Raw genomic sequence first — 144,179 nt, 5'->3', positions numbered from 1 at the left:
GGCTGCTCCTTCCCCTACTTTGACTGCTCACACGTTCTTGGTTGACATCCTCTGGGTTTTGGAGCCCTTGAGAGCCCCGCCAAAGACTGCCCCACCTGTACCTGTACAGGGGCAGACGGTCCAGGAGGCAGCGATAAGGGGATCTGACTGAGAAATGTGGGAAAGGGACGAGGAGTGGAAATGCTTTGAGCAAAGGCCCCACTTCTATCTTCCCTTTCTTCATCTTCCCTCTCATGGCACATCCGCACTTCCCTGCGAGCCTCGAGCTTGAGAGCACTTAGCTGCATTTCAGTGAGGCACTGAGTGCCCAAGGTGAGGCTTTCCTCCATCCTGCGTAAAGTGGCAGCCTGAGTGTGCAGGCTGTTGGTGAGGGCCGGTATGCACTCAGTTGCCTGTTGTGCCTGAAATTCCATGCAGGTGGCCACTCTTCTCATGGATATAGACATCAACACAAAGGCCTGAGACTTCATGCACTCATGGTGGAGACAGACTCCTCTTGTCTCCCTCCAATCATATGTAGTGCCTTGAGAATGCTGGCAGAACCTCAGATATTTTCTGCTGCTGCTCCAGAGCACTCCTCTTCCTCTAAGATCCCTCAAGTTCAGCATCTGCGTCCAGCTGAGCAGAGCTTGGAGGGGCCTCCAATGGGGACTCTCCACCGCTCTCCCCATCTCCACCACCTGCTCCTGCTCAGTTTGATGTGTGCTTCACTATGTGACAACCCGGCTACCTGTCTTGGTGATCCCACCAAGGTGTGTGTATCTGAACTGGTGAAGGGTGAGTGACCTCCTCTGAGGTCTCCTTGGCCTCCTCCTGCATCAAGTCCTAAGGGATGCTTGTGGGACCTGAGAGAGATGAAAGATTTGAATTAGAACTGACAAAGTCAAAGGATTCTATGTCATCATTGTGCAGATCATCATATTTTAATAACTGGTGACATCAAGTATACATTAATGAATAATGTATGCCATGTGGATGTGTTATATTTAATTCTGTCTTTAGATAGCTGGGACTCTCCCATCTCTCCATTGCCAATGGCCAGGCATGCTGAGAAGCAGCTTATCTCCAGTGCCTTCTCCACTGCAGCTGTCAAAGTGGCTATGACTGGAGGGTCACCCCTGGTTCTCTGCCTCTTCCTGGTGTTTAATATTCTCTTCTCCTGCAAGGAGAAAAAGAAGAAACCAATGAAAATGAACTGTACAATGTTTTGAGAGGATGGAAGTAAAATATTTGTGGAGGGTCACTGTGAGGGATGAGTGTGACATTGCAATAACATGAGGGTGAGCGTCAAAGGTGGCTGGTCAGATGGGGATGTGAGGTTTGGGTGCTCCTGCAAGGTGTGTTGGTCTGAAGAATGATGTGCAGGAGAAGACTGCAGAAGGCATAGTGAGGGTGCTTACACTCGCATGTGGCATGCCACTCACTTTTTCAGGTCATCAAACTTCTTGTGGCACTGAATCCAGGAGTGAAGCACCATACTCCTGCTATTGCCCTCCTTGGCTACTCCCAGCCACGCCTGTTTGTTCTCTGCAACAGCCTTCTTCTTCCCGTCTGCAGGGAACAGAATCTCCCTGAAGGCCCTTACAGCCTGCAGCATGATGTTGAGGGGTACATCTGAGAACCATGGTGCAGCCTTTCCATGTTGACAATCCATCTGTCAAGTTGCTGGCTCTATGTTATAATGCTTCCATTCTGACCCTCGCGGGGTCCCTTTAGATAGTGGAGCTGAAAGAGACTGTTGTGGGTCATCATTACATCCGCCCACTCTCATTGGTTGGTTAACGCAGAAGAGGCAGATGCTAATGCCATGGTTGAGTTAAAAAGCCACTGACAAATGCACGGCTGAAACTTCCAGGTTCCTGATGCACTGCCAGCCTCCCCAGCTACGAGTGGGTCTGAAAATTAAAATTCAGCCCTAGGTTTCTCCAGTCTTCCCGCATAATTCAGGCTCCTGACACCTAGGGTCAGACAGTACCTTTTCTCTGCACAACCTCCAACATTTGAATGTCTCTCTTATTTCTTGGTGATTGCTGCTCTGCAATGGTTGGACGTGTTGTGCGTTGAATCTACGAAGTCTCTTAGGTCTCTTTCAGCTTCTTCCTTAGTGATTTCAACATCACTTGCAGTGTACCCATGCTGTCTATTTTTCCTTCCTATGCACTTTTAGCATTAAATTTCATCTGCCATTGTTCTGCACACTTACATATTTTGTTCAACTCATTCTGGAATTTCTAAGCTGCCTACTTTGATTCGGCTGGTTTGGTGTGATATGCAAATCTGACCACAAACATTGAATTTCATAACTTTGTAATTTGCAAATGGCTCTTGATTGATGTCCCAGAAGAGGAAAAGGAACAAGTCCAGCCAGTTTAGTTGGCAGCCAAGGCCCTGCTTTAGGAAGCAGTCTCACCGGAGAACCTTTTGCCACCCAAGAGACATCTGTGGGCAGACAATTACCTGTGGCCACTGAAAGACTAATCTTATCATTGTAGCCACTTTTTCACATTGAACTATTCATATACTCTCCTCTAAAACTACCAAGGCACCCATCGCGGAACTAATTCTTCCAAGAATTCCCCCCTACTTTTCCCCAAATCGTTCAGCACATATAACATTATTAGAAATTTTTTAATCAACAAAAATACTTGTGCTATTCTGTTGCTTGCCCTTGGTGCCTGAAATTGTGTACCCTTTCAAATCTATTATGTCTCGGTGCTCCCTTAGGGGAAGGAGGTACTTAAATAACTGACTGTTACTTTCCAGTAGCAGCCAGTGGAGCCTATTAAGTTAAAAAGCATAAAAAATTGCATTTCAAACTAGAATTGGCTGTATGCCCAAAAATCTAGTTTTTTTCTAATGACCATTCTCACCAAAGCTGAAACAATACTTTTCCTTCTGCATGAATGTGCTTTGGATAACATAAAATGCTGGCTGGTACTGGGAGAGGGTGCAATGTTTGAAACTGCTAAGAAATGCAGTGTTCCACAGCACCGTTATATGTCTTCAGAGGGTAACAAACTATTGGATATAATGCAGATGAAACACAGAGCTTTACTGTTTTGATGATATATTACAAAATAGCTTGAAAGTAAAAAAACATCTTTTATATGAAGAATTTAGTATCGGTGTTCATTTGTGTCAGTAATACACCTTTTCACCACAGGATGGCGAAATTTGACAGCAACAATCTGGTTTCTAGCATTCAGAATAATCATAGAAACAGGAATTGCTAGATTAAAAAGTACCAATGTCCATCTAGTTCGCCATCTACCATCCTGGTAGTCAATACAATGGTAGGGAGTTGTTAACTAATCACAACAATGAATCTCTCAATTAGTCTACAACAGACCCAGAATAGACGTGAGAAAAACCCTAGTGGTGGAGTGTAGTTTTAGGAACCACAGTCCCAAAATTTTTTTCCTTACAAGCATGCTACACTTATGTCGCAATCATATGTTGTACATCTATTTTCAACAACAATGTGATGCTCTGCTAAAGCAAAAATCTGGGCAAACACAAAATTCTACCTGGGACTCTTTAGGCAGTCCTATTTTCTTTAAACTACTTGGTTTCTCAATCAAATGCTAGGAAATACTTATAGAATTTCTTGTCAAAATCTATCTTTTTGGGCAATTTTTGCCCTTCAATATCACCCCTTACTAAAATGTGCTGCCTGATCCTGTGATACCGTTCTGCCAGACACCAACTGTCCTTTAGTACTATTCCAAATTGGACATTCTTTCCATGCGAGTCTAGCCAGCAAGTGTAAATGGGTAATTTGATCATGAAAGCATCACAGTAGATTCTGACACAGTCCTCATTGGACACACATACGTTCACACACATGAAGCTTTCTTCAAGTAAACAGGAGTGGGGACCTAACGTGATTTTCTCCTCCCCCCCCCCACTCCCTAGCCCAGCTGCACTGAGACCAATTGTAGCACTGCAACTGCTGACCTGGCCGAGAACAACTAACTCACACTGGGAATCCAGCTGTCACCTTCTGATCTTCATTTACTTGATAGGCAATTGGGGAATTTTCAAAATCTGTATTTACCAGGCATGTAGGATTACAGTTTGGGCTTTTAAAACCTTTTACTCTTTCAAACAATTTTGTAATGTTTCCATGAAGTGGAGTTCATACCATTCATGATCAGCATAACAATTCTGCCATTGCAGAGATAACATAGCTTGGGTTGAACAATTAATCCTGATTGTGGAAAATCTCATGTGAGATTTCAGGATTTTGCCATATGAACATTAAATTTAAACTGTTGCTGGAAGAAAGAGATGACTTGTTTAAAGAGATCAGCAGTGGCTGGAAAACATCTGCATACTAATAGACAGTGCCAGGAGACAAATAGAATAGCTCCCTGATCCGATAAACCCAAATGGATTTTGATCATCAGACATTGAAAGTCTGAACTCCTAAGACTAGTGGCCAACCATTTTTCCCTTGAATCTGAAGAAGCAGAAACAGGGTTAGAAATAGACTCGGACAGGGTATTGCTAGCAAAGATACAATTGGAACACAGGAAGCTTGAATTAGAAGATAGGGAAAAAGAATGAGAAAGAGAGAGACAGGAGAGAGAGAGAAAGAAAGAGCCTTCCAGAAGGAACATGAGGAAAGAGAAAGACAGGAGAAAGAAAAAGCAAGAGAGGGGAGAGAAAGAAAGACAGGAGAAAGAGAAAGAGAGAGTGGAGAGAGAAAGAGAAAAAGCCTTCCAGAAGGAATGCGAAGAGAGAGAGAGCTGCGGCGGCTTGAGTTAACTGGCGGGGGTTGGGGGGGGGAAGGTGGAGGGGTGCAACAGAGTAACCCCAGTGAAAGCATGGCCAATATGGAGGATTATAATTCAGGGCTGGGTACAGAATTGTTAAAATTTTCCCAATTGATTCCAAAATTTAATGAGGGAGACGTGGAAGCATTTTTTGTATCTTTTGAAAAACTTGCAAGACAGTTACAGTGGCCAGCTGAGGCTTGGACTCTCCTGCTACGAAGCAAACTAACAGGAACGGCCCATGAGATTTATTCCCTGTTGCCAGATGACAGTTCATCAAATTATGATCTGACAAAAATGCTATCCTTGGGGCATATGAGTAGTACTGGAAGCCTATCGCCAGAAGTTTAGAACCTTCAAAAAGCAAGCTGATCAAACTTACTGTGAGTTTGAGAGAAATAAGCATCTGGCTTTTGACCAGTGACTAAGGGCTCTTAAAGAACAGTTCAGCTATGAAAATCTCAGCGAGGTAATTTTGCTTGAGGAATTTAAAAATGTTCTCCCACTCTCCATAAAGTCACATGTAGAGGAACAGAAAGTTCATAGAGCCCAGCAAGCCCCAGTTCTGGCTGATGAGTTTGCTTTGATCTACAAGTCGGTTCCCCGGGGAAACCCTTTCCTAGTCACCCCCAGAAATCCGAAAAGGACAAAGGGTGGGAAGGTGTTTGAAGCCCAAGCAGTCCTGGGAGAGAAGGAAAAGCAGGAGACGACACAGGGGGCCCACCTCCAGCCAAAAAGAATGGTGTTGTAAGTAGGAGTGAGACCCAAAGACCTGTGCACTTCCATCGTAGTAAAGCAGGATATCTAAGAGCTGACTGCTGGAAACTAAAGGGAAAACCTGTAAGGTTAATCAGGGCACACCCGCTCAGTGAAGGAGAAAGGACTCTGATAGAAAGCACAGCTGCACAAACTGTGGCTATAACTGCAGTAATAGTAAGATCCAGTAAACCTACTGCTGCAAGAGCAGGAAAATTTAATAGGATTCCTGAAGGTTAGCAGGATTTTGTGTCTGAAGGGAGAGTAACCCCATACCCCTCGAGAGGGACAAGCAAGCCCGTAGTAATCCTCAGGGACACAGGGGCAACTAGATCCCTTTTACTGGGAAAAGGCCTGACCTTTCCTCCAGAGACTGCAGTAAATATCAGAATGGTGGTAACTGCTATTGGAGGGCAGTGTACACCTGTACCTTCACGTCAGGTGCACTTGGAGTGCGACCTAGTTTCAGGATCGGAGACCATAGGGATTGTCTCTAGTTTTCCTGTGGGCAGGGTTGACCTGCTCCTAGGTAATGGCTGGGGCGAAGGTGGTAGCCCCCCCAGTAGTGATAGAGAGACCGCAGGAGGTCAGAGAGATTGGGCAGTGGCAGGAGACGGTCCCCTGCAGTTTCCCTGCATGTGTCGTGAATCAGGCCACGATCAAACCAGCTCCCCCAGAGGAGTCTGAATTGGCACTGCAGGCTGATGACTATGAGATCTGTCTGTCTGAAACTTTCTTTGGAAAGATAGAAGACCCAGGGAATGAATTAAATGAAACTTCCCTAGCTGAGGCTCAGCAAGCTGACCCAGTATTGTGACAGTTAGCACAGGCTGCCCAGTCTGAAATTGAAGCAGAGGGAGTGTCTGATTGCTACTATTTAAAGAATGAGGTACTGATGAGGGAATGGAGTTCTCCTCTCAGACCTGAGAGCAAGGAGTGGACAGTGGTTCACCAGTTAGTGGTGCCGCAGAGGTACCAGAGATAAATATTAAGAATGGCCCATGAGATTACAGTGGCTGTACATGTTGGTATACGAAAAACCAAAGCAGTTTGACTGGCCAAAATTCCACAAAGATGTGGTGGAGTGCTACAGGAGCTGCCACATGTGCCAGGTTGAGGGGAAACCTCAACCTACAGTGAAACCTGCACCCCTAAGTCCTGTATCGGTGTTTGGAGGACCCTCCAGCAGAGGGCTGGTGAACTGTAAGGGACCCCTGCCAAGATCAAAAGGGGACAGGCAGGCACAAGGCTGGTAAAAGGTTCGAGAGGAAAGTGGAGAAAGGGACAAAAAGGACAGGTTAAAGGAATTCCTGGAGGAATCCCAGATGAAAATCCCTACTGTCCAGTCAGCCAACCCTGAAATATTGGAAAAAGTAGACCCCATATCCTCCTATGTAAATGCAGACACCAGGAGCACCCCATCAGAATTGCTAACAGCATTTACAGGAACCTGTAGAGACAAAGAAAGTCCTCAAGAGGGCAGAGAAACTGAGAAGGTGATGCCTCACCTAGCCGAAGTGCCGCAGAGGAGTGCATTAGAATCTGGACAGATACCTGCAAGCAGAAGTGTCCCAGAGGACAAAGAGAAGATCAGCAAAGAATCCTCCCCCAGTCGGGAGAAAAGGGAACCAACCATCCCCTAAGGTGAAAAGCCCTTGCATGACTCATCAAAGCACTGAAAGAGAGTTCAGAGTGGATCTACCTACAGCTGACGCCCATGAGCAGAATTCCAATGTAGGGCTAATTAAATCTAACCCTCCCCCTGCAGACCTCAACAGGAACAAAGACACCCTAGGCAGTTATGGAAATGTGCAAACTGAAAAAAAACTTCCCGAAAAATCATGTTTATTGGGATGCCAAAAAGGGCAGTTTAAAGCAGCACTGCTACCAAGAAAAGACAGGCTGTAACAATATTTAGGATAAAAGCAAAATACTGCGGATGCTGGAAATCTGAAATAAAAACAAGAAATGCTGGAACCACTCAGCAGGTCTGGCAGCATCTGTAAAAAGAGAAGCAGAGTTAACATTTCGGGTCAGTGACCCTTCTTCGGAACTGACAAATATTAGAAAAGTCACAGGTTATAAGCAAGTGAGGTGGGGGTGGGGCAAGAGATAACAAAGGAGGTCTAGATTGGACCAGGCCACATAGCTGACCAAAAGGTCACGGAGCAAAGGCAAACAATATGTTAATGGTGTGTTGAAAGACAAAGCATTAGTACAGATTAGGTGTTAATACACCTAAACATGTTAATACATAAACAATTTTTAGGATTTCTGAATGAATGAGAGGGATGCATGTCTGTTTTTCTGTACCTACTCTTCTCTCTAGTCCCTTTCAATGAAATGCTCTTCAAAAAATCACATTTCATTCCGCTAGGTGTGGAGGTGACATGAAGACCCCACCTGCCAAGAATGAGGCATATTAATTTTATCATATAAACATTAATTTTGAACTGTTGCTGGAAGGAAGAGATGACTTGTTTAAAGAAATCAGCAGTGGCTGGAAAACATTTTCATGCTAAGAGACAGTGCCTGGGGACAATAGAACAGCTCCCTGATTCAATCAACTCAAATGGATTTTGATTTTGTAAGAAAGCCAGCATTCCAGGTTGTCTGCTAAAATGGAGAATCCACAAACACAGGAATTTGTTAAAACAGCTAGTCACATGACTAACCTGCTGGCCCAGGTTTTTGTTTGAACTGCTCACAGCACAGTTTGGGTGAGATTGCAACTGAACTTGGAAGAGGAGAGCCCCTCTCCTGGCGAGCTCTTTCTCTCTCTCACAAATCTCCAGCTCCACTGAAGTCACTTAAACCTCAAGAGAGAAAAGACTCCTACATTGAAAAAAGTTTTAAAGCATGCACTGGGCCTCAACAAAATGGCAAGACTTACCAGCAATCAAAGACTCTACAGCAAACTCAAAGGATGGTGAATAAATCCCAGCTATTGCCTTAAACTTTTCCCTTTATTCTTTATACTTTTCTGTCTCTATTTGCGTGTGTGTTTATCACATATGTATGCTAGCGTGGTCGTGTCGCATATTTGTAGTTGTTAACCGAATTAGAGTTTAAGGTTAATAAATTTCCACCTTTCTTGTTTAAATCTAAGAAAACCTGTCTGGTTGATTTCTTTACCTTATAATTGGAGAGCAGTGAACAAGGATTCACTGAGGGGGAGCTAAAAACATGGTGTTTTAAAAATTAAACCCTGTTACGGTCAAACCAGGTAAAGGTTGAGAGGGAACCCCTAGACCCCTGGTCTCACCTGGTCGTAACATTACACTTACGTTAAATATACAGAAACAAAGTTAATAGGCACTAGGCAGTATTTTAAAATATATAATATTGCACAGTGATCATTACAGCTCATTGATCTCAGTTTCTTGTTCAGCAGAAAGTATCGTACAAATATAATCAAAAAAGAAAAACTAACATGTATATAGCACCTTTCATGATCTTTAGGACATCCTAAAGCTCTAAACAACCAATTAGATACCTTTTGAAGTGTAGTCATTTTGTAATGTAGGGAAAGATGGCAGCCAAGCAAAGCCCCACAATCAGCACTGAAATAAATGATCAGATAATCTGTTTCAGCGATGTTTGATACTAGCATCCATTTTTCAATTAAGAAAAATTTCTGACATTGGAAAATATGCAGTAACATGATGGCGAAGTCAATTTTTGTCACATTTATTGTGAACGCATTTCAGAGACACAACATACATAGTAAATTAGATTTACAGAAAATAAAACCAGTGCACACATGATTCAGAATGATGATCATGTTAATTGTGAAATGATAGGAATTCTGGCACAGTTTACAAATAGTTACTGCACACTGCTAAAACCTGATAGGTGTTATTAACAGCAGCTGGTTTACTGACAGTGTTGTTTGGCCTCCCTTTTGTATGCCATGTATGCGCCTAAGATGGATAATGTACAATGTTAATCAACATTGGGTTACAGCTTCCTGCCAGGGTTCCTGTCTTCTAGTGGCCGCTGCTATGTGTGGATAGAATGAAGCAAGGTTGTGGTATTCTCCAGAGCCAAAGCTCCACAATACTGACTGTCCAGATTCACACATGACAGCCACTTGTACGAGATATAGGAAGGGAGTTGCAGACTGTGGAAAGGTACCCCAGCATGAGTCAGCAACTTGAGGATAGAGGAAACTAATTGTAATATCAAATTTTCTACTTCAGATAGGAATAGAGGAATGTTCAGGAATGGAAAAAATATCATTGCATTCCATGTGTCTGGTCCCTGTTTCTAGGATATTTCTCATTTCCATGCAACCCCTCAAACCTTTCTATCAAAATTTTCTTGTGGTATTGATCCAACTCTCTTTTGAATGTGCTGATATTATCAATCCCCATTGCCTCACTGGGCAGCTTGTTACACACATTCACCACTATAAAAATTAAATCAACACTCTTTTTTATGGGATGTCTAATTTTAGGCTATTTCTTCTTGTAGAATCTGTGGCTATATTAAACATATTGATGTTTATCTTCTCTGTGCACCTTAGGATCTTGAGTACTTCAATAAGATCACCCCAAGCCTTTTCTTCTCCTGTGTAAACAACCCTCTGCTTTTACAGCCTCTGCTCATAATTCAGTCCCAGCTATCAATTTCATTACCCTTTGTCATGCTCTCTCCAATGCTTGGATGTTTTTTCTCAAAACATGGTAACCAGAAATGTATACAGTATTCCAAGTGGGCCAGACCAGTGCTCTGTACAAACTCAATCACTTCCTGAGATTTAAGCTGTTATATTTCACTGGGTATGCAGCCCAAGATCCTATTTGAAAGACAAAAATGCAATTAAGATCTTATTTGATCTTTTTAGCACTTCCAGTCAGGGTTCAACGATCTGCCCACCTGAACCCTCAAATCCTTCTCACAGCCAATTCAGATCTCATACATTTTCCTACTATCATATAGGGAAAAAAAGGAGGCAATTACAATTCTTTTCACCCCTAATCTCTTGAAGCTGTTGGCTCATTCTGGGGTTCATTTTCATGGATACAGGGAGCCCTCTGGCACCTGGCAGAAGAGATTATTCTCTATCTGTGGTTCCAGACCAGGGATCTGCAACCTGTGGGTCTGGAGCCACGTGCAACCCTTTAACATCTTATTTGCGGCTCACAACCTTTTCTAGTTGGATTGCATTAATGTGAAAAAGGCCTAAAAAAATTGTCAAGAAAAGTAAGAGTTGTCTTTTTATTGAGGGGATAAAAAGCTAATCATTATGCTGCACTTTATGGTTTCAAATGATTATTTTAACGAAAAACATCATTGTGCTCTAAATAAACTTGGTCGAGTGGTAAAGCTACTCCATGGTTATAGATAATGCCTTTGGTTCAAGGAACAGGTATTATGGTTGAGACCATTATTGTTTTGCATATAGCTGAGACAAAAGAATTATTCTGAATATGCTATTAGAAGTTCTTTCGATCAAGAGAATCAATACTGAAAAAATTGTCTTAATTCTTCTTAAAGCTTGTTTTAAAGATGACTTTACTGACAAAATTATAGTTAAAAAGTCAAAAAATGTGATAATTCAAAGTTCTCTTTTCTAGCAATACATAAATTCAATACATGTATTTTATTTATTATATATGCAGATTCTGCATTCTACCTGTGACAATTGGCAATTTGACAAGTATCTGGTTTAGAAATGCCAAATTTTTATCTTGCGGCTCCCAAGAGATATTATTTTAGGCAAATTTTTTTTAAAGGCTCTTCAGGTAAAAAAGGTTGCCAACCCTGCCCCAGACGACGATTGCTAGCAGCTTGTTTGTATAAGCTTTACACTAGGGATCATTCAGTAGCTACTGAGTGAGAACCCTGGTTGATTTTTCCCCTTCCTAGTCCACTAACATTGACCTAGCATCTTATTGCTGCCCCAGCTGAAACTGGATAATTCAGCACAGTCCTTGCATTGTTTGACTACGAAGTGAACAAATTATCTTGGAAGATATTGGTTTAGTATGGAAGAGTTACTTTAATCTCAGCTGGGATTTTGATTTTATTAGGAACTGGAATCTACTGCAATATTTAGACTCAGAGTTACTCTCATTGACAGAATATTGTCCTCAGTTGAATGTTTCTAACAGCCTGGTACTGCTTCTTTCATCAGAGTGAAAAACTAGACATTTAGTAAATGTATATATTGCATAACAACAATGCCATAGCAACATTAGCAAAAAAGGTCACCAGGCTTAACACAGACCTGATAACAAGGATTGTTTCTTTAGACAGCCAAACAGTTTCTCAAAACATGTTTTCTCTGTTACTGCAGGAGTTCTGCCAGATAAACTTCATCAGCTTGTTGTAAAAGTAAGAATAATGCAGATAATTCATGAGAGACATGACCTTTAATACTGGATCGGTTCAATGGTTGCTATGTGTGTAATGCTTTCTCCCATACTACATTTAGTGAGGGAGGCCTCATCCTTCTGACTAGGATCCAGTACCTGCTGCTGCTGGAAAAGAGTCATGGAAGTTAGATGATGACAGGGCTGACATTAGCTGTGATGCTTTCCTCCTCCTCACATACCCTTCAGTTAAATAACCCAGTGACACTTGCAATTCTACTTATACTTGAGTTATATACTGGAGGCTGCTGGCACCCATGGAATTGTATTGTGACAAATGGTCAGCTGCTTTGAGAGGGATTGTACCCTTGTGTTGGATCCCATTAGTTACACAAAGTGAGACGAAGTCCGACTGCAGCTTTAAGAAACTTTATTGCAGTACTTCTTGGTTACATCATCAGCAAAGCAAACAACAACAACACCTGGGCTCTTCTCTCCTCTCCTGCCTGAGCAGGGAAATCAAGCCTTTCTTATAGTTCATCATACAAATCAGTGACACCCCCTTTATGTTCCCAATTGGTTTACAAACTGCAGTTTCTTGGTGTCATGGCCTGATTGGGGTACTGCCTTGTCACCTTCTCCTCTAGCAGTTTCTCATCCCCCCTATCTCCTTGGACCGTTAAGCTGATTGCTATACAATGGGCTACTATGAAGCAGCTTGCATCTGTCCTGTTAGTTTTTGCTTGTTAGTCTGCTTCTACTGATAAGCTGTCTGTGCAGCCCTGAAGCTATGAAGTCAATTCTGATAAGCTGTCTGTGCAGCTCTGAGGTTATTTTGTTAGTAGTACATAATTGATTAATTATTTCACCTTAAATGTCCCCATATTGTTCTGTCCCCACACCTTGGTAAGTTACCCCTTCCCCAATAAAAAGTTGGTGTTGCAAAGGTTGCAGTAGTGACTGAGCACAAAATGGTAGTGTTCTAAAGATAATCTTTTTATTTGCACAACAGAGTGAGGAGAAAGTTTCCTTTATGCAAATCCTGTAAAATTATAACCTGCACTGTGAAGCAGTCCAGGTGTAATACTCATGGCATTTTTATAACTTGTTTTTTATCGTTTAAACCAAAAGATGTTTTTATAACCTGAATCTGAGGATCTGATACATTGCTTGACATGCAAACTCCTCCCCCAATCCCTAGCGTACACAGAAACTGTACTGTAATCTAAGAAATGCCAGTGTTTTCATAATTACATACATCAAAACCAGGCCTGGGCATTCATGCAGCTCAATACAGCGACCTTGTTGAAATAAGTGAAGTGAATTCAAAAGATTCCACTGAAAGAAAGAAGTGCCCTGAATATAAACCCATTGCTCCATAAAAGGCTTTGATACATCTGTGCTGGTTTTTGGAGAGTGGTGCTATAACTAGCCTCCCAGTACCACTCTTTCCTGTTTATAATTTTACCATTTAATCATGGTTCTAGAGGCACTTAATGCCCTTTGGTGTCTTGCCCAAGGGGATATTCTACATGTATGTACCAAGTACTGTCCAGTATAGGAACTTGATGGGGAACGTGATACTTCCCCATACCTGTGGCTTTTAGCAAATGGTCTGCTTTGCATACCTTGGGGCTTCCATTCAGAGGCCCGTGGGTGTTGGATGTCAAAAGAGCTGGGATTCAGTCCTTTCCCCTTCAAATGTTTGCTGTCTAGGAAGAGAAAGCAATGAAATCCTGTTGGGAGAGGAAAGTAGAAGTGAAAGGGACCTATTACAACTATAGGCTCGATAGACTTAACAAAATGTATTAAAACTATACTTTTTTTTCCTCCTGCCAGGAAGCATTTGCCTCTAATCAGCAAATACTTACAGTAACATGATTGAAATCATAAAACATCACAGAATCATATCTTTTCCCCTCACCCCATGGTGCATTTTGGAGTACTTCTAAGAATGGACCTCGAACAAGATGACGGTTCAGACTGTGACTCTTGGCAAACAGCTAATGGGTAGCATTGGCCTAGACTGTGGCTATCAATGTGGAAGCAGGCAGAAAAGCTGAACCTGATTCTGCCCTCTGTAACATAGCCTGACTCTGCACCACCTCAGCTTATCTGCTGCTGAAGCCCTCATCCATGCCTTTGTTACCTCCAGACTTGACTATTCCAATGCATTCCTGGCTGGCCTCCCATCTTCTGCCCTCTGCAAACTTGAGGTCATCCAAACTCTGCTGCCCATGTCTTAACTGGTATCAAGTTCCCTTCGCCCATCACCCCTGTGCTTGCTGACCTATATTGGTTCCTGATTAAGCAATGCCTTGAATTAAAAATTCTCACTTTTGCTTTCAAATCCCTCATGACTTTGCTTCTCCCTATCTGTAATCTCCTCCAGTGCCACAACCATCCAAGATATCTGTACTCCTCTAATTCCAGCTTCTTGATCATTCACAATTTTAATTGTTCCACCATTGGTGACCATGCCTTTGGTTGCCAAGGCCCTAAACTCTGGAATTCCGTCCCTAAAACTCTCAGACTCTTTACCTCACTTTCCTCCTTTAAGACGCTCCTTTAAACCTATCTCTTTGGCCAAGCTTTTGGTCATCTGCCCTAATATTGCCTTATGTGGCTCAGTGTCAAATTTTGTTTTAAAATACTCCTGTGAAGTACCCAGAGATGTTTTCCTACATTAAAGGTGCTATATAAATCAAGTTGTTGTTGTTGTTGTTAGTATCCTCACTGGTTAGCAATCAGGAACTGGAATCCTGAATTTTTTTTCCTGTTCCTAATTCAGTGTGCTGAGGCTGATTTTAATGCTCCCCTGACACTGCATCTGAGATCAGTTGACTCAGCACTGAGCAGAAATTGAAGCTGGGCTTTTCCACAGTTTCGTTCAACACATATGATAATATTGGATATGATATTTTGTGGACACTCAGACTGGCTAAATAGACTGCAATAGTCATTTCTGGTCTCGTGGATTCTTATGTGTGGTCCCGCATTGTGCATTTGCCTGCGCAAGGAAGTCCAAACAATGGACCTTGGGCCATTTGCTTCTTTCAAACCCCTGGATCATGTCCCAAGAAGCTGAAGCAATTCAGGTCTAATTGCAGTCAGATATTTTAATTGTTGCTTTATCATGTTTTAATTCCAATGGCCTAGAGGTGCTGTTCTTAGCACTGTTGTCGCATTGGTGCATGACTTGTAAATTACTACACCAAGATCTGTTAGTATCAGCTGGTTTAAGATTTAACTTTTATATACGATATACAAGAGGCTCCTAAACAGCCCAATAAGTCAAAAGCTTGAAATCTCCTGCCACATTGACATATCGGAGATGCGAGTGATAGTGCCTTTTTTAGCGTGTTTGTGACAGTTGACAGACATCATTGTGTTTTTCTCTTTGCAAGGATGTACCACACATTTGATAGGCCAGCAATACTCCTTTAAGACTCATTCAGAATACTAAACACTGGAGCAGGTGGCAACAGAACACAAAAACAGGAGGTGAAACATTTGCAATAAATGAATAAATTTGCAAGATTACTTGGCATATTTATTGAAAGATTTGGAACTGAAGTTCTGCTTCATTTCCAAAGTAATTGGTTTATAAGTTTGAGCATTCTTAAATTTGCCCAGAGGTACATCAAAGCCCTGCAAAAGAGATATCTGAACTGCAGCACAAGAGGCTCCATGGATAACTGTACCATTTAGTGTGGTACCAAACCATACAAATGGGAAGATCCCAATTTCAATCCTTCACCTGTGCTGAATTAGCTGATCTCAGGTGTGGTGGTAGTGAAGCACTATGATTGGCCTATTAACATCCCTCAACTTGAGAAGTAGAAAAAAAAATTCTCCAGCATTCCCATTCCCAGTTCAATGATCACTGCTAGAAAGTGGATGCCAGATGAGGTGAGAATTCTGGAATCATAGGCCAGCATTAAACAGTGCAAGACAAAGAAGGAAAGTATTCTTCCACTCTCAATAGTTTTCATTTGTGTTTGGTGGCCCTGATACCTGATGTTAACAGGAATTCCTGGCTTCATAGCACTAAAGAACACTTTTTGGTATTGCCTAAAGGCTCTGTTGCACACCTGCTGTGGAACTGAACCATAGGCCCAATTTTAACTCCAGGCCAGTTTTGGGTGGGTGAGCAGTGGTGTGAGTTAGAAACAGCACTTCTCCAAAAATAAGGCCCGCGGTATTTAACGCATGGGCCTCACTTAAATACAACTGGCTGACTTCCCACTGGTTCAGGGCAAGAAATTGACAGAAAGTGGTGAAAAAATGAGGAGCTCAGAGACCACCCGCTGTCGGCAGTTAAGTGGCAGGATTGGCTGCGAGGCTGCCCAACAGAGGTCCCTACTATTGGAGATCATGGCAGGGTAGACCTAAGCTTTCCTGCTACTACTGGCCCTACAAAGTAATTTTAAAAAAAAACTTTTTGGGCCTCATCTGGCCCGGATCCATTTAGTCACTGGGATGGCCTGGTGGAAAACTCACTGCTGCTTTCTACTAAGGTGAACCAGTTAAAATTTCAGTCAGGTCTTGATGGCATCATCAAGAACCAGTATTTCTAGATTGAAAATAACCCCTGGCGGCTTTAGGTGGCTGTACTTGCTGCCTGCTCAAGAGAGCAGTTGAAAATCAGAACCTGTTAGCTCCTAATGGTTCCAGGGCAAGTAATTAATTTGAACAATTTTAATTGCCCACCTGCCTGGCTTCCAACTGACAGGTAGGATTAGAATCACACGCATATGAACTAGGAAATTCAAGGTTCATTTCCCGGTCTATGCCAAGTTAGCTTATTTCAGTCAGTGTACTATATCATAATTGCAGCTGTATAGCATGTGGATATCATGTTAGGCCAAGATTGGGCGTTGCTGTATTGCCCTTGTGGTTGAATCGTTTACCAAAACTGACCATCTAGGTTTGCACATTAAGAAGAGTAATTTGGATGAGGAATCAAAGAACTACTTACTTCCCTAGAACTGCATCCCAGAAAGAATTGGCATGTTCAGATGAATGGAAGAAAATGTGGATGTTTATTTTATGCAATTTTTTAATAGATATGCTGGTGTTGACAAATTTAACACTCCAGTAATGATGAAGATCTGCTTTTCTCACTCGATTGCATATTCACCATTGTTCAAATTACTGATCAAATTGATTTACTGTTATACTTCAAACTCAACCCAACAAAATTCGAACCAGATCAGTACAGATGGCTTCAATTGTTCTAGTTTCAGCCATTTTTGAAATGCACGAGTAATTAAATCTTTTGAACCTAATTTTGGCTGAACTCAGAACCATTCTGATGAAAGGTCATTGACCTGTAAAGTTGGGTGGAATTTTGTGCCGACGGCGGGGGGTCTCGCCATTGGGGGAAATTGACACCAAGATCCCCAGGCCTGCCGAATTTAGTGCCAATCAGGCACTTAACTGGACAGCTTACGATGTAGGACCCTTCCGCCAGAGATCCCGGCCTCGCAGAGCTGCCGGCCAATCAGAAGCCAGCATCTGCAATGCCATCGCAGAGGAGGAGGCTGTTGTAGCTGCAGCCACCAGACACCGAAGAGTGGTGCTGGAACCAGGCTCAAGCGAGGTCAGGGTGGGAGGGGCCTCACGGATTGGGTGTCGCTGTGTGGGGGCGCGGGGAGGGAGAGAGGGTAGTCGGCAACAAGGGTGGGGGCCCTCAGCGAGCCCCCTTTCCCGATGCCTGGGCCCTCGTTCAGGTACTAAATGCCTTTGAACAAGGGAGCACTCCCCCCAAACCACCCTCCTCCCACCCCAGCCAGGAAGCAGCCTGCACGGTTTTTCATGCTGTGCTTCGCATGTGGCAACAGGGCCACATGGGTAATTGCGGCTGCAGCGGGAAGAGGCCCTTAATTAGGGGTTAATTACACTGTTAAGGGCCACAATTGATGGTGAGGCAGGAAGGCTGTTCGTAGGCCTTCCTTCCCCAGACTAAATTTCAGCAGAGGCGGGATGGCGGCGGGGTCTCCTTCTGCCACCATCCTACCTTCTCCATGCTGCCAAACCTGCCATGGGGGAGAGCATAAAATTCCATCTGTTAACTCTATTTCACTCTCCACAAATGCTGCCAGACCTGCTGAGTATTTGCAGCACTGTCTGTTTTTATTTCTTTTTCAGAAATAGTAGTATGATGAAGTTAGGCTGACATAATACTTTTAATTAACCCACAGAATGGGGCTGAATTTTCACTACGGAGGCAGGAAATAGGAGCAGGCTATGATTTTGGGTCAGAAGTCCACCTCCAGGAGAGAAACTGATTAACTTAAGATTTTCATGTAGGGAAGCTTTTAATTGGTATGAAGACAGGTTTCCTGTCCATTTAGAGCTGGTGGGGGCGGGAATGGAGGTGTGTCAGATCATGTGTGGGATTCATTTAGACTCCCAGAGCAGACATCACCAAGGCTGCTGGTTGTCCTGAGGGAAAGATCTGCATTTTGTGCCAAAACCTTCCACTTCACCAGAAGGAAGTAAGATGTCCCAGGGCAGCCAAAGGCCTGGTACCTGGGGCAGGACAGACCCTTGCTTCATTGATGCCGACCTGGATCTAATGCTGGAGACCATGAGGGAGAGGACAGAGGTCCACTTCCTGGACGCTGGCAGGAGGAGGCCACCTCGTCGTGCAGCTGGGCTACCTCCCTGTTCAGCATCATCTCCTTCTGCCTCCTCCTCTCTTACCTCCTGCTCCTCCCCTGATGAGCTGTCTCCTTCCAGGGTCTCACTATCCTCAAGGACTACACTTCTCTGGATGGCCACATAATGGAGAATGCAGCAGACCACCACAATGACTGAGACCCTTACTTCCCTTCAACGTAGGCAGTCCCCTCAGGATCAAGGATGATTTGCTTCCACTCTGGTATGATGGATTCTGAGATGGCTGATAAGTCCAATGCATGATAGCAGACTCTGCTACATGAGGGACTGGTGGTGCTTGAAGGGTCAAGTAGATGAGTAGTTTGGAGGTTTGTGCGCTCCCTCCAATGCCTCGACTTTGCCTCCACATGTTGCCAATGAAGTCCCTCAAGCTGTACGATACCTTCCCAAATGAGCTTTCTCCATCTAGGACAATCATGAGCCAGGGACTCCCACGAGTCGACAGGGATGTTTGACCCTTGCAGGAGGATATTGGAGGGTGCCACCTGACCAGTCCAGGCATTAGAAACACATCTTCAGAAGCCCGATGGCCTGCTTAATGGTTGCTCTCCTAAGCAGGTGGCATTGGTTGCATCGCCTCTGTCTGGGTCTCCCGTAGAGATGTGAATAGCCATGTCTTCAAGGGATATCCCTTGTCCCCCAGGAACTATCTACGCACTTTGTGGGTTGGAGTGGTTACCTGAGGCAGCGTGGACTGGCAGATGATGGAATCATGGCAGCTGCACACATGGAGGGAGCTCTTGGGCTGAATTTTCAGGGCCTCCCGAAGTCGTAGATGGGGCCTGAAAATACTGACACGATGCCGCATGTCAAGTTCAAGGCACCAATCCCAGCGTCGGCATTAATTACCAGCGTGGGGGAGTGTGGGTAAGGTATCCCGTTCTTCCCCAATTGAGGCCAATTTGGACAGTTTAAAAGCTCATTAAGAGCTTGTAAGTGTTTGAAGTTCTAATTTTTAAAGGGGCACATGGATAACTTGTGCCATCTGAAACTGATCAGCTGAGGGGAGGCAGGTAAAGGCATCACCACGGCCCCATAAGAGGGCCAGAGGAGCAAAGGAGTACTCAGTTCTGAGGAAGGGACGCTGCACAAGTGGCAGGGAGAGTGGCCACTCAATGCCCAGGCATTGAACAGGGTTGGCACCCCTTGGCATTATGGGAACAGAAGAGAAAAGGGCAAGGTTGCCAAGGGCAGCTAGCCACCTGCCCAGAAGTAAGGCTGCAGCAGGCAATGGGGGCATGACTGTCAGATTTTGGGCACAGTGGCAATGAGGGCCAACACATCTACAGGAAAGGCAGAACACCGAGCAGCAGGAGAGCAGTGGAGAGAGGAAAGAGGGGCAGGAAGGACGCAGAGGCCATACCCCCAGCACAGGATCTACTGACAAAGACAGAGCTACTTGGAGATGACCAAGACACAGTGCCACAGGAAACTGCAACTCTCCAGGCAGATGCTAACAGACATCTGTGACCTCGTCACTGAAGACCCCGCATTTTGCAGCACTGGTCCACATGCCCTGCGAGTGGCCATCAAAGTCATTGTGGCCTTGAACTTCTTCGCTTCTGACTCCTTCCAAGGATCTGCTGCAGATCTTAGTGGCATCTCACAAGTGGCAGCACACCACTGTATCTTGTAGCTCACTGATGCCCTCTTTGCCAGAGCTGGACAGTACATTGATTTAACAACAGATGCAGCCTTGCAGGGAAAATGGGCAGTGGATTTTGCTGCTGTTGCTGGATTCCCTCAGGTGCAGGACATCATCAACTGCACCCATCTGGCCAGCAAGATGCCGATTGACACCCCCCCCCGGTGGGATTCATCAACAGGAAGGGATTCCTGCGACCACAAAAAGGAGGACATGGAGCCAGAGGAAGATGATGCAGAACAGAAAGGTGCTCCTGCTTACCAGAGGTGGCAGAACCACTTTTCCTGTCATGGCAGCAATAAAAGGAGTCCCAGACATGTGCCTTAATGGTTTGTCAGGCAAACCACCTGCCAAGACTGAGGGACACATTATTTCACCACATGAACATTCAAACTTAAAATTGCAAGCCCTGACCAGAAAGACATTTCCATGGTAACAGACAATGTTAAAACAATGGAAACTCTGCAGTTGCTCTCCAATGCTCAGAAGTGGTCAGACTAATTTTAGTCACATGGCTAGCTGGCTTGGGCAGAGAAATTTGAGCCTCCAACAAGGAATGTGAAGAGACTGTTCCACATAAGGAACTAGTCACATGACTAACCTGCTGAGCACCCTGGGAGCTTTTTGAATTTGAACTCCTAGACAAAGGAATTGCCAGGCAGAATGCTGTGTGCTCTCCTGGAACTAAGAACACCTCCTGCCTGCCTGCCTATCTCTCAGGGAACTGAAACCATTGAAAGCACATGAAACGCAAAGAGAGAAAGGTTTGCCAATTGAACAAAGTTTTAAGATGATTACTGGGCCCCAACGAAACGCAAGAATATAGCTTGTCAAGAACTACAGCAAGCTCGAGAAACAGTAACAAGATATTGCCTCAAACTGTTCTACTTATCTATTCTTCTACTCTTTTCTGTCCCTATCTTACATGTTTATATTGCGTGTGCCTGCTAGCGTGAGCGCGTCGTATATCCGCAGGCGTGAACCGTATTAGAGTTAAGTTTAAGGTTTAATAAATTTCATCTTTCTGCTTTAAACCAAAGAAAGCCTGTGTGTGCTCAGTTATTTGCCTGATAATTGGAAACTGTGAACACGGAGTCACAAAAAGGGGAGCTCAAAACACAGTGTGTTTAAAATTAAACCCTGTTACAATAAGACCAGGTGAAGACACAAGAGACCCCCTAGACACATTGCTCACCTGGTCCTAACAGTGTCATGATTCTCAAGTGTATAGGGAGGAAATCAGTTCACAGAGACAGTAGGAAGACACCCCTGTAACGAGGTGATGGCCTCCACACTTGGCCATTTCTACACAGTGCTCCCCTTGTGGCCTTGGAGGAGGTGGAGGCAACCTGCTCACTTGACTTGACTTGCAGCTGAGAGACATGTGGAGGTTGCCGTTGTTGTGGAGGTGCCCATGGGGGCATCTCCAGATGCTGCAGCACCTGCATCATTGCAGGGGCAGTCTCTGTCACTTGGCCCTGCTGCACAGATGGTCCCTCAGTTGAAGGGGCCAAGGAGGCTGAGGATGATGAGGGCACCCCATGAGGGCTGGCATCATCACCCTCTTCCATGATATCATCAGCCTTTGCTGGCACTTGGATGGCTGGAAGAGGGCACCAAATGGGGTGCAGCTGGCATCCCTTCCAGTGATCTCTACGCCATTAGCGCCACTGACCAGTCCATGCTACCCAGCATCCCATGGATCCTGTGGACGTCAGTGCGCAGTTCCTGTATCCACTCAGAGTGATGCCATATATGGCTTTCCAAGAGGTTAGCCACTCTGTCTGTGGATCAGCTCATGTGCTCATAGCTCTGAGCCATGGTGGCACACATGAGCTGGATGGACTCCTCCATCCTCTGCCCATGACCCTGCACTGCCTCAGGGAACTCTGACATGCTGAAAGACATCTCCTGCTGCTGTTCAAGATAATACCTACTTTCCTGTGACTCCTGAGACCCTGCATTTGTGCCCAGCTGAGCAGGCCTGTGTCTGTACTCCCTCCTCTGAGGTGAATTGACCACAACTGCCTCTGCCTCTGTCACCTGCTTCTTCACAGTAGTGCTGTGCTCCTCACTAAGTGCCATCCTGTCTAAATGCGCACCAGCACCCGCCAAGGTGAGAGTATCTGTGCTGATGGACGGTGTGCTCAGTGCTTCTTCTTCTTCTCCCTTATGTAGCTAGGTCCTACGGAGGTAGAGGAAGAGGTAGAGGGTACCCTGGGTTGGATGTCTGCACCTGTGGACCCAGGAGGATGGAACCACTGTAGTGCTAAGTCTAACCAATATTACTCAGCGTGTGACATGCTATTGGATGGGATTGAGTGCTCTGCACCCCCTTACTGACCACTTTGCCCTCTGAAAATTTTTCAACTTCAAACCTTGACTAGCTCTTGAGCTTTTAAACAGCGTTAATTGGCCACAATTGGGAGGAGAGTGGGATTCCTCTCCCACCCTCCCCCCTGCCCTGATGATCATTGTCGGAACCAGGAACAGTGTCTTGAAACTGACACGCTGCCCGACATAGTATTTTTAGGGACCCCCACCTCCTTTTCTGACTTCAGGGGGTTCTGAAATTCAGCAGTTTTCTGGTGCTTAGTCCCAGAGGACAGCAAGTGCAAATATAACACCCTCAAATAGCTCAAGAGCTCAATAACGTCATGTTAACAGCTGACTCTCATTGTCTTTAACAATGCTGCAATTCATCTCAACAACATCTTGCACTTATAGAGCGCTTTTAATGTAGTAAAATGTCCCAAGGTGCTCCACAAGAATGTTATAAAACAAAATTTGTCTTTGTGCCACTTAACAAGGTAATAGAGCAAATGATCAAAAGCTTTGGCAAAGAGGTAGTTTTTAAGGAGTGTCGTAAAGGAGGAAAGAGAGGAAGAGAGGTGGAGAGGTTTATGGAGGGAATTCCAGAGTTTAGGACCTTAGCAGCTGAAGACACAGCCACTAATGGCGGAGCAAATAAAAATGGGGATGCTCAAGAGGCCAGAATTGGAGAAGCACAGATATCTTGAAGGGTGTGGGGCTGGAGGAATTACAGGGAAAGGAAGGAGCAAGACCATGGAAGAATTTAAAACTAAGGATGAGAATTTTAAAATTATGATGTTGCTTAACCAGGAGTCAATGTAGGTTAGTGAGCAAAGGTGTGATGAGTGAATGGGGTTTGGTGTGAATTAGGACACGGGCCGCAGAGTTTTAATGACGTCAAGATTATGGCGAGTGGAATGTGGGAGGCTGGTCAGGAGTGCATTGGAATAGTCTAGTTCAGAGGTAACAAAGGCATTGATGAGAGTTTCAGCAGCAGATGAGTGTTGGTCGACTATTCAACTATAGGGTGAATCACAGCAGAGCCTGACTCAACATTACCTCGTGTCATTAGATGTGGATGAGAAAGAAATTGACTCACTGATCAGTGGAAATACGTGCTCCCTATTTACCTTATCAAAATTCTTTATAATCTTGAACTCTTTTATGAGATCGCCATATAACCTTATCTGTTCAAATGAAAAGACAGTTTCTCTTGTGTCTCCTCGTAACTGAACCTCTCGTCTCTGGTATCATAATAGTGAATTTCTTTTGTATGATAACCTTCCGAAAGGAGGACCCTGACAATCAGATACAATAATCTATCTGCATTATTTCTTTGTTCTTGTATTCCAACTCCCCTTTATAAAACCTATGCTTCCCTGATGTAAATTTTTCAGCTTCATTAATGTTTTCACCAATTTGTATATTTGAACCCGTAACTCTTAACTCTCCTGCCAGCTCCCCCTATCCCTGCAAATCTTTTCTCTTCAAATAATTTATTTATTTAGAGATACAGCACTGAAACAGGCCCTTCGGCCCACCGAGTCTGTGCCGACCAACAACCACCCATTTATACTAACCCTACAGTAATCCCATATTCCCTACCTACCTACACTAGGGGCAATTTACAATGGCCAATTTACCGATCACCTGCAAGTCTTTGGCGGTGGGAGGAAACCGGAGCACCCGACGAAAACCCACGCGGTCACAGGGAGAACTTGCAGACTCCGCACAGGCAGTACCCAGAATTGAACCTGGGTCCCTGGAGCTGTGAGGCTGCGGTGCTAACCACTGCGCCGCCCAATTCCCTTTTCCCTTTTGAAAGCCACATTGAATCTGCCTCCACCACATTCTCAGGCAGTGCATTCCAGATCCTAACCACTCACTGCATAAAAAAAGATTTTCCTCATGTCACCGTTGCTTCTTTTGCCAATCGCCTTAAATTGATGTCCTCTGGTTCTCGACCCTTCTGCCAATGGGAACAGTTTCTTCCTATCTGCTCTGTACAGACCCCTCATGATTTTGAACATCCCTACCAAATTGCCTCTCAACCTTCCCTTCCCAGCTTTGCCAGTCTGCCGTCAGCTGTGACTCAGTTGGTAGCACTCTTACCTCTGAGTTATAAGGTTCTGGATTCAGGTCCCACTCTAGGGCTAGAGTACAAAAATCAAGGTTCTCAGTGTAGCACTGAGAGAGCGCTGCACTGTCAGAGGTGCTGTCTTTTGGATGAGACGTTAACTGAGGCCCCATCTGCTTTCTCGGATGGATGTAAAAGATCCCATGACATTATTTCGAAGAAGAGCAAGGGGGTTATCCCTGGTTAATATTTTACTATTTAGTCTTTATTTCCTCTGCTTATTCTTCTCTCATGTTAAATGTCATCTGACATTGATCTGCCTAATTTGGTAACTTGTTTATGTCCTTTTGAAGAACCACACTCCCTTTTTTGTGTTATCTGCAAATTTTAATATTGTACCCCCTATACATAAGGCCAGATCATTTATGTATTTTGAGGAGAATAATACTGACACTGATCCTTGAGATACACCATGGGCCAAATTTTCACTCGAGGTTGGGGTCCGGATCGGAGGTGGGTGGGCCCGCAATTTGGCGGCGCCGGTCATCATGCCGGTTCCCCATTACAATCCCGACCCCGAGCCACTTTCAAAAAGGCTGGGTGGGGGTTGGATCAGCTGCCTGCTGGCAAGCAGCAAGTAGCTAATTATCTGTATATTCATTTAATTAAGGGGCTTATTAAGGCCCTGTTCCTGCGCTGACTAGAATTTCCAATCAGAAAAATGGGCAGTCCACATTGGCCTGGATCTATGGTGGCTCACAGCAAGAATGGGGGTGTGGAGGGGCTGCGATTGTTCATGTGAGGGACAACCCCCCCCCCCCCCCCACACACCTGTAATTGCCACTAGGCCACAGCTGTGGGTGCTGGCCGTCCCCTGGAGGGAATTGCTCCTCCAGGATCATGCCCAGGAGGCTGTGGCTGATTAAAAATTCAAAAATACTCACCTGGCCTTCTCCCTCTCTCCATCTTCAGATTGGCAGCTTCCACCTCAGCTGGTGGGGCTGCCTTTTTGTGAGGGCTGGAGGGCCTCAAATTGGCCCTCCCTTTCAAAATTGCATGTGGGGATGTCTATAACACACAGCGTGGGGTCAGGACCCTGAACTAGTTCCCATGTCAGGTTCCCGACACCTAAATGAAATTTCAGCCCCATGACTTGCAACCCTCTAACCTGAAAATGTCCCATTAACCATTACTATCTGTTTTATGTCTGTAATCAACTTTCTAAACAAGTTGCTCCATTCCCTTTAATATCATGTGCTTTAATTTGATCAACAAGCCTCCTACACTATATCTTATCAAACACATTTTGAAAATCCAAAAATACAATATCTACCATATTTCCTTTATCAGTACACTTTCTTCTTTCCTGTCAGACTCAACTCACCTTTTACAAATCCATTTTGGCTATCCTTAATTAACCCACATCTTCCTAGGTCAATATTAAGTTTATCCCATATTATGGTCTCTAGAAGCTTACCCATTACCGAAGTTAGGTCTGTAGTTACCCAGTTTATCTCTTTCTTCCTTTTGAACAGAATGTTACACTGGTATACCTCTACTCATCTGGAACAACTTCCATGTTGAATGACATGGCCAGATTATGTTCAGAACCTCTGCTATTTCTTCTCTGGCTTGCCTCAGCATTGTAGGAGATATATATCAGGGCTTATTGTCTTTTCCTTTTGAACTGTTGTGGCATTCTAGGACTCCAGCCTACCTCATAGAACAATAGAATAGTTACAGCACAGAAGGAGGCCATTTGGGCAGCTGTGACCGTGCCAGCTCTCTGTAAGAGCTACCTAGCTACTCCTAATCTCCTGCCTTTTCCCCTTGTCCCTGCAAACCTTTTCTCTTCAAATAATTATCCAATTCCCTCGAAAGCCACATTGAATCTGCCTCCACCACACTCTCAGGCAGTGCATTCCAGATTCCAACCATTCACTGCGTAAAAAATGTTTTCCTCATGTTGCCGTTGCTTCTTTTGCCAATCACCTTAAATCGTGTCCTCTGGTTCTTGATGCTTCCTCCATTGAGAACAGTTTCTTCCTATATGCTGTATCCAGACCCCTCATGATTTTGAATATCTCTAGCAAATCTCCTCTTAACCTTCTCCTCTCTGAAGAGAACAGCCCCGACTTTGCCAATCTGCCACCAGATGTGGTTAAGTTGGTAGCATTCTTACCTCTGAGTCATAAGGTTCTGAGGTCAGGGCCCACTCCAGGGCTTGAGTACAAAAATGTCCATTACAAGGCTGATGCTCCAGAGCAGTACTGAGGGAGTGCTGCACTGTTGAAGATGCTGTCTGTTGGATGAGATGTTAACTGAGGTCCCATCTGCTTGCTCGGGTGCATTTTGAAGAAGAGCAAGGGGGTTATCCATGATGTCCTGGCCAATATTTATCCATCAATCAACATCAAAGAACAGATTATCTGGTCATTATCACATTGATGTTTGAGTTTGCAGTGCGCATACTGGCTGCCACGTTTCCTGCATTACAACAGTGACTACACTTCAAAAAGCACTTTGAGATGTCCGGTGGTCGTGAAAAGAGCTATATAAATGCAAGTCTTTTTCTTTTTCTGTCCTCGTAACTGAAGTTTCTCATCAACCAATCTCCTAAATCTTTTCTGCATCCTCTCTAATGCCTTCACATTCTGCCTAAAGTATGGAGCCCAGAATTGGACGCAATACTCCAGTGTTTTATAAACGTTCACCATAACTTCCTTGCCTTTGTAATCTATGCCTCTTTTTATAAAGCCCAGGATCCCATATGCCTCATTAACCACTTTCTCAACCTGCCCTGCCACCTTCAACAATTTGTGCACATATACCCCCAGGTCCCTCTGCTCCTGCACTCCCTTTAGAATTGCATCCTTTAATTTATATTGCCTTTCTTCATTCTTCCTTCCAAAATGTATCACTTCACACTTCTCTGCATTAAATTTCAGCTGCCGTCTATGTCCTCTTGCAGTCTATCACTATCCTCCTCACAGTTCACAATACTTTCAAGTTTTGTGTCATCAGTAAATGTTGAAATTGTGCCCTGTACATCCAAGTCATTAATATATATCAAGAAAAGCAGTGATCCTAATACTGACCCCTGAGGAACCCCACTGTATACCTTTTTCCAGTCCTAAAAACAACCATTCATCACTACTCTCTGTTTCCTGTCACTCAGCCAACTTCATATCCATGCTGCCACTGTCCCATTTTTTTCCATGGGCTTCAACTTTGTCGACAAGCCTGTTATGTAGCGCTTTACCAAATGCCTTTTGGAAGTCCATGTACACATCAACTGCATTACCCTCATCAACCTTTTGTTATTTCATCAAAAAACTCATCAAATTAGTTAAATATGATTTGCCCTTAACAAATCTGTGCTGGCTTTGCTTAATTAATCCACATTTGTCCAAGCAACTATTCATTTATACCAGCTCTACCCTTTCAAATTTTATATTTCAAAGTTGCATAGTAAATTACATTTTTTCATTGTAATCAGCCTGAAATTATTTTCATGCAGTTGTTTTTCATCTCTGCAGCTTGATTTGCTCAGAGATGTATTTTTCCAGGGTTGAATCTGTAGGTTTTATGGGTACATAAACAAGGGAACATTTTGACTCTTGCATTATAAGAAGTTCAGGGATACAAGAAATTAAATGGCAATTCCACTGGTTCAGTGGATAAATGCATTTTCCAATGTCTGGCTGAGTTATACATCTCAGGAATGCTCAGCTTAGGTCCCTGGTTGGTGCTGAATTAGCTGATTTCAGCTGAGGAAATCATTGGGGTGCATAAATTGACTACAGCATTTCTAGGTCAGGCAAAAGGAGGAGGAGAGTCAGAAGGGATTACATTCCTCATTGCCGTCTATTGGCCTCTGCTAAAAAGTGCATAAATCAGATGTAGGTATGCTACAATGCTTCCTATGGTTGAATAGCATGCTAAGACTCATTTTCTGGTTTTATATGTGAAAAATGATCACAGAGTGAGGTACTGGAGGGAATGGCAGTGGAATTGTACCACCTTCAGTAGGGGGAAAATGTGAGTTGGTACAATGTATCCACATCCAAAGCAAGGAAAGTAATAGGTTTAGGAATCAGGTTAAATACTGTTTCAATACTGCTCTTGCAGCATCAATAAAACAGATGGAACAGTAGGACCATGTGAAAAAAAAGTAAATAAATTTGAGTTCAGTGGGATATTTTTCAGCCTCCAATGAGGTTGTCAAATACTATGGGTTGTTTATTTTGCCAAAAACAAAAGGCCCAGATTGCACTAGTTTGACACATATCTCAGTGCTGACTGCTGGATTTCTGACAGGTTCCATATCACTCATGAGAAAGCTCGTCTCTAAGCAGACTGATCCTACATTATTTCTATCTTATATTATTAATGTTTCTAGTAATCCAGACATTGAATGGTAAAGAAAAAACAAGCAGATTTCTTATGGTAGAAAGCAACTTAACATACAAAGCAATTAATAAGTTAACTGCCTTATTAATTTAATTTGGACCATTGCTATTTGAATTACTTGATATTACTTTTAGTTAGTACAGACGATCGGTTTCATTGTGTGATTAATGATATGGGAATAATCGTTGATCTGTACAAAACAGTACATACACAAGCTTAGTAGTTCCATTTTGTAAACTAATTCTCTCCAGTCTGAAACCAATTACTTGCTTAACTGCAATGTTGATACAATATTTACCATGTTAATGAACATCTCTAAATTTTCATACCCAAGCTAACTTTCTCCCTTTAAAACAAACATTTGCCATTATATATTTCCATGGCATCCAAGCATATTCAAAATTTTCCATTCCTTTTGTCAGCAATTACTAGTGAGTTTACCCAGATTCCACAGGTTCATCTATTTTCTTTATAACCTATCAGTCCTCCAGTCTATCAAGTTCCACTTTTGTTTTTCTGTCTTCTACAGTGCAAATACTACTTTTCTGCAGAAGTAACAGATTTATCCTGTTCACCAACATCAGAAAAATTGAGTCTAAAGGTGACAGAAGTGTGCATAGATCATTTAAGGTGAGAATGAGATAAAAGTCAAAGAAGGCAAGGTTCCAATGTGGAAGTAAACAATGGTGATGTTGGATAGGATGATATCTTTGTAGTTGATCTCTGGTTCCAACAGGATAGCAAGGATTCACATGGTCTGGTTCAGCCTGGGTATGTGGTCGGGGAAGAGATGGAATCAGTGATAAGGGAGCAGAGTTTCTGGCAAAAGCTGAAAGGGATAGTCTTCCCAATATTCAGTTGGAGTAAATTTTGACTGATCTATGACAATGTTGAACAGGCAGCCTGACAGCACAGAGGCAGTTGTCGGGTCAAGAGAAGTGGTGGAAAAGTCAAGAGAAGTGGTGGAAAAGTGAGGCTGGATGTGATCGGCACATATTGAAGTTGATCTCTTGCTTGAAGGTGATGTCACTGAGTCCAAGAGGAGGAGGGGTACATGGCTGAATCCTTGGAGGACTAAGACAACAGAGAGGGGTTGATGAAGAAGGATAGTACAGTTGACCATTACCAAATGCTGTAGAGGTGGCTACTTTGTTCCCATTGGCACACGGTGGGCTGAAGGGCCTGTTTCTGTGCTGTATAACTCTATGTACCCTGCTGGATGTCAACCCAGAAACTGGAATCCCTGCTTACTGGTATATCTTAATCTTAGACATGAAAAATCCATGAGCTCTGCGCACTTGATATCAGTGGAAAAGGCAGGGCAAATGGATTTAACGTAGTAGTTAATCATGGAGAAAAAGGAACTTTTGGCAGATCTTGTCCTCCTGCATGATCCTGGACTCGGTAAGATTTGGCTAAGGAGCACAAAACATGGTAATGTTTGACATCATTGAGGCAAATCTTTCAGTGAAAGTTTAGCCCAGTCGTATGCCAGATGTATTTGAGTTAGTGAGCCTTTATCATTGAAGTGAAGATGGAATTTTGCCAAGAAAACAGCAGGGGTGGGAGACAGTAATTATATTGGTGGGAATAAGAGCATCAATGGCATCAATGAAAGAGCAGTTCAGCAGGTCAACAATAGCAGAGGTGTTTTTTTTTCATGGGATGTGGACGTCGCTGGTAAGGCCAGCATTTTTTTATTTTATTTAGAGATACAGCACTGAAACAGGCCCTTCGGCCTACTGAGTCTGTGCCGACCATCAACCACCCATTTATACTAATCCTACACTAATCCCATATTCCTACCACATCCCCACCTGTCCCTATATTTCCCTACCACCTACCTATACTAGGGGCAATTTATAATGGCCAATTTACCTACCAACCTGCAAGTCTTTTGTTGCCCATCTGTAATTGCCCTTGAACTGAGTCGCTTGCTAGGCCATTTCAGAGGGTAGTTAAGAGTTAACCACATTGCTGTGGGTCTGGAGCCACATTTAGACCAGACCAGGGGTAAGGACACCAGATTTCCTTCCTGAAAAGGACATTAGTGAACCAGATGGGGTTTTTTTTTACGACAATTGATGATAGTTTCGTGGCACCATTACTGAGACTGGCTTTTAATTCCAGATTTCTATTAATTAATTGAATTTAAATTCCACCAGCTGCCGTGGTGGGATTTGAACCCATGTCCCAAGGGCATTAGCCTGGTCAAGTGACATTACCACTACACCACCATCTCCTTGTGGGTGAAGAACCAGAGGAGAGAGCATTGGAAGTTTTGGCAGTGAATAAGCAGAATAGCTGGAGGGATATGGGTGGTATGGGAAATAAAGGGTTCAGAGAGAGCCCAGAGAGTGATTGAGACTACAAGAATGGAGAAGCCACAGGAGGAAGCAAGATCAAGGGAACTGCCATAGGTGTGGGACAGAATTTATGAAAGGAGAGATTGTGTAAGGATAGGAGGCATAAAGATCAGAGGAGAGTGAGCCAGGGAAATTTAGATACCAGTTGAACTCATCAAGAGGAAGGAGATCTCTCTGAGGATAATGGTACCCATAAGGATTTTAAGAGAGATGGGATGGGTGAAAAAGGGCGAGATGCTTGAAGAAGGAAAATTCAGCAGTTTACAAATTCCATCTCAGTCCTGCCTGGATTAATTCTCATACTCTTAACTGGTATACTATTAATGCAAAAAGATATATTGCATTGTTTGCAGTATATTACATGAAATTTATACAATAGCAAACTTATTTTATAGTCTAAGATTTATATCATGAATAAAAATACAATTGTTTTAAAAAAGATTGCCTCTTATTTAGAAATTAAACTGCACATCCTTAAGGTTTTTTCTGCTATTGCGCAAAAGCAGGCTGAGTTGTTTCAGCATGATTCATTCTTTGAAGAAGTGCTTCAGATAGTGCTACAGCTGATAGTCATACTCAATCTCAACCGAGACATAAATTAGTGTCTATCCAATCTTATATCTTATACCAGCAGTACCCTGACACTGGCACACCATAGCCCACTGCCCCATTCATTCACATCCACAGGGAAAGAAATAATATCCTCCCGCCCAACAGCATCCCCTACTCTGGAAATTAAAAATTTAAACAATAACAAGTTAAAATAGTAAATAAACAGTGTTCAAAAACATGCATCCTACTCAGCAGATGCTGGCTCACGACCCAGGAACAACTTCTTAAAGCGATTCTGCAATACAAACGTATCATAAGTAACCAGTCAAGCTAGCTAATCCCAGACCTCAACCAAAAATGACTTAATCTGCCTACCTGGAGTCATGTGCTAGTGGTACAGGAATGACATCCTCAGATTTTTTTCTTCCTTCAGTATGGGGAAGTGTTGGGCCCTCCCCAGTAAAATGACCAAGATCAGGAACGCTGGCAAATGGGAAGTCATCACTCAATTACTATACATTAGAGTTTCAATAATCACTGCTGCTACTAAAAATCATTGCATTTACCTTAGAGATGCAGTTAACAACAGTCCCAACCTGTGAATGAGGTGCACCAATGCAATGCAATACCAATGGTATTGCAGAGAAATATATTCACCACCACACCAGGAATAGCAGAGCCGATACAGCAACATAAACAGCTTATGCCAGGAAAACAACCAGTGCTAGCTGCCCTTCTTTTGGACAACAACAACTTGGATTAATATTGCATCTTTGACATAAAATGTCCCAAGGCACTTCACAAAACATTGTAAGCAAAATTTGACACCAAGCCACTTAACAAGACATTGGGGCAGATGGCCAAAAGTTTGATCAAAGAGCTAAGTTTTAACAAGTGTCTTCAAGGAGGAAAGAGGTAGAGAGTCAGAGAGGTTTAGGAAGAGATTTTCAGAGTTTAGGTCCTAGGCAGCTGAAGACATGGCCACCGATGGTGGAGTGATTAAAATCAGGGAACCTCATGAGGCCAAAATTAGAGGAACACATGTTAATTGTCTGTTGTGATGAAAGTGATTGTTTTTTGTTAACATTTTTTTGAAGGAATTTATAATTAAACTAAATAAATGTTGGACCAGTTTTTTTAAAAAAGAGAGCCATCAAGAGGACACTGAGGGAGCCGGATTGGCAACAATGTTACTGGTTGTCACATGACTCAAGTTAAAGATAGAACAGAAACCCTGCTAACAGGGGCAGAGAAGTGACAAGCACCCCTTTGATTGGACAAGCCTGGCAGTAGCAGAGCACCTGGGATGGGCAGAAAACTTACAAGCTTTATGGTTGTGAGTCAGTCTGTTGTTTTATCTTCTGGAGTGAGATAAAGTCATGTCTGCTGCTGAAATGTCAAGAAAGGACAGAAGACCACAATGCAGCTCACTTTCCAGGAGCTCCCTAAAAGACCCTTAGAAGTCCAGTGTGTCAATTCATCTCATTTCCTGTCTCTGAAGAAAGCCTGCTAAAATTACTTCTCAACACCACCTGAAAAGACCAGTTCTAAAAGACCCCAGTGACCTGTCAATGTGTACTCAGAAGTTAGACAGTATGCCAGTTTTGGAACAACATATCTCATCTGCAGTTTTCTTCCAAAATGAGCAAGTAATCTGCTCAGGTGTTTTTTTGTCTGTAACAGAGCTCTGAAAGAATTCCTTATTTTTTGGTTTACTGGTGTATATGTGGTGTGTGAGTGTGAAGGGACTAAGGTAAAATTTGAACTTGTGTGATTACGTTTTACTTCATTACTGGTTAAGACTTGTTTTATAATAAACTGATAATTTTCTTGTTCATTAAAGAAACCTGGTTAGTGTGTCCTATTCTGGGAAAAATAGAGTATATGATTGACCGTATCGATAAATGGGAAAATTAAAAATAATATGTCATGAACTGTGGAGAAGTGAGACTAGAATAAACAGTGCACACCTCCTGCCTTGGTCATAACATTATAATTGGGGGTTCTTTTGTCGGGATAAACCCAACGCCGACAACGTACAATTGTAAATGGGGTAATAATAATTGAAAAAGGAAAAATAAAAAGAATCAGATTTCTTGTGTAATAGAGTAAAGTTTATGCCACTAGAATGTCTTTAACAATTGCTGCAACTTTTCTGGGGAAGCAGGATGTATCCCTAGTGATTTGAGATACTTAACCAAGGTTAAACTAAAGGAATTGGCAGAACTGTTGGTGTTAGTGTTAAAATCAGGAGCTAAGAAAATAGACATAATTGAAGTAATAGCACACCATTAGAAATTGGAAGAAGAAGAAAGCAAACCAGAGGGTAGTGCAGTTGAATTAGCTAAAATTTGGTTACAGATGAAGTAGCTTGAGCAAGAAAAAGAAATAAAAAGACTTGAACTTGAGGAAAAATTGACAATAAAGTAACGAACTAGAATTGCAAAGAGAGAGAGAAGGGAAGTTGAGATTAGAAAGCTGGAAATAAGCCAAAAGAGTGGTCTTGACTTCAGTGAAATTTCTGGTGGGGAAAGATCTGTCTCCAGTTCAGGACCCAGTGGAGAGCTGTTTAAATTTTGTGAGCCCTCCCTAAAGTTTGAAGATAGGGATATGGAGGCATTTTTCATTTCTTTTGAAAAGATAGCCAAACAGTACAAGTGGCCAAAGGAAAGCTGGATACTGCTGATGTAAAGTAGTTGATAGGCAGAGCTCATGAAGTTTATGCTATGCTTTCTGGGGAGGCTTCTGCAGATTATGGGCTGAATTTTACTGGCCCCTCGACGCCACAGGTCGTGGTGCGGGGGCCACTAAAATTCTGCGGGGAGAGGCCCACCTCGACCTGCGTCGTCAAGAAGGGCCCGCCGCTTGCTACCGGCAGTGGAGGGACCTCGGTGCAGCCCCCCACCCCACCGCCTGGTGGCGGGCCCTTCATCTCCATATGTAGATTGCCATTAAATATATTCAAATTAACTTACCTGCCATCCCACGCCGATTTTATGGCCTCTGTTCGGCCATCGCTCGACTTCGGAACTCCACATGGAGTTCCAAGGCAAGACCTGGTGGGGAGGGGGTGAAGTAATAAAAATTTCAGGGCGGGAAGGGCAGAGGAGCGGGGAAATCAATTTTATTGGATGTGGGGATGGTGGGAAGTGGTCGAAGGGCAAAAGATTGAAGGTTGGGGGGGATGTTTGGCTATTTGAAAAATCAATTGATGGTTATTTCAGGCAATGAAATGGCCATTGGGGGGATTGGGGAAGGGCCTCCATCACTTTATTGATTTTTATTAAATATAAAATTATGTTTTCCCTTTAAAAATTAAAATTTATTGTAAGGGCTTAATGCCCTTTAAAAATGGCACCGGCACCTGTGCGGTGGTGCCGGACGCCATTGCTGGGGATGCGGCAGCCATCCCGTCTATGTCAGCCATTCTCTCTACGTCACCGGGGGTGGCCGCTCCGCCCCCTCTATTTAAATGAGCCTCTGCGCGTAATGTTGCGGAGGCTCTGCGGCGGCTGCTGAATGCGCGCACACTGCTGTGTTTAAATGGCGTCGCTGCACAGCGTGGCACCCAAATAAAATTTAGCCCTGTGAGATGGCAAAAAAGGCTATTCTCGCTGCGTATGAGTTAGTCCCTGAAGCTGACCGATAGAAATTTAGGGACCTCTGTAGATTATCTGGGCAGACTTATATAGAATTTGAGAGGGTAAAGCAAAATAATTTTGATCATTGGATACGGGCACTAAAGATCAAGGCCATACCTTAGGTAATTAATTCTCCTGGAAGAATTTAAAAATTCACTCTCTCCCTTAGTAAGAACCCATGTAGAGAATCAGAAGGTTTCAAAGGCCAGACAAGCAGCAGAAATTGCTGATGATTTTGAGCTTGTGTGTAAGCCCAAACCCTTTGTCCGTCACCCCCACAAACCCGAGAAGAATAGAAGGTGGGAGAGTCAAAGGAAGGCAAGTAGCCAGGGACAAGAGGAGACAGCTGGGAATCCTCCAGGATCTTCTCCTCAGGCCAGAAAGGAAGGTGCTGCGGATGGAAGGGAGGTCTGCAAGCCTAAATGTTACCATTATCACAAGGTGGGACATGTTCCTGCAGAAAGCTGGAAGTTGTGGGGTACCCATGAGGAGCACAAAGCCAATGCAGTGAAAGGGGCCCTGACCAAAAGTACGACAGATCAGGCTGTAGTTCTCACTACAGCTGTAAGGCCAAGTACATAAACCATTGTGAATAAGATACCTGAGAGTTATAGGGAATTCTTGTCGAAAGGAAGAGTAACTCCTTACCCCTCAAGTGAGGCGGGCAAACCTACAGTTATACTTAGGGATACAGGAACCACCCAAACTCTTTTGCTGGGGAAAGGCATAACATTTCCACCAGAGAGCGCACTGAATCCTAAGGTTTTAGTGAATGGTATTGGCGGGGAGTATATGCCCGTACCTTTGTATCAGGTGCACCTAGAGTGTGACCTAATGTCTGGAACAGTAACTGTAGGAGTTGTCCATAGCTTACCAGTAGATGGAGTTGACCTACTCCTGGGGAATGATTTGGCTGAAGCAAAAGTAGTAGTTTCTCCAGTAGTCATGGAAAAGCCGAGTGAAGTTAAGGAGACCGAACAGTTACAGGAAAAGGTTCCAAGAATTTTTCCTTCATGAGTAGTAACCCGAGCAACAGCTAAACAAGTTCCACTGTCGGAGGTAAAATTGTCACCACAGTCAGATAGCCAATTATCTGAAACTTTCTTTGGGGATTTGGAAAATCCAAAGGAAATAGTTAATAAGTCTTCGCTGGTCATGGCTCAGCAAACTGATCCAAAGTTAAAGTGGCACAATCAGCTCTAACAGAAGCTGAGGCAAAAGGAGTTCCAGATATTGACAGTAGGATTCTGATGAGGAGGTGGAGACCTCCTCACAGACCTATGGACGAAGAATGGACGGTTGTTCATCAGATAGTGGTACTGCCAAATTATTGCTGGGAATTATTGAGGCTAGCGCATGAAATTCCTATAGCGGGACATGTGGGATCCGGAAGACCAAATCACATATAAATCAACATTTTTACTGGCCAGGTCTTTCCAAGGACGTAGTGCAGTTTTGTAAAAAGTGCCATACATGCCAGATTGTGGGAAAACTGCAACCTGCCATAAAACCAGCACCTCTGATTCCCATACCAGTTATTGGGGAACCATTTAGTAGGGTGTTGGTCGATTGTGTAGGTATCTTACCGAAAACAAAAGCTGGAAACCAATATATACTCCTTATCATGGATTTGGCTACTTGGTTCCCAGAGGCTATTCCCGTGAGAACAATTTCTGCTAGGGTAGTGGTAGAAAAGTTAACCCAGTTCTTCACTAGATATGGATTACCGATTGAGGTTCAATCGGATCAAGGTTCCAATTTTATGTCTAAACGTTTTCAGGAAGTTATGGGTAACTTAGGTATAACACAGTTAAAGTCTTCAGCATATCACACACAGACACAGGGTACCATCAGACCCTCAAAACAATGATCAGGGAAAACTGTCATGAGTATCCCCATGATTGGGATAAAGGGCTAGAATTTCTTTTGTTTGCCACAAAGGATTCACCTAATGAGTTTACAGGTTTTAGTCCTTTTGAATTAGTTTATGGACATGAGATAAGAGGTCTTTTAAAACTAATTAAAGAAAGATTTTTGGAACAGAGGGATGAATCTGCTGTACTAGATTATGTATCCATGTTCTGGGAAGGGCTCACGAAAGCCTGCAAAGAGGCTCAGGAATACCTTAAAGCTTCCCAAACAACTGTGAAAAATGGGTAGACAAGCATGCAAAGATCCAAACATTTCAACCAGGGGGTGAAGTGTTAGTATTACTGCCTTTACAGGATGAATCATTGAAAGAACGGTTCAGTGATCAAGAAAACTGATGAAGTAAATTATTTGATTGACACCCCAGATCGCGGAAAAAGAATGACGGTGTCATATCAATATGTTGAAACAATATTATCACCGGGAGGTGGATAAGCAAGTACAGGCATGTCAGGCAGTAGGGACAGTGAAGGATGAAAGGGATAGTGAGGATGAGTGATAGTAGAGAAGGAGTCCTGGACAATTCTCAAAATGAACCTCCTACTACCTGGTTCGCTAATACTGAATTGCTCGGGAGATTGGACACTATGCTTTCATATTTAGATGCAGACCAACAAGAAGACCTAACAAGGCTACTCACAGCATTCCAAACAGTCTGTAGGGATAAGCCAGGATGTATAGCCTTAGCCACACATGAGGTGGATATAGGGGAATCTGTTCCTATAAAACAGCATCCTTACCGCTTAAGTCCAGAGAAACAGGCCCAAGTAAAAGCAAAAATACAATACATGTTTGAGTACCACCTAATATAACCCAGTCAAAGCAACTGAAGTTCACCAGTAGTATTAGAACCTAAACCTGATGGTTTAGCTAAACTCTGAATAGAGTACAGAAAAGTTAATACAGTAACAAAGCCAAACTCCGACCCAATTCCTCACTTGGAACAACTGGGGGGCGCTGTTTGAAAGGTTGCAGTCAGCTGATTTGGTGATAAACTTTGTGGAAAGATTTAAAAATCAGAATGCCAGACTATTCTGATGGAGTTTTCTATTACAACCTTATCACTTGAAGATTGTCCACATTACAGGTAAAAATGTTATTGTGGACGCTTTATCGAGAATCTAACTTTGTTCAAGTTATTTGAATGAAAAGAGTGAATGAGTATGAGTGTGAAAATGTGTTTTCTATTTTTCCCACACTTTGTAATAAAACACATTTAAAAATGGCATTTCATTCCTCCAAGGGTGGAGGTGTTATGAAAGAGATTCTATTTTTTGTTAAAAATATTTTTTAAAGGAATTTATAGCTAAACTGAATAAATGCTGGACCAGTTTTTTTTTTAAAAAGCCATCAAGAGGACATTGAGGGTTCCGGATTGTAAGCAATGTTACTACTTGGCACATGACTCAAGTTAAAGATAGAACAAAATCCCTGGTAACAGGGTCAGAGAAGTGACAAGTGCCCCTTTGATTGGACAAATCCAGCAGCAGCAGAGCACATTGGATGGGCAGAACACTCAATTTTTTTGGTTATGAGTCAGTGGGCTGAATTTTATGCCACCCCAGCTGGTCGGGTGTGGTGTGGGGGAAGATGGGGGCAGTGTAAAATTGAGCGGGAAACTCCAGGAGGTCTACCTGCCCCGCTCCCGTCTCCGGTCAACTTTACGGGCGGGGGGGAAAGCGGCCCCCCCCCCCACCCGAGGCCAATCAAGGCCCTTAAGTGGCCACTTAAGGGCCCTCGCCTGCCTCCACGGGTATTTTATCCTTGGCAAGTGGGCATGCTGGGGATGTGAGAGGCCACCCAGTGATGGCTGCCGGCCTTTCCGCGGCCTTGGGGGGAGCCATGGCAGTCAGGCACAGAGTACCCGATTGAGGTCACCCCCACCTCCCAACCCACCCCCGGGACCCAAGACACCCCCCTCCCCCCAAACGGCCACTCCAGCCTCACCAGGGCACGACCGATCTCACTGGTGAGGCAAGCCCAACTTACCTTCCCTCCTGGCTCCATGGCGTCGGCTGAGCTGCAGTCCCAGTAGTGGCCACCGCCCCTCAAGCGGGTGGAAGTCCTGTCTCGGGACAATTAAAGCCTGGGGACCCGTAAATTGCGAGACTGATACCTGGGCTAGGCAGAAGCAGGTTCGCCACCGACTTTTACGTCGGTGGCGAATTCCTGTTCGCCCAAGGTAAAATCCAGCCTAGTGTGTTTGTCTGACCTTCTGGAGTGAGTTAAAGTCTAGTCTGCTGCTGAAGTGTCAAGAAAGGACAGAAGACCACAACCCAGCTCGCTCTCCAGAAACTCCCTAAAAGACCCTTAGAAGTCCAGTGTGTCATCTTGTTTCCTGTCTCTGAAAATAGCCTGCTAAAATGACTTCTCAACACTGCCTGAAAAGACCTCTTCTAAAAGAAGTTAGACAAAATGCCAGTTTTGGAACAACATCTCATCTGCAGTTTCCTTCTAAAATGAGCAAGTAATCTGCTTGGGTGCTTTTTTGTCTGTAACAGAGCTCTGAATTTTTAAAAATCCCTTTTATACGCGGGTTAACCGAAAAAATGTGTCTGAGCGTGTGAAGGGACTACAGTAAAATGGGAACTTTAAAATTTAAATTTGTGTGTTTATGCTTTACTTCATTACTGGTTGAGACCAGTTTTATAATAAACTAATAATTTTGTTCTTCATTAAAGAAAACAGGTTAGTGTGTTCTATTCTGGGAAAAATAGAGTATATGTGATTGACCGTATCGGCCAGTGGGAAAATTTAAATATATGTTTTGACCTGTGGAGAAGTGGGACTAGAATAAACAGTGCACTCCTCCCACCTCAGTCATAACAATGTTAATTGAGAATTTTATTAAATTCAGGTGATGGGCATTAACTGGGGATTCACTTGTGTTCCTTTAATATATAAAATATAACACCGAGGTTGTGAACAATCTGATTCAGCCCAAGACAGTTGCCTGAAAGAGAGATGGAGTCAGTAGCTAGGGAATGGAGTTTGCCGTGGGGACGAAAGACAATGTTATACCACTGAATTCCATGTTAAGTTTGAAACTGAAATGCTCCAATCACAAACAAGAATCTTAAAGTTAAACAAAACCAATTACTTAGGCATGAGGGGAGAACTGGCTAAGGTAACTTGGGTAAATAGACTAAAAGGTATGGCAGTAAATGAACAGTGGGAAACCTTTAAAGAAACAATTCAAAATGTTCAACAAAAACATATTCCTTTGAAAAACAAAAACTGAGCCAGAAAGTCCCATCCGTGACTCATTCAGGACATTAAGGATAGTATTAGATAAGGATAGTACTAGATTGAAAGAAAGGGCTTACAATGTTGCAAAAAAGAGTAGCAAGTCTGAGGATTGGGAGTGTTTTAGAAACCAGCAAAGGACCACCAAAAAGTTGCTAAAGAAAGGAACCATAGAAAAAATATGGCACAGAAGGAGGCCATTCAGCCCGTCGTGTTCGTGCTAGTCGAAAAAACTAGCCGTCCAATCTAATCCCACCTTTCAACAGCTGGTCCATAGCCTTGCCGGTTACAGCACTTCAGGTGCATGTCCAGGTACATTTTTAAAAAGTTGAGGGTTTCTGCCTCCACCACCATTCCTGGCAGTGAACTCCAGACACCCCCGGCCCTCTGGGTGAAAAGGTTTTTCCTCATGTCCCCTCTAATTCTTCTACCAATCACCTTAACTCTGTGCCCCCTGGTAATTGACCTCTCTGCTCAGGGAAACAGGTCCTTCCTGTCTACTCTATCTGGGCCCCTCAATTTTGTACACCTCAATTAAGTCACCACTCAGCCTCCTCTGTTCTAAGGAAAACAACCCTAGCCTATTCAATCTTTCCTCATAGCTGCAACTTTCGTGCCCTTAAATATTCTTGTAAATCTCCTCTGTACTCTCTCCAGAGCAATTATGTCCTTTCTGTAATGTGGTGACCAGAACTGTACGCAATACTCCAACTGTGGCCTTACCAGCATTTTATACAGTTCCAGCATTACATCCCCACTTTTGAATTCTATACCTCAGCCTGGGAAAAAAAATAGAATGCAAGTAAACTAGCCAGTAACATAAAAAACAGATTGTAAGAGCTTTTATAAGTATATTAAAAGGAAGAGAGTAGCTAAAATAACTGTTGGTCCCTTGGAAGCAGTGGCAGGAGAAATCATCATGTGGAATGAGGAAATGGCAGAGGTATTGAACAAATATTTTGTGTGTCTTCACTGTAAAGATACAAGTTCCATACCAGAAATAGGCAGTAACCTAGGGGCTAAAAAAAAAAGTGAGGAAATTCATATCAGCAGAGAAAAAGTATTGGAGAAACTGAAGGGACTAAAATCTGACATATTTCCAGGACCTGATGGCCTAGATCCTGGGGTTCTAAAAGCGGTAGCTGCAGATATAGTGGATGTGCTAGCTATGATTTTCCAAAATTCCTTAGATTCGGGAATGGTCCCATCAGATTGGAAGTTGGCAAATGCTTCCCTCCTTTCTTGAAAAGCAGTGAGAGAGAAAACAGGAACTACAGGTCAGTTAGACTAACATCAATTGTTGCAAAAATGCTGGAATCTATTATTAAGGAAGTCTTAACAATGCACTTAGAAAAGCACAGTATGATTAGAACAAGTCAACATGGTTTTACTAAAGGGAAATTCTGTTTGACAAATTTATTAGAGTTTTGTGAGGATGTAACTAGTAGGGTAGATAAAGGAACCAGTAGATGTAATATACCTGGATTTCAAAAAGGCGTGCGATAAGGTGCCACACAAAAGATTAATTAGCACGAATAAGGACTCATGGAGTTGGGGGTAATATATTAGCATGGATAGATGATTGGTTAACAGACAGGAAGCAATGAGTGGGCATAAACGAGGCATTTTCAAATTGGCAGGCAGTTAATAGTGGAGTGCCGCAAGGATCAGTGCTGGGACCTCAGCTAATTACAATCAATATTAATGACTTAGATGAAGAGACAGAGAGTAATGTATCTAAGTTTGCTGATGATACAAAGGTAGGTGGAAAGGTAAGCTGTTGGGACAAAACAGAGAGGCTGCAAAGAGATATCGACAGGTTAAGTGAGTGGGCAACAAGATGGCAGATGGACTATAATGTGAAGTGTGAAGTTATTCACTTTGGTCGTAAGAATAGAAAAGCAATTAAAAAGGTGTGCAACTTTTAAGTGTCAATGTTCAAAGAGACTTGGGTGTGCTTGTACAAGGAACGCAGAAAGTTAACATGCAGGTACAAGGAGCAATTAGAAAGGCAAATGGCATGTTAGCCTTTATTGCAAGGGGATGGGACTATGCGAATAAGGAAGTATTGCTACAATTGTACAGGGTTTTGGTGAGACCACATATGGAATACTGTGTGCAGTTTTGGTCTCCACATTTAAGAAAGGATATACTTGCACTGGAGGCAGTGCAGTGAAGATTTACTAAATTGGTCCCTGGGATGAGGGGGTTTTCCTATGATGAGAGGCCAGATAAATTGGGCCTAAGTTCTCTGGAGTTTAGAAAAATGAAAGGTGATCTCATTGAAACATATAAGATTCTGAAGGGGCTGGATAGGGTAGACACAGAGATTATTTCCGCTGGTCGGGGAGTCTAATACACGAGGCACAGTCTCAGGATAAGGGGTCAATCATTTAGGATAAGACGACGAGAAATTACTTCACTCAAAGGGTTATGAATCTTTGGAATTCTCTACCCCAGAGGGCTGTGGATGCTCCATCTTTGAATACATTTAAGGCTGGAATATACAGAATTTTGGTCTCTCAGGGAATCAAGGGATATGGCGAGCAGGCGGGAAAGTGTGTTGAATCCTAAAATCAGCCATGATAGTTTTGAATGGCGGAGTAGGCTCGATGGGCCATATGGTCTACTCCTGTTCCTATTTCTTGTGTTCCCAATATTTATTTGGAGCAAATTTCTGCTCATCTAGTCAGATTAGCAGTTCAATTTAGTAACAGTGAGGTGTTGAGAGAGGTGGGCGGTGAGGTAGAGCTGGATGTCATTAGCATATATGTGAAAACTAATGCTTTGCTTTCAGATGATGTTGCCAAGGGGCAGCATGTAGATGAGAAATATGAGGAAGCCAAGGATAGATCCTTAGGGGACACCAGAGGTAACGGTGTGATGTGAGCACAGCTGAGCTAGAAGTCCACTGATATTGTTTGTGAAACTATCCCCAGCATGACGCACTGTCTTTAGAAGAGTGGAAAAGCTTAAAGGAAGAGAAAACCTCTCGTCTTTCTATGGTTGTCTGGAGCCTTGACTGCGGTATCAGTCACTTACCACCCGGTGGTTACCATGACTAAGGCCTAGTGATTTCAATGTGGTAAATGTACTACTGGATGTGAAACAAAAGCCATACAGATGAAGAAAATCCAAGCTTTGTATTGATTTTGCTGATTTCAGCCAAAAGCAGCAATGGCTACAACATTTGCATTTAGCACCCTTCGGCTAGAGTTGGGAGGAGGAAATAAAATTTAGAAAGAGTGTTACTATTACAATAACTATCCAGCGACTCCTATTGCAAAGTGCTCATGGATGAGTGACTGGGGGAACTGAATTAGGCTCAGCAGTGATGATCCATAGTTCAATAACTTGTCAACACTTATGGGGTGATTTTTAAGTCTACACAAATGGCAGAAACCAGATGGGTGGCTGGGCAGTTTAAAAAAAAAGTCCAATTTTAACCTGCTCATTTGAGCAGCCAGAAAGGATAACCACCTGAAACTGGCAGGGTCTGGCTTTAAATATGCAGATTAGAATCTAATGATGTCATCAGGTACTGACTGCAATTTTAACCGCCCTGAACAGAGAAGCTATTGTGGCTTTCCTACCAGGCACAAGCAATGAGAACAGAATCCAAGGCCAGAAGTGTCCAAAAGGCACATTTCTTGAATTTTCCTTGGGTGTTCTGAGGCCTAAGGAAAGTTTAAGCCTCCCCTGCCTTGAGGCCCAGCCAGGAGCCTGGTGCCACCCGAAATTCCTCTCCTACCTGCCAGGCAGCTGCCATGTCCTGCCCATTTTGGGCTGGCAGCTGACAGATGGCATCAAGTTGTTAAAACTCACCAAGGCCAGGCAAGTTTGGTGCCCACCTTGCCCCCTGCCCACCTGAATCCCTGCTTCCATTTAAAATTGGGTCTTTAAGCATAGGGCTAAATATGAAGAATGCCACCTGGGTGAAGTGCTGGAGAGTCACTGCCTGGCCAGTACTCATGGAAATGCATCCCTGCAGGAGCTCATGAGGTAAATTCTAAACTGGTTGCCCGGGTGTCAAACTGGCGTTGTAGATTGACGACTGTTACAGGAACTGCCTGATCTCAATGGAAATAATCATCTGGCCATTCCTGGGCAGAAAGCTGAATATCTACCACAGTACTTTCAGAAGTGAAGATGTTGTAACTGCGGCAAGTGGAGGAGTAGACACCAATAACCCAGCGCTTAAGACAATCTGATCAGTCACTGTATACTGTGATTTGTGTACAGTCTCAAACTTTATTTAAAACTAGCATACAAGCATATCTACCTCCAAGTTAAAAAAAATCCTAACCACCTTTTGCCACCTAAAATATTAATTCTACACTGTTATATCATGAAATATCTACACCTTCGAAAGAGTACAATTCTCATCTCAGCGTTCTGAGTCAAAGTAAGGAAATGCCATATTTCTTGAATATTTAACGAATGCCTTTGCATATTCATGCTGATGTCAAGTCCTACTTCACATCTATTTATTGACACCAGATTTTTTTTGATCAACTAAATGAGAGACATATTAAAAAGTACCAAGCACAGTTCTCCTGATCACTTAGGTTATTAACAATATGGTGTGGTACTGAGCCATGCAGATATGGAAGATCTTGGTGATTCTGGGCGAAGAAGAGGAGGGAAAACGTAAAGAACAAAAATCAACCACAATCACCAATGCGTGCCTGATCACGATTCAGTGACCTTTGCTGGAAAGCATGTGCTTATGAATATGATCAGGCCCTTGTACTGCAACTTCAGTGAGGGAGGGGGAAAAAACCGGCACCCATTATGATAATGTTCCTTTTTAAAAAGAAAGAGAGAGAGAGAGAGAGAGGGTGATATCCCCAAACACTGCCTTCGCTCAAGGGTCACTCAGAGTAATGGGTTGCACCTCCAATTCCTCACACCCTGTGCTCTTGATTGGAATATGGTTAGACAAAAGTCTGCAGTCTGTATACCATATAACCTTTCTACCATCTGTATATATTGGTAAGGATCATCAAATTAACACATTCAACTTCCTTTAGGTTTCTCTTCCTCTTTCAAAAGGAATGCATACTTAAAAATCATCTAAAATAAATGTTTGTGTATGCAGATAACCTAACTTTTTAAAAACATTTTTAGTGTATATTAAGAAAATGTACTGTCTGACTGTAATGTTGATGTCCATCAGGAATTGCATCTACACTTATCTTTTCCTTGCAAGATTTGAATCTAAATCCACTACCTCTATGTAATTCACTAGATGCAAAGCACTTTGGGGCATCCGGGGACTTGATGAGGTGCGATTAAATGCAAGTTCTTTCTTTCCCTCTTCCACACTCACTAAGGACCAATCCCTTGAGCACTGGAGATAGTTGCCTACACAGTTGCAATGCTACAATACTTTATATACTTACAGAATGTAAACGTTCAGTGAGATATAAAACTACAATGATGTTAATTTACTTTAACATGTAAATGTGCACTTTGATTCTTTCAGACTTAAAAATGAAAATGGAAATATCCCCATTATATGAAAGGCAGTTCTGGAATCTTACACAGACATTACAAGTTGTGGTATAATTATCAGAAGCAAGAGTCCCATTTCACCAGCAACAGAAATTCCAACAGGCACAAGTCTCTATCACGAGGTCAGTCCACATAATTGAGCAGATTTATACTTTTTTTTTTCCATTCCATAGGGAAATTCTCAGTTGGACTTGTGCTGCTGGTAGGGTTTGTCCCAATTCCTTTCCAACAATTACTCTTGTGCTTCCTTGCCAGCCAATCTGTAGATTTCAGTTGGTCCATCAGCATGGGTGATTGTGGTAGTCAACTGCAGTTCCTCACCACCATTTACTCCAAGATCACCTAGGGAATGCAAGAAACCAGAACTATTAGGTCACCACAGAAAGGTTTTGTTTACTTCCTTTAATGTCACTTCTCCCATGAGATAGTGAGATCTGCATACAAGGTTTCACTCTTGACTGGTTGAGGTGGGCTTCATGGCATGTCATATTGTAAAATGTGGTGGTGTTCATTTGACTCAAAGGAAGGGATGTGGTCTTAATTGGACTCTGTAGTCCAAAAAAGTGCTCATGCAGGATGACAATGACGTATTGTGGGAGTTGCAGTTTGTTATCTGGTTGAGCACCTTTATTCAGTATTGTTTATGGCTGTGGGAAGCCACAACAGACTGGAAGAGATGCAGGCCTCCAGTGGGAAACATTGCTCAAGAATTTCAACATATAAATGACAGCTATAAGGAAACATTTCATTGTTTAGTGGAGAAATATAATTATGTTTTACGATGTGATCCTCATTTTTAATCCTTGGGTTACCCGGGGCAGGTAGAGAAAACATGGTGGTTGAAAGGGTTTTCAAAAGATATTTTAAGTTATTTTGTTGGTTGCCCATCTGCTCCTTGCCAGTTGTTTTATTGATAACTATTTGCTGTTGATTCTTGATTGCTAGTGTTTGTACCTCTTTGGTACTTGACCACTGGTAATTTCCTGCTTGGTTAGGAAAGGAGCAAATCACAAATTAACAAGTATTCTTGAGATGTGGGCATTACTGGCAAGACCAGCATTTTATTGCCCATCCCAAGTTTCTCTAGCTTCTCTGAGAATATGGTGGTATACATTCCTCTTAAACCACTGTAGTTTATAACAGTTTGACACAACCATGTGGCTTACCAGGCCAGTTCAGACCAATTAAGACTGAGCCACTTTGGTGTGGGACTGGAGGCACAGAAGCCTGTAAGGGTGGCAGGTTTCCTTCCCTAAAAGATATGAATGAACTAGTTGGGTTTTTCTGACAATCTGTTTTATGAATGGCATTTGAACCAGACGCAAGTACCTGTTACAAACTAACACTTTCAAATTTGACAGTCGTACACTAGATGCATGACTAATATTAAGAAGTCTGAGTAAAAAAGAGCGATACACATTTGGAACGATCATCCAACTGGAGAGGTGTAAGGCAAATACATTAGGCACATTTAACATGAACACGGATGTTAACTGGCTATTACTCTTTGCAGGCCTGGATAATTTTGTTTATGTTATTTGTTCACTAAATGTAGACAAGTGTAAATTAGTGTTCCCCACTTTATAATTTAAAAAATAACATGCAGCGATGGAAGTCAATTACAGCATTCCTAGAATCTTTGCTGTGATCTGCTAACTTGGCACGGAAAGGTGATTTTTCCTGTATGGCCAGTACATCAGACAGTAAACTTACCAAATATACCATCAGGGAAGTGTACCGTTGCATTAAAGATATAGCCCTGACAGACAGAAGATCCCCACTCCCTTTCTGCAATTATACTCCAGAGAAACAAAGTTTTCTGACATTCAGCAATTGATTAAAAAAAAAAAGGATACCCACCGTTTGATTGATCAGTGTCACTGTAACACTTGTGAGATGGAGCATACAGAAACATGATGGCGAAGACATAAAGGTTCCACATGCCGTAAATCCCAGTGAAGAAAGCGCTGTTTACCTGCACGATGTATTCTCCCCACTTCCAGGGACCCTCATTTACCTATGAGGAATGATCAGAATTTGATATGATGTTTATGATGGGGCAAGAGCAACAAAAAAAAGCTGGAAATTAACATTTCCAACATTTATAGTTTGTCAGAATAGAATGGTTTGCAACTGTAATTTCAACTTTTTTTTTTCTGCCCAGATGCTGTAGGACCTGCTGTGTATTTCCAGCATTTCCTGTTTTTATTTTAGATTTCGAGTTTATTTCTTTTTATCTTTAATAAAAATTACAATTCCCCTCTTCTTCTGAAGATACAGATTTGTACTTAAATACTGTGGTGCTGTAAATCAAAAGAACATATTAGAGAAGTTAGGCAAGCTAAAAGGAGAATAAGAGTGTCGGGCCCAAGTTGGTCCAAAATTTCATTTCCTTGTTTTAATTTCTATGTAATTCTATGTATCTTGCTCATGTGGTTGTATTCAAGCCAAGCTCACAAGTATTAGCTGGCTATTCAACTGAATGTTAGTTATCACAGCCAAACCCAACCTTGTCCTCCCCTCAGTGTTCACTTGCAGACTTTCCAGCAGGATTCAATGGATAACCAGCTGAAGTGAGAACACTTGCTGAATTTCTTTCTCCTCTCTACTCGGGGAATATTGAGTCCAATTGTAGAATACCCTCTGGCACCCTGGCTGAAATTTGCTAACTCATTACAGTCTGGGGATTGGCAGAATCCAAAATACGCACATGCACTACACAAAATCTTGTAGATTTGAAAATGAATTAGATGCCTCTAGTGTATGGGAACTAAAAATTGAAGGAAATAAATAGTCATTCTTTATAATAATTGATATAATGGGTATCTGTACCAATTGTCAACCTGAACCCAATGCACACCAGAAAAGAACTTATATAAAACACTATGTAGCATCCATCCCTATACTCAAATGTTTAGTGATTGGCAGGGACTTTCCACACTGGATTCACAAGCTTGCAGTGATCAGATTCAAACCATTTCCTGAAAGCTTTTGACACATGGCCCTTGCACAGCAACCAAGGCAAGAGAGAAACTTACTGAATGGCAGAAACAAATGCAGTCAGTTGTTTTTACCCACCTACCCGTTTAAAAACTGCCAAGTCATTCAGGAACTAGAAAGAATTTATCATGCCCTCTTTATACTACTGCACTGTTGTTCATTGGCAAACTTAACTTGGTGACAGCACTGAAAAATGAATCAGGTACATCAAGAACATAAGAAATAACAGCAAGAATAGGCCATATGACCCATTGCATCGACTCTGCTTTTCAATAAGATTATGGCTAAAACCTTACATTGCTCTAGTTTCCCATCCGATCCCCAGCCCTCGATTCCCTTGGACAGATTTTCAGGCACTGTCTCTTGTTTTGATTTTTTAAAATCCATTCATGGGATGTGGTCGTCGCTGGCTAGGCCAGCATTTATTGCCCATCCTAATTGCCCTCGAGAAGGTGGTGGTGAGCTGCATTCTTGAACTGCTGCAGTCCATGTGGGATAGGTACACCCACAGTGCTGTTAGGAAGGGAGTTCCAGGATTTTGACCCAACGACAGTGAAGGAATGGCGATATAGTTCCAAGTCAGGCAGGTATGTGATTTGGAGGGGAACTTGCAGGTGGTGGTGTTCCCATGTATTTGCTGTCCCTGTCCTTCTAGTTGGTAGAGGTCGTGGGTTTGGAAGGTGCTGTCGAAGGAGCCTTGCTGTGTTGCTATAGTGAATCTTGTAAATGGTACACACTGCTGCCACTGTGCGTCAGTGGTGGAGGGAGTGAAGGTTTGTGGTTGGGGTGCCAGTCAAGCGGGCTGCTTCGTCCTGGATGGTGTCGAACTTCTTGAGTGTTGTTGGAGCTGTACCCATCCAGGCAAGTGGAGAGTATTCCATCACACTCCTGACTTGTGCCTTGTAGATGGTGAACAGGCTTTGGGGAGTCAGGAGGTGAATAACTTGCCTCAGGATTCCTAGCCTCTGACCTGCTCTTGTAGCCACGGTATTTATATGGCTACTCCAGTTCAGTTTCTGGTCAATGGTAGCCCCTAGGATGTTGATAGTGGGGGATTCAGCAATGGTAATGCCATTGAATGTCAAGGGGAGATGGTTAGATTCTCTCTTGTTGAAGATGGTCATTGCCTGGCACTTGTGTGGCGCGAATGTTACTTGCCACTTATTAGCCCAAGCTTGGATATTGTCCAGGTCTTGCTGCATTTCTGCACAGTATCTGAGGAGCGGCGAATGGTGCTGAACATTGCACAATCAGCAGCGAACATCCTCACTTCTGACGTTATGATTGATGGAAGATCATTGATGAAACAGTTGAAGATGGTTGGGCCTAGGACACTACCCTGAGAAACTCCTGCAATGGTGTCCTGGAGCTGAGATGATTTACCTCCAACAACCACAACCATCTTCCTTTGCGCTAGGTACGACTGCAACCAGCAGAGAGTTTGCCCCGATTCCCATTGACTCCAGGTTTTGCTCCGGCTCCTTGACGCCATACTCTGTCAAATGCTGCCTTGATGTGAAGGGCAGTCACTTCACCTCTTGAGTTCAGCTCTTCTGTCCATGTTTGAACCAAGGCTGCAATGAGGTCTGGAGTTGAGTGGCCCTGGCAGAACCCAAACGGTCACTGAGCAGGTTATTGCTAAGCAAGTGCCGCTTGATGACAGCTTCCATCACTTTACTGATGATTGAGAGTAGACTGATGGGGCAGTAACTGGCCAGGCTAGACTGGTCTTGCTTTGTGTGTACAGGACATACCTGGGCAATTTTCCACATTGCTGGACAGATGCCAGTATTGTAGCTGTACTGGAACAGCTTGGCTAGGAGCACAGCTAGTTCTGGAGCACAGATCTTCAGTACTACTGCTGGAATGTTGTCAGGGCCCATAGCCTTTGCAGTATCCAGTGCCTTCAGTCGTTTCTTGATATATGACACGGCGTGAATCGAATTGGCTGAAGACTGGCATCTGTGATGCTGTGGACCACAGGAGGAGGCTGAGATGGATCATCTGGACTACTGTGCACCACATCGCAGAAAAAGATATCTTGGCCTTGGAAGGAGTGTGACAGAGAAGGCGCCAATGTTCAATGAGGAGTACAGGAGAGCATGCCAGGAGCAGCACCAGAATACATAAAAATGAGGTGCCAACCTGAATAAGCTGCAACACAGGACTACAGGCATGCTAAACAGCATGCAATAGACAGAGCTAAGTGATCCCACAACCAATGGATCAGATCCAAGCTCTGCAGTCCTGCCACATCCAGTTGTGAATAGTGTTCGACAATTAAACAACAAATATTGTTGGCTCCACAAATATCTTCATCCTCAAATGATAGGGGAGCCCAGCACGTCAGTGCAAAAGACAAGGCTGAAGCATTTGCAACCATCTTCAGGCAGAAGTGTCGAGTGGCTGACTGATCTCTGTCTCCTCCTGAGGATCATTCATCTCAGCCTCGAGGTTCCCAACATCACAAATGCCAGTCTTCAGCCAATTCGATCCACTCTACATAATATCAAGAAATGGCTGAATGCACTGGATATTGCAAAGGCAGGATGGGTCCTGGCAACATCCCAGCTATAGCACTGAAGACTTGTGCTCCCAGAACTAGCTGCGCCCCTAGCCAAGCTGTTCTAGTACAGTTACAATACTGACATCTACCCAGCAATGTGGAAAATTGCCCAGGTATGTCCTGTACACAAAAAGCAGGACAAGTCCAATCTGGCCAATTACCATCTCTTGATCAGCAGCAAAGTAATGAAAGGTGTCTTCGACAGAGCTATCAAGTGGCACTTACACAACAATAACCTGCTCACCGATGCTCAGTTTGGGTTCCACCAAGGCCACTCAGCTCCTGACCTCATTGCAGTCTTCATCCAAACATGGAAAAAGTAGCTGAATTCCAGGAGAGGCGAGAGTGGCTGCCCTTGACATCAAAGCAACATATGCCAGAGTATGGTATCAAGGAGCCCTCGCAAAGTTGAAGCCAATGGGAATCGGGGTAAAACTCTCCACTGGTTGTAGTCATACCTAGCACAAAGAAAGATGGTTGTGATTGTTGGAGGTCAATCATCTCAGCTCCAGGACATAACTGCAAGAGTTCCTCAGGGTAGTGTCCTTGGCCCAATCATCTTCAGCTACTTCAGTGATCTTCCCTGCGATCATAAGTTCAAAGTGGGGATGTTCGCTGATGATTGCACAATGTTCATAACTACTCAACTTCTCAGATACTAAAGCAGCCCATGTCCATATGCAGCAAGACCTAGACAACATCCAGGCTTGGACTGATCAGTGGCAAGTAATATTCGTGCCACACAAGTGCCAGGCAATGACCATGTCCAACGAGACAGAGAAAGAATCTCACCACTTCCCCTTGATATTCAATGGCATTATCATCGCCGAATCCCCCACTAACATCTTGGGGGTTAACATTGACCAAAAACTTAACTGGATCAGCCATATAAACACTGTCCCCAACAGCACTGTGGGCATACCTACACAAGACCTGCAGCAGTTCAAGAAGGCAGCTCACCAATACTTTCAAGAGCAATTAGGGATGGGCAACAAATACCTTACCAAGAGATGCCCACATCCCACAAACAAATAAAAAAAAATGAAAATCGGTCAGAGATTGGGAATTCTGTGGTGAGTAACTCGCCTCCTGACTACAGGCCTGCTTAGGTCTGCAAAAAAAAAAAACCCGACCCGAGACCAACAGAATTACATCAGCCTGGATGTTGTCTAGGTCTTGCTGCATATGGACACGAGCTGCTTCAATATCTGACCTGGCCGAGTCCTTTCATTTTTTCCCCGCGCCCGACCCGACCATCAATTAACTTACCTTCCATTTTTCACTTTGTTGCTGATCGGCACAAGCTTAATATAACAAACAAAACCACCTTTCTAGTCCAAAAATTAAATTAACATTGGAGCCACGTACCTGTGATAGAGTGTGTCTGATCCGAGCCGAGCCCGAATGCCGGACCAGGAAGTACAGCCCAGCCCGACCCGAACCCAACACATGTTGTCGGGTCCCATAGCATGCCTTTATTCCTGACTCCCCAAAGCCTATCCACCATCTACAAGGCACAAACCAGGAGCGTGATGAAATACTCTCCACTTGCCTGGATGGGTACAGCTCCAACAACACTCAAGAAGCTGGACACCATCCAGGACAATGCAGCACACTGGATTGACACCCCATCCATCACCGTAAACATTAACTCCCTCTGTCACCAGCGGACAGTGGCAGCAGTGTGTAAAAATCTACAAGATGCAGTGCAGCAACCTTCCAAACCCATGACTTGTGCCACACATCATCCTGACTTGGAACTATATTGCCATTCCTTCAGTGTCACTGGGCCAAAATTCTGGAACTCCTTCCCCAAAAGCACTGTTGGCGTACCTACGCTAGATGGACTGCAGCGGCTGAAGGCGGCGCACACCACCGCCTTCTCGAGGACAATTAGGGATGGGGAATAAATGCTGGCCTTGCCAAAGATGCTCACGTCCCATGAATAAAAGATTAAAAATGATTAAATTATAAAAGGATTGCATAAATTAGGCTTGTATTCCCTGCAATATAGAAGGTCAAGAAAAAATTTGATTTAGGTTTGTAAAGATATTGATAGGGTAGATAGAAAGAAACCTTTTCTGTTGGTGGGAATGTCTCAGACAAGTGGACATAATGTTAAAAATCAGAAATAGGCCATTCAGGAAAGAAGTTAGCAAACATTTCATACAGGGTGGTAGAAGTGTGAAACACACACAAAGCAGTAGATGCAACCTAAACTTGAGATTGATAGATTTTTCTGAGCTAAGGGTATGAAGGGAAATGCAGTCAAGGTAGCTGGATGGAGTTAGGATACAAAATCAGTCATAATCTCACTGAATGCTGAAACAGACTTGGAGCTGAATGGCCTACTCCTGTTCCTATATGTGCTACTGAAAAGGATGTGCACACAAGTGGGGTCAGGTTCAGGTTCAACTATAATGCTACTGAGGTTGACCAGGTTGCTAACTTTTCTATTTAGACTCTCACAAAAGGTGACAAACCAGAGGTTGCGGTCAGGGGTGGTGTCAGTGCCCTTGGAGACCCAACCCAGCAAATGAATGCCTTCAGGCCAAGAGGGAAAATGCAGGCACATAACAAACAAACATTCATACTAAGTGTCTGCGGGCCTCGTGTTTCTCTGGGCTACTTGGGTGAATACCACAAAATCTTGAGGGCCACAAGGCATTTAAATCAATGGCTGGAATTTTACATTGGGAGGGAGACCTTGTCCTCCAACCAAGAAGTCGGTGGCGAGCCCACCTCCACCGGGCCTGGGGAGCCATGCCAGGATTTTGCGCTCCCCAGGCCCTTAATTGGTCTTGGGCTGGACTTCCACTTCCGTGAGGCAGGAGGTCCTGCCTAATGGTGCTGCCAGCCAATCAGCTGGCAGCTCTCAACCCTAGCAGCGCCACCTGGCGCTACACCCAGCCATCTAGGCAAGAGGAAAGACAACCCCGGAACTCAGCTAGGTTTTTAGGGCCTCGCCAGGGACAATTGGCCAGGCCCCAGCGAGGAAGCTGGGGGGGGTTGGGGGTGGCCCTTTATGGGACACAGGGTTCCTGATCAGGAGGGGGTCCTGCCTCCTCAGACCACAAGGCTGGGTTCTTGGGCCTTGGCCGTCTGGCCACAGAGGGTAAAAATACCCACGGCAGCGGAAGGACCCTTAAGTAGGCCCACTTAAGGGCCTTGATTGGTCTGGGGCAGGCGGGCCACTTCTCGCCGCCTCCTGCTACCAGCCCACTCGTTGGGGAGGCTGTAAAATTCCGGCCAAAGTTTCCATTACATTGCAAATATCTCAACCTGCTTAATGAACAGATCCTTATGTTAATTTGAAATTCAAATAAAGCAATGCAATGAGTGATAAATATAAGCAAACACAAGCACAAATAGAACTGAGTTGCCCAAGCTTTATTGATCAGATCGCCAGGCCTGGGCGGCACAGTCGTTAGCACCGCAGCCTCACAGCTCCAGTGACCCGGGTTTGGTTCTGGGTCCTGCCTGTGCGGAGTTTGCAAGTTCTCCGTGACTGCGTGGTTTTCCACTGGGTGCTCCGGTTTCCTCCCACAGCCAAAGACTTGCAGGTTGATAGGTAAATTGGCCATTGTAAATTGCCCCTAGTATAGGGAGGTGGTAAGAGAATTGAGGAAAAGTGGGAATATGGGATTAATGTAGGATGAATATAAATGGGTGGTTGATGGTCGGCACAGACTCGGTGGGCCGAAGGGCCTGCTTCAGTGCTGTATCTATGACTAATCAGTCATGTGACTCAGGGCCATAGTTTCGAATCTTTTGTTCGATAAAACAAGCTACTTGGACATTCATAAGATGTTACGGTTTCCTCCCAAATGGGCATACATGAAGATTTCAAAGACACTTTGATGGCACAAAAGGCACAAATAGGCTTATGGTGACAAAATGTGACAAATTCTGTTTTTATTCCATGGGATTCCAGGATTTTTAACTGATGCTTTGGGGATCATGTGTGCTTGTGTCCATTTTCTGTGAAAACAGCAAATTAGTAGCGTTGACCGTTTTTAAACTTGAATTAATGTTGCAAAGGAGGAAATTTGCATGAAAATAAGTTGAAAATGCAATTGGCCTTGTTAAATGTTAGCTCTGACTATAGACAAGTGGGTTCCTGTCTTTTGTACAGTTGTAATAGAACTGATTCAACTCATTGTGGAAATGCAAACACACTAGGCAGTGAATGATGTCAACTGCCTTTAATTAGATTCAGTGTTAGCAGCCCTACAGCTCCAGGTAATCAATGCGGTGTGAAGTAATGAAGCATTCCATCAGTTTTGACTGTCAAAGTAGGCCCTTGTTATCGCTACAATTCAATCTTTAGAATTGGAACCGACTGAATTAGGCTGCAATACTTTTTCTAAACTCCCTTTTCTCAAGTCTGCTTACTGAAGACAGAAAAATACTGTGGAACAACCAGCAATGGGGTCAAACATGAGTGAATACAAAGAGCAGATGAGTATCCAGTGGCTATCAACCCTGATGGCTCAGTTGGTAAATGCACAAATTTAGTGTGAACCAAGCTACACAAATAAAGGGCCCACATTCAATCCCTCATCTGTACTAAGCTACTCATGGCAGTAAGGAAGCTGCAATTGGCCAGTGGTGTAAGTTAGTTAGCAAAAAATAGTGATTGGTTAACATTTCATGCAGATGGTACCTCTTTAAAAAGATTCCTTTTGGAGCTGGAAAATTAAAATCATCCTAAATTCTTTGTGATTATTTAGTTTTAACATAATATATAATAGTTGTCACTAGACTCTAAAGAGTACTGGACTCACTAATGATCACACATAGTATAATATACTTCAACTGTGATGAAGTATACCATTTCTTATCTGCCTTCTGCCACAGTTGCAAGTCGTTCATGCTGTTCCAGTTTACATATACTGATCAGCATGAGCGAAATCAATCCATGACCACCAAGGTATATAGAATGGTACCTCTCCAAGTAACATGTTAGTTAAAACATCATTAATATGAAAGCGACTCAAACTGTAGAGTTAGCAAGAGTGACAGGTACAGAAACACAAAGATAAAAGTTAATAAAATTCAATTACCGGGGACAGTATCTACCATTTAGGTTTTACTAAAATTCTGGTGATAAACCATAGAAACATGGGAGTTTACAGCATAGAGGGAGGCCATTTGGCCAATCTTATCTGTGATAGCTTTTTACTACATCAATCCAAAACTAATCCTACTATCCTGCCGGTATCTTCCTCTGCTTCAAATGTTTATCTATGCTTCCCTTAACAGATAGAATGCTTTGTCACTGAGATCATTCTATGTTCCAACAACTCTCTAAATACAGAGATTTCTCCATGCTTATCTATCTAATTATAGCCAGAGGATCACTTGCAGTGGCTTCTCTTCCTGCTCCCACACTGTTAGTTCTGTTGTACCCCAAGGATCTATCCTTGGCCCTGCAACCTAATTCTCATCTACGTGCTGCCCCTCTGAAACACCATCTGAAAGCACTGTGTTTATCATCAGCATATGTGAAAACTCTCAGCTCTACTTCACCACCACTTCTCTCGACTCCTCCACTATTGCTAAATTGCTATTTGTGCATTGACACTGCTTATCTGGCATCCATTATTGGATGGTCAGAAATTTCCTCCAATTAAATATTGGAAAGACTGAAGCCATTGTTTTCAGTCCCTGCTCCAAATTCTGTTCTTCAGCTACTGACCCCATCCTTCTTCCTGGCAACAGTCTGAGATTAAGCCAGTCTGTTTGCAACCTTGGTGTCACATTTGACCTTGAGAGGAACTTTCAACCTCCTACTTGTGCCATCACCAAGACCACCTATTTCCACCCCCATAACATCACTCCCGTTGCTGGTCATCTGCTGCTGAAACCCTCATTCATGCCTTTGTTACCTCGGTTGTTTGTTTGGCTAGTCTAGCTAGGAGAGAGTACTGAGTCTTCGGTAAGATTTTAACAATAACTAGTTTATTACATATTAGAGAACTTTATACTGCTTTACACAAGTATGTCTTACTCCACTGATGCCATGCTGCTTCTCTCCAAGTCTGTCTCTCATGTGATCTCTTACATCATAGCGGGAAATATTATTCACGCTGTCCCAAACATTAGCCCTTTCAAACCCTGATGACATCTTCCAAGTCTTTGTCCATATATATTTTTGTACATTCATTTTGACTTTTACATACTATCCCATATTCCCCCCCCCCCCCCCAAAGTCTCTGACATCACAGATTAAAATGTCAGGAGGCTTCACAACTCTCCTTGATCATGCTGTCAGACTTGGAAGATCAGCAGTCTTTCTCTGAACTCTTGTTTCTTGACTTGGTCGGCCTTCATTGAGGTGCGTAGTGCTCTCTGAATTTCAGGTTCAACATCTGGTTCATCCAAACATATAAATAAAAGCTAAATACTGCGGATGCAGTATCTGAAATAAATAGAAATGCTGGAAATACTCAGCAGGTCTGGCAGCATCTGTGGAGAGAGAAGCAGAGTTAATGTTTCAGGTCAGTTCTGAAGAAGGGTCACTGACCTGAAACGCTAACTCTGCTTCTCTCTCCACAGATGCTACCAGACCTGCTGAGTATTTCCAGCATTTCTTGTTTTTAATTACATCCAAACATATGACTGATTGACAAATTTGATGAACAGAAATAAAGATTTCTCCCATTATATAGTACCTTCTGAAGTAAGTATTAAGTAAGATCTCAGTTGATTATCATCTCCCTGGACGATTACTCCTTCTCTGCCTTGGTCTCATACCCATACCTTGTCTCATTTCATTAGCTTGGGTAGGTTCCTGGTACAATATCTTCTGTCATAAGTCTCGAAAAGACTTTGCTCCGTCTTGAACTCTGATAATCCTGGACTTCTAGCCCTGGACATAACTTTTTGGGTAGGATGGGAAGTTGTGTTCTGAGCTTCCTTCCCATCAACAGTTCTGATAATGCTAATCCACATAGCAATGGAGTAGATCTGTTTAGAGTGCAGTTTGAAAATCTTCATTCTTCGTTAACATTGCTTTGATACTTCTGACTCCTCTTTCAGCTTCACCATTTGATTGAGGTTATCTAGGGGAAAATGTAAGATGCACAAATCCACATGTTTCAGCAAAGTCCATAAAGTAGTCATTTGCAAATTGTAGAAACAATTTGGTCAGGTATACCATGAGTTGTAAAGATCGCTATTAAAACTCAAATGACTGTCTCCGTAGTCATTGTGTACAAACATTTGACTTCGATCCACCTGAAAAAATATCAGGTAGGATTTTCCATTAAACATGAATAAATCAATCCCCAGACATTCTGGTTGTAAATTGGGTCATGGTAAAGGGTTCCCTCTGATCTGGTCTGTGCATATCTGGCAATAAGAAATAATTTCTTCTGAATCTCTCAATATTTCCAGCCACCACATGGACAACTGAGCCAGTGCTCTGCATTTCGTGATACCCTTGTGGCCCTGGTGTATTTTCTCCAAGATGTCTTCCCGGAATGAGAATGGAATCACCAGCAAATCATCCACAATAGTAAAGTGCTTTCTGTATTCAAAGATGATTTTCATCACCGTACTATTCCTCATCTTGCATCTGCGCATGTCTAATTTCTTGGAGCTTTTCTTAAGCTTGCTGGCCATTGTGAGGCAGTGAACTGAGAATATGACTCAATTTCGTGAATGAATTTAACATCCTGTTGTGTAGGATGGTCAACAGTAGCTGTGGACAATGCATCTGCTGTCATTTGCTGCTTGCCCTGTACATATACAGTTTCACACGTGAATCTCATTAGCCTCAACCAGAATCTCTGGATTCTCAGATGCATTCTTGCGAGTTCCTTTTCATCAAGTAAGGAAACTAGGGGTTTGTGGTCTGTCTTTATGACAACCTTTAAGCCAATGACATAATCAGAACTTTTCGCAAGCCCATGTGACTGCAACAGCTTCTTTCTCTATGATAGCATACCTCTCCTCAGTCTCAGACAATGCTCGAGACGAATAAACTGACCTGCGACACTCATCTGGCTGTTCTTGAAAAAGGACTGCCCCATACCCTGTAGATGAGAGCATCTGCTACAATTGTGGTCAGTAGTGAGGGGTTATAATGCACTAAGATTTCTAGCAAAATTAGCATTTCCTTGATCCTGCACCGGATGTGCATCCCAATACCATTGGTGAGCTTTCCTTAATAGTTGTGTTAAGGGTTCAGTAACTTGCACTAGATTGGGCAGAAATTTTGCCAACTGATTAACCATTCCAAGGAATCACTGAAGACCTTGGATAGAAGTAGAAATTAAGAATTCACTAATGGCTCTCATCTTTTGTGGGTCTGCCATTATGCCCTTGCTACTAACAATGTGCCCTAGGAAACGAATAGACGCTTGAGAATTCACACACTATTAAGTGTTTCTTGTAAATGATTCAAAACTGCTCTAATCCTCAGGTCATGTTCTTCGACGGATTCCCCAAGACATATTACCCCTTTAAAAGGGCCCTGTAGAATGTTTGATATAGTTCTTTGTAATATTTCCGGTGCTGATGTTATACCGATTGGTAAGCGTTTAAAACAAAATCATCCGAATGGAGTAATGAGGGTTGTCAATAATCTTGACTTCTCATTGAATGGGACTTGCCAAACACCACTATTAGTGTCGAACTTTGTGAACACGGTACTTTTGGATACCTTTGCCAAGCTTTCGTCTACTGAGGACATCGGATGGATTTCTTTAGCTACAGCCTTAAGTTGAGTCTACACAAATGTGAAGAGTACCATTAGGTTTAGGAACTGGAACCATTCCAATGCACCACTCTGTAGGCTCATTGGCAGAGAAATGACTCCCAAACTGGTCATCTCTTTTAGCTGAAGTTGGACTTGGCTTCATCTGTGGGTATGGTATTTTCCAAGGCGTGAAAAGACACACAGATTTGGCATCTTTTTGCAAAGTAATAATATATTTGGTCTTAAATTTTCCTAGACCAGTAAATAACTTTGGAAAGGCTTTTTTGAAGTGACTCCTAGATTCTTGCTGCTTAATTTCTTCCAATTTCCTGATAAGATGAAGGTCTATACACGCTCAGCTACTTAAGAGAAAATTCTCGATTCTATAGGATATACACTGTTTCCAATATCTGCTTTCCCTTGTACTGGAGTGTTGCCTGTAGCTTTCAGTTGACTTTCAGTTCAATCCCTTCTGGACCATGTAACAGAGTTTCTGTTGGTTAATAACCATGGTTCATTGTCTGATAAAATCATCACACTAGCTCCAGTGTCCAGTTTAATGTTGGCGATATGTCTGTTGACATATCTGCAGTCCAAAATGCATGATTAGGGTCATTGATCTCACCAAAGAAGTTTTCTGATTTCTCTTCTGATGGAGATTGTTCAACTTCATTAATAGCTCTATGCATGAAGACCTTTCCTTTAGAACCTGTGAAAGTAGAGGTTTTACTTTAGCACATCTTCCCAAAATGGCTAACTTTCTCGCAGTGAAAGCATTCTACTTTGTTTGCAAGACACTGTTTGTGCCTGTGGGTCTTTTTGGCGCCACAGCACTGGCAAGGTTTCATGGCATCTTGCACTTTCCCTTCCAAGCGTACCTTCTTTTCTGGTGCTTCTTTTAAAATCCAGTACTTATGGAACAGTACGGTCGCTGGAGGTTTCCTGAACCAAGGTTTTTCTTCACCTCTCAGGATTGTTCTGTTTTGCTTACAGACCTCTGCTTGTCTCACCAGCTGTATTGCTTTGTCTAGGGGGAGGTCTTCCTTAGACTGCAATAGATCTGATAGCGATTATTCAGCAATACCTACTACAATGCAGTCTTTTATTAATTCTGATTTAAGGTCTCCATATTTGCATCCTTCAAGTGGCCTTTAAGAGTCATTAATAAAACCAGGTTCACCTGGTTTCTGGACCCTTCTGTTGAATTTGGCCCTTTTTAGAATCTTAATTATTTCAACCCAAGAAGCAACATCAAAGGCTTTTAAGACTTCTTCAAAATGCATCTGATATCTCATTAATGTCCTGTTTTGCAATATCATCTGCTATTGCACCTACGGAATAAAGTAATGTATTGACTTGTTCTGCTTCAGACTTGCTGTCAAATTTTGAAGCAATCCGGTATCTCAAAAATCTTTTTCTCCAAAGTTACCCCCAGTTTTGAGTTTGATTTGGTCCTTCCATGTGTCCAAACCTCTCTGGTAGTGTAAGTTTAAGATCCATGGCTTTCCTAAACTTTCTAGATAGCTTTCCCTCCAGTATTGCAAGTTTTCCAGTGCTGCTCAGCCTCACACCGACTCCTGCTATGGTCACTGTTTTTCCCTGGGAAATCTCTCTGTTGGACTAGGTATTTATTTCTTAAATGCAGCTTTGCGGCGTCATATCAATAATCTCTTCACTTCCTTCACCTGAAGTATCGAGCATTTGTAGCTGCTTTTTTTTCCTTATTTTTCTCTGCCTTGCGGTTGCTATGTGTAATGGCACCAACCTCAGATCCACCCTTGCTAGGGATTTAGTTTTCCCAGTGCTGCCAAGAACAATTTTCTACTTTTTTTTTTTAAAAAAAAGGTTTGCTCACCAGATTCCCGACCAGTGCTTGGTTCTCTGACTCAAAGCCTGTGATCGCTGGACGGGGATATTTTTTCCCACAGATCACCACGCCTCTGTGGTGCAGCCTGAATGCCTCTGCAAGCTAACCTCCTGATTCTCTGTGCAACCACTTCATCCAAGGAGCAGCTCTGGAGTTCCTCACAGCCTCTTCGAGTTCTGCAGTTTTGGTGCCATTTTTCTCAGGTCTGACTTTCCAACCGTCGTTTCAAAATTTTCTAGGTGTTGTCTGTCAAGAACCACTGCTGTTCACCATATTGTATGTTTGGCTAGTCTAGCTAGGAAAGATTACTGAGTCTTTGGTAAGTTTTAACAATAACTAGTTTATTACATATTAGAGAACTATATCTGGCTTTACACAAGTATGCTTTACTCTACTGAAGCCATGCTGCTTCTCCTTCAAGTCTCTCTCTCATGATTTCTTACACTGTCTCAAACATTAACCCTTTCAAACCCTTATACTACAAACTCTAGACTTGACGATTCCAACGCACTCCTGGCTCGTCTCCCACATTCCACTCTCTGTAAACTTGAGGTCAGCCAAATTTATGCTGCCCGTGTCTTAACTCGCACCAAGTCCTGTTCCCATATCAACCTTGTGCTCGTTGACCTGCATTAGCTTCCAGTCAAACAATGTCTTGATTTAAATTTCTCATCTTTGTTTTCAAATCCCTCCATGTCCTTGCCCTTCCCGATCTCTAATCTCTTCCAGCCCCACAACCCTGCAAGATATCTGCACTCCTCTAATTCTGGTTTCTTGTGCATCTCTGATTTTAATTGCTCCCTCATTGGTGGCCACGCCCTCAGTTGCCTCAGCCCCAAGCTCTGGAATACTTTCAGCACACATCTCGACCTCACTTTCCCCCTTAAAAAAACTCCTTAAAACCTACCTCTTTGACCAGGCTTTTGGTCATCTGACCCAATATCTCCTTTTGTGGCTCAGTGATACTTTGTTTTATAATACTCCTGTGAAGCACTTTGGGATGTTTTATTATGTTTAAGATGTTATATAAATATAAGTTGTTTTATAATTCTCCCTTCACTCTCAGTGACATTAAACTGATGAGCCCTTATCACCAAGTCCTCAACTAGTGGAAATAGTTTTTCCCCTGCTCACCCTCAATTTTAAACTCCTTCAAAAATTTTTTTAAAATGTCTCTTAAATCTACTCTTAACCTTTTCTGCCCCATTAGAAATAATCCAAGTATTTCAGATTTCTTGCTACAACTATAGCAAATGTTACACTGCTTTTCAAGAAAGGAGGTAGAGAAAGAAAACAGGGAACTACAGGCCAGTTAGCCTAACATCGTTGGGAAGATGCAGGAAACTATTAAAGAAGTCTTAACATTGCACTTGGAAAAGCATAGTATGATTAGAACAAGTCAGTGTGGTTTTAGTAAAGGGAGATCCTGTTTGACAAATTTAGCATTTTTTGAGGACATAACTAGTAGGGTAGATAAAGGGGAACCAGTAGATGTAGTATATCTGGATTTTCAAAAGGCATTCGATAAGGTGCCACATAAAAGAATAGGCAAGATAAGGGCTCACGTTGTTGGGGGCAATATATTAGCGTGGTTCGAGGATTGGTTTACAGACAGGAAGCAGAGAGTGGACATAAATGAATCATTTTCAGGCTGGCAGGCAGTGAATAGTGGGGTGCCGCAAGGATCAGTGCTAGGGCCTCAGCTATTTACACTCTATATTAATGACTTAGATGGGGTGCAGACACGATGGGCCGAATGACCTCCTTCTGCGCTGTAACAATTCTGAGATTGATTGATCGATTGAAGAGACAGATACTAATGTATCTAAGTTTGCTGATGATACAAAGCTCAGTGGAAAGATAAGCTGTGGGGAAGATGTAGAGAGGCTGCAAAGAGATATAGACAGGTTAAGTGAGTGGCCAACAAGATGGCAAATGGAGTAAAATGTAGGGAAGTGTGAAGTTGTTCACTTTGGTCATAGAAATGGAAAAGCAGAATATTTTTTTTTTTAAAAATGGTGTGAAACTGGTAAATGGCGACGTTCAGAGAGATTTGGTGGTACCCATACAAGGAACGCACAAAGTTAGCATGCAGGTGCAGCAGGCTATTAGGAAGGCAAATGGCATGCTGGCCTTTACTGAAAGGGGATTGGAGTACAGGAATAAAGAAGTCTTACTAAAATTGTACAGGGCTTTGGTGAGACTGCACCTAGAATACGGTGTGCAGTTTTGGTCTCCACATTTAAGAACTAATATACTTGCCCTGGGAGGCAGTGCAGTGAAGATGTATTAAATTGGTCCTTGGGATGAGGGGGTTGTCCTGTGATGAGAGGCCAAGTAAATTGGGCCTAAATTCTCTCGAGTTTAGAAGAATGAGAAGCGATCTAATTGAGACATACAAGATTCTGAAAGGGTCTGATAGGGTAGAAGCTGAGAAACTGTTCCCACTGGTGAGGGAATCTAGAACACGGGGACACAGTCTCAGGATAAGGGGCCAATCATTCAGGACTGAGATGATGAGAAGAAATTACTTCACTCAAAGGGTTGTGAATCTTTGGAATTCTTTACCCCAGAGGGCTGTGGATGCTCCATCATTGAATATATTTAAGGCTGGGATAGATAGATTTTTGGTTTAGCAGGGAATCAAGTGATATGGGGAGTGGGCAGGAAAGTGGAATTGAAGCCTAAGATCAGCCATGATCGTATTGAATGGCGGAGCAGACTCGATGGGTCATATGGTCTACTTCTGCTCCTATTTCTTGTGTTTTTGTATAGTTCTTCATCTCTGGTAAAATCCTGTAGCGAGTTGAGAGACACAGTGCAGATCATTGGAAATCAAACAAATTATAGCAGTTTTCAACAGGATTCATCCACTGCAATCATATACAGGCTAACCTTGAAAACTGGCAAAAGCTGACCAACAGCCCCCAAAAAGGTGACGACTCTGTCCCCCAGCACGACAGGAGAGGTCTCCAGATATGATTGGGGAAGTGGAAAAAGGGAAAGGTAGGTCCAAGGTTTGCTTGTGGGGCCTGGAGGAGTACTCCTATTCCATGAAGAAGCTTACTTTTTTATTTTATGTTTACCTACCTGGGCCTCTTCTGGCCCTCGATCTAGCTTCAGGCAGATTTGGCTTGGTGAGAAAGCTGATTAGACCTCAGGTTGAAATTGTACATCGAGCCCTAATGAGGTCATCAGAGCCCGACCAGCATATTGAAAGAGGACCACATCAGCCTGTCTTTGCTGCCTGCGATCTAGTCTTGCAGCCGATCAGATCTGGATGCGAGAGTGGGTAAGTTCCCCATTTCACTTTAATTGCTGCCCCAACTGGTTTCCACTAGTTGGTCTAAGCGCTGACTGCTCATGGGTGATCAACATGCATCTGGTCTTCATTTACTCAACATTAAAACAGTTTTAGAAATCAACAAAAGATCAGACAGTATCTGAAAAACAGGTTAACTTTGTGGGTTATTGTTTACCTGACTTATAATGAAGAATACAATAGTCATGGCTGCACATGTCAGTGTGACAAGCATCAGGAACTTGAACCGAAAGATAAGCCCCTGAAAAAAAAAGGCAAAATGTGGTCAGCCAAATCTCTAAAGTTATCACGAACTGATAATATGCTAGCTGACATTGTAAGTGGTTTTCTCTCTTTGGGTACTGTTCCCCATCCATTTCAAAACTGCAGTCATCACCCCCAGCCCCTCAAAAATACTCATCCTCAGCCCACCTCCAGACCCCCTTTCCTCTCCAAAGTCCTTGTTAATTGTTTCTCAAAAATCCACACCACTGCCCTTGCAACTTCCTGTTGAACTTTCCAATCAGATTTCTACTCCTCCTGCAGCACTAAAATGACCCTAATCAAAGTCACAAATGGCGTTCTCTATTAACTACGACCATCATGAAGATCCCACCTGCCAAGAATGAGGCATATTAATTTCATCATATGAACATTAATTTTAAACTGTTGCTGGAATGAAGAAATGACTTGTTTAAAGAGATCAGCAGTGGCTGAAAAACATTTGCATACTAAGAGATAGTGCCTGGAGACAATAGAACAGCTCCCTGATCCAGTTAACCCAAATAGATTCTGATGAGCAGACATTGAATGTGCAAGAAAGCCAGCATTCCAGGGTGTCTGCTAAGATGGTGAATCCAGAAACGCGGGGGTTTGTTCAAACAGCTTAATCTGCTGGCCCAGGTTGTTTTTGAAGCATTGACAGCACGGTTTGGGTCAGACGGCAACTAAACCTGGGAGAAGTCATTGTGTCTCTGTGTCTGTGTCTGTGTCTGTGTCTGTGTCTGTGTCTGTGTCTGTGTCTGTGTCTGTGTCTCTCTCTCTCTCTCTCTCATGAATCCCCAGATCCACCTAAGTCACTTGAACCTCAAAAGAGAAAAGACTGCTACATCAAAACAAGTTTTGAAGCATGTATTGGACCCCAACTAAATGGCAACATTTACCTGCAATCAAAACTCAAAACGACAGTAAATAAACCCCAGCTATTGCTTCAAACTTTTCCCATTCATTCTTTCTACTTTTCTGTCTCTACCTGCCAGTGTTTATCGCGTATGCATGTTAGTGTGGTCACGCCACGTATTCGTAGTCATTTTAACCAAATTAGTTTTAAGGTTAATAAACTTCCACCTTTCTTGTTTAAATCGAAGAAAACTTGTCTGGTCAATTTCTTTGTCTTACAATTGGAGAGCAGTGAACAAGGATTCATTGGGCGGGAGCTAAAAAAAACTGTTTTTGAAATTAAACCCAGTTACGGTTAAACCAGGCAAAGGCTGAAAGGGAATCCCTAGACCCCATTGTCACCTGGTCGTAACAATGACCCATGTGCATTTTCCCTCCTGGTCCTCCCTGCAGCCTTCAAATGAGCAAACCACACCACCCTCCTCCAGTGCCTCACCTCAATTATCCAGCTAAGTGGGACTTGCTTGTTTGGTTTTACTTTAACCTATCCAAAGTACCTCCAATAATAGCTTTGCTTCCCAGCCCTGCACAGCTATCTCCAGACACTCAAGGATTCATCCTAGACCCACCTCATTGTCTACCTGCTACTGCTTAGTATCATCCACAGACAAGGAGTCAATTTCCACCTGTATGCTCTCGATACCCACCCCTCTCAGCCCTTTCATTAGCCAGTAGTCAATGGAATGGAATGGAATAGAATATTGTGCAGGGCATAATAGGCAGCTGTTGCGATGCTGCCCAGTTTGCACTACTGCCCAAGCTGAATCTTTGCGCCCAAATATGTGAATAGAGAAATACATATCTTTAATCAGTCCTCATCTGCAAGCTAGTTGGCGCTATGTTCAATAGTGCCACTCAAGTGAGGGCTGTGAAAAATTGGGTCACTCACACAACACCATCTCTTGTCTAGCCTCCCTCCACACTATATCTCTTGCTACTCCCCTGCACCAATACCTTCCCCCCCCCCCCCCCCCAGCTATGGTCACACCATTCCTCCCATTTCACTCTTTGCTCTTTTGACATTTGCTGGGTTCCTTTTGGCCAAAATTTATAATTGTACACATTCACTGAAATAATAATAATACACGGCCAGACATCCCACATGACAACAAATGCCCTACATGCCATAAAGTCTGTAGATCCCAAATCGGCTTCATCAGCCATCTTCAGACTCATGGAAGACAATCATCCTTGCCTGCGAGGGATAGCTAATACTATTAATAAAAAAAGCTGCTCTCATTCACTATTGTTCTACCACTCCAACTGGTGGTGCATTTCAAGAATGGTTGGTTTCAGGATAATCATCCACTGGAAAATTTCCATTTTTAAATGTTAAAAATGGCGCATTGAGCTAATTTTTTTTTTATAAATTACAAATTTCGTGATTTTAATTAAAAATTCTCCAAAAACTTCCTCCTTCCCCTCTGTGGGAACAGAACTATGGGGATAGAACAATGGGAACATTTAAAGTGAGCTGCAGAGGCAGCTTATCAGCAAAAGCAGACTAACAAACAGAAACTATCAGGACAGCTGTATACTGCTTAATAATAACCCTTTGTATAACAGTCAGCCTAACGGTTCACAAGGAGATAAGGGGATGGGAAACTGGAGTAAGAAGTTAAAACAAATTGCTAAGACAGGACACCAATCAGGCTTTGACAAGATGAAACTGCAGGGGTCAGTAAACCAATTGGGAACAAAGAGTAGGTGTTACTGATTTGTATGAATAACTATAATAAGGCTGGATTTGGCACGAAAGGTGGGTTAGTTCAGTCTGTGTGTGTAGCTTTTAGTTTAGTGCAGTTTAGTTCAGTTCATTGTTAAGTTTTCTGAAGACGTAACAATTAAGTACTGTAATAAAGTTTCTTAAAGCTACAGTCGGACTTTGTCTCTCTTTGTGCAACTAATGGGATCCAACACCCTCTCAATTCACAGAAACACTCCACCCCTTCCAAATTTATGTTCCACCCCTAGTATATGCTGACACTATTCACCCAATCTCTTCTCTCTCCTCTTTTCAACCCCTTGCAGTTCAATCAGGCACTTTTCCACCCATGGTTTATGCCAACACTCTTCTTCCACCTCCCACTTCACTTTGAGTGAGCATTCTTCTCAACCACAGGGCTCCCCCTGCCTCCTACCCACCCATGTCTCCAACTCCTGTTGCTGCTACACATTCCTGCAATCCCTAGTAACATTAAATCAATACTGGATGCAGTTTTAGTGCAGTGGCCCAAAGTGTCCATAGCTCATTGGTAATTGGACCACGGTCATTTAAATTCCTTAGTAAAGATCAGGATAAAAAGGGTCAAGACCATTCCTCCTCTATTTAATTAGGTTGGATTCATTCCAGGAGCTGGAGGTGAGAGAACAAGATGAGAAATTCACGGCAAACAACTATCTAACACTAGGATGAGAGAGCTGGCAATACAGCACCTTTGTTCCCCGGTGGAGTGGGGTAAAAGAGACAGGAGTAACTAAAGTAGCTGTAGACTAGTCAGCTTAACATTGACAGTGAGTAAGTTTCTAGAGACCATAATACAGGATTAAATTAAATTACTTAGAAAGACATCTTAATTACGTACATAGATTTGTGAAAAGAATGTCATGTTTGACAAATTTGATAGCATTCTTGGAGGAAAGAAGTGTGTACTGGAGAAAAGAAATGCAGTGGATCTGGATTTTCAAAAAAGGTGTTAGGGAAGGTGCCACATATGAGGCTTGATAAAATTAATACACATGGTGTTAAAGGGAATATGTCCTTCTCAAGGACAATTAGGAATGAGCAATAAATCCTAGCCATCACAGCAAAACTCACATCCCATGAGCGAATAAAAAAATGCATAGATGGGAAGATGGCTAAAAGGACAAAACACATTAATGGTTAAAAAGACATTTGCAGACTAGAGAGGGATATAACCAGCGATGCACCAGGGGCCAGTGTTAGAACCATGGCTAAAAGATCTGGACTAGGGTAGAGGTGGTACAATATCAAATTTGCTGCTAAAATATGAAGTGAAAAGGAGAACTATAAATGATTTACAGGAAGATGTGAACAGATTTGTAAAGTAGGTGGATAGATGGCAAATGAAATTTAATGCAATAAATAAAAACAAGAAATGCTGGAAATACTCAGCTGATCTGGCAGCATCTGTGGAGAGAGAAGCAGAGTTAACATTTCAGGTCAGTGACCCTTCTTCAGAACTTGTTTTATTTCAGATTTCCAGCATCCGCAATATTTTGCTTTTATTGAAACTTAATGCAAACTGTGAGACCTTACATTTTAGGAGGAAGAATATGGAATAAATATACTACATGCTGTTAAAAAAAAAACTAAAAAGGAGTACAAGAGAATAGAAGCTTTGGGCTTCAGATACAAAAAATTCCAAATTGGAAGGATCAAAAAATGCATATGGGATCGGAGGCTTTATAAAAAAAGAGGCTAGAGCACAAATAGAAAAGGAGTAAACTAACCCAATACAAAATCATTGGTTTGGCTACAAATAGAATATTGTCTTCAGTTTTGGGCATCCTACAAGGCCATGAAGCAGGTGCAGAACAGATTTATTAAGGTACAGTGATGAAACACTTATGAGCAGAGGGTAGAAAATGGCTTATTTTCGCTAAAACAGAGGAGATCTGATAGAAATGTTTAAAAGTATGAGGGCTTTGATAGTAAATTCGAGAAACTATTTTCATTGGTCAGTTACTGGAGGGCACAAGGTTAAGATCACCAAAAAAAAAGAGAGAGAGAGAGAAAATAGGACTGTTTCTTTTTTTTCCCCATAAAATAGAGAACTGTTGTTAAGATATGGAATGTGGGACTAGATGCTGAATTCATGGTAGCTTTTAAAAAGCAAGTGGATAAATATTTGAAAAAGAAAAACTTAAAAGGGTATGGGGAGTGAGATGAATGAATAACTCTTTCAGATAGCAAACATAATGGGTTGAAATTTATGGTCCCGCCATGGCGGCTCATTTAAATAGCCAGGGCAGACCACCCACCCGGGGGATGTGGAGGGGGTGGGCTTTCCATCCCCGGCAATGGCGTCAGCTGCCTTTGCGCAGGCACTGATGCCATTTTTAAAAGGGCTTTGAGCCCTACATTTCAATTTAAATATTTAAAGAGAGATTGAAGGAAATAAAACAACATTGATTTCGCCCCTCTCCCACCCCCCAATAACCACAAACTTTAAACTATAACCCTTCCCACTATCTCATACACCTTTGACTCCGTTCCCTCCCACTCCTACACTGAGAAACCTACCTGCTCCCCACTCCCCACCAGTATTTCGCCTAGGTTCCCCGGACGAGGATCCAAAGGCACGGGAGTGCCAGCCAGCGGCACAAAAGATGACACAGGAACCGACTGCAGGCACATAACAGTAATTAATTCATTCATTTACATCAATTTAAATATTTAAATTGAGCTCCCGTCATTGAGCAGCCTGGGGGCCGCCATGAGGCCTCACCACCACTGGTAATATTGGGTCGGGCCTTCCCAGAATCGGAGGTCCACGGTGGGCCTCTCCTGGAGGCATTTTCCGGCCCCCCCCCCCCCCCCCCTCCCAAAACGATCCCTGATGTCAGGAAGGGTTGGTAAAATTCAGCCCAATGAGCCAGTCTCTTTCTGTGCTGTAAAATCCCGCATTGTGTTTAGAGTATCCTCATATTTGTACCTCATAGTGTAGTCTCCTCGCCTTGGACATGGCTGGGAGTGAACATCGTTTGCCACTTATATTTCGGAATACCTGGAAGACCATAAAGCACAGGAAAAAGAAATACAGACAGGCGCAGATACCTGCGACTATGATGAAGGCCATCTAGATGGGCAACTGTCAAGGTAAACACTGACTTAGTGGTTTAAATTGTTCTTGAGATGGTTTCCCCAACAGAAAACAACATAGTCCATTAATTCTGCCATATGGGCAGCAAATAAAGGAATACTGGAGCCACATATTAAACCTAGGTCGGCCTTTATGCCCTTTCTAAAGTGTGGTGATTCACACTGGGCTATAAATCAAATACTGGCAGCCCAAGTAGCTACCTTCACATAATAGTATCAGCACCATATCCAGGCTGGATCCTGTCTTCACCCAGGCCCTCTCCCTCACTCAATAGTGATCCAGAATGGAAACTATGACAGATTTTACCCTGGAGGAGAGACCAAATATACCACCCCCCACCCCTAGTTCTGTCCCACCCCACCCATCCTACCTCAACTGAGATCAGCTAATAGCACCCTGGTATCTTCTAGTCTGTATGGCTCAGCCCACGGTGGACTGTGACTTAGGTTCCCAATGGCTCAGTTGCTTTCACATGCGAGACCCTTTTAAAAATGCATCTTAATAAAGTAATTGCCACAGAGTGATTATGCAGTATGTTAATCGATGTGCAGATAAGTAAAAAAGTAAATGAACAGAAAAGGCTGTTCCATCCATTGTAAATGGATAAATGGGAGCACACGCTCATTAGACGTGGGTCATAGAAATAATGCAAGGGAATTGCTTCTTTGCACTGAAGTCCACTGTGTTTGTGTTGGATTCAAATTCTCGTGCCACTTTGGGGTTGACTCTGGTAAGCAACTGCATAATCTCACATTTCTTGCCATACTCATCCACCATATGGCATAATGGCTTAACATATCTTTTCTCGTTGCATGTGCTGACAAACTGGTCATGTATTTCCAGCATTTTTCATTTTTGATTGTAAGTTTTATATATTGTCTATAGAAATCGGAGTGTGTTGATGTCAATGAGGGACAAGTATTTCCTTCCAAGCCTGACGATAAAGGCAAATTGTACCATCCCTAACCTCAAATGCTGTCCTGGTTCAAATTAATTTATTGAGCACAGGCCAGGGATTAATTTCCTGTTCTGGATGGTCCATTCCAGACCATGTACTACATTTAACCACTAAGCCATTGAAGAAGCAGGCTAACTGAAGGGTAGGACTACAAAAAAAATATATAGTTAAAGCACATTCTGCAGGATGATAGTAATTTTAACTTTACAAAGCTTTAAAAACAGGAAAGCTTTTTTTTTGAAAAAATTAAATACAGTGCATTAAAGACATTTTCTGTTAATCTTTCTCCTCCCTTCAAGAGTTTGACTACCTGCTGTGGGATGGTTCCATGGGTGCTGAACATCCTCTGTTACTTTGCTTAAAGTTCCTATTAATCAGAAATGAGCCTAGACAGCAATTTGGTAATAGATGTCCACAAATGCATACTTTCCAGAAAGAAGTTACTGGATACCAATCAAGAGTAGAAATCTCAGCTAGATTTTCCCCTCTTTAGCCCAGGGGCATGGAGTTTGCTGACTAAACCAAAAATCTTCTGATCTACATAGTTAGCTACATACTGCTTTGACCAATCGAGTTATCAGCGAGCTGAAGTCCAAGAATCTGATTTTAAAAAGTCCAGCCAGACATCTTTAGCTCTCTGGACTGTATTTTATTAGATCAGCATAGTGGATCCTCGGTTTGCTTTTGTAACTCATTAATAGCCACTACACAGTGATAGATAAGGGTAACAGGCCCATTGCTTCTGTTCCTACACTGTGCTATGAGGGAAGTAGGATCAGACTTGCAAGAGGAAGGAGGAGGAAGGCACACAGAGGCAACTCCCAGTGCTGGGACTTGTCCAAACCAGCAGGCTCTTCACAAAACCAAGAACAACATTCCTTAGAGGTTTATCAAAGGGCAGTGTTCACTACGTAGAATTAGACAATAAAAGTGAAACTTTTCAGGGAGCGTAAAAAAACTTTTAAAAAAAAAAGTTACAAATAATTTTCTTGCAGACCAGTCACTGCAGATGATCAATAAGTAAATGAAGGCAATGGAGAGTTTGCACAGGCCAAAAGGCAAATTACAGCGTAACGCCCAATTGAAATATTTATTAAGTATTTGGAATTCGATTTCAGCAGTCTAGACACATTTAACCCCATAGGGTATACTACAGATGATATTTTTTCTTTTCTATTTTCTTTGTACATGCCCTGCCCCAGCACTCCCCAACGTTTCCCCTTCTTGTGAAGGTGCTGACTGTTTGAGGTTTAGCTTCATATGAGTGCCTCTTTGATACCCTATGAAGAAACCATTCCTCATGCGAGTGTTGGCAGAAAATGTGACTGTGTGTGTCACTGCCAAACCCATCCTGTCCTGACTGACATTCACAGATATACAGCTGTCCCACCAGGAGCCACTGGATCACAATTAGGTGCTGGAATCTAACTGATCTTCCCCTCCATAACCCATACAAAGCTAATTTTGTAGTAGGCAATAGCTAATTTAGCACAAACCAGGAATCAAACTGTGGGCCATTTTGCTCTGTAGAACTCAGTAACACATTGATCACTTCATATATCAAGTGAGTCAGGATTTGTTGGAAAGATGTTCTTCTGAATAAACCACCACCATGTCTGGTGTCCCCCAAGGATCTTTTCTTGGCCCCTCCTATTTCTAATCTACATGGTGTCCCTTGGTGGAATTATCTGAAAACATAGCATTAGTTTTCACTTGTCTGCTGTATGCCACCTAGCTCTACCTCACCATGGAACCATAATCCAGCATTAAGTCAGCTGCTTCTGTAGAGGAGGAGAAATCAAAAGGAAAAAAGCTCAATTTTCTTCTAACAATCAAGTGAATCAGTGAAATTGCTGCAGCAAATGAAATATTGTAATTAATTGCTTTGGGGCTGAGCTGAAATTGACTCTTCTCTAGAAATCTGCCAGCATGATTCACTGAGAATATTGCCTGTGTTCAAAGGAACTGGAATTAATCACAGCAGCTTATCTCTGCTGCACACCAGAGAGGCAGAGAAAGCATATGCTTCCAAATGTTTTAACAGCAAATGCATGCATCTCACACTCCAGCTCAGTAGCTCTAGAAAGGAGGAGGTGAATCTAATTGTGCCTTTGGCTCAGCATTGTGAAATAAACAAGTGTCCCTGCTATTTTCCGAGACTATTTTGAGACCGACCTGAAGTGTTTTTCATCAGCATCTCAAGTCATAAACAAACAATGCCGTTGATGGTAGAAACCATCACCATTAATAGTTTTAAATTCAATGGTCAGCCAGACTACACAGGCCAGAAACATACAGTTCCTTAACTGGCCTATACAGGCCTTCCCAACCAATCACAGCTCATCAGCAACGGATGATTTTATTCCCCCCTAATTTACACCACCATTACCATTACCCCATGTGAAATCAACTAATTTAGTACTGACAGAGGAATAAAACTTGGTACCTTTCTGGGCAGTGCACATATCTGCTGAGGCAGCAGTCTGGCTAACATATTTTACACACATTTTTTTAATCACAAATTACTTGCATTTCCTGCCATGAATGGAGGGGATAAATTTGTTGATGAGAAATCCACAATAAAAGGATACAGCCAATTCTGTGCCAACATCAGTGGCCCAAATACTGTAGAATGGGTTGGTCAGTTGTACGCCCCTGTAACAGGATTTTTAAAAAAAAAATTCAGGACAAGTTTTGTCAGGAAAAAATAAACATTGTACTCAAAACATGACATGCAATCGCTAAATTTAAAAAAAGAGCATCCTGTAGGCATCTTTCACAGTACATGGTTTTAATATGCAGCTCGGTTGAAAATATATTTCTTGCTGCTTTTGCTCCGCCATTCCACAGTTGAAAGAAATTTGATTCCTACCCTGTGCCGATGTTGTTCTTCAACAAATCACTGACACTATATTTATACCACAGCAAAATGGCCAGCGACAGCCCTGATTCTGGTGGCAAGCTGTAATGAAGTCTGAGGTAGGTGTCTCCAATTACATAGTAACCCATCTCGGCTGTTAGTTTCCTTGTGCTGCTGGAGAAACCAACAGCCGAGATGGGTCTCCATGTTACTGAATGCTCTTACCCACCATGTTTTCTGGCTGTTTTCACATTGCTGGCTTGTACAGACCTTCCTCATCACTGGGGAAGGTTGATGTGCAGTAAACAATTGAGACTTTTTAAAACAAGTGCTACATGTAATCTTGCAAATCTACAGCAGTTTCCCAGTTCCTACTGGGGTTCTAGATGTACTGGAAAGTGAAAATCGGTCACAGAATCACTAATAATGTGCCAAAGCTGAGTTTGAGAAGACCTGTCATTAATAACTGCCTCTTTAAGAATGAAAGTTAGGAAAGTTTAGTTTATGAAGTGATTTACTACATCAGCACAAGGCACTTCATCTCTGTCCAAGCAAAACACATACAGGTTCTAAGTGAAACCTCTCTTTAGCATGTCACACAATTGCCGTCAGTGACCGATTAACTTGAACCTCTGAGTGAAATGTATAACAAGTATTTACCTCTCACATAGATCAAAAATGAAGAGGCAGAAGGAACCAAAACCAATTGGCACAATCTGCTTCAAATAAACAGACAGTCGATTCCTCTCATTCTGGTCCTAGGGACAGAAACACAATGCAACATTATACATGAAGAAATTAACAGAAGTTAATCCAACTGCTGAGAAGAAAACAAAACGAGGCTTTTAAACAAGAGAGGGTTGATGAGGGTAATGTAGTTGGTGTGTCATACATGGACTTTCAAAAGGTACTTGATAAAGTACCACACATCAAACTTGTCAGAAAAGTTAGAGCCCATGGAATAAAACGGACAGTAGCAGCATGGATACGAAGTTGGCTGAGTGACAGGATACAGAGACAGTGGATGTGAACGGTTGTTTTTGGGACTGGTGAAAGGTATATAGTGTAGTTCCCCAGGGGTCGGTATTAGGATCCCTGCTTTAATGACCTAGGCTTGGGTGTACAGGGTACAACTTCAAAATCTGCAGATGACACAAAATTTGGAAATAATGTGAACTGCGAGGAGGATAGTGATGAGCATCAAGAGGACATAGACACTCTGGTGGAATGGACGGACAAGCAGCAGGTGAAATTTAATGCAGAGAACTAGGAAGTGATTCATTTTGATAGGAAGAATGAGGAGCGGCAAAATAAATTGAAATGACTCCAATTCTAAAAGGGGTGCAGGAGCAGAGGGACTTAGTGGTATAAGTGCACAAGTCATTGAACGTGGCAGGGCAGGTTGAGAAAGTGATCAATAAGGCATTCGGGATCCTGGGCTTTTTAAATAGAGGCATAGACTACAAGAACAAGGAAGTTATGATAAACCTATATAAAAACACTGGCTCAGCCTCAACTGGAATATTGTATCCCAAGCTGGGCACCACACTTTCGGAAATATGTAAAGGCATTAGAGAGAGAGAGGGCAGGAAAGATTCACGAGAATGGTTCCAGGGATGGGAAATTTCAGTTACAGGGACAGATTGGCAAAGCTGGGGCTGTTCTCCTTGGAGAAGAGAAGATTAAGAGGAGATTTGATAGAGGTGTTCAAAATCATGAGCGATCTGAACAAAGTAGATAAAGAAGAAACTGTTCCTATTGGTGGAAGGATCCAGAACCACAGGACAGCAATTTAAGGTGATTGGTAAAAGAAGCAACGGTGACATGAGGAAAAACTTTTTCTTTTAATGCAGTGAGTGGTTAGGATCTGGAATGCGCTGCCTGGGCGTGATGGCGGCAGATTTAAATTGCGGCCTTCAAAAGAAAATTGGATAATTATTTGAAGAAAAAGATTTGCAGGGCTACGGGGCGGGGGGAAACATAAATTCAGGGGAGTGGGACTAAGTGAGTTGCTGCTGCAGAGAGCATATGAACATACGAACTAGGAGCATCATTCTTCCCCACCACTGCTGAAGCATTCTTCATCACCAAATTCAATTTCTCCAACATTCTCCTTGCCATTCCCATATTTGTTATTTATTTAGCATATGCAGACACAGCATATAAATTTTAGTCATCTTCGAGTACATACGAATTAGAAGAACACTCAGCCCTTCGGCCTGCTCCACCATTCAATAAGTTCATGGCTGAACTTATTACTCCACATTTCCACCTACCTCCGATGACCTTCCACCCCCTTGCTCATCAAGAATCTATCTACCTCTGCCTTAAAAATATTCAAAGATTCTGCTTCCATCGCCTTTTGAGGAAGAGAATTCCAAAGACTCTCAACCCCGAGAGAAAGAATTTCTCCTCATCTGTCTTAAATGGGTGACCCCTTATTTTTAAAACAGTCACCCCCTTTCCACATCCACCCTGAAAAGACCCCTCAGGATCTTATATGTCTCAATCGAGTCGCCTCTTACTCTTCTAAATTCCAGCGGATACAAGCCTAGCCTGTCCAACCTTTTGTCATAAGACTACCCGTCCCTTCCAGGTATTAGTCTAGTAAACCTTCTCTGCACTGTCTCTAATGCATTTACATCTTTCCTTAAATAAGGAGACCAATACTGTACACAGTGCTCCAGATGTGGTCCCACCAATGCCCTGTATAGCTGAAACATAACCTCCCTACTTTTGTATTCAATTCCCCTCACAATAAATTATAACATTCTATTAGCTTTCCTAATTACGTGCTGTACCTGCATTCTAACTTCTGCGATACATGCACTAGGACACCCAGATCCCTCTGCATCTCAGAGCTCTACAATCTCTCACCATTTAGAGAATATGCTTCTTTTCTATTCTTCCTGCCAAAGTGGACAATTTCCCACTTTCCCACATTATACTCCATTTGCCAGATCTTTGCCCACTCACTTAACCTATCTATATCCCTCTGTAGTCCCCTTATGTCCTCTTCGCAACTTACTTTCCTACCTATCTTTGTATCATCAGCAAATTTAATAACCATACCTTTGGTCCCTTCATCGAAGTCATTTCTATAAATTGTAAAAAGTTGAGGCCCCAGAACATATCCCTGTGGCACACCACTCATTACATCTTGCCAACCAGAAAATGACCCATTTATGCCTACTTTCGGTTTCCTGTTAGCTAACCAATCTTCTATCCATGCTAATATGTTAACCCCTACACCATGAGCTTTTATTTTCTGCAATAACCTTTGATGTGGCACCAGACTCTGCCGGATTACCTTGAATTTTTCTACATGCCGTTATAACGTCTTCAGTAATAGCTTCTAACATTTTCCCTAAGACAGATGTTCAGCTAACTGGCCTGTAGTTTCCTGCTTTCTGTCTTCCTCCTTTTTTGAATAAAGGAGTTACATTCGCTATTTTTCAATCTAACGGAACCATCCCCGAATCTAGGGAATTTTGGAAAATTAAAACTAACACATCAACTACCTCACTAGCCACTTCTTTTAAGACCCTAGGATGAAGTCCATCAGGACCCGGGGACTTGTCAGCCCGCAGCTCCGACAATTTGTTCAGTCTCACTTCCCTGGTGATTGTAATTTTGAGTTTGTCCCTCCCTTCCATTTCCTGTTACTTATATCCTCAAGTTGGCATGGACATGATGGGCTCAATGGCCTCCTTCTCTGCTGTAACCATTCTCTGAAAAAGAACGATCCCAATGGTCCAGTGTAGCATTAAGTCACATAGACCAACAGATTCAATTCCCAATCTCTGCTGAGTTATCTAAACTCATCTGGGACAATAACTGTGGTGTTCCAATTAATCTCAAGAAGCCTAAGGTTTGGAGATTAAAAAAAAAGTCAGGGATTCTGATCGCTCCCTATCCAAGATCCTTCTTGGGATGTATACGTGTTTACATAGTGTTCTCATTGACAAATAGGACGAAAACAATGAAATTGCTCTTATAAGCATACCAACTTGTATAAATCAGAACAGACGGGAACATTCAAGAGTTTTATCACTAAGAAATTGCACCGTAACAAATCATCTTTTGAAATGAAAGGCCAAACCCTTTTGATTCTGGGTGACTGATTTTTCTAATTTAAATATACTTGTTGGCAAGTACCATTATTGAAGTGAACAGAGCATGTCTGACTGCTGCAAGATCCAAAGTCTGATACATAAATTTCCTTTATTGTTTTTCTTGGGTTATTTAAAACTGTGTATTTTATGCTCAAGGCAAGGGATGTTTGTTAATGCTGGGAAATGGACCACTTTATTTCAGATAACCAGTGCATGCATAATCATTTCAAGGTCAGATATAGCATAGTTAAATGCAGAGTAAAGCTCTTTCTGGCCCAACAATGGGCTTCAGTCCTAACCTCTGATTAGTCCCAATCCAGGCATCTGTGTTCTTCAATATAGTCAATTTAGGTGCCAAATTAGGGACAATTTTGCAGAGTAAATCAAAATTTGGCAAACTGTGAAATTCAATCTAAATTGGCAATACAACTCTGTCTATCTTTGTATTCTTCCCAACAGTGACATTCACTTAGCCATCCCTTTGACAAGGAACAAAAAGGAAACTATCGACTTTGTTATTGATAAAGTTCCATTGTCCTCCCAAGACAGTAATATTGATAAATTGTATATCCAGGTAGATGCATTAAAAAGACAAATTATGTTTAAGAATCCATTTAACAGATAATACTACAATGAATTAGTAAAACCTACAAAAAAAGTATCCAATCTACTAAATTGTGTACTGCTACCTTCACACACTTCAGCCATTGGTTTTGAGTCAATATTACAAGCATCTACTTTACTGAATTCTCAGGGGAAGGGGAAAGTGAGAGAGAGATTCCAAAAATTATATTTTAAAAATCCAGCAAAGAACCAAATCTAAATGGAAAGGAATGCAACACCCAAGTGACCCCTGGTGGGTGGCTACGAGGACGTCATGGACTTGCCCGTTACAAATTATGGGTCTACCTTAGATTTACCCGAGTTGAGAGGCACTGGTCACTCTTGCATCTTACATTCAGGAGTGTATACGTACTTCCCAATATCTAATCATATAATAGTGTAATCCATCTCTTTCACGCAATCTCATATGTGCTTATCCAATCTTTCATTAGGTTGAAAAATCTTTTAGTGAAATGAGGCCAGATACAAATGATTGTTATTTTATTTTACAGACAGCAAGTAAATCTGGAGTAAATAAAAACAAGAAATGCTAGAAATACTCAGCAGGTCTGGCAGCATCTGTGGAGAGAGAATCAAGAGTAACAGTTATATTCAAAATTCATTAACTTCACTTAACTTCTAATGCTCCCTGGGTGTGACCAAGAAAAATAATAAACCACACAGTCCCAACCTGGGTAGTGGTCTACATACACTAGCTTTTAGTTTGTCTAGGCATTGCAGCACACAAAGACTTACACAGGCGTGGTTGGCATGATCTTAGTTTGATCTTTCTTGCCTTTGTCAGCACTTGACTGCCACACGAGTCTGGAAATTAACAGCTGACCTCTGACCCTCTTCCTTAGCCAGGAATTGGCTAGTATGGATGCCAATTAGACTGGTTCATGAAGCAACACCACCGTGCCCACCCGCACCCCCCCCCCACCCCCACCCGTGTGGGTCTCTAGAATCATCTCCCGATTTTTCCAAAATGAATAGTTGATTATCTTGACAATTTATCTAGGAGCAATCATTTGTCTCATCTCTAAGCAGTTTCTCCCCACCAAACATACGACTGCTGCGGTAATTTTAACCTTTTAAGAGCTGAATTGAATATAAAAGGTAACTTTTAAAAATATAAACAAGATCCTTCCCTTGAAACAAATGGTCATAGTCTCTAAACAAATGACATTTTTAACTTTTATTTCAAATGAAGACTAAGGAACTAAGTAAGTATTCTTCACAGTAAACGAACCATGAGATGCTCCCCACAGAAGATAATCCAAAATGACAGCAACATGGCATAGAAGATCCCCTGTCGAATGTCTCCAAATAGCAGCATCCACGTCCAGTCAAATCCAATGGAAAACCATTCCACTGGGATATTTATAAAGGTCATTGAGATTCCAAGTGCAAAAATTACTCTGCAAATAAAATATTAACAACTTATGAAATTCTAGTTCAGCAGAAGCATTTTATCAAGTTGTTTAGAAAAACTTGCATAGCTAATCCTACAGCTGCAGCGAGTTTGCCTGCATGTGTATCCGACACAATACATGCTTCAATCCCTGCCACTTTCAAATCTCACAATGAAGATTATCAATGGTTATAGGGTCCCACTATTCACTTTCCCAGTTTCTAGTAAACTTTCTTTCAACTATAGATCACAACTTTACAGCAAATCAGTTTATCTTCAGATTTTTTAAAATCTTGGTTTAAAAATTCCTAATTTTTTGAAAAAAATCCTTCTCCATGCCACATTATGCTGAGCTGGACTCTACAAGCAACTTACTTGATTTGCTATTTTTCATATATGTTAGCCCACTATTTGACAGTAAAGGGAATTACAACAGAGCTTGATCCTGTTCTCCCTAGATGTTACCACAAGCACACACACTTACCAGTTGAGCTACTGGAGTAATTATTTTCAAAAATCTTAATTTTTTTTTTTTAAACTCCCCCTTCAACAGAATTCTTTTCAGTTGTTACGTGGATACTAAATTTCAGTTCTGACAATATTCCGTTGCAGAAGGAAGAGAACACCAGATGTGGAGAGAGAGGGCGTGCACCAGTCAGGGGAGACATGCTGAGAGCGAGAGCGAGACGCACACACGACTTACTTCTCCAGAAGTACAGGGGGGCGAGTCATCATAGTAATGCGCCTCCAATACCAAATCATAATGATAAGAATACTTGGAGTCAGGAAGGTTTTCATTGCAAACCAGACACTTGTGAATCCACCATTCTGATGGATTTCCTGTGAAGAGAATCAAACAGATACATATTTGGAGGTTATTTCAACGCTTAAAATTGAAGGTCAATAGAGTTCCTGAATAAGAGGGTGTTCCCCCCCCCCACCACCCTTCCAGAGTTTGCAGGGTGGCTGCCAGGGTTTACTAGGCGGTCTCCTCTAATGGAAGAGGGCCCAACCCACCGCTGGTAAAATGCCAGCAGCAGAAGGACGAGGCCCTTAATTGGCCTCTGGCAGGAGGGTCACTCTCCCACCATCCCCGCCACTGGTAAAATGGCATGACTGTAGGAAGACGAAAGGCACTCCAACCCCTGCCTTCCCTTGCCATTTACATGGCCCCCCCTCCCATCTCGTCCCCAGAGGGCTGGTAAAATCTGGCCCACTATAATCAATTCTAGGCTCCATGCTTTAGGAAGGATGGCAATGGGAAATTTGATGTGTTCGAAATTATGAAGGATTTTGAAAGAATAAAAAAAAGAGAAACTGTTTCCAGTGGCAGAAGGGTCAGATTTAAAAAGGCAATTGGCAAAAGAACCAGTGGTGACATGAGGAATTTTTTTTTTTTAAAGCACAATGAATTACTATGATCTGGAATGCACTGCTTGAAAGGAGTGGTGGAATCAGATTCAATAGGAAGGTTCAAAAAGAAATTGGATAAATACTTAAAGTCGAACAACTTGTAGGGCTATGGGGAAAGAGCAGGGAAGTGATACTAATTGGATAACTCTTCCAAAGTGCTGGCACAGGCAAGATGGCTAAAATGACCTGTGATGTATCATTCTATGAAATATTGACATTTCTGGCTGTATGATCAATATTGGTAGTTGGAGTCTATTCTGTTTGAGACAAAGTCATTTTCTTTCCTTTACCTAATGGCAGGAGGGTTATCTCACTTTCATCAACGTTAATGTCAATTACATACTAACACGGTTTCTAAAAAGCAAACTGCATCAAATTGTATTGAATTTCAGTGGACTTTCTCCTTAGTCTGTGCCCAGCATATGATCCCAGCCAGGTTAATATGGGTCTCAACAAGCTGATTGAGGGTTCTGAACAGCCAGTGTTCCCGCCAGGACTCTCCGTCTGGATTTCCCCCAGTATCTACTTGTGCGCAGACATCAGTGAAAGACAGGATTATACTCAGCTATAGTTCCTCTATGGTCCATAGCCTATTGGCAGTCACTCTTCAGGTTACATTTAAAAGGTCTGGAAAAGCCCTGGAGGACTGCTAGGACCTCTGGAACCTTACCTTATTTGGTTAGTGTCACCTGGAGTGGATGGTGGCAAGTTTAAAAAGTAATTTTTCACTGGGAGTACAAATAGCCAATTCATTAATATTTATGATTAATGACTAGTGAGAAAAATCAAACGAGATGATTTATCAGAACAGAGTAGCAGTGATATCAATGGCATTACCGCCATCCTGAGATCCTTGATTTTTCCGATTTTCATGTTGATATTCTTCTTCTCATTGACAGGAAGTCGAATGTTAATCAGGTAATATTTGTGTGCCACACTCCCCAATTCCATGAAGGGAAGCAGATTACAATCATACAACTGGCCCTGACTGTCATGATTCTGTTCAAAATAAGAATAGAATTATACAAAATTAGAATTAATCATACTCCGCACCATGAAGGACCTGGATAGTTTATTTACACAATTAGAATTTCCCCCCCTCTCCCAGGAGGTACTGACTCATGCTATAAATGTAGTTTCATGGGCAGCCTCTTCACTAAAAAGGGCACTCTTCATACATGAACCGCAACACAAGCATCAGCGTTTTTCTGACAGGAGAGCATCACAGCCAAAAGCAATGCTGACCCAACCCAAATCCACATGATTAGGAGCAAGAATCCTGGTTGATTTCTACCTAAATACAACTTGCTGCTGCCTCAGATTTTTTTTAAATTGTGACAGGTACTGAACCATATTGACCAAGGTGCTTCCAAGTTAATCTCGGGTCTACGCGGAGTTACCTGAATCACCCAAGATACCAATTGAGTGCAATAATTAGCCTCAGCAACCCTGAGCTTGGAATGGAGTGGAGTGGGGGAAAAGGGGCAGGGCAGGGTAGGGTTTCATAAATACTCCAAAGCACCCACCTTTCAATGTTTACAATGATCCTTTTGTATCGGGCTTGGCGGTGATGCCTTCTGTGAAAATATAGCTTTTTGACGAGTTACCTTTTAGAAGCAAACATTGAACAATGGGTACTTGGGACAAAGTGAGAGAAGGTGGCTGGTACTTGTGAAGTTGCACCCCAATGAGTCTAAACATTCAGAGGCAGGACTGGTGGATCATAGTGGGTATCACAGTACTGACCTCAGCCAAGATACACATAAGTGCACGTTACAGGTGGGTAACTGAATAATGAGCAGGAACAGGAACGGAGTCCCATAGCGTTCACATTGGCAGGAACGGAAGTTGGTATAACTTCTGATTCTGCCATTTTTCTTGTATCCCAAGCAATTCTATATCTAAATGAACGGTGCGGCAGCAGGCACAGGAGACACGCGAGATCCTGCTGCGAAGACAGGCTTTCATTGGTGGAACCCACCTTCACTGAGTCAAGAACCATGATCACCGCGGTAATAAAAGCATTGTGCATTTCAAGCTTCAAGAAGCAGCAGTCTCTGTTATGCAAGCCCCTTCAGAGTTACCAAAATTAAATCTTTTACTTATTCGTAAATGCTTTTTGCGTCCTCAAAATTTGTCAAACCCAGCACCAACTCCCCATTTCCCCCCCCCCCCCCCGTAGCAAAAGCAAAGCAAATGTCAGTCAGCAGGCAGCATCCTGCCCCACGGTTCAGTGATGCCTCCCTGCAGGTTCTCCTCCAGGCCGTCAGGGAAAGGTGGGAGGTCCTCTTCCGTACAGGTGGAGTCAAAAGACCCTCCTGCCTGACCGAGGCAGCCTGGATGGAGGTAGCAGAGGAGGTCGCAAACTGTGATGTGCAGAATCTGGGTTCAGTGTTAGAAACAGATCAATAACTTGCTCAGATCGGCAAGGGTAGCAGTCTTGGCAAAGTTATTCCATTGTTTTCCTCCCTGGCTCTGTGACTTTAAGACAGAGGGTAGACAAGGCATGCAGTGGAATAAGTGAGCAACCTTGGTGCCATACACTAAATAATTGCCATTGTTTGTGTGCTTGGATGTATCTTGCAAAAGCCACTCCAGAATGAGTGATGTCAATACATGTTAGCAATGGCTGTGATGCATCTTTTGCCATCTCATTAAATTTGCACTGCCTCCTGCAGGACTAATGCAGTCACCACCAGTGTGAACGTGCTAAAACAGGTGCAGGTGTCCCAGATATCCGGATGCTGACACTGGCTGAGGAGGCGGCGCCAGAAATTGCATGAGAGGGAGGGCGATAGCAGAGGGCGAGGCAGGATCCACAAGGCATAAGGATGAAGTGTCATCTTCAGTCTTACAACCATATGTGCACACCAAAAGAGAAAGTGTGTAAACGCATGTTCAGCTGATGCTTAACGTGCCTCTGTTTGTGTCTCCACTGCAGGTGCCCGCACTCAAGCAGTGGAATGCCGTGAGGCCCAAGACTCCTCTGGGGAGGAGGAAAAAGCCAAATGCCCCAGAGGGTGCACAGTCACCTGCCTCTTCTTCCACCTCCGCCAGCGCAGATACATCCACACGGTCCGCGGGAGGGTTCAAAATTGGAATCTGGGTCATAAGCTGGTGGTCACGACACATCCCAGCAGTTGAGGGAACACGTGCCAGCTCGGTCCCTAGGCAATCTGATGACTACTGGGTACCAGGCCCCTGCTCAGCTCCATGCTCATGATGATCCTCTGTTGCTATGAGAAGTCTGCTGGATGTGCAGCAAAGCCATGATGTGCAAAATATGTCAGAGATGCTCGAGGTTATGCGTATGCCATGGAGAGGTCTATGCAGGCCAGGACGTCTGCCATATCCCAGGCATTTGAGCCTATGCTTCCTCAGGTCGAGAGTTGTTAAGCTCAGTGGAGAGTCTGGTTGAGCACTCGAGCCACATGATCTGACCTGCACTCCATTGCTATTGCTGTGGGTGCCATGCAGCAGAGTCTAAGCGAGAGTGGGATGAGGAACCTGGACCTCCCACCAGGTGCTGCTTACCCTCAGGGAGACAGGCAGGTGCTATTGTGCACACAAGAGGTGGAGGTGTGCCAGCTGCCCCAGGGCCTCTCAGGGTACGCCCAGGGAAAGCAGTGTCTTGTCCTCTCCCCCACCCCGGACATTGACCCCCTTACCTCCAGCAGGCGAGCACACGGGATACTCGAGCACCATAGCTGCAGATCCCCCCAGTAGGATGGAGCCATTAAGGCCCTGTTCCTCCAAAGGACACCCGCCACAGCCATCCACAGCAATGGGGCAGCGCACTGAGCAGACTGCCTCCACCTCAGCTGCTAATGTCAGGGGAGCACCTAGACGTAGTGGTAGGAAATGAAAGAAACAGTTTTGATCATGAAGGTGGCATGTGTGCTGTAAATACTGTGCAAATGTTGCTGAATTTTTCAATACATATTTAGTTTAATATGTGATGCCCTCTCAATCATTTTCTTTGTTTCATTTGAAAATGAAAATGTTTATTAGAGGCCTATGGCGGGAACTCATTGATGCTTGCAATGCATTTCAGAAAGTGTCCATTTTTCATTTTGATGTTAGCCTTCAGCCCTCAAATGATGGAGGTTTCTCATTTGCAGATTTTTCAATTGTAATACTACCAACATGCCTTCCATACGTGGTTCTGCAGTCACACCCTTACTTTCCTTGCATTGTTTTCATCTTCGTTACATCATAGCCCTGAGAAAAGTAGCTTCCTTATGTGTGTGGGTTAATGCCCTGATGTAGCACAATATTTTGAATGGAGACGCAGGTCACTTTGAATGAAGTTGATAGCATACAGGCCATTTGGCACACTCCACTCCAGCTTCACGTGCTGTTGTCAGAAGAACCCTTCTTTTTGATTTACAGCAATGATTAAGACCTCAGGCGTATCTGAACATATTTGGAGAATGCTCGTTTTCTCCTCCCAATGTTCCTTTTTGAAATGACTTATTGTTGGATGAAATGTACAAATTCGGTTTTCCCTGATGTTCCTACATGTCTCTCCATGCCCCTTATATTGATAACAGCATCGTTTGCTTGTTGCCCTCCTCCTCCTCACCCTCTTCATAATCATTCTCATCTGAGGAGGACTGGAGTTCCTCCACCTGCAGAAAGTTGCCACATCGAATTGCCAGGTTTTGTAATGCACAGCAGACAATGATTATTTATGAGACTCTCTGGCGCGTACAGAAGAGCCGCTCCAGATAGTCAAGGCAGCGGAAGCACATTTTCAGCATGCCAATGGGGGTGTGTGGCTCTGGTGGATGCTCAAGAAGCATTGGATTGCTCTTCAGCTGTGCTTTGGGGATGCCGCACTGGTGTCAACCATGTCCAAGGCAGGTAACCCTGGTCACCCAAAATCCAGCTGTCCACTTCAGCTGGTTCAAAAACTCCTGGCAGGTGAGATTTCCTCAAAAATGTATGCGTCGTGGCAGCTCCCTGGGAAACATGTGCGAACCTGCATGATTATTCTCTTGTGATTGCAAACCAGTTGGATCTTCAAAGATTGGAAGCTTTTGCAATTCACAAATGCAGCAGGCTAGTCCCAGGAAGCTCTAATGGACACGAGTGCAGTTGATCACCCCTTGCACTCTAGGGAAGCCAGTGATGGCAGCAAAGGTCACAGATCTTGCCTGGCTGTCCTCTTCTATTAGGCAAGTAGCTAAGCTCATTGACACAACGAAATAGGGCACTGGTCACCACTTTTATACACTGTATATGCCACTTGTGTCACCGGTTGATCCCTGGAAGGCATTGCTAGCGAAAACAATTTGAGTTCAGCAGTTACCTTGAGGGAAAGTGGCAGGGATTCCCACCAAACCCAAGCGGTTGCAGGTCATACCACAGGATCCTTCAAATTTCTGTGACCATTTCACATGACATCCTTAAGCCTCTCTGGCACTGAAGTTAATTTGACCTTGTCCTGAGGATGCGGTGACATGCCTGTGCCCGTCTTCGATAATGCCATGCCTGGATATTGTTATCATTCGCAGCATCCTCACCTTGTTCTGCCTGTTGCTGGCGTTCAGGCATTATGTGTTGAGCGAAAAGAGCCCTCCTTAGTCACTCTCTGCTCCTCTTTCTGCGGCATTAGACAATTTGGTTGTTTGACACCCATGTTGATGCAGCTTTGCAAATAATGAAATGAGCAGAATGTTCAAATTCAGCCTTCTGTTGCCAGTCAGATGAACCACTGAGGCAATGAGCAGTTCCCTTTTCTGTGCCTTAAAATTGCAGCCAGGTTGAGTACCCACCCTTCATTTGTCTCCTCCCACTCGCCTTGCAATCTTTCTGTGGCCACATGGTTTGCATTATCGTTCGAGGAAATGGTGCATGTATAATTAAAAGCAAGTCTCCCCACCTTCCAGCCTGCACCTATCATCCTTGACCCACCCAATGTCACCTTAACCCTTCCCTCCATTACCATTGAACATCCCCGCATTACCTTGGACAGTGTTGCAATCAATTTATTCATGCCACCCCTCCCTCCTGTTCCTACTCCCGTTACCATCAAAATGCCCACTCTGATGCCATAGAGTACCCAACCCCAAGTCTTGACCTTCCCCCCCCCCCCCTCCAACAGAATCCATTTGGCCCCATTGATTGTGACCATTCCCTCTGCCAGCCAGTACCTTGAATTCGCCCCACAGCACTCATCCCTCCCTTTAGGCCCCTCATGACCATTGTTGACTGTAATGTTCAAATCAACCCACCACCCCCGTAGCTGCCCACATCCAGCTTCAGTAACAACCACCAGTACACACCCTGGATGCTCCCCTCCTCTACTTCTCCATGCACCCGGTAACCCAGCCTGTCCTCCGAGTACCCTCCCCGCTCCTCCATGTAGAATCCCACCCCATGCCTTTGCAGCCATTCCCGGAGAAGATTAGCCCTTGCATGGTGGGGAGCCTGGAGGCAAACATCCATTCCAATGTTGGCGTTCCTTGTGCCGATGAGTTCAAGGAAGAAAAACACTGACCTCAGACCCAACTGCACAAAGCCAACTGTTGCAAGTCATGTTCAAACGAATGTGTACCAGAGGCACGGGAATACCGCTCGCCATTAACTTAATTGGAAGTAAATGTAGGGTAATGAGTATTCATGGTATAGTAATAAATGTAAAGCTGCAATCCACCACCGTGCAGGGGGAACTCCAGACCACTGCAAACCCGCCGCTGATTTAATTTTGCTAAAAAAAAAAGTCAGAAATCCGAAAAAACAACTTGCGCTTGATTAAATCACACCGCACACCACTAAAGCCACTTTTGCAGGGCCCAAAAATTCCACCCTTTGGCTGACGTTTGCCTATATTTAGCTCTTTGCATTGTGGCTAACTGTACTGCCTGACTGCTATTCTGACCAAACCCAGTTAACTCAGCACAGACTAGGAATTGAACATGGAATCTACTATTCTTATGTCTAACAACCCCAGTGGGGCATTGCCTATTCAGTGGAATTCGTGGAATACAATTTATACTCAGCTTTTATGTTTGTTATTTAATCAGCATCATATTACTGAGAATTTTAAAATAGATCTTCCATTCACACTCTAGTAATGACATGCTGCAGAAATAAGCTAATACATACTTTTGGAGATGAGAAGTTGCAATCTAGCTTCCGTTTCTCAATTGAATGAGCCATTTCTGTCCATTCACTAAAGCGGTCATCACGATAGCCTAGCGAAACATCCAATGTCACCACAGCTCCCTCACCTGAAAAAAAAATTCTATTTTCATGCATGGTGGTTATTTTAGGAACAAATTCTTCGAGGTATAATTAGAGAACTCAGACAGATAAATAAATCTCACAGGGGAAAATATCTTTTGTCCTGGCACTTGCCAATTAAATAGCACAGTGCACTATTCCATTAGGATTCCTTGCACAGCATCTCTAAGTTTTCTTGTCTCAAGGCCACCAGGGTTGGTTGAAGGTTGCTTGCTGATCTCTAAAAAAAAAAAAGAGGTCCAAGAGGAGGAGCCTCTAGCTATGTTCAGAGCTTAACCAAAGAGAGAAAAAGACCTTGAGCAGTATCTGTGGTGTAACCATCCTGTAACGTTACCAATGCCCTGGGATAAAATCTGCCAACAAATGTCCCCTTTTCCCTTACAGCACTGCTGTCAACAGAAGCCCCATAGAGTAAAATGGGCATTGAGTAGAATCAGCCTCTATTCTCTAGAATTTAGGCTAATGAGGGGTGATCCCATTGTAACACAAGATTTTTAGGAGGACTTGACAGCGGGATATTGAGGCGCTGTTTCCCCTGAGTGAAGAGTCGAGAACCAGAGAGCAGAGTCTCAGGATAAGGGGCAGGCTATTTAGAATAGAATTGAGAAGTTCTTTCACTTAGAGGGTTGTGAATCTTTGGGATTGTCTATCCCAGAGAGCTGTGGATACTTAGTCGTTCAGCATATTCAAGGCCGAGATCGATAAGACTTTTGGGCACTGTGGGAATCAAGGGATATGGCAATCTGCTTGGAAAGTGGATTGAAGGTAGAAGATCAGTCTCAAAGGGCTGAATGGCTTACACCCATTTCTTATGCTCTCAGTGGCAGTGTAAAACAGAGGTGATGTTGCAAGACTCACCTGAAGATGTATTTGACAGTTTTGCCAAAGGCACCATTGTGACAGCTTTTAAAATGCCGTTCCTAAAAAAGACGGACAGTTCTTTTGTCCAGCCACACAGAGCAATTAAAATTTCATTGATCCTTTGCCTGTACTATACTGCTACAGGGATCTTACAGCCACAAATGGAGTGGTGTTTAATTTTCAGGGTGAGATGTAGATTTTATTTCCAAACTAAAAATGAGTGATTAGTTAATCAGTTGAATTAGTCATGAATTCAAAAGAAAAAACTGTCAGAAATTTGCTGCAAGTTCATAAAATTGTTGTGACCTTTGTACAGCCCAACACATTTTAATACAATATTTCAAGGACTCTTGACCTATTAATTAAAGTCAAATGATTGGAGGGTTGGGCACAGTAATGAAAGTTAAAATAAAAGGATGCCTGTGAGGGATTATTTTAAATAGAGGTTTGCAACAGTTACCTAAATATTAAAATTAGATCACTGGGTGGAAAGGAATTCCTAGGTATCAGCTGTTGTTGGAGCCAGGGGAACTATTTTTGCTCAGTAGCTGCCCCACGAGGTGTCGCTGATGCATGAAGGCAATGATACAAATGTTTTAACCGTTATAGAGTGATTACTGCAACTTGATTAGTTGCAAGGATATTCAATGGCCAATATTCTAGAAATTTACTGTTTAAATCTCTTGATTTATTGAAGACTGCTCAGCACTAATAAAAATCATACTTTCCATTACATGAACAGAGAAAACAGCATCAAAAAAAAAAAAAATTCATGTCATCAATTTGTTACTTGATTTACACTTTGAAAGTGCTATATAAATGCAAGGTGTTGTGGTAAGTAAATCTTTCCCACTCCTTGCTTGAAGGCTGGGACCTCTGCTGAAGCACAGTCCTATTATGCTCAAAGAGCTATTCTTCATGTGATCCTATACATCAGGTGTCAGCAGAGCCACAACACCTTTGCTGGGTATCATTGCAGAGCCTGGTTCTATTCTCACTCAATGTTCCTACATGTACAATACTTTTCAGCAGGCTCACTGGATAATGAACAGAAGGAAACCTGACTGCTACTTATCCCCTACTCTACAGTCCAGGAAAGCAGAAGGTCAATTTAAAAAAAAAAAAAAACACCGAAACCCCCCATCCCAAGGTATAGATCAACAAAGTGAACATTTATGTACTGTGGACAGTGTGGTGAGCACTGGATTCTAACAAGGAAAGATTACTAATGCTGGAAATCGGAATCAAAAAAGAAAATGCAGAGATCAAAGTCATGGAGACTGATTATGATGGTTCATGTGCGTATATTGTCCTGCAGGCCCCCATCTGCCAAGAATGAGGCACATTAATTTTGCCACATGGACATTACACTTCAAATTGTTACTGGGAAGAAAAGAGGGCCCATTACAAAGAATTGCCAGACCCCTAGCCAGAAAGACATTTTTGCATACTAGCAGACAGTATTGCAACAAAGGAATCAGTCCCTGCTCCCAATACACAGAACGGACGTGGTCAGACTAGTTTAGTCATGCAGTTTAGTCACATGACTAACTGGCTGTTGCAGAGTTTTGAACTGAGAGCTTTAAATTGGAGAAAGTGTTTGAAGACAGAAAGCTCCTGGTTCCTGGATTGAGAACATCTCTCTCCCGGCTGCTCTCATCTCTTTCTCAGCAGCTTTGAAATCCACTGAAGTCACATGAACCCAAGAGAGAAAAGTCTCCTACAGTGAACAAGGTTTAAGAAGAATACTGGGCCCCAACGAAAAGCAAGAATGACCTACTAGCAACGACTCCACAGTGAGCTCGAAGAACTGTAACAAACTCTTCAGATATTGCCTCAAACCTCTTCACTTTGTCTTTCTTCTGCTCTTTTCTGTCTCTATTTGCATGTGTTGCGTATGCATGCTAGCATGGGTGCGTCGTGTATCCGTAGGCGTTAACCAAATTAGAGATTAAGTTTTCATAAATTTCACCTTTCTTCTTTAAACCTAAGAAAACCTGTTTGTGCTTATTTCTTTACCTTATAAATTGGAAAGCGGTGAATAAGGATTCACCAAGGGGAAGCTCAAAACATAGTGTGTTTAAAATTACACTCCATTACAATAAGACCAGGTGAAGACAGTAAAAGACACCTTTCTCACCTGGTCGGAACAGAAATTTGGGTGCGAGCATCCAGAATTTTACCCACAGACAAACTGGAAATGGGAAGCCAAAATTGTTCCCAAGCAAAAAAAGAGCAAGATTAATACAGGTTTTCTTGCGTTTGTGTGATTGAATACCAACATGTCTGCAACTGGCGAAGGGAGAACAGCATGTCAATGGTGGATCTCTCTGCTCGAAAGCCACACTGTGCCTCAGGGTAGACACTCAGCCAGCTTCTGGAGTCTGTTTAAAACGACTCGAGAAAAGGCTTTCCCCACTCTGCTGAGCAGGGAGATTCCACGGTAGCTGTTGCAGTCACCGCAGTCACCCTTGTCCTTATAGAGGGTAATGATATTGGCATCGCGCATGTCCTGTGGTACTGCTCCCTCATCCCAGCACAGGGAAAGCAGTTCGTAGAGTGCTGAAAGTATAGCAGGCTTGGAACTCTTGATTATTTCAGGGGTAATGCCGTCCTTCCCAGGGGCTTTTCCACTGGCTAGAGAATCAATGGCGTCACTGAGTTCCGATTTTGTTGGCTGTATGTCCAGCTCATCCATGACTGGCAGAGACTGGGCTGCATTGAGGACGGTTTCAGTGACATTTTCCCTGGAGTACAGTTCTAGGTAGTGCTCAACCCAGCGGTCCATTTGCTTGCGTTGGTCAGTGATTGTGTCCCCTGATTTAGATTTGAGGGGGGCGATCTTCTTGATGGTTGGCCCAAAAGCTCTAATACCATCATACATTCCTCTGATGTTTCCGGTGTTGAAGGCCAGCTGAATACAACTGCATAGGTGTTGCCAGTAGTCATTTGCTCAGCGCCCGACTGTTCTTTGTGCAGCACTTCCGGCTACTTTAAGTGCTACGGACGTTAACTCACTGGGGGCTTTCTTGTAGTTCAACAGTGCAATGCGCTTAGCGGCTATGACAGGTTCCAGCCCTTCAAAGTGAGATTGAAACCAATCTGCATTCTGCTTCTCACGTTTGCCATAGGTGGTCATTGCTGAGTCATAGATAGCTTCTCTGATGTGGGCCCACTTGGTCTCTGCATCCCCTGTAGGAGTTTTGAAGGGCTTTTTCCAAGTGAATTTAGAAACTTATGGAACAGCTGTGGATAAGAAATTCTGCTTGCGTTGATGCGTGGGCGGCCCATCTGCTTGGAGGGTTTGAGTCCAACTTTGCTGCACACCAGGGAGTGGTCGGTGTCGCAGTCCGCACTGTGGAAGCTGCGTGCGACTTGGACACTGTTTACAGAGGCTTGCCTTGTGACGTGGAGGTCCAGCTGGTGCCAACGCCAGGGGAGAGCCAACTGTGTAACAGCCCCGATGACCAATTTTATCTGAAGCGCTGGTGGAAGAGTCTGTCACTCTAGTATTGGCCTTTATAGCCATTCCAAGCGCTGCTTCACAAACCACAGACCACCTTTAGGCGCTTACCCATTGTCTCTCGAGACAAGGAGGCCAAAGAAGGAGAAGAAAGAAGATAGATGTCTGCAACTGAAGCTAGTAGCTCTCTAAGCCAGGGTGAAGTAATCTGGGATAAGTTAAAAGCACTGTCTATGGATGAGTTGAGGAAAATGGCTGAGCAGTGTGGGATCACTGTACGTGGCAAGGCTAGGAAGTCTGAACTCCTAAGACTAGTGGCCAACCATTTTTCCCTGGAATCTGACGAAGCAGAAGCAGTGTTAGAAGTACAGCCAGACAGAGTACTGTGAGCAAGATACAACTGGAACAAAGAAAACTTGAATCAGAGGAAAGAGAAAGACAGAGGGGGAGGCAGGAGAGTGAGAAAAGAGAGGGTCTTCCGGAAGGAATGTGAGGAAAATGAAAGGCGAGAGTGAGAATATTCCAGAAAGAATGCAAAAAAACAGAGCTGAAGTGGCTTGAGTTAACTAGGGGGTGACAGAATAACCCCAGTGAAAGCATGGTAAATATGGAGCAGCACAATTCAGAGTTGGGTACAGCATTGTTAAAACTAGCTCATATAATCCTAAAATTCAATGAGGAAGATGTGGAGGAATTTTTGTGTCTTTTGAGAAACTGGCAAGGCAGCTAAAATGGCCAGCTGAGACCTGGCCTCTTTTACTGCAAAGCAAGCGAACTGGAAAAGCCCATGAGGTTTATTCCCTGTTGCCAGATGAGAGTTCATCAAATTATGAACTGACCAAAAATGCTATCCTCAGGGCATATGAATTAGTACCCGAAACCTTTCGCCAAAAGTTTAGAACCCTCAAAAAGCAAGCTAATCAAACTTATCTGGAGTTTGAAAGAAGTAAGCAGTTGGCTTTTGACCAGTGGCTGAGGGCTTTTAAAGTACAGCTCAGCTGTGAGAATCTCAGGGAAATTGTTCCGTTAGAGGAAGTTAAAAACTCTCTCCCACTCAATAAAGACCCATATAGAGGAGCAGTGGGTTAAGAGCCTGGCAAGCAGCTGTTCTAGCCAATGAGTTTGCTTGGATCTACAAATTGGTTCCCTAGGGGAAAACTTTTCCTAAATCACCCCCACAAATCCGAAAAAGACAAAGGTTGGGAAGGTGATATCCACCCAGGCAGTCCTGAGAGAGAAAGGAAAGCAGGAGACACAGAGGGCCCTCCACCAGCCAAAAAGGAAGGTGCTGTGAGCAAGAGTGAGACCCGGAGACCTGTGTGCTTCCATTGTAATAAAGCAGGGCATTTAAAAGTTGACTGCTAGAAACTAAAGGGAGAACCGGTAGGGTTAATCAGGGGACACATGCTCAGTGAAGACAGGATTCTGATGGAAAGCACAGAACAAGCTGTGGCTTTAGCAGCAGTAAGAGTACAACCCAGGAAGCTTACTACGGCCAGTGCAGGAAAAGCTAATAGCCTTCAGGAAACCTATCAGAGTTTCATGTTTGAAGGGAAAGTAACCCCATACCCCTTGAGTGGGTCAAGCAAGCCCATAGGTAATTCTCAGGGACACAGGGGCCACAAGATCCCTTTTATTGGGAGAAGGCCTGACCTTACCCCAGAGAGTGCAGTGAACACCAAAATGGTGAATGGAATTGGAGGGCAGTGTATGCCTATTCCTGCCCATCGGGTACACCTGGAGTGCGACTTAGTTTCAGGACCGTGACCGTAGGGATCGTCCCTAGTTTGCCTGTGGACGGGGTTGACCTGCTCCTAGGTAATGACCTGGCGGGGCTGCAGCTGGTAGCCCCCAAGTAGTGAAAGGAAGACCGCAGGAGCTCAGAGAGACAGGGCAGTGGACGGAGACGGTCCCCTGGAGTTTCCCTGAACGTGTAGTTAATCAGGCCATGATCAAACCAGCTCCCCGAGAGGAGACTGAATTAGCACTGCAGGCAGATGACCATGAGGTCTGCCTGTCCGCGACTTTCTTTGGAAAATTAGGAGACCCAGGGAATGAATTAAATGGATCTTCCCTAGGCGAGGCTCAGCGAGCCGACCCTATATTGAAAGTTAGCACAGGCTGCCCAGTCTGAAAGTGAAGCAGAGGGAGTCCCTGATTGCTAATATTTAAAGAACGAGGTACTGATGAGGAAATGGAGTCCTCCTCACAGGTCAGATGGCAAGGAGTGGACAGTAATTCACCAGTTAGTGGTGTCACAGAGGTACCGGACAGAAATATTAAGAAGGGGCCACGAGACTACAATGGTTGTACATGCTGTATATGAAAGGTCAAAGCCTGCATAAGACATCAGTTTGACTGGCCAAAACTCCACAAAGATGTGGTGGAGTACTGCAGGAGTTGCCACATGTGCCAGGTTGAGGGGAAACCCCAACCTACAGTGAAACCTGCAACAGTGTTGGGAGGGCCCTCCAGCAGAGGGCTGGTGAACTGGTAAGGGGAGCCCCGAGAACAAAAGGGGACAAGCAGGCACATGGCTGGCAAAAGTTTAGAAAGGGAAGGGGAAAAAGTGACCAAGAGGACAGGCTACAGGAAGTCCGGGAAGAATCCCAGATGAAAACCCCTACTGTCTGGTCAGCCAACCTGAAAAAAATGTGAAAAAAGTTAGACCCCACATCCTCCTACGTAAATGCAGACTCTAGAAGCACCCTACCAGAGTTGCTAGCAACAGTTACAGGAATCTGCAGAGACATAAAAAGACCTCTAGGGGGCAGGGAAACCATGAGGGTGATACCTCACCTAGTCGAACTGCCCCAGGGGAGTGCCCCAAAGTCTGCACAAATACCAGCAAGCAGGAGTGTCCCAAAGGGCAATGGGGAGATTAACAAAGAACCCACCCCCACAGTCAGAGCAAAAGGGAACCACCCAACCCCCAAAGTCAAAAGCCTTTGCATTAAAGGCCTGCTCAGGTCGGGGAAAAGAACCTGACCCGAACCACAGTGGACCCGAGCCTGACCTGGCCCGAGTCCCTCCGATTTTGCCCCAAGCCTGACCTCGACTCGACACGGCCAGAGGCCGACCATCCTTTTACTTACCTTCGGACTGGGAACCTCTAGGAAGCTGCAGCGCATGAGTGATGACATCACAATGACGTCACCCGCTCACTGCGCAGACTCAGTTTCATCCTGGACTGCCAGCTCAGGTAAGTTTTTAAAAATTTCAGTACATATCAGCAGAGCACTTACCATGTGTCTGGCCTGACCCGACCAGAGCCCAAAAGCCAGGTCCAGAAGATGGGTCCGACTCGACCGGATCCCGACACATGTCGTCGGGTCTGGGTCAGGTAGCAGACCTTTACTTTGCATGACTCAGCAAAGCACTGCAAGAGTTCAGAATAAACCCGCCCACGACTAACTCTCCTGAAGAAAAATTATCCCAGTAGGAACAAAGACCCTAGGCAGCCATGGAAATGGGCAAGAAGAAAAACCTTCCCAAAGAACCACATGATTACTGGGAGGCAAAAAAGGGGAAATTAAAGCAGCACTGGCACCAAAAAAAAAAAATTTGAATAAGCTTTAGGATTCACGAAGGAATGGAGATGAATGAGAGAAATGCATGGTTTTCTGTATCTTATACATTTATTTCCCTGAACACTTTTAAATGAAATGCACCTTTTTTTCAAATCACATTTCATTCCCCTGGGTGTGGAGGTATCCTGCAGGCCCCTACCTGCCAAGAATGAGGCACATTAAATTTCGCCACAGCGACATTACACTTCAAATTGTTGCTGGGAAGAAAAGAGGGCCTATTACAAGGAATTGCCAGACCCCTCGCCGGAAAGACATTTTTGCATACTAGCAGACAGTGTTGGAACAAAGCAACCAGTCCCTGCTCCAAATACACAGAACGGATGTGGTCAGACCGGTTTAGTCACATGACTAACTGGCTGTTGCAGAGTTTTGAACTGAGAGTTTTAAATTGGAGAAACAGTGTTTGAAGACAGAAAGATCTTGGATTGAGAACATCTCTCGTCTGCTCCCATCTCTTTCTCACCAGCTTCAGAATCCATTAAAGACACATGAATCCAAGAGAGAAAAGTCGCCTACGGTTAACAAGCTTTAGGAAGAATACTGGTTCCCAATGAAAAGCAAGAATTACCTACAAGCAAGGGCTCCACAGTCATCTCGAAGAACCGTAACAAATTCTTCAGATATTGCCTCAAACCTCTCCACTTTATCTTTCTTCTGCTCTTTTGTGTCTCTATTTGCATGTGTATCACATATGCATGCCAGAGTGGGTGCAAGGTGTCAACCCAATTAGAGTTTAAGTTTAAGTTTAAATAAATTTCACCTTCTTTAAACCTAAGAAGGTCTATTTGTGCTCATTTCTTTACCTTATCATTGGAAAGTGGTGAATAAGGATTTATCAAGGGGAGCTCAAAACACTGTTTAAAAATAAAACTCTGTTACAGTAAGACCAGGTGAAGGCTGAAAGGGACCCCTAGACACCTTGCTCACCTGGTCGTAACAATATTCGTCATCAAGGTCCATTATGTCTGTTATTTAAGAATACAGAACTTTATCCTACAGAGTTGCCTCAATCCAGTAGATGACAGATACCAAATAATTTGCCTTCCCTGCTGTATTTCATACATATATCCATAATCAATATTAACACTTCCATTGACGTTTCAATTAAGTTTTGCAAAATTTTTGTTAAAAAAGTTTGTGGATGTTGAGTTTGACATCTTTCAGAGGGAGTTTCACTAGGCAACCCCCTCCAAAAAAAAAAAAGGTGCTGCCAACAAACCTGAATGACAGACACTGCCAAATACTTGCCCACCATCTTGGCTCGATTCGCACACAACACAAATTACTGTTCTTATAAAGTAATATGCAAGGATTCTTATACACTATATTCTGTATAGGTTGACCTGTATGGTTCTTCCTCTGATATGGGAAGAACCCAGCCAGAATGATAAAGTTATAAACAGAACATTTGTAATGCGCACATGCATATCGTGCACATGTGCAGTAGCTCCATTACTCCCAAATCTACCCAGTCATTGAAACAATGTGAATTCAGCAAGAATAGGAATTGCCACAATAATGAACTTTTCATAATGGAGCATGATGTCAAAACAGCACAAAAGTAAATCAGACAGACATTCACATAATTTAAATTTTGGATGACAGTGATTGTTTCAAAATAAAAAGAACCATGGAACCACTGTTGGCACAGAAGCACCTGCTATTTACATTTCAAAGTCGAGACATCAAAGGGTTATTACAGGCACTCTTCAGTGCATCATGACCCTAGCTTCACTAACTTCAAAAAGTGAAAATATATGTTTACAAAAGGTCACTTGGACTCAGTGGTAAATATTTTATTAGATTTTTCTCTTACAAAACAAAGTAGACAGCTAGAAGAAGAAATCACATTGTAAAACACTTACATGAGCAGAGTGCATTGTCCATAAAGGCACTATCATCCACAGATGTGTCCTAGCTGGAATATTTCATAGTCCTGATTGAGGAAGATGTCTCCCAAAGAACTCAAAACTGTGGAATGATTTACTTTCCTCAGTTCCAGCTCTCCATTGCCAACAAGCACCCCTTCCTGGGGATTGTGTGAAGACCAAACAAACTGCCAATGCTGACTGTCTAAACTCACATGAAACATGGTCATTTGGAGGAGTTCCTGGAAGGCTGCCGCCACCTGTGAAACCATAAACTGTCAGCAGTTTCGTAGAACCGTAGCTTCAAAGGGGAATTGGATAATTATTTGAAGAGAAAAACATTGCAGGGCTAAGGGGAAAAAGGTAGGGGAGTGGGACTAGCTGAGTAACTCTTAGAGAGTTGGCACGGACATGATGGGCTGAGTGGTTACAGTACAGGAGGGCATTCTATGATTCTACAAACCACAGGAGCTTGGTAACATTTATTGCCCATCCCGAATAATCCCTTCCCTCGAGAAGGTGATGGTGAGCTGCCTTCTTGAACTGCTGCAGTCCTTGGGGTGTAGGTACACCAATAGTGCTGTCAGGAAGGGACATGCTGACAGCACAAGTAGCCACCATTCAGCCCCAGTATGTCTGTGCTGGCTCTTTGAAAGCGAAATCGGAAACTAATCCCAAAGCGAAACCATTTAAAAACAAATTTCTACTTTCTTTACGTTCAACAACCTATTTTTAACAAGATATCAAACGGACACCTGCAACCTATAAATTACTCTCTGTATTCTTACTGACATTACACCAGGATACGCGTTATGTAATGAAATTGTTCTAGACAAGAATAACGGAGGAGAAATACAAGAGGAAAGTCAGTGACACAAGGTCAGTTAATATTGTCCACATACTACAACAATACAGATCGTATTACAGAGATCTACCAGTGAACCACAGCAATCATTATCCGCTTTTAAATTGCTCAATCTTTGTTATCCATTTATAGACCCTTATCAGTAGCATAAACTATTTTCAACCAATGGTATTGTGTTTCTAAAAACATTTTTCATTCCTATCCTGACTTATGATTGACTTTTCCTGCAGTATGGTTCTGCAGGCATCAGTTCTTCTCCAATAACTCACACAAATGGCCATTTATGGGGCCACTGAATAGCAACAGGCATTAGACTGTGGAGGGCATCACCTGGTTCCACTGTCCACAGATCTGCACCTTCCACACCACACTGATATCCAAGCAAAAAAAAAACATGCCTTTAATATTTTCAGAGTGCAAGATAGAATTTTCTTTGAAAAATTCTCATTTCAGACAATTTACAGTTTTACATTATGTTGATATTGGCAATATATCCACCGTCAACAAGGACTTTAGCAAAGGCAGCAACAACAGACATGACAGGGGAGGGTGTGTGTGGATTTGTTAAGATTCCGCAATTGGTTTACAGGGCAAATGCACCGTTGAGTTTTGGAGTAGCCGCACAGACCTGGATCGACCCAGATTTAATTCTCAGCTTGGGCTGATTTTAGCCGAATTCAACTAGGGCAATGGAAGGCAGTAGTGGGAGGGGGGGGGGTGCAAATAAAAGAATGGTATTTATGTATAATAAAGTACAGTCAGATCTCCTACTCCAGATTGTTATCCAGTTATACTTGCTGGAATGTGCATGTGACATGAGCAGTAGGTCACAGAAACCAATATAAAACACATTTTTTCCAAGTTTCATTATGTGGATTTTCAGCTCAGTGACAAGTTCATTTCATGTAGACCCCTCCTCCCTACTCTATTCAAATGAAGCTTAGACTGTCTAAATGCACACAGAAATGAAATAATAGTTTAGAAACACTCCAACATTGGAAACAAAGTCTTTTTTGTGAAGTTTTTCTTCATACAAGAACAGAACAGAAATCTTTTTGTGGTCAAGCGCCAGATTAGAGAGAGTTCTCCTCGAGGCCTGGAATGCATGCCTATCTTAACATTCTGTCACTCCACCATGTCTGTCACCCCTGACGACTAATCCACTTCAACAGCTGTGTTATTGCTGGAGAGCTGCCAAATGCTGTTAAAGTAGAGTATTTATTTCATCCAGATTGTGTGAATAAGCTTCATTTCACCCACAGAGGATAGTTTTTGCTAACTCTTATCAATTACCTTCCAGCTTGATCAAGACTCAAGCAGACTAGACTCTAGATACCACTAAAATAAAAGCAAAATACTGCGGATGCTGGAAATCTGAAACAAAAACAAGAAATGCTGGATTCACTCAGCAGGTCTGGCAGCATCTGTGGAAAGAGAAGCAGAGTTAACGTTTCGGGTCAGTGACCCTTCTTCGGAACTGGCAGTTCCGAAGAAGGGTCACTGACCCGAAACGTTAACTCTGCTTCTCTTTCCACAGATGCTGCCAGACCTGCTGAGTGAATCCAGCATTTCTTGTTTTTGTTTCAGATACCACTGTCTGCTCCTAAATATTTTACAAGACCTTTTAGTACAACTTAGTCAAGTACGAGGTTTACTCTTGCTCCCACCCTTATATGTAGCCAATAATGACAAAATGTTGTAGATGGAAACAAAAATTCTATTGGAACAATTTTTTTCTTCATTTTCTTCCCTTATTCTCTTAAGTTATTGAATCTTGCTGGGGTGCAGTTCCTTGAGCACTTGCAGTTTTCCTGCAACTCACGCAAATGGCCATTATTTAGGCTGGAGCCTTCGCAACAGGAGTTTGCTGGCTATTCAACTGTGAAGCATTGATACTTTCCTCAGCTGATGTCCAAATCTGCAGCACTCCAACAGGAAACTCTGGATGGGAAAAATGAATGGGAACCTTGCTGTTTTTCACCAGCATACACTGGGCTTAAACTTGGGATCTTCCTGGTCTTGTGTGGCTCCATTTCATACTGGCTAGTTGCAGTGAACACAATCAATAAACCAATGGATTGGAGCCCATTTTCATCCATTTGAGAGCTATATATTAGATATCAACACTTCTCTTATAATATATGAAGGTTGTGATCTATCACCTTACTAATTGATCACCTGGGCTACCATAGAAGAATGTTCCAGGAAACAATGCCAGGACCCCATGAAATAATCACCACGTCAATGTGAAAGCAGAAATTAATACAACAAAAGGAAAGCTAGGTTAGAACAGCTGGAGTTACGGCCCTGATGGATCAGTGGATGAATGCACTGGGATCAGATAAAAGAAAACAAATGAAAGGCAGTAATAGTTTCCAGTCTATTTTGGGTTATCCCCGGCTAATAGGAAATATGCTCATAATGTGCATGATGAATCAGGGCAGTCTCCAGATTTTTTAATCTGTACACAAATAAATAAAAGATTTAGTCTCAATTTCCTCTACCCTACATTGTGAGTCATGAAGAGCAGGAAGATCCCATGTCTGAACCCTAGTCTGAGCTGACTCAACAGCTCAGCCAGAGTGATGGTGAGTGCTACAATTACTGTTAATGTTGAAGCAAAATACTGCAGATGCTGGAAATCTGAAATTCAAAAATAGAAAATGCTGGAAATACTCAGCAGGTCAAGCAGCATCTGTGGAGAAAGCAACACAGAGTCAACATTTCAGATCGATGACCTTTCATCAGAACTCAACCAGGGAGAAATAGCATAGGGAGTACTGCAAAAGCAGATAGGGTTCCTGCTCCTGATCATTCTCCAGTGATCTGTACTGGGTTTGACCATAAGGCCAAACAGCCTGCCACAGTAACTTTCAAGGCTCAACACCCAAAACACGACGACTTGGTTTAGAGATTACATAAGATTACATAACTGCCACAACCAGTCAATGCCATCAGAAGAGGATATTGAGGAAAGTGAGTGTGGAAATTGTGGAGGCACTGGCCATAATTTTTCAGTCTTCCTTAGACATGGGGTGGTGCCAGAGGACTGGAGAATTACAAATGCTCCACCCTTGCTCAAAAAAGTGTAAAAATATGCCCAGCAACTACAGACCAGTCAGTTTAACTTCAGTGGTGGGAAACTTCCAGAAAAAAAATTTGGGACAAATTTAATAGTCACATGGACAAATGCGGGTTAAAAAGAAAACCAGCATGAATTGAAGGGAAAATCACGTTTAACTAACATGCTGGAGTTTTTTTGAAGAGGTAACAGAGAGTGTGGATGAGGGCTATGCAGTTGATGTGGTGTACAAGGACTTTCAAAAAGCGTTTGATACAGTGCTGCACAATAAAAGGGACAACAACATGGATACAACATTGGCTGAGCAACAGGAAACAGAGTAGTGGTTAATGGATGTTTTTTGGGCTGGAAGAAGGTTTGTAGTGGAGTTCCCCAGGGGTCAGTGTTGGGACCCTTGCTTTTCCTGATTATATATTAATGACCTTGGTGTACGGGGCACAATTTCAAAGTTTGCGGATGCTATGCAACTTGGAAGCATTGTGAACTGTGAGGAGGAGAGTATGAAACTGCAAAAGGATTATAGACAAGTTGGTGGAATGGGCAGACAGGTGGCAGATGAAATTCAATGCAGAGAAATGAGAAGTGATTCATTTTGGTAGGAAGAACATGAAGGGACCAATATAAAATAAAGGGTACAATTCTAAAGGGGTTGCAGGAGCAGAGGGCCCTGGGTGGAAATGTGCCTAGGTCATTGAAGGTGGCAGGACAGGTTGAGAGTGAGTGGTTCATAAAGTATCCTGGGCTTTATTAATAGGAGCATAGAGTACAAGAGCAAGAAAGTTATACAAGACACTAGTTCGGCTTCATCTGGAGCACTGCATCCAGTTCTGGGCGCCGCACTTCAGGAAAGACGCGAGGACATTGTAGAGAGTACAGAAAAGATTCACGAGAATGATTCTAGGGATGAGGAACTTCAGTTGTTATGGCTGATTGAAGAATTTGGGACTGCTTTCTTTGAAGAGAAGGCTGAGAGGTGATTTAATAGAGGTATTCAAAATCACGAGGGGTCTGGACAGAGTAAATAGGGGAAAACTGTTCCCCTCGTGAAAGACTAGAGAAAGAGAAGGCACAGATTTAAAGCAACGCGCAAGAGAAGCAAAGGCGACATGAGGAATACCTTTTACACACAGCGAATGGTTAAGGTCTGGAATGCACTGCCTGAGAGTTGGGTGGAGGCAGGTTCAATTGAAGCAAAGGGAATTAGGCTGTTACATGAAAAAGAAGAATGTGCAGGGTTATGGGGAGAAGGAGGGGGAATGGCACTAGGTGAATTGCTCTTTCGGAGAGCCAGTGCAGATACGATGGGTCGAATAGCCTCCTTCTGCACTGTAACAATTCTGTGATTCTGTGAAAGAGGTGGGGAGATGAATGGGAAGAAAATCTGCACAATTCTTTCAAACATCAGACGAAAGGTCATCAACCTGAAATGTTAACTCTCTCTTTCTCTCTACAGATGCTATCTAATCAGCTGAGTATTTTCAGCATTTTCTGTTTAGATTTCAGACATCCTTTCAAAGCCTAGAGACAAACAATACTAGACTTCAGTAGTAAATATTTACAGGGGCTCATGTTTTCTCTACTTAATGACCTACCCAATTCACCAATCAGATCTGCAGGGAGTAACTCTCAGTTAAACCATAGGAGTCTGATAGTAAGAAAGGGAGATTTTATTCAAGACAACTCCTTCTCCCTGGTAACTGTCTTAGACAGGCTGAGACTGTTCGCAACCTTTGCATCATATTTGACCCAAGCTGAGCTTTCAACCACATATCTAGACCATCACGAAGATCACCTATTTCCACCTCTAACATTGCCCATTTCTGCCCCCTACCTCAGCTGAAACTCTCATCCATGCCTTTGTTACTTCCAGACTTTACTATTCTAACACCCACATTCTACCCTCCATAAACTTGAGGTCATTCAAAACTCTGTTGCCTGTGTCCTAACTTGCATCAAATGCTGTTCACCCATCACCCTGTGCTCGCTGACCTACACTGGCTCCCAAAGACACAACACCTTGATCTTAAAATTCTCACCCCGATTTTCAAGTCCTTCAATGGTCTGGCACCTCCCTATCTGTAATCTCCTCCAGCTCCATAACCCTCAGATATCAGTGCTCCTCTAATTCCAGCCTCTTGAGCATTCCAGATTTTAAAATCGCTCCACCACTGGTGGCGGTGTCTTCAGCTGCCAAAGCCCTAAGCTCCCTCCCTCCCTGCACTCTCTACCGGCTTTCCTCCTTTAAGACATTCCTTATAACCTATCTCTTTGACCAAGCTTTTGGTCATCTGCCGCAATATCTCTATATGAGGTTCAGTGTCAAATTTTATTTTATAACACCCTGTGAAGTGCCTTGGGTCATTTTATTAATGTTAAAGGCACTGTATAAAATACAAGTTGTTGTTGATACAACCCACCATCACCAGCCCAACAAAAAGGATAAGATATTAAACCAATCAATTTTCTCAATGTACAAATAACTAGCGTCACTCTTTCCTCATCCCACTTACCTATCTCATTGTCAACTTGAAATTCGATCTCAAACTGCAGAACAACCAACAGAAACTGAAACCAAGAACTCATCTCCCAATTTTGGTGTGGTATGTGGATTGCAAACACAATGTCATTGGCTCCAATCTGTTGTTGCATAGCTTCAGAAAATTCCTGGATCTTCTTTTCACATTGGTTGGGACCCCATGGCATGAACCACTTTGACTTATGATGTTTCCTTACATCCACACATTTTGTTGCAACGTATGGAATTCCTATGGTTGGACTTGGAGCTGAAAAATATGGATCAGAAGTACATTGTTAGAAACATTTCAATTTTGGACTAATTTGTTTCCCTCCTTGCCTAATTTTCTTTTTTTAAATTTCCAAAATATACTTTATTCATAAAAATCTGTAAAAATTACATTGCCAAAAACAGTTTCCAAACAGCACCAAAAAATACAAACATTGCAAGGGAGATCAGTTTCCTTCAATACTGTCATGAGTTTCTTCCCACCCCTTCCGTTTCACAATTGTCATGTCAATTACAGTTTTACATTTACAGCAATTGAGAATATTAACGATACAGTTCGGGGGGGTTTCCCATTGATCCAGCCCCTCAGTCCAGCTTGGTGGGGGAACCTTACACTGTGGTCTTTCCCCATTGAGCCTTTGCTGCGGCTGCCCCAAGCTTTAGTGCGTCCCTCAGCACGTAGTCCTGGACCTTGGAATGTGCCAGTCTGCAACATCTCCTCAACAGATGGACTCTTCCTAGCACGTTGTTGCGCAAACTCTTGGAAACCTCTGCTGCCCCACCCAAGTGGCTATTCTTCATGGTCAAGTCTAGAAATTCAATATCAGGTTACCCAACAAAGAGGGATATTGCTATTAAGCGCCATGCAATTCTCAGCCAATGCCCACTTTAAAAGAAAATGACTGGATAGCAACAAAGAGCAAGTACCCTGGCTTAGTTCTCCCTCTCCCGCTAAACCAAAGATTACTGAGACCAATAGTAGGGCCATAACTGCTACTCTAAATAACAGCTAACTCAGCACAGATCAAACCTCCTGGTCTATACTTTCTAATATTAACCACTTGGAAACTGGGGAATTAAAAAAAAAACACTGAAGTAGAATTTCTGAATAATGCAGTTGATTTATGGTGCTTTAAATAGAAAACAAAAATAGAACACACCCTAAAGAATGATTATAGAAATACTGAAGCTCCCGAGTCAACTTGCTCTTCAGCAGTTACAACATATTTTGCCCTTAATTGAAGGATAGGGACTTAAATGTAAAATTGTTCCAGCGCACTGTCAAAACTTAGCAGTGTATATAAATGCTTCTGATTTCCACTTACATAAATGATTTAGCCATAAGCCCAATAGGAATAATATTGAAAATTCCTGAAACCACAGCGTTTGTTGCATGGTCAACTATGAGGAGGAATTCTGAGGAAGATTGCAGAAGGATGTCGAGAGGTTAGCTGAGGTGGCAGGTGCAAATTAATGCAGAGAAAGATGGTGCAGTACATTTTGGGAAAAAGAACAGTGAAAAGGATTTTACTATTTATGACATACTTAAGAGTGGAGGAACATGCAGATATTTAGATCTGAAAGTACTGGTAGAAAAGACCATAAATGTATTCTAGATTTTATATCACACTGTAGGAAGGAAATTGGAAGAGAGCTTGCATTTATATAGTGCTTCATATGAGCTCAGGACATCCAAAGTGTTTCCACAGCCAACTCAGTACTGTTGAAATATAGGAAACATGGCAGACAAATTGCATACAACAGTAAGATTAAAAACCAGATAACCTTTCAGTGATGGTGGCTAAGGAATTTTTTGCCAGGATATCTCTCCTGCACTTCAAATAATGTCAGAGATGGACGTAAAAGATCTCCAAGAGGGCAGATGAGGTCTTGGTTTAATGCTTCATTCAAAAGATGGCACCCCTAACAGTGTAGCATTCTCTTACTGCACTGAAAGGCCAGCCTAAGTGAAATTCTTTAGAGTAAGGCTTAAAAATACAAGCTTTGATTCAAAGATGAGAGTGTGACCACTGGGCCAAAAGTGAGATGCTGTTATAGCCATGAAAAAAAAAACCAAAAAGTCACTAGTTTGATGCCAGGTTTCAGAATTATAGTTATGAAGGTGCAGAATATTGGGCATTTTTAAAATCTGAACAGAGAAAGTGTATCTGAAAGAGGTTTTCAAAATAATGAAAAGTTGAGGGGGGATAAACAGTGAAAGGTTGTTTATAATAGTTGGTGAGAGGCCATAAATGGAGGATTAAGCATGGGGACATTAGAGGATTTCTCTTCAAACACGGTTTTTGGAACATGGAAATAATTACTGCAGATAGGTTAAAAAAGGTGGGGTGGGGAAGAATGAAGGGTTCTTTCAACAAAAACACCCAAGGTGCTTCACAGGCACGTTATGAAATCTGACACCAAGTCACATAAAAGCTCAGCCAAAAATGTAGATTCTAAAGGAATATTTTAAAAAGGAGCGGGGAGAGGAAAAAAAAAAGAGGCAGACAGGTTTCGGAAGGGAATTCCAGAGCTTAGGGCCTAGGCAGCTGAAGACATGGCCACCAATGGTAGAACGATTAAACATTAGGATGCTCAATAAGCTGGAATTAGATGAGATGAGTGCAAATCTTGGAACTTTGTAAGGCTAGAGTTTAGAGAGATAGAGGGGGCAGGGCCATGGAGGGATTTGAAAACAAGGATGCAAATTTTGACATTGAAAACAGGAGGTGTGGTTTAACCGGGAGACAATGTAGGTCAGTGACCACAGGGTGTGGAACCCTTCATCCTTTCCCACCCACACTTTTTAAAAATTGTTCAATCTATTTCCATAATCACTTGCAGTAATGCTTTCCATACGCCAATAATAGAAACAATCCTCTAATGTCCCCATCCATTCTCCGTTTACAGAAACTATTTGCAGTGTATTTCCATCACTTTCTATTTTTACATTTAGAGTTCTAGTATTTGCAATTTTTCCTTTAAAAAAGGAGGAGATTAGATAAGTATTTGAAAGGGGAAAAAAATACAAAGAGACAGGGAAAAAAGCAAGGAAATGGGATTAAAGAAAATGGGTCCAGTTCAGAGCCAGCACTGACAGGCACAATGGACCATATGGCCTCCATCTGTGCTGCAATTTCTATAATGTTAACTCTGCATCCCCATTTAATAAAAGTCAAAGCTAAACAATGATGAAATCTAAGAGTTTACATCGGGAGAATGTGTGGAAGTTTATTGCATAAAGATATTACAGAAATAATTTCATAGTTCATCACATGAAAAGAAACAGGAGAAACAAATTTTGAAACTGACCTTCAACAACCTGAAGCAAACTTCACTGAATTAACATCTGAATATAGTTGTCTGCCCTACACAGGCCACTTACAATAGTCTCGCACAGGATTGATACTCTTCATTTCCTCTTGCAGTGAATGAAGAGGACATTTCCTGAACAGACAGTGGTTGCCCTAAGGCACTCAGCTAATGTGCAAATGGATTTAATAGCAAGGCTAGAAACATCTTCAGCTGTTCACACACTCAGCAATAGTGATATGGAAACAAGTACTATAACTGACTGCACTGCAGACAGAATCAGACAAAGTTGATTACTGGGTAAGCATTAAACATCTGTATTTATGGAGCACCTTTAAGGTGGAAACAGCTAAGCTTTCCTCTGCTGAGAACTTCAAAATTCTGAAATTCCCTCCCCAAGCCTCTCCACCCAATTTCAACACTCCTTAAAACCTCTCTGACAAAGCTTTTGGTTATCTGCCCTATAAGTAAGTGGGGCAGTTCAGAACAGGATTCAGGTGGCTTTTCTATGACAGCATGCACTTTAAAAAGTAATTCATTGGCTTTGACGTGCATTGGGATGTACAAGGATGAGGGGGTACAAGTTCTTCTTTGCTGACATGAAGTTATTCACTTTGTATAGTTCCAAGACAAGAAGTGGGGGGTGGGGGGTGGGGAAACAAAAAACATACTGGGTGATACACAATGCCACCTGACTGAGTAGGGATGAATATAGGCGGATCCCTGTCCTGTTTAGTTCCCAATCTGAGCTGTAGTAAAACAGCAAAGGCCCAAGTGATGTTTCTCAGTGCTTGGGGGACAAAAAAAGAGAGAAAAAACGAAAGACTAGTAGAGGGGGAATATAAAAAGGACAGGGAAAGTGTTATACTTTATTAGTAATAACACTAATGTGTTACAAAGGCAAAAAAATACATTTACCCAGTACATTTTAATACTGTGTAATAAGCTTTTTGCAAAGTTCCCAATTCATCACCGCAAATTCCAATTATCACTGCCACCACAAGCCTGTAATCATTTGTATTTTCAATCCAATTTGCAAATGGGCCTACAATTCTTCTGTTAGGTTAACAACTTGCATTTAAATAGCACCTTTAAATGACCCAAGGTACATTAACAAAATTTGACACTGAGCCACATAAGGAGATATTAAGACAGGTTACCAAAAGCTTGGTCAAAGAAGTAGATTTTAAAAAGGAGAGAGGTAGGAGAGGGTTATGTAGGGAGGTGGGGGGGGGAAAAAGGGGAATTCCAGAACTCAAGGCCTAGGCAGCAGAAGGTACCGTGGTCAATGGCAGAGAGTGATTAAAATGAGGGGTTGTGGGGCTGGAGAGTACAACATCAGGGTGACGGGACGAGACAAGAGAGAGTGATTTGAAAACAAGGATGAGAAATACCCAGTTTTAGCAAATATAAAATGCAGGGAGGTGGTGCACATGCCTGGATCCCCCATATTCCAAACTACAAAGAAAGTATCAAATATAAAAATCCCTCAAAATTGTATTACTATGGTGTTACTTTTAATTCCACAATTCCAGTAGACAGTACTTAAATCTCACACACCCACTTTACTGAAGCCCCAGTGACAATACTGCCAATTAATGGTTTGCATTGGCACAAAGAGTCATCATCTAATTAACCATCACTGGAGTATTTTTTCTTCCTGGCCCATCCATCTGCTTGCCTTTCTGAAAGCAGTAACTTGTGGTGAAGGAAGGTTCTGTTGGTACCAAGTTTTAAAAATAAAGATTTTTGCAACTGGATTGGATCTTCAAATGTAGACTTAAAGAAGCATTCAAATAATCATTCCATCCCATATTCATTAATACATCAAAACACTTTGTTCCATCAGCAGAAATAACTCTTTCATGTCTCACACTCAACATGTCAACATCGATTAAGGTCTTAGTCCCAGTGGCCCGTACTGTTTTAACTTTTACACCAACTGACTTTCTACTCAATTAACCACACAACTGAGTTAGCATAACTGTGGAACAAACTAAAAACAAGTTTCTGCTTCATTTCACTAACTTACTGCAGGAAAGGAACAGGCACAATAAATTAGTATTCAGAAAACCTTAATAGCACTTCTGACAAGCAGCGAGAGAGCCATGTGTTCGTCATACATTCTGGGAGAAGCTATAAAATTATAGACTGCAGCTTCTATAGTAAAAAGACATCACCTTTAGGCCACGATTCTGCCAGGTTTGCCACTATGGATGAATATCGCTTAGATCGAAGTTCCCACGTGCTGTACCACAGCTTTGCTTTGTTGAAATACTGCATTCCAAAATTCGTGAAATGAAATGTTCAATGGCTTTAGGAAGAAACCAACAGCTTCCCCCAGTGACTAAATGTACCATCTAATAGATGGCTCAGTGCCATACATTAGGAAGGACTCATGCTCTATTCCGAACACATCAGGGTAGCATTATGGCCTCTACAAAATTGTCTGCCCTACAGTACAGGATTGCTTTCTAGTCCAATATCCTCACAAGCACGCATGTCAAGCGGAGGTCGCTGGATAACAATCAGGAGTGGACACCCTGGCAAATCCTTCCCAGTACTGCCAAAAATCTCAAACATTAAAAGTAAATTCCCTATTACTACCCCACCTGAAATTGAATAGGACCTTCTGGTTCCACACTGCTTTTTTTTTGAAAATGACTCTCCACTCCCTTCTATGCTGATTGCTTGCAGGTAACAGTTCCCCAGCCACTGGTCATTCTACAGCATCTCACTGAAGTGCTCATTGTTCGAAGCACAACATTCCAGCTTTCACTCTACAGTGTAGATTTCTATTCATTGTCTTTGCTCACGGCACTTGCATTTTTATCACTAGCGTTGTTTTAAAGTGCTGGTGTTGTGCTTTCCCCAGCTTGCAGTGTAACTGTGCTGACTGCGGTCAACTCATTTTCCTTTTCTTTCTCTTAAAAGGTCTAATTTTAAAACAGTACCCAAGAGCTGAGCACTCAGACTGTTGTTCAGCTGTTGGAATAGCCAAGCAGAAAGCACCTTCACTTTTAAGCAGGTTGAGAGGAGGACAAACACCAATAACTTCAAATGATGCTGAAAGTCTTAGCGATGGGAAAAACTGAGACTGCAAGAGAAATACCACTACAAATTCTGTGATTTTTGCTACATTAAATTACTTAGCGAACTTTTATTCGTGTATTGGTGCCAGCAGGCCAGTTGATCAAAGTCCAAACCAATGTTGCCCTTCTTGGATGTCTAAGTACACACTTCTAGCAGGTGTACATGGACAGCATTCAGCAGCCTGAATATAGGTAGTTTTTGACTATCCAATCCAAGGGTATGGAGGTCAACCTGAGCAACCCAACTGCTGTACAATGGATCAACTAACTCAAAAGATTGAACATCAAACAGGATTTGTCCAGCGAGCAGTATATGCTTGCTGAGCCATTGGGGAGAAGACAAAAGGTTGATTTAAATCACCTTGCCAATACTTAACTAGATGGCAATAGATCTTTAACAAAAGGAACAAGAATTAAAGGCTGATCTCAGTCACAAATCAACAATATAATCAAGAGGAAGTTTTTTTTTTAATATAAAAGATTAACAAATTCAACGATGGGCACAAGTGCATCGAAACTATACCAAAAAGTAACTCTTGGTACAACTGTAACCCTGCACAAAAGGATTTAATTACAGGACAGAGCCAACTTCAATATACAATTGGGTAACTGCTGTGAAAAGAATGCACCATACATAAAATAAACTCATTTCTTGGCTGCTCTGCCATTTGCCGAGTCCTAGTGAGTCATTATGTCACTTAACACCCTCTGCACTAGCGCCTTGCCTTTCACCACACCATTAACACACCCTTTGCCTTTGCTCCATGACCTTCTGATCAGTTATTCTTAGTGACTCTCTGTCCTATCAACATCTTCCCTTGTGTTATCTTTTGCCCCATCGCCGCTTTATTTGTTTAAAATCAAATACATTTCTAACCTTTGCCAGTTCTGATGAAGGGTCACTGACCTGAAACATTAACTCTGCTTCTCTCTCCACAGATGCTGCCTGACCTGCTGAGTATTTCCAGCATTTCATGTTTCTATTTCAAGAAATGAGTCAGTTGGCAATACCTGTTTTATAGAGCTCTGCAGTCAAGATTTGAACAAAGCAAAAGTTTTAAAAAAAAAAAATTCAGCTTCTTGATTACAGCACCTGCATGTGACTTTAAAAATCAATTTTTGGAATTAGCAAGATCATCCATTGCTTAATTTTCTTGTGCAAATCATCATCCTCTCTCTCTCCTGAAGATTTGGACTTTTTGATTCATTCATGGGGCTTGGGCATCACTGGCAAAGCCAGCATTTATTGCCCATCCCTAACTATCCTTCAGAAAGTGATGAGCTGCCTTGAACTGCTGCATTCCATGTGATGAAGGTTAGAGAGGGAGTTCCAGGATTTTGACCCAGCAATTATGAAGGAATTGGCAATATATTTCCAAGTCAGGATAATCTGTGACTTGGAGGCGGTGGTGTTCACATGTGCCCCTGTTGCCCTTGTCCCACTAGGCGATAGATTGTGGGTTTGGGAGGTTCTGTTGAAGAAGCTTTGGTGAGTTGCTGCAGTGTATCGTGTAAATATTACACACTACAGCCACTGTGTGCCAGTGGTATTGCAAGTGAACGTTTAAGGTTGTGCACGTGGTGTCAAAATGGGCTGCTTTGTCCGGAGTGGTGTCAAGTGGCTTTGTGTTGTTGGAGCGGCACGTAAATGGACAATATTCCATCACACTCGTGGCTTGTAGATGGTGGATAAGCTTTGCAGAGTCAGGAGGCAAGTTTACTCATCACAGAAGTCTCATCTTCTGACCTGCTCTTGTAGCCACAGTATTTATGTGGCTAGTCCAGTTAAGTTTCTGATTCAAATGGTGGGGGATTCAGCAGTGGTAATGCCGTTGAATATCAAGGGCAGGTGGTTAGATGCTGGTGATGATCATTGCCTGGCATGAATATTACTTGCCAATTATCAGCCCTAGCCTGAAATGTTGTCCAGGTCTTGCTGCATGCAGGCACGGACTGACATTATCTGAGGATTTGTGAATAAACTGAACATTTTAACCTTATGATGGAGGGAAGGTCATTGATAAAGCAGCTGAAGATGATTGAGCCTAGGACATTGCACTGCCCTGGGAAACTCCTGCAGCGACATCCTGGGACTGAGGTGACTGGCTTCCAACAACCACAACCATCTTCCTATATACTATGTGTGTGATTCCAACCAGTTTCCCCTCAATTCCCACTGTCTCCAGTTTTGCTTGGGCTCCTTGATACCACACTCAATCAAATGCTGCCTTGATGTCAAGGATAGGCACCCACTTCCAGGATTCAGTTCTTTTATCCATGTTTGGACCAAGGCTGTAAATGAGGTCTGGAGCCATGTGTGCAATGTGGTGTAGTGGTGACTTCACCTTTAAGAAACTTCACTTTTAAGAGACCTGGCCACTGATGATATCATCATATACTATTTAAAGAGATGACATCATCTTGAGAGACACACATCTCAGCATATGGCTTTACAGAGAGCAGGCACACAGACCAGCGAGCAAAAGACCTGGACCCGAGATCATGCAACATAGATAAGTAAGACAATTAATAGCGTTTTTGTTGAATCCAAATGTAAAGCTTGTGGTTATCATTTAAAAGACTTAAGAACACAGCGTAATGTTCAACAATTTCTGGCAGAGAAAAAAAAAAAGAGGCACAGAAAGATCCACGGACAGACGGCAAATAGACAAAAAAAAAAGCTGACAGTAAACCAGGACTGGAATATAGCAAAAACTTGGGCTGAAACAGAAAAAAATTGTTTTATTCCAGATTGAAGCAAAAGCAATCACCGTGTGTGCGCAATAATTGCCAGTCTTTCCGGCTCTTAGAGACAGACAGCAACCCAGGGCCACACTGGAACAAAACGGCTAGCTAAAAATACAAAAGACTAATGGTGGCACTCAATAATCAATACACCCCAAAGAGAATTACAGCTATTCTATGCTGAACCAAAAGGTGGCGATATGTTCAATGCACTCAGACATCGGAATCGATGATTATGATGCAGCAAGAACGCTCCAACAATATATTTTCAACCAAGGGCAAATCCTCACTTCAAAATTTATGTCTTCAGACAAGCAATACGTGACAAGACTCAGACGTCTGAGCCAGAATTGCAACTTCACGGATGTGGACAAAGAGATCATCTCCCAGATCATTATGACCTGCCAATCACCAAGACTAAGAAGGCAAGCTCTTAGAGAGGGTGAACTGTTAAACTTGCAAAAGCTGCTCGATATTGTCAGCCAGCAGAAAACAAGAAGCAAACAACAAGACGAGAATCTCCTGAGGCCAGGTCAGGATCAACAGAATCTGTGAATGTCACAAGAGGAAGGTTTTACCAGAGAAACACATGAAACATCTAGGGACAGAGGAAATCCAGAGGAAGGTCTGAGGCACGTCAAGTAATTCCAAGACAGAGATGACAGTCACATCACATTTGAACATGCAATCATTGCATGTGCACATCCTCATTACAAAACTTGTCTTGCGAGAGGAAAGCATAAAGTTTGTGAAAAAATAGGATATTTTACAAGAGTATGCAGATTGAAGCCTGCACAAGACAATAAAGTTGAATGCCAGAAAGATTACATCTTTGCAGCACAAGAAAAGATCTTTGCTGCTCACAATCACATGTACTGACACCTACCCATGTGCCATGTGTTCATAGTCTTTTCTTTTTTGTTTATTCGTTCATGTGGTGTCGCTGGCCAGGCCAGCATTTATTGCCCATTCCTAATTGCCCTCAAGAAGGTGGTGTTGAGCTGCATTCTTGAACTGCTGCAGTCCATGTGGGGTAGGTACACCCACACTGCTTTTAGTAAAGGAGTTCCAGGATTTTGACCCAGCGACAGCGAAGGAACGGCGATATAGTTCCAAGTCAGGATGGTGCGTAGCTTGGAGGGGAACTCGCAGGTGGTGGTGTTCCCATGCATTTGCTGTCCTTGTCCTTCAAGGTGGCAGAGGTCATGGGTTTGGAAGGCGCTGTCTAAGCTGCCTTGGTGTGTCGCTGCAGTGCATCTTGTAGATGGTACGCACTGCTGCCACTGCGTGTCGGTGGTGGAGGGAGTGAATGTTTGTAGATGAGGTGCCAATCAAGCGGGCTCCTTTTTCCTGGATGGTGTCGAGCTTCTTGAGTGTTGTTGGAGCTGCATCCATCCAGATAAATGGAGAGTATTCCATCACACTCCTGACTTGTGCCTTGTAGATGGTGGACAAGCTTTGGGGAGTCAGGAGGGGAGTTACTCACCGCACGATTCCTAGCCTCTGACCTGCTCTTGTGGCCACAGTATTTATATGGCTACTCCAGTTCAGTTTCTGGTCAATGGTAACCCCCAGGATGTTGATAGTAGGGGAATTCAGTGATGGTAATGCTATTGAATGTCAAGGGGAGATGGTTAGATTCTCTCTTGTTGGAGATGGTCATTGCCTGGCACTTGTGGGTCCATATATCAGAATGAGTTCCATGTTATAGACTCAAGCAAGGGAAATCTGCTAAGTTTTGAAACTGTCAGCAAATTGAAGCTGATCACGATCAGCACTCAGAGGACAGAACTATCTGGACAAAAGAAAACATCCTGAAGAAGTATCCACAATTCACACCGACTCAACCCTACATGTGCTCAACGGAAAGCTTGAGGGATAAAGACAAGAGTCAAGAACAGAGGATAAAGCTGCATGCAGACCAACGGATGCATGGAAAAGATAAAAAGGAGATAGAGTCCTGATTTAGCATGAGAAAACATTGAAAATTAGCTCACCATTTGACCCAAGAGTGCTTACAGTAGTTCAGTGAAAAAGCAACATAATCATAGCAAAGAGAGGAAACTACATTGTAAAGAGAAAATGTAACCTTCTTCAAAAGAGTCAATGCTAAAACAATTCCAGAAGAAAGGGACAAAGATAACGCTGATGTTTTCATGCCCATGATAACTCAAGAAGCAGCTCAGACAAATAAAAGTATAGCCGAGATCTATACTGCAAGATCCAGAAAAGATCATCGTGACCTCATCGATTACCTGTCCAATTGAAAAGCTATGTCATGCATCAATGAAGAACAGAGCCAGGTGGGAAGAAAGTCTGGTATCAAGGGTGATATGCCTGAAATCTCTCCTCTCCAAATTTTCAAACTTCAGTCCAACAGAGTTTTGTTCAATGTGATTTTGCACAATTAAACTAGCTGGAGATAATTGTTAATTTTCAAAGAATGGGGGAAACTTTAATTTTCAAAGAAGAGGTTAATGTAATGTAGTGGTGACTTAATCTTTAAGAAACTTCACCTTTAAGAGACCAGGCCACTGCTGACCTCATCATACATATACAAAAGGAGGAGACACCATTTTGACAGCCACACTCAGAACATGGCTTTACAAAGAGCAGATGCACAGACCAGGGAGGAAAAGACCTGGACTTGAGTTCATGCAATGTAGTTAACCAAGACAATAAATAGAGTTTGTGCTGAATCCAAATGTAAAGCCTGTGGTTAGCATATGATGGTTTAAGAACACAGTACAACATTACAAACTGGTTTTGGCAGAACCCAAGCTAAGCATGGGTGAACGAGTTATAGTGCAGGTGATAGTACTGTCAATCACACCATCCATCACTTTGCTGATTATTGAGAGTAGACTAATGGGGTAGTAATTGGTCAGATTGGATTTGGCATTTTTTTTGTGGACAGGACATAACTGACATTTTCCATTTTGTTAGGTTGATGTCAGTGTTGCAGTTGTACTGGAACAGCTTGGCTGGAGCTGTGGTTAGTTCTGGAGCACAGTCTTCAGTACTACAGCTGGGATGTTGTCAGGGCCCATAGTCTTTGCTGTAGCCAGTGCATTCTGCCATTTTTTTTTTTTATTTTATCTTTTTTTTTTGAAAAACAGATCACCTGTTGCTGCATATGGTTCCAGAGATATCAGCAGCCTTGCCTGAGTGACTGTTCTTTCTCTGTCAGCCCAGACAATTAAGTGGCTGCAAGCTATTCAATTTCAGAGGGCATCACAGTCAGTCAATCAAAATCCTATCCACACTAGACTTTTAGCTATTAATTAGACAACAGTGCGTTATAGTAAATATTGAACAGTGAATAAGAAAGTGTGTAACACAGGGAGAAAGTGTGATAAACATTACATGCATCTCTTTAGCTTCTATTCATTCATCTGTAATAAGTCAATTACTGGTTTAGGGTTTTAAGATTTTGTTTTCCCCAATGGCTGAAAGGGTAATTGCACTGCTGAGCTTGAAAATGAACCACATAAACCACGAAGGGCCCAGCTTTAATCTCCAGTGTGTTGAAATTGCAGATCTCAGGCAGGCTCTACAAAAGGCCTCAGCTCCCTTGGTTCAGAAGTGGTACAAAAAAAAAGCAAGCCAGAATTCCCTCTTTTATTCACTATCCACTGACACCTGCTGGAAACTGTATATGAGGATGAAGAAACATGTCCCTCACAGTCAAATAGTTGGCCAGTACATATGAAGAATGGAAACTAGATAAAGGTACCAGTAGGACAGTGGTGCAGTAAAATAGTGCTACAACCCCAGAAGGAAAGGAGGTTAAAAACTCCAAGCCGAGAAAAAAGCATTAAAAAAAAAAGGACTGAACTGATTTATTTATCAATGTTCACATTGTCAGCTACAATGAATGAAGAGCATATGATTATTTATGGATGGAAGGATTGAAATCTTACACCCATGAAATCCTGCATGAAGATAGTGTATTTATCTTCACAAATTTAAATATAAATGAACTATATGAAGCTACAAGGAATAATAAATCAAATGCAACTCCACAAACAACCAATTTACCAAGGAAACCTCTCACATATGCATGTCTGAAATATGCCCTAACCACAAATAATTCTCACATGTTGAACATATTTTGGAATACTTTTTTTTTTAAAAAAGCACCAATTTCTCAACTTGTGGTCTTACAATAATAAAAAGAAGCCGTGGTTGTAGTCAGCCATAGCACTGGGTCCAATTCTTCAATTTATTGGAAATATTTTATTTTGGTCAGCCAGGTGGTCAGCATATGTGGAAAATCATCACCATGTTAAGAATCTCCAAACCAAGCTCCAACAGCACTGACGAGGGCGGGTTCTGTTTGTTGAATGTTCTCCCACTGCACAGATACACCCTTTTTAACCAAGAATTTAAAAAAGGTTAGGGTCAGTTTGGTAGAGCCAAGACTTAAGGATTCTTAAGTGTGTGAGGGGTGCAGCGGCAGTTTACCAGCTACAATCTCAGTCCCAACACAGGGCAGGGCAATGGTTAACATTCCACTGCTTGGCCAGACAGGACCAGTTTAACCATTGCAGCATTACAGGATATTCTGGAGCCAAGTGGAAAGAACTCCAGTTTTTGGAAAAAACCCATTGCTGCAGTTTTGATTAGTGAAGGCAGCTGGCTGGAGCAATACCCTGAAGCACTGCAACCTGCCTGACTCAGGTTATGATACGGAGTCTGCAAAAGAAGGTTGGCTTTTTTTTTGAACTTTCATCACTTGCTGTGAAACCTTGGAATGACCTGGAACCCCCAAAAAAATGCTACTTACTTCCTGTTTCCCACTCCTAAGGAGGAGAATAGCCACCAGATGGTCTGTAAAACAGCCAATCGATGTGAGTTTAACCCTTGCTATACAAAGTAGGTATCAGGAGCTCCTCACAACTGGCATATGAGCAGCACAAATCACAACTAGGAATGGATTGCCAGCATTCTCCTGACCACAGCATGGACAATCATATTCCACTGAACAGTGGTTGCAACTGTTGGATGAAGAACTTCAGCAACAGCTGCTTATCCAAAGCTACCTGACCCCTCACCAATGCCCAATATGGCAACACCCACAAGGGAAAGGCATTCACTCACTTAAACAAACTTTCCTCATTACAAACTATTATAAATTACCAGCCTGGGAGTGAATCCTTTGGAGCCAAGTATTCTCATGCATAGCAATCTCTTGTCTTATGCCATATTTATATTGGAGCTGTTTCAGTTTGGAGTTCAGAAGACCCCAGTGTTGTAAACAGAGGGAGCTGATTCTAATACTAAATATACTTGCTTGTTCCATTAGCAGACTCAGAGGCCAAGTTTTCTTTGGAGTCGACCAGTCAGCTTAATTTAGCAGTATAAAAACCAAGAACTTGCTCACAGATGTCAGTCCCTCAAAAACCAAATGAAAACAGCAGCAGTGTCAAACCAGGTTCAGCAGGTGTGAAATTCTAAGATCACAAGGTGTCAATGTACAAAAAATGTAAAGTATTTGTAAAGATTTAAGAAAACAAATGCTGCATTCCAACAGAGACCTGACTTCATACGTCTCTTGCCTGCAGGGATATCATAGCTTTGGTCATTAAACTTAACTTGGGATGCATCTGAGTGAGGATTCAGATCTGCTTGACCCTCAGGCTTGTGAATAGGTTAACACATTAACAATGGACACTTAGGGAAATAGGATTTATACCTCAACAAGAGGGAACACCTCCAGAAAAGGAAGACTAAAAGCAGGTGAGAGAAACGTTTTGTTCTACAGATCTCCCTCCCATTTAATTGAAATGAGCATTATCTTCACAAAAAAAGGGTCAGCAAACATTTCTATTTGTTTCTAAACGCTGCATTACTCCAGTACGCGTCACTGATTTTATGCTGGGGGAGGGAGGATTTGTGAGGGATATTACTTAGCATTCAAAGTAGAAATCCTAACAAAAGGCAGGGATTTTCTGCTTAGATCGGTGGTCATTTTTGTGGAGAAAGTACTCCTTCCACCATTAATTTGACCGTTTTGCAATATCGAGCATGGGTGGAGCCTCACCACTGCAATCGGTGCCCCTTTTGTGCTTTCAGTCGCTGCTCCATCGTTATCCCGATCAATCCGTGCGCTGCTTAGGAATGGCGCAGGCAGTCACCTGCGACAGGAATGTGTTGCATTTAAACCCCAAAAGAAAGGGGCACAAATTAACTCGATGAGATCCCTCCTGCTTTCCCTATGGGAACTCGCTGCGGAATGAATCCCGAAGGGGTGATAACCCCGGGGTACTGCCATCAACCGAATCCTCAAATAAATGGGCAGCAGAGAGTACAGGAAATCTCCATGCAACCTTCCGCCAATGCCACAGAGACTTTACGGTCTGTCCAATCCTTTCTGGAAAGTCTCCCCTCCGGCATCCCCAGTGCCTTCAAACTCCACACAAACACCCTGCCTCAGTTCGACCATAAAGTTCATAAACTCGACTCAATCGCAACTGAAAGCGCAGAGGTGGAGCCAGAAAGTTCGCAAACTCGTCTGGAGTGAGAACAAAAGAAAAGTTTTAAAACTAAAAGGGTGTTTAAAAGTTAAGTAATGCTTTAAAGAATAACTTTTAATGGAGCTAAAAAGGGGTAGATAATTATTAATATATTTACTGATCGTTATAAATTTGCACAGATCTTTAAACAAAACAAAAATCGGTACAATTCCACTCATGCCGATTTCAGCCCTTTTCACGAGACAGGCGTAACCAAAAAAAAATTCAGCCAGAGCCGCAAACAAGGCAAACACCCCTCAAAAGAACAACTGTTTAATTCTGCATTTTTCCTTTTAAAAGATGCTCGTCTAAAGGCAAATGTGTATGAAAGTAACAAAATTACAATTTCCTTTTATTCAATGTTCTGTCGCCATGCTTCACTTTCTCCTTTTTAAAAAAAGTTGTTACTGAAAGTAGGCCAAAAGTTTTCTTCCACTTTACGCACTAGACTGAACCGCTACAAAGAGCCCATGCAGTTCTTCTCTCCCCAAGTACAATGGCAGGACTAATTAGATCATAGTACGTTGCTACCGATACAGTAATAAATAGCTAACAAAAGAAAACAAGTAGAAGCCACTTACCGATCAAACCTCCCACCAGAAAGGAAATTACTTGGAACACCAGCAAAATCCCTCCAACAATGCAGAGCTTCTTCGTGCTCATATTTTCTATAATTGCGCCTGCCATCTTTTATTATCTTGTTTTCACTCTTTTCGGCCCGTAACAGTAACTAATTGAATTAGTCAATTTAATCAAAGCAAGGATCTTGTCGCAGCTCCAGTGTCGGAAGCTGTGATTCTGCAAAACGAACTCCCTCCCTCTCTTCCTTCAAGCCTTTTTTTTTAAAGGGGCGCTGTAGGAAACCGACAACACACACATACAAAAAAATCAATCACATGACTTGCCAGATTCCCAGATCCTGTTTAGCCGACAGCTACAGTATCTTAACAACCACATGCTAAATGGCTATTGATAACGTTCAATTCATTACCAATTTAAAGGGACACCAACCTGCAAAGTTAAGAATGTGGTCAAGTGTGCCTTACGTGCGTGGTAAAGTGATGCCGACAGACACTTTAAGAATTGTTAATGCCCTGAATTAAGGACGGGACGATCAGCGAGGGGTTCCTGCTAATCTCTCTGCAGAGATTTCTACTGTAAAATGCACATTTGGTGGTTTTAGGTGAGGGTAGGAGCAAGCCTCACAGTTGAGTAACCTACCATCACTCACTATCTAAGGTGTCACATGAGGAAAGGCCACTTACCAGAGAAAATTGCCAACATAAGACAGTGCTTTCAGGAAAGGAGAGAAAAAATTGGTGGAAACGTAGTGTTAAAATGTTTACCCTCCCTTTCAGCAGTACCTGTGGTTGTTAGTAGAAGATAATTTAATAAGTGTCAGATTCTTGTCACTTGAATATTTTAACCAGACGAAAGAAAGGAAGAACCTACATTTATATAGCGCCTTTCACAACCTCAGGACATCCCAAAGCACTTTACAGCCTATTAAGTACTTTTGAAGTGTAGTCACTGTTGTAATGTAGGAAACTCAGCAGGCAATATGCACAAAGCAAGATCTCACAAGCGGCAATGAGTTAATGACCTTTTTAGTTGGTCAATTAATAATTATGGGCATGTACCAGGGAAAACTCGCCTGCTCCTCTACAAAATAGTGCCATGGGATCTTTTATGTCCACCTGAGAAGGCATGTGAGGTCTCAGTTTACTATCTCATCTGACAGTGTACTACAGTGTCAGACTACAATATGTGTTCAAATCCCTCAAGTGGGGCTGAACCTTATGACTTTTACAAGTGGGAGTGCTACCACTGAAACAAGATAACTGCTTATTCCTTAATTTATTTACTTTGTAAAGATCTTAATTTACTACATGATATTGACACCCATTTTGAAGATGCAATCTGAGAACTCTCAGCACGGCTCAGAGTAAATGGTAAGAATAAAGTACTGAGCCATGTACACCAGAAGGATCCAAGATTCAATCTTTACTCTGATTGAGGTGGCTCATCTTAGGTTGTGTTGTACAATTGGCATCAGCACACTTGAACTAGGAAAGAGAAAGTTCAAGTGGGGATCCCCTCTTAATTGCTATTCAGTGACCCTTACTGAAAAGTGAATGTGAATATTGGGGAGTTGGGGGAACACAAGATCAGGCTCACCTATGACATCCTCCACAGTTGGGCAACACTCACTGTATGAGATCACATATAAATAACTACAGCTACAAACAGACTGTTGACATACAAATTGTTTCCCAGCATGATCCAGTACCTTTAGGAAATGAGAGGAGAAAATGAAATAAGGAATCAATGTAGCATATTATTTTCAACCAATGTAATACAGAGCAGCCTGTATTGGTGTTGATCTTCAACATGATTTCACACTGCAGGCATAACAAAGCTTTGGTCTTCACATCTTTTTTGTCATTCATGGGATATGGGCATCACTTGTAAGGCTAACTGAATGGCTTGCTAGGTGATCTCAGATGGCAGTTAAGAGTCAACCACATTGTTGTGGATCTGGAGTCACATATAGGCCAGACCAGGTAAGAACAGCAGATTTCCTTCCCTAAAGGACTTTACAACAATGATAGTTTCATGGCACTACTTCTGAGACGAGAGTTCAATTTCACCAGCTCTCATGGTGGGATTTAAACTCTTGTCCCCAGAGCATTAGACTGCACTCGAGGTTACTAGTCCAGTGACATTACCACGACACCACCATCTCCCTTAAATGGCTTTGTACCATGGAGCCTAAAGGACTACATGTAACACTTCTATCCATGTGCTCATTAATTTTCATATAGCTCAGCTTCCTGACAACTAACTGATTTTGGTGTTCCAATTTTGGATTTATCCACCAATGGGGTAACATCATTAAAAGCAGCCATTTCCAAATCTCCAGGAATACAAAAACCGAACAAGACAAACTAGCAAAAAATAAATGTAAGAACAAATAAAACTGTGTTTTCTGGCATCAAAAGTCAGAGCTTGGGTTTGTATATGACATTTTGATATCTGGCCCTGCAGTACAACACACTTTTCTGGATAAATGTGCTGCTGCAATGTAGCAGACTGTTCTATAGCAATGGCAGACTGCATATTGGGCGGCACAGTGCCACAATGGTTAGCACTGCAGCCTCACAGCTCCAGCGACCCGGGTTCAATTCTGGGTACTGCCTGTGTGGAGTTTGCAAGTTCTCCCTGTGTCTGCGTGGGTTTCCTCCGGGTGCTCCGGTTTCCTCCCACATGCCAAAAGACTTGCAGGTTGATAGGTAAATTGGCCATTATAAATTGACCCCAGTGTAGGTAGGTGGTAGGTGAATATAGGGACAAGTGAGGATGTGGTAGGAATATGGGATTAGTGTAGGATTAGTATAAATGGGTGGTTAATGGTCGGCACAGACTCGGTGGGCCGAAGGGCCTGTTTCAGTGCTGTATCTCTAAATAAATAAATACATTTTGTACTGTTGCAGATCAATGAGACACAACAATTTGTCATACTGTTCTAGATCAAAAGGTAAAATGCAGTCCAATAAAATTTTCAATCTCCGCCAACTGTCAATACTGGTGGACTATTTGACCACAGAGGCCGTCATAGCCAAGCAGATTATATCCTTATTTGAATCTACACATAAATTCGTTACATGGAGGAATCACTGAATAGGATTTAGGCCTTGTCACCCTTGCTTAGGGGAGCTGAGACCAAATGTGCCATCCCAACTGCTCCTGATTGAGATCAACTAATTCAGTACAGACTGGTGATCAAATCTAGGACTGATATGCTACATTTGACATGGCACTATGCCAGTGGTATCTTTATGCACTGGGAAATTGGGAGAGCTACCAGATCTAGAATTTGATGATAAAGTAGAGTATAGCATGCGACAGGATACTTCAAATAATAGATACATAGATCAAAGACATGTTGTGAGTGGCAAAGAAAACATTGAACTTAAGCATTAATGATTATTCAGCAGTTAAGTTATTAAAGGAGAATAATGCACTGAATTTGTAATTTATATATGAAGATGACTTTATGGATTGGTACTACTGAGTCTGCTATATTAAAGTGCTATCATCACTGATAATCCCAACTTCAATGGCAGTGACATTAGATAGATAAAGTGGTGCTGCTTCCTCTGGATGTGTACAACAGTCACCGATAGTGAATGGGTACAACAGTCAGCGGTGGTGAATGGGTATGACTGTCAGCCGTGGTGAATCGGTACGACTATCAGCAGTGGTGAATGGGTACAACTGTCAGCGGTGAGAAATGGGTACAACTGTCAGAGGTGGTGAATGGGTACGACTGTCAGCGGTGATAAATGAGTACAACTGTCAGCGGTGATAAATGGGTACAACTGTCAGCAGCGGTGAATGGGAACAACTGTCAGCGATGATAAATGGGTATGATTGTCAGCGGTGGTGAATGGGTACGACTGTCAGCGGTGGTGAATGGGTACAACTGTCAGCAGTGGTGAATGGGTACGACTGTCAGCGGTGGTGAATGGGTACAACTGTCAGCGGTGGTGAATGGGTACAACTGTCAGCGGCGGTGAATGGGTACGACTGTCAGTGGTGATAAATGAGTACAACTGTCATCGGTGATAAATGGGTACAACTGTCAGCGGTGATAAATGAGTACAACTGTTAGCGATGATAAATGAGTACGATTGTCAGCGGTGGTGAATGAGTACGACTGTCAGCGGTGATAAATGAGTACGACTGTCAGAGGTGGTGAATGGGTACGACTGTCAGAGGTGTTGAATGGGTACAACTTTCAGCGGTGATAAATGGGTATGACTGTCGGCCATGGTGAATGGGTACCACCATCAGCGGTGATAAATGGGTACAAATGTCAGCAGTGGTGAATGAGTACGACTGTCAGCGGTGATAAATGAGTACAACTGTCAGAGGTGATAAATGGGTACAACTGTCAGAGGTGATAAATGGGTACAACTGTCAGCGGTGATAAATGGGTACAAATGTCAGTGGTGGTGAATGGGTACAACTGTCAGTGGTGGTGAATGGGTACAACTGTCAGTGGTAGTGAATGGGTACCACTGTCAGCAGTGGTGAATGGGTACAACTATCAGTGGTGGTGAATGGGTACAACTGTCAGTGGTAGTGAATGGGTACAACTGGCAGTGGTGGTGAATGGGTACAACTGTCAGCAGTGGTGAATGGGTACAACTGTCAGCGGTGGTGAATGGGTACAACTGTCAGCGGTGATAAATGGGTACAACTGTCAGTGGTGGTGAATAGGTACAAATGTCAGCGGTGATAAATGGGTACAACTGTCAGAGGTTGTGAATAGGTACAAATGTCAGCGGTGATAAATGGGTACAACTGTCAGCGGTGGTGAATGGGTACAACTGTCAGTGGTGGTGAATAGGTACAAATGTCAGCGGTGATAAATGGGTACAACTTTCAGTGGTGGTGAATGGGTACAACTGTCAGCGGTGATAAATGGGTACAACTGTCAGCGGTGGTGAATGGGTACAACTGTCAGCGGTGGTGAATGGGTACAACTGTCAGCGGTGGTGAATGGGTACAACTGTCAGCGGTGGTGAATGGGTACAACTGTCAGCGGTGGTGAATGGGTACAACTGTCAGCGGTGATAAATGGGTACAACTGTCAGCGGTGGTGAATGGGTACAACTGTCAGTGGTGGTGAATGGGTACAACTGTCAGCGGTGATTAATGGGTACAACTGTCAGTGGTAGTGAATGGGTACAACTGGCAGTGGTGGTGAATGGGTACAACTGTCAGCAGTGGTGAATGGGTACAACTGTCAGCGGTGGTGAATGGGTACAACTGTCAGCGGTGATAAATGGGTACAGCTGTCAGTGGTGGTGAATAGGTACAAATGTCAGCGGTGATAAATGGGTACAACTGTCAGAGGTTGTGAATAGGTACAAATGTCAGCGGTGATAAATGGGTATAACTGTCAGTGGTGGTGAATAGGTACAAATGTCAGCGGTGATAAATGGGTACAGCTGTCAGCGGTGATAAATGGGTACAACTGTCAGCGGTGGAGAATGGTTATGACTGTCAGCAATGGTGAATGGGTACAACTGTCAGCGGTGATAAATGGGTACAACTGTCAGCGGTGATAAATGGGTACAACTGTCAGCAGTGGTGAATGGGTACAACTGTCAGTGGTGGTGAATGGGTACAACTGTCAGCGGTGATAAATGGGTCCAACTGTCAGCAGTGGTGAATGGGTACAACTGTCAGTGGTGGTGAATGGGTACAACTGTCAGTGGTGGTGAATGGGTACAACTGTCAGCAGTGGTGAATTGGTACAACTGTCAGCGGTGGTGAATGGGTACAACTGTCAGCGGTGGTGAATGGGTACAACTGTCAGCGGTGATCAATGGGTACAACTGTCAGTGGTGGTGAATGGGTACAACTGTCAGCAGTGGTGAATTGGTACAACTGTCAGCGGTGGTGAATGGGTACAACTGTCAGCGGTGGTGAATGGGTACAACTGTCAGTGGTGGTGAATAGGTACAAATATCAGCGGTGATAAATGGGTACAACTGTCAGCAGTGGTGAATGGGTACAACTGTCAGCGGTGATAAATGGGTACAACCGTCAGTGGTGGTGAATGGGTACAACTGTCAGCGGTGGTGAATGGGTACAACTGTCAGTGGTGGTGAATGGGTACAACTGTCAGCGGTGATAAATGGGTACAACTGTCAGTGGTAGTGAATGGGTACAACTGTCAGCGGTGATAAATGGGTACAACTGTCAGCGGTGGTGAATGGGTACAACTGTCAGCAGTGGTGAATGGGTACAACTGTCAGTGGTAGTGAATGGGTACAAATGTCAGCGGTGGTGAATGGGTACGACTGTCAGCAGTGATGAATGGGTACAACTGTCAGCGGTGGTGAATGGGTACAACTGTCAGCGGTGGTGAATGGGTACAACTGTCAGCGGTGATAAATAGGTACAACTGTCAGTGGTGGTGAATGGGTACAACTGTCAGCGGTGGTGAATGGGTGCAACTGTCAGCGGTGATAAATGGGTACAACTGTCAGTGGTGGTGAATGGGTACAACTGTCACCGGTGGTGAATGGGTACAACTGTCAGCGGTGGTGAATGGGTACAACTGTCAGCGGTTGTGAATGGGTACAACTGTCAGCGGTGGTGAATGGGTACAACTGTCAGCGGTGGTAAATGGGTACCATTGTCATCAGTGGTGAATGGGTACAACTGTCAGCGGTGGTGAATGGGTACAACTGTCAGCGGTGATAAATGGATACAACTGTCAGTGGTGGTGAATGGGTACAACTGTCAGTGGTGGTGAATGGGTAGAACTGTCAGCGGTGGTGAATGGGTACAACTGTCAGCGGTGGTGAATGGCTACAACTGTCAGTGGTGGTGAATGGGTTCAACTGTCAGCGGTGATAAATGGGTACAACTGTCAGTGGTGGTGAATGGGTACAACTGTCACCGGTGGTGAAAGGGTACAACTGTCAGCGGTGGTGAATGGGTACAACTGTCAGCGGTTGTGAATGGGTACAACTGTCAGCGGTGGTGAATGGGTACAACTGTCAGCGGTGGTAAATGGGTACCATTGTCATCAGTGGTGAATGGGTACAACTGTCAGCGGTGGTGAATGGGTACAACTGTCAGCGGTGATAAATGGATACAACTGTCAGTGGTGGTGAATGGGTACAACTGTCAGTGGTGGTGAATGGGTAGAACTGTCAGCGGTGGTGAATGGGTACAACTGTCAGCGGTGGTGAATGGCTACAACTGTCAGTGGTGGTGAATGGGTTCAACTGTCAGCGGTGGTGAATGGGTACAACTGTCAGTGGTGGTGAATGGGTATAACAGTCAGCGGTGGTGAATGGGTACAAATGTCAGCGGTGATAAATGGATACAACTGTCAGCGGTGGTGAATAGGTACAACTGTCAGTGATGGTGAATGGGTACAACTGTCAGCGGTGGTGAATGGGTACAACTGTCAGCGGTGGTGAATGGGTACGATTGGCCGCGGTGATAAATGGGTACAACTGTCAGCGGTGATAAATGGGTACAACTGTCAGCGGTGGTGAATGAGTACAACAGTCAGCGATGATAAATGGGTATGACTGTTGGCCGTGGTGAATGGGTATGACTGGCGGTGGTGTTAAATGGGTACAAATGTTAGTGGTGACAAATGAGTACAACTGTCAGCAGTGGTGAATGGGTACAACTGTCAGCGGTGGTTAATGGGTACAACTGTCAGCGGTGGTGAATGGGTATGACTGTCAGCAATGGTGAATGGGTACAACTGTCAGCGGTGATAAATGGGTACAACTGTCAGCGGTGATAAATGGGTACAAATGTCAGCAGTGGTGAATGGGTACAACTGTCAGTGGTAGTGAATGGGTACATCTGTCAGCAGTGGTGAATGGGTACAACTGTCAGTGGTGGTGAATGGGTACAACTGTCAGTGGTAGTGAATGGGTACAACTGTCAGCGGTGGTGAATGGGTACAACTGTCAGCAGTGGTGAATGGGTACTACTGTCAGCGGTGGTGAATGGGTACAGCTGTCAGCGGTGATAAATGGGTACAACTGTCAGTGGTGGTGAATAGGTACAAATGTCAGCGGTGATAAATGGGGACAACTGTCTGAGGTTGTGAATAGGTACAAATGTCAGCGGTGATAAATGGGTACAAATGTCAGCGGTGATAAATGGGTACAAATGTCAGCGGTGATAAATGGGTACAACTGTCAGCAGTGGTGAATGGGTACTACTGTCAGCGGTGGTGAATGGGTACAGCTGTCAGCGGTGATAAATGGGTACAACTGTCAGTGGTGGTGAATGGGTACAACTGTCAGCGGTGGTGAATGGGTACGACTGTCAGCGGTGGTGAATGGGTACAACTGTCAGTGGTGGTAAATGGGTACAACTGTCAGTGGTGGTGAATGGGTACAACTGTCAGCGGTGGTGAATGGGAACAACTGTCAGTTGTGGTGAATGGGTACAACTGTCAGCGGTGATAAATGGGTACAAATGTCAGCGGTGGTGAATGGGTACAACTGTCAGCGGTGGTGAATGGGTACAACTGTCAGCGGTGGTGAATGAGTACAACAGTCAGCGGTGATAAATGGGTATGACTGTTGGCCGTGGTGAATGGGTATGACTGGCGGTGGTGTTAAAAGGGTACAACTGTTCGTGGTGACAAATGAGTACAACTGTCAGCAGTGGTGAATGGGTACAACTGTCAGTGGTGATAAATGGTTACAAATGTCAGTGGTGGTGAATGGGTACGACAGTCAGCGGTGATAAATGGGTACAACTTTCAGCGGTGGTGAATGGGTATGACTGTCAGCGGTGGTGAATGGGTGCAACTGTCAGCGGTGATAAATGGGTACAACCGTCAGCGGTGATAAATGGGTACAACTGTCAGTGGTGGTGAATGGGTACAACTGTCAGTGGTGGTGAATGGGTACAACTGTCAGTGGTAGTGAATGGGTACAACTGTCAGCGGTGATAAATGGGTACAACTGTCAGCAGTGGTGAATGGGTACAACTGTCAGTGGTGGTGAATGGGTACAACTGTCAGCAGTGGTGAATGGGTACAACTGTCAGCGGTGGTGAATGGGTACAACTGTCAGCAGTGTGAATGGGTACAACTGTCAGTGGTGATAAATGGGTACAACTGTCAGTGGTGGTGAATAGGTACAAATGTCAGCGGTGATAAATGTGTACAACTGTCAGAGGTGGTGAATAGGTACAAATGTCAGCGGTGATAAATGGGTACAACTGTCAGCGGTGGTGAATGGGTACAACTATCAGTGGTGGTGAATAGGTACAAATGTCAGCGGTGATAAATGGGTACAACTGTCAGTGGTGGTGAATGGGTACAACTGTCAGCGGTAATAAATGGGTACCACTGTCAGTGGTGGTGAATGGGTACAACTGTCAGCGGTGGTGAATGGGTACAACTGTCAGCGGTGATAAATGGGTACAACTGTCAGTGGTGGTAAATGGGTACAAATGTCAGCAGTGGTGAATGGGTACAACTGTCAGTGGTGGTGAATGGGTACAACTGTCAGCGGTGATAAATGGGTACAACTGTCAGTGGTAGTGAATGGGTACAACTGTCAGCGGTGATAAATGGGTACAATTGTCAGCGGTGGTGAATGGGTACAACTGTCAGCAGTGGTGAATGGGTACAACTGTCAGTGGTGGTGAATGGGTATAACTGTCAGCGGTGGTGAATGGGTACAAATGTCAGCGGTGATAAATGGATACAACTGTCAGCGGTGGTGAATGGGTACAACTGTCAGTGGTGGTGAATGGGTATAACTGTCAGCGGTGGTGAATGGGTACAACAGTCAGCGGTGGTGAATGGGTACAACTGTCAGTGGTGGTGAACGGGTATAACTGTCAGCGGTGGTGAATGGGTACAACTGTCAGCGGTGTTGAATGGGTACAACTGTCAGTGGTGGTGAATGGGTACAACAGTCAGCTGTGGTGAATGGGTACAACTGTCAGCGGTGGTGAATGGGTACAAATGTCAGTGGTGATAAATGGATACAACTGTCAGCGGTGGTGAATGGGTACAACTGTCAGCAGTGGTGAATGGGTACGACTGTCAGTGGTGATAAATGGGTACAAATGTCAGCGGTGGTGAATGGGTACAACTGTCAGCGGTGGTGAATGGGTACGATTGGCCGCGGTGATAAATGGGTACAACTGTCAGCGGTGATAAATGGGTACAACTGTCAGCGGTGGTGAATGAGTACAACAGTCAGCGGTGATAAATGGGTATGACTGTTGGCCGTGGTGAATGGGTATAACTGGCGGTGGTGTTAAATGGGTACAACTGTTAGTGGTGACAAATGAGTACAACTGTCAGCAGTGGTGAATGGGTACAACTGTCAGCGGTGGTTAATGGGTACAACTGTCAGCAGTGGCTCATGGGTACGACTGTCAGTGGTGATAAATGGTTACAAATGTCAGTGGTGGTGAATGGGTACGACTGTCAGCGGTGATAAATGGGTACAACTGTCAGCGGTGGTGAATGGGTATGACTGTCAGCAATGGTGAATGGGTACAACTGTCAGCGGTGATAAATGGGTACAACTGTCAGCGGTGATAAATGGGTACAACTGTCAGCAGTGGTGAATGGGTACAACTGTCAGTGGTGGTGAATGGGTACAACTGTCAGCGGTGGTGAATGGGTACAACTGTCAGCGGTGATAAATGGATACAACTGTCAGCGGTGGTGAATGGGTACAACTGTCAGTGGTGGTGAATGGGTATAACTGTCAGCGGTGGTGAATGGGTACAAATGTCAGCGGTGATTAATGGATACAACTGTCAGCGGTGGTGAATGGGAACAATTGTCAGTGGTGGTGAATGGGTATAACTGTCAGCGGTGGTGAATGGGTACAAATGTCAGCGGTGATAAATGGATACAACTGTCAGCGGTGGTGAATGGGTACAACTGTCAGTGGTGGTGAATGGGTATAACTGTCAGCGGTGGTGAATAGGTATAACTGTCAGCGGTGATAAATGGATACAACTGTCAGCGGTGGTGAATGGGTACAACTGTCAGTGGTGGTGAATGGGTACAACTGTCAGCAGTGTGAATGGGTACAACTGTCAGTGGTGATAAATGGGTACAACTGTCAGTGGTGGTGAATAGGTACAAATGTCAGCGGTGATAAATGTGTACAACTGTCAGAGGTGGTGAATAGGTACAAATGTCAGCGGTGATAAATGGGTACAACTGTCAGCGGTGGTGAATGGGTACAACTATCAGTGGTGGTGAATAGGTACAAATGTCAGCGGTGATAAATGGGTACCACTGTCAGTGGTGGTGAATGGGTACAACTGTCAGCGGTGATAAATGGGTACAACTGTCAGTGGTGGTAAATGGGTACAAATGTCAGCAGTGGTGAATGGGTACAACTGTCAGTGGTGGTGAATGGGTACAACTGTCAGCAGTGATAAATGGATACAACTGTCAGTGGTAGTGAATGGGTACAACTGTCAGCGGTGATAAATGGGTACAATTGTCAGCGGTGGTGAATGGGTACAACTGTCAGCAGTGGTGAATGGGTACAACTGTCAGTGGTGGTGAATGGGTATAACTGTCAGCGGTGGTGAATGGGTACAAATGTCAGCGGTGATAAATGGATACAACTGTCAGCGGTGGTGAATGGGTACAACTGTCAGTGGTGGTGAATGGGTATAACTGTCAGCGGTGGTGAATGGGTACAACAGTCAGCGGTGGTGAATGGGTACAACTGTCAGTGGTGGTGAACGGGTATAACTGTCAGCGGTGGTGAATGGGTACAACTGTCAGCGGTGTTGAATGGGTACAACTGTCAGTGGTGGTGAATGGGTACAACAGTCAGCTGTGGTGAATGGGTACAACTGTCAGCGGTGGTGAATGGGTACAAATGTCAGTGGTGATAAATGGATACAACTGTCAGCGGTGGTGAATGGGTACAACTGTCAGCAGTGGTGAATGGGTACGACTGTCAGTGGTGATAAATGGGTACAAATGTCAGCGGTGGTGAATGGGTACAACTGTCAGCGGTGGTGAATGGGTACGATTGGCCGCGGTGATAAATGGGTACAACTGTCAGCGGTGATAAATGGGTACAACTGTCAGCGGTGGTGAATGAGTACAACAGTCAGCGGTGATAAATGGGTATGACTGTTGGCCGTGGTGAATGGGTATAACTGGCGGTGGTGTTAAATGGGTACAACTGTTAGTGGTGACAAATGAGTACAACTGTCAGCAGTGGTGAATGGGTACAACTGTCAGCGGTGGTTAATGGGTACAACTGTCAGCAGTGGCTCATGGGTACGACTGTCAGTGGTGATAAATGGTTAAAAATGTCAGTGGTGGTGAATGGGTACGACTGTCAGCGGTGATAAATGGGTATGACTGTCAGCAATGGTGAATGGGTACAACTGTCAGCGGTGATAAATGGGTACAACTGTCAGCGGTGATAAATGGGTACAACTGTCAGCAGTGGTGAATGGGTACAACTGTCAGTGGTGGTGAATGGGTACAACTGTCAGCGGTGGTGAATGGGTACAACTGTCAGCGGTGATAAATGGATACAACTGTCAGCGGTGGTGAATGGGTACAACTGTCAGTGGTGGTGAATGGGTATAACTGTCAGCGGTGGTGAATGGGTACAAATGTCAGCGGTGATTAATGGATACAACTGTCAGCGGTGGTGAATGGGTACAATTGTCAGTGGTGGTGAATGGGTATAACTGTCAGCGGTGGTGAATGGGTACAAATGTCAGCGGTGATAAATGGATACAACTGTCAGCGGTGGTGAATGGGTACAACTGTCAGTGGTGGTGAATGGGTACAACTGTCAGCGGTGGTGAATGGGTACAACTGTCAGTGGTGGTGAATGGGTACAACTGTCAGCGGTGGTGAATGGGTACAACTGTCAGTGGTGGTGAATGGGTACAACAGTCAGCGGTGGTGAATGGGTACAACTGTCAGTGGTTGTGAATGGGTACAAATGTCAGCGGTGATAAATGGATACAACTGACAGCGGTGGTGAATGGGTACAACTGTCAGCAGTGGCTTATGGGTACGACTGTCAGTGGTGATAAATGGGTACAAATGTCAGCGGTGGTGAATGGGTACAACTGTCAGCGGTGGTGAATGGGTACGATTGGCCGCGGTGATAAATGGGTACAACTGTCAGCGGTGATAAATGGGTACAACTGTCAGCGGTGGTGAATGAGTACAACAGTCAGCGGTGATAAATGGGTATGACTGTCAGCAGTGGCTCATGGGTACGACTGTCAGTGGTGATAAATGGTTACAAATGTCAGTGGTGGTGAATGGGTACGACTGTCAGCGGTGATAAATGGGTACAACTGTCAGCGGTGGTGAATGGGTATGACTGTCAGCAATGGTGAATGGGTACAACTGTCAGCGGTGATAAATGGGTACAACTGTCAGCGGTGATAAATGGGTACAACTGTCAGCAGTGGTGAATGGGTACAACTGTCAGTGGTGGTGAATGGGTACAACTGTCAGCGGTGGTGAATGGGTACAACTGTCAGCGGTGATAAATGGATACAACTGTCAGCGGTGGTGAATGGGTACAACTGTCAGTGGTGGTGAATGGGTATAACTGTCAGCGGTGGTGAATGGGTACAAATGTCAGCGGTGATTAATGGATACAACTGTCAGCGGTGGTGAATGGGAACAATTGTCAGTGGTGGTGAATGGGTATAACTGTCAGCGGTGGTGAATGGGTACAAATGTCAGCGGTGATAAATGGATACAACTGTCAGCGGTGGTGAATGGGTACAACTGTCAGTGGTGGTGAATGGGTATAACTGTCAGCGGTGGTGAATAGGTATAACTGTCAGCGGTGATAAATGGATACAACTGTCAGCGGTGGTGAATGGGTACAACTGTCAGTGGTGGTGAATGGGTACAACTGTCAGCAGTGTGAATGGGTACAACTGTCAGTGGTGATAAATGGGTACAACTGTCAGTGGTGGTGAATAGGTACAAATGTCAGCGGTGATAAATGTGTACAACTGTCAGAGGTGGTGAATAGGTACAAATGTCAGCGGTGATAAATGGGTACAACTGTCAGCGGTGGTGAATGGGTACAACTATCAGTGGTGGTGAATAGGTACAAATGTCAGCGGTGATAAATGGGTACCACTGTCAGTGGTGGTGAATGGGTACAACTGTCAGCGGTGATAAATGGGTACAACTGTCAGTGGTGGTAAATGGGTACAAATGTCAGCAGTGGTGAATGGGTACAACTGTCAGTGGTGGTGAATGGGTACAACTGTCAGCAGTGATAAATGGATACAACTGTCAGTGGTAGTGAATGGGTACAACTGTCAGCGGTGATAAATGGGTACAATTGTCAGCGGTGGTGAATGGGTACAACTGTCAGCAGTGGTGAATGGGTACAACTGTCAGTGGTGGTGAATGGGTATAACTGTCAGCGGTGGTGAATGGGTACAAATGTCAGCGGTGATAAATGGATACAACTGTCAGCGGTGGTGAATGGGTACAACTGTCAGTGGTGGTGAATGGGTATAACTGTCAGCGGTGGTGAATGGGTACAACAGTCAGCGGTGGTGAATGGGTACAACTGTCAGTGGTGGTGAACGGGTATAACTGTCAGCGGTGGTGAATGGGTACAACTGTCAGCGGTGTTGAATGGGTACAACTGTCAGTGGTGGTGAATGGGTACAACAGTCAGCTGTGGTGAATGGGTACAACTGTCAGCGGTGGTGAATGGGTACAAATGTCAGTGGTGATAAATGGATACAACTGTCAGCGGTGGTGAATGGGTACAACTGTCAGCAGTGGTGAATGGGTACGACTGTCAGTGGTGATAAATGGGTACAAATGTCAGCGGTGGTGAATGGGTACAACTGTCAGCGGTGGTGAATGGGTACGATTGGCCGCGGTGATAAATGGGTACAACTGTCAGCGGTGATAAATGGGTACAACTGTCAGCGGTGGTGAATGAGTACAACAGTCAGCGGTGATAAATGGGTATGACTGTTGGCCGTGGTGAATGGGTATAACTGGCGGTGGTGTTAAATGGGTACAACTGTTAGTGGTGACAAATGAGTACAACTGTCAGCAGTGGTGAATGGGTACAACTGTCAGCGGTGGTTAATGGGTACAACTGTCAGCAGTGGCTCATGGGTACGACTGTCAGTGGTGATAAATGGTTAAAAATGTCAGTGGTGGTGAATGGGTACGACTGTCAGCGGTGATAAATGGGTATGACTGTCAGCAATGGTGAATGGGTACAACTGTCAGCGGTGATAAATGGGTACAACTGTCAGCGGTGATAAATGGGTACAACTGTCAGCAGTGGTGAATGGGTACAACTGTCAGTGGTGGTGAATGGGTACAACTGTCAGCGGTGGTGAATGGGTACAACTGTCAGCGGTGATAAATGGATACAACTGTCAGCGGTGGTGAATGGGTACAACTGTCAGTGGTGGTGAATGGGTATAACTGTCAGCGGTGGTGAATGGGTACAAATGTCAGCGGTGATTAATGGATACAACTGTCAGCGGTGGTGAATGGGTACAATTGTCAGTGGTGGTGAATGGGTATAACTGTCAGCGGTGGTGAATGGGTACAAATGTCAGCGGTGATAAATGGATACAACTGTCAGCGGTGGTGAATGGGTACAACTGTCAGTGGTGGTGAATGGGTACAACTGTCAGCGGTGGTGAATGGGTACAACTGTCAGTGGTGGTGAATGGGTACAACTGTCAGCGGTGGTGAATGGGTACAACTGTCAGTGGTGGTGAATGGGTACAACAGTCAGCGGTGGTGAATGGGTACAACTGTCAGTGGTTGTGAATGGGTACAAATGTCAGCGGTGATAAATGGATACAACTGACAGCGGTGGTGAATGGGTACAACTGTCAGCAGTGGCTTATGGGTACGACTGTCAGTGGTGATAAATGGGTACAAATGTCAGCGGTGGTGAATGGGTACAACTGTCAGCGGTGGTGAATGGGTACGATTGGCCGCGGTGATAAATGGGTACAACTGTCAGCGGTGATAAATGGGTACAACTGTCAGCGGTGGTGAATGAGTACAACAGTCAGCGGTGATAAATGGGTATGACTGTTGGCCGTGGTGAATGGGTATAACTGGCGGTGGTGTTAAATGGGTACAACTGTTAGTGGTGACAAATGAGTACAACTGTCAGCAGTGGTGAATGGGTACAACTGTCAGCGGTGGTTAATGGGTACAACTGTCAGCAGTGGCTCATGGGTACGACTGTCAGTGGTGATAAATGGTTACAAATGTCAGTGGTGGTGAATGGGTACGACTGTCAGCGGTGATAAATGGGTGCAACTGTCAGCGGTGGTGAATGGGTACAACTGTCAGTGATGGTGAATGGGTATAACTGTCAGCGGTGGTGAATGGGTACAACTGTCAGCGGTGGTGAATGGGTATAACTGTCAGCGGTGGTGAATGGGTACAACAGTCAGCGGTGGTGAATGGGTATAACTGTCAGCGGTGGTGAATGGGTATAACTGTCAGCGGTGGTGAATGGGTACAACAGTCAGCGGTGGTGAATGGGTATAACTGTCAGCGGTGGTGAATGGGTACAACTGTCAGCAGTGGCTTATGGGTACGACTGTCAGTGGTGATAAATGGGTACAAATGTCGGCGGTGGTGAATGGGTACAACTGTCAGCGGTGGTGAATGGGTACGATTGGCCGCGGTGATAAATGGGTACAACTGTCAGCGGTGGTGAATGAGTACAACAGTCAGCGGTGATAAATGGGTATGACTGTTGGCCGTGGTGAATGGGTATGACTGGCGGTGGTGTTAAAAGGGTACAACTGTTCGTGGTGACAAATGAGTACAACTGTCAGCAGTGGTGAATGGGTACAACTGTCAGCGGTGGTTAATGGGTACAACTGTCAGCAGTGGCTCATGGGTACAACTGTCAGTGGTGATAAATGGTTACAAATGTCAGTGGTGGTGAATGGGTACGACAGTCAGCGGTGATAAATGGGTACAACTTTCAGCGGTGGTGAATGGGTATGACTGTCAGCGGTGGTGAATGGGTGCAACTGTCAGCAGTGATAAATGGGTACAACCGTCAGCGGTGATAAATGGGTACAACTGTCAGTGGTGGTGAATGGGTACAACTGTCAGTGGTGGTGAATGGGTACAACTGTCAGTGGTAGTGAATGGGTACAACTGTCAGCGGTGATAAATGGGTACAACTGTCAGCAGTGGTGAATGGGTACAACTGTCAGTGGTGGTGAATGGGTACAACTGTCAGCAGTGGTGAATGGGTACAACTGTCAGCGGTGGTGAATGGGTACAACTGTCAGCGGTGTGAATGGGTACAACTGTCAGTGGTGATAAATGGGTACAACTGTCAGTGGTGGTGAATAGGTACAAATGTCAGCGGTGATAAATGTGTACAACTGTCAGAGGTGGTGAATAGGTACAAATGTCAGCGGTGATAAATGGGTACAACTGTCAGCGGTGGTGAATGGGTACAACTATCAGTGGTGGTGAATAGGTACAAATGTCAGCGGTGATAAATGGGTACAACTGTCAGCGGTAATAAATGGGTACAACTGTCAGCGGTAATAAATGGGTACCACTGTCAGTGGTGGTGAATGGGTACAACTGTCAGTGGTGGTGAATGGGTACAACTGTCAGCGGTGATAAATGGGTACAACTGTCAGTGGTAGTGAATGGGTACAACTGTCAGCGGTGATAAATGGGTACAACTGTCAGTGGTGGTGAATGGGTACAACTGTCAGTGGTGGTGAATGGGTACAACTGTCAGCAGTGGTGAATGGGTACAACTGTCAGTGGTAGTGAATGGGTACAAATGTCAGCGGTGGTGAATGGGTATGACTGTCAGCAGTGATGAATGGTTACAACTGTCAGCGGTGGTGATTGGGTACAACTGTCAGCAGTGGTGAATGGGTACAATGTCAGCAGTGGTGAATGGGTACAACTGTCAGCGGTGGTGAATGGGTACAACTGTCAGTGGTGGTGAATGGGTACAACTGTCAGTGGTAGTGAATGGGTACAACTGTCAGCGGTGATAAATGGGTACAACTGTCAGCAGTGGTGAATGGGTAAAACTGTCAGTGGTGGTGAATGGGTACAACTGTCAGCAGTGGTGAATGGGTACAACTGTCAGCGGTGGTGAATGGGTACAACTGTCAGCGGTGTGAATGGGTACAACTGTCAGTGGTGATAAATGGGTACAACTGTCAGTGGTGGTGAATAGGTACAAATGTCAGCGGTGATAAATGTGTACAACTGTCAGAGGTGGTGAATAGGTACAAATGTCAGCGGTGATAAATGGGTACAACTGTCAGCGGTGGTGAATGGGTACAACTATCAGTGGTGGTGAATAGGTACAAATGTCAGCGGTGATAAATGGGTACAACTGTCAGTGGTGGTGAATGGGTACAACTGTCAGCAGTAATAAATGGGTACCACTGTCAGTGGTGGTGAATGGGTACAACTGTCAGCGGTGCTAAATGGGTACAACTGTCAGCGGTGATAAATGGGTACAACTGTCAGTGGTGGTAAATGGGTACAACTGTCAGCGGTGGTGAATGGGTACAACTGTCAGTGGTGGTGAATGGGTACAACTGTCAGCGGTGATAAATGGGTACAACTGTCAGTGGTAGTGAATGGGTACAACTGTCAGCGGTGATAAATGGGTACAACTGTCAGTGGTGGTGAATGGGTACAACTGTCAGTGGTGGTGAATGGGTACAACTGTCAGCAGTGGGTGAATGGGTACAACTGTCAGTGGTAGTGAATGGGTACAAATGTCAGCGGTGGTGAATGGGTATGACTGTCAGCAGTGATGAATGGTTACAACTGTCAGCGGTGGTGATTGGGTACAACTGTCAGCAGTGGTGAATGGGTACAATGTCAGCAGTGGTGAATGGGTACAACTGTCAGCGGTGGTGAATGGGTACAACTGTCAGTGGTGGTGAATGGGTACAACTGTCAGTGGTAGTGAATGGGTACAACTGTCAGCGGTGATAAATGGGTACAACTGTCAGCAGTGGTGAATGGGTACAACTGTCAGTGGTGGTGAATGGGTACAACTGTCAGTGGTGGTGAATGGGTACAACTGTCAGTGGTAGTGAATGGGTACAACTGGCAGTGGTGGTGAATGGGTACAACTGTCAGCAGTGGTGAATGGGTACAACTGTCAGCGTGGTGAATGGGTACAACTGTCAGCGGTGTGAATGGGTACAACTGTCAGCGGTGATAAATGGGTACAACTGTCAGTGGTGGTGAATGGGTACAACTATCAGTGGTGGTGAATAGGTACAAATGTCAGCGGTGATAAATGGGTACAACTGTCAGTGGTGGTGAATGGGTACAACTGTCAGCGGTGATAAATGGGTACCACTGTCAGTGGTGGTGAATGGGTACAACAGTCAGCGGCAGTGAATGGGTACAACTGTCAGCAGTGGTGAATGGGTACAACTGTCAGTGGCAGTGAATGGGTACAAATGTCAGCGGTGGTGAATGGGTATGACTGTCAGCAGTGATGAATGGGTACAACTGTCAGCGGTGGTGAATGGGTAAAACTGTCAGCAGTGGTGAATGGGTACAACTGTCAGCGGTGGTGAATGGGTACAACTGTCAGCGGTGATAAATGGATACAACTGTCAGCGGTGGTGAACAGGTACAACTGTCAGTGGTGGTGAATGGGTATAACTGTCAGCGGTGGTGAATGGGTACAAATGTCTGCGGTGATAAATGGATACAACTGTCAGCGGTGGTGAATGGATACAACTGTCAGTGGTGGTGAATGGGTATAACTGTCAGCGGTGGTGAATGGGTACAAATGTCAGCGGTGATAAATGGAAACAACTGTCAGCGGTGGTGAATGGGTACAACTGTCAGTGGTGGTGAATGGGTATAACTGTCAGCGGTGGTGAATGGGTATAACTGTCAGCGGTGGTGAATGGGTACGACAGTCAGCGGTGGTGAATGGGTATAACTGTCAGCGGTGGTGAATGGGTACAACTGTCAGCGGTGGTGAATGGGTACAACTGTCAGTGCTGGTGAATGGGTACATATGTCAGCTGTGGTGAATGGGTACAACTGTCAGCGGTGGTGAATGGGTACAAATGTCAGCGGTGATAACTGGATACAACTGTCAGCGGTGGTGAATGGGTACAACTGTCAGCAGTGGCTTATGGGTACGACTGTCAGTGGTGATAAATGGGTACAAATGTCAGCCGTGGTGAATGGGTACAACTGTCAGCGGTGGTGAATGGGTACGATTGGCCGCGGTGATAAATGGGTACAACTGTCAGCGGTGATAAATGGGTACAACTGTCAGCGGTGGTGAATGGGTACAACAGTCAGCGGTGATAAATGGGTATGACTGTTGGCCGTGGTGAATGGGTATGACTGGCGGTGGTGTTAAATGGGTACAACTGTTAGTGGTGACAAATGAGTACAACTGTCAGCAGTGGTGAATGGGTACAACTGTCAGCGGTGGTTAATGGGTACAACTGTCAGCGGTGGCTCATGGGTACGACTGTCAGTGGTGATAAATGGTTACAAATGTCAGTGGTGGTGAATGGGTACGACTGTCAGCGGTGATAAATGGGTACAACTGTCAGCGGTGGTGAATGGGTATGACTGTCAGCAAAGGTGAATGGGTACAACTGTCAGCGGTGATAAATGGGTACAACTGTCAGCGGTGATAAATGGGTACAACTGTCAGTGGTGGTGAATGGGTACAACTGGCAGCGGTGATAAATGGGTACAACTGGCAGTGGTGGTGAATGGGTACAACTGTCAGCAGTGGTGAATGGGTACAACTGTCAGCAGTGGTGAATGGGTATAACTGTCAGCAGTGGTGAATGGGTACAACTGTCAGCGGTGTGAATGGGTACAAGTGTCAGCGGTGATAAATGGGTACAACTGTCAGTGGTGGTGAACAGGTACAAATGTCAGCGGTGATAAATGGGTACAACTGTCAGAGGTGGTGAATAGGTACAAATGTCAGCGGTGATAAATGGGTACAACTGTCAGCGGTGGTGAATGGGTACAACTATCAGTGGCGGTGAATAGGTACAAATGTCAGCGGTGATAAATGGGTACAACTGTCAGTGGTGGTGAATGGGTACAACTGTCAGCAGTGATAAATGGGTACCACTGTCAGTGGTGGTGAATGGGTACCACTGTCAGCGGTGGTGAATGGGTACAACTGTCAGCGGTGGTGAATGAGTACAACTGTCAGCGGTGATAAATGGGTACAACTGTCAGTGGTGGTGAATGGGTACAACTGTCAGCGGTGGTGAATGGGTACAACTGTCAGTGGTGGTGAATGGGTACAACTGTCAGTGGTAGTGAATGGGTACAACTGTCAGCGGTGATA

General features: G+C 43.4%; 1 protein-coding gene across 1 annotated transcript; it reads right to left on the bottom strand.

Annotated features, from left to right (window-relative positions):
- Positions 1-45,541: 45,541 nt before the first annotated feature.
- wls (Wnt ligand secretion mediator) lies at positions 45,542-123,097 on the bottom strand. Its single transcript, XM_068037265.1, has 12 exons — positions 122,823-123,097; positions 106,561-106,833; positions 90,184-90,308; positions 83,908-84,069; positions 82,361-82,497; positions 81,496-81,664; positions 76,186-76,283; positions 75,257-75,320; positions 71,540-71,683; positions 65,860-65,943; positions 48,101-48,257; positions 45,542-46,582 (listed from the first exon to the last, which is right to left on the bottom strand). Exons 1-12 carry the CDS (start codon positions 122,926-122,928, stop codon positions 46,473-46,475), a joined length of 1,629 nt encoding a protein of 542 aa, XP_067893366.1. The 5' UTR covers positions 122,929-123,097; the 3' UTR covers positions 45,542-46,472.
- Positions 123,098-144,179: the final 21,082 nt, after the last annotated feature.

Source organism: Heterodontus francisci, chromosome 8 (assembly GCF_036365525.1).
Source record: "Heterodontus francisci isolate sHetFra1 chromosome 8, sHetFra1.hap1, whole genome shotgun sequence".
Taxonomy (NCBI): Eukaryota; Metazoa; Chordata; class Chondrichthyes; order Heterodontiformes; family Heterodontidae; genus Heterodontus; species Heterodontus francisci.
Note: the sequence above shows the minus strand (reverse complement) of the source record. Positions and strands in the feature narration are given on the sequence as shown.

Excerpts from the sequence above, each read along its gene's own strand:
- wls (XM_068037265.1), bottom strand. The coding sequence starts at position 122,928 with ATGGCAGGCGCAATTATAGAAAATATGAGCACGAAGAAGCTCTGCATT. Across the intron at positions 106,834-122,822 it reads TCTGGTGGGAGGTTTGATCG|CTCCAAGTCCAACCATAGGA; the intron begins GTAAGTGGCTTC and ends CATATTTTTCAG. Across the intron at positions 84,070-90,183 it reads GCAACTTCTCATCTCCAAAA|AATCATGACAGTCAGGGCCA; the intron begins GTATGTATTAGC and ends TATTTTGAACAG.